At 54.3% G+C, this 135,312-nt stretch overlaps 9 protein-coding genes across 15 annotated transcripts; 3 read left to right on the forward strand and 6 right to left on the reverse strand.

Annotated features, from left to right (window-relative positions):
- Positions 1–1,343: 1,343 nt before the first annotated feature.
- On the forward strand, positions 1,344–14,922 carry MAP7D1 (MAP7 domain containing 1). Of its 2 annotated transcripts, XM_082777293.1 has the most exons (18): positions 1,344–1,501; positions 6,661–7,338; positions 7,469–7,537; positions 8,198–8,361; positions 8,587–8,701; positions 10,066–10,176; positions 11,589–11,711; positions 11,876–12,018; positions 12,147–12,280; positions 12,376–12,626; positions 12,709–12,883; positions 12,963–13,122; positions 13,592–13,696; positions 13,831–13,884; positions 13,962–14,019; positions 14,162–14,279; positions 14,352–14,551; positions 14,640–14,922. In XM_082777293.1, exons 1-18 carry the CDS (start codon positions 1,441–1,443, stop codon positions 14,648–14,650), a joined length of 2,730 nt encoding a protein of 909 aa, XP_082633419.1. In that variant the 5' UTR covers positions 1,344–1,440; the 3' UTR covers positions 14,651–14,922. The 2 variants fall into 2 exon arrangements, with proteins under 2 accessions (XP_082633419.1, XP_082633418.1); XM_082777292.1 differs by lacking the exon at positions 10,066–10,176 and having other exon boundaries at positions 1,369–1,501.
- A 544-nt stretch (positions 14,923–15,466) lies between these two features.
- Positions 15,467–48,371, forward strand: THRAP3 (thyroid hormone receptor associated protein 3). Of its 2 annotated transcripts, none has more exons than XM_082777517.1 (13): positions 15,467–15,537; positions 19,801–19,866; positions 25,145–25,230; positions 32,662–32,824; positions 36,107–37,009; positions 38,451–39,191; positions 40,087–40,259; positions 41,057–41,168; positions 41,862–41,946; positions 44,243–44,427; positions 45,081–45,273; positions 45,738–45,887; positions 46,776–48,371. In XM_082777517.1, exons 4-13 carry the CDS (start codon positions 32,688–32,690, stop codon positions 46,995–46,997), a joined length of 2,901 nt encoding a protein of 966 aa, XP_082633643.1. In that variant the 5' UTR covers positions 15,467–15,537; positions 19,801–19,866; positions 25,145–25,230; positions 32,662–32,687; the 3' UTR covers positions 46,998–48,371. The 2 variants fall into 2 exon arrangements, with proteins under 2 accessions (XP_082633643.1, XP_082633644.1); XM_082777518.1 differs by having other exon boundaries at positions 45,741–45,887.
- A 2,539-nt stretch (positions 48,372–50,910) lies between these two features.
- Positions 50,911–54,031, forward strand: LOC309886437 (uncharacterized protein). 2 transcript variants are annotated; one of them, XM_082777307.1, is made up of 7 exons: positions 50,911–51,746; positions 52,511–52,587; positions 52,833–52,929; positions 53,064–53,125; positions 53,199–53,448; positions 53,565–53,628; positions 53,711–54,031. In XM_082777307.1, exons 3-7 carry the CDS (start codon positions 52,838–52,840, stop codon positions 53,747–53,749), a joined length of 507 nt encoding a protein of 168 aa, XP_082633433.1. In that variant the 5' UTR covers positions 50,911–51,746; positions 52,511–52,587; positions 52,833–52,837; the 3' UTR covers positions 53,750–54,031. The 2 variants fall into 2 exon arrangements, with proteins under 2 accessions (XP_082633433.1, XP_082633432.1); XM_082777306.1 differs by lacking the exon at positions 50,911–51,746 and having other exon boundaries at positions 52,353–52,587; positions 52,804–52,929.
- Positions 54,032–54,259: 228 nt separating this feature from the next.
- Positions 54,260–57,641, reverse strand: EVA1B (eva-1 homolog B). Its single transcript, XM_082777365.1, has 3 exons — positions 57,517–57,641; positions 55,712–55,829; positions 54,260–55,596 (listed from the first exon to the last, which is right to left on the reverse strand). Exons 2-3 carry the CDS (start codon positions 55,776–55,778, stop codon positions 55,181–55,183), a joined length of 483 nt encoding a protein of 160 aa, XP_082633491.1. The 5' UTR covers positions 55,779–55,829; positions 57,517–57,641; the 3' UTR covers positions 54,260–55,180.
- A 1,063-nt stretch (positions 57,642–58,704) lies between these two features.
- On the reverse strand, positions 58,705–81,516 carry STK40 (serine/threonine kinase 40). Of its 2 annotated transcripts, XM_082777427.1 has the most exons (12): positions 81,444–81,516; positions 75,044–75,156; positions 72,893–73,012; positions 71,841–71,926; positions 71,200–71,343; positions 69,900–70,127; positions 68,802–68,854; positions 65,870–65,985; positions 62,656–62,800; positions 62,381–62,500; positions 61,505–61,589; positions 58,705–61,045 (listed from the first exon to the last, which is right to left on the reverse strand). In XM_082777427.1, the coding sequence occupies exons 3-12, from the start codon at positions 73,002–73,004 to the stop codon at positions 60,827–60,829; spliced, it is 1,308 nt and encodes a 435-aa protein (XP_082633553.1). In that variant the 5' UTR covers positions 73,005–73,012; positions 75,044–75,156; positions 81,444–81,516; the 3' UTR covers positions 58,705–60,826. The 2 variants fall into 2 exon arrangements, with proteins under 2 accessions (XP_082633553.1, XP_082633554.1); XM_082777428.1 differs by lacking the exons at positions 75,044–75,156; positions 81,444–81,516 and adding an exon at positions 74,855–75,016.
- Positions 81,517–82,143: 627 nt separating this feature from the next.
- Positions 82,144–83,237, reverse strand: LSM10 (LSM10, U7 small nuclear RNA associated). Its single transcript, XM_082777785.1, has 2 exons — positions 83,221–83,237; positions 82,144–82,624 (listed from the first exon to the last, which is right to left on the reverse strand). Exon 2 carries the CDS (start codon positions 82,566–82,568, stop codon positions 82,197–82,199), a length of 372 nt encoding a protein of 123 aa, XP_082633911.1. The 5' UTR covers positions 82,569–82,624; positions 83,221–83,237; the 3' UTR covers positions 82,144–82,196.
- Positions 83,238–83,413: 176 nt separating this feature from the next.
- OSCP1 (organic solute carrier partner 1) lies at positions 83,414–94,515 on the reverse strand (the record flags this gene model as incomplete). Of its 3 annotated transcripts, none has more annotated exons than XM_082777308.1 (11): positions 83,414–83,555; positions 84,091–84,154; positions 84,830–84,969; positions 85,557–85,626; positions 86,177–86,305; positions 86,669–86,772; positions 87,392–87,472; positions 88,026–88,193; positions 88,914–89,068; positions 92,584–92,613; positions 94,404–94,515. In XM_082777308.1, 11 exons carry the CDS (start codon positions 94,513–94,515, stop codon positions 83,439–83,441), a joined length of 1,170 nt encoding a protein of 389 aa, XP_082633434.1. In that variant the 3' UTR covers positions 83,414–83,438. The 3 variants fall into 3 exon arrangements, with proteins under 3 accessions (XP_082633434.1, XP_082633436.1, XP_082633435.1); XM_082777310.1 differs by lacking the exon at positions 92,584–92,613 and adding an exon at positions 89,174–89,314 and having other exon boundaries at positions 94,404–94,513; XM_082777309.1 differs by lacking the exon at positions 92,584–92,613.
- Positions 94,516–95,403: 888 nt separating this feature from the next.
- Positions 95,404–102,389, reverse strand: MRPS15 (mitochondrial ribosomal protein S15). Its single transcript, XM_082777662.1, has 8 exons — positions 102,262–102,389; positions 100,786–100,848; positions 100,459–100,534; positions 99,568–99,616; positions 98,693–98,777; positions 97,671–97,729; positions 96,329–96,520; positions 95,404–95,595 (listed from the first exon to the last, which is right to left on the reverse strand). The coding sequence occupies exons 1-8, from the start codon at positions 102,344–102,346 to the stop codon at positions 95,476–95,478; spliced, it is 729 nt and encodes a 242-aa protein (XP_082633788.1). The 5' UTR covers positions 102,347–102,389; the 3' UTR covers positions 95,404–95,475.
- Positions 102,390–102,570: 181 nt separating this feature from the next.
- Positions 102,571–110,102, reverse strand: CSF3R (colony stimulating factor 3 receptor). The gene is made up of 17 exons (XM_082777394.1): positions 109,701–110,102; positions 109,173–109,261; positions 108,886–108,984; positions 108,326–108,625; positions 108,070–108,193; positions 107,782–107,951; positions 106,741–106,895; positions 106,146–106,299; positions 105,971–106,053; positions 105,629–105,842; positions 105,205–105,393; positions 104,881–104,982; positions 104,546–104,692; positions 104,115–104,255; positions 103,876–103,966; positions 103,619–103,700; positions 102,571–103,519 (listed from the first exon to the last, which is right to left on the reverse strand). The coding sequence occupies exons 3-17, from the start codon at positions 108,956–108,958 to the stop codon at positions 103,025–103,027; spliced, it is 2,520 nt and encodes an 839-aa protein (XP_082633520.1). The 5' UTR covers positions 108,959–108,984; positions 109,173–109,261; positions 109,701–110,102; the 3' UTR covers positions 102,571–103,024.
- Positions 110,103–135,312: the final 25,210 nt, after the last annotated feature.

Genomic DNA, 135,312 nt, shown 5'->3' on the forward strand with positions numbered 1-135,312 from the left:
GAGTCTGCTGCCAGCAGTTTCGGGGAAACCACAGCTCTGACCCGGCCAGGAGCCCGCAGCACAAAGCCCTGGGGCATTTTGGGGTGGTTTTGGGGTGGTTTTGGTGCACGTGGCCAAGTCAGAGGCGGCACAGAGCGGGGTCACCCTGTCCCCGCTGGAGGCTGCCAAGGTCTCCCTGCGCCCTGATCCCAAGGGTGCTCGGAGCTGGGTGTCCCCGTGTGGCCCTCGAGCTCCCCCAAATTTATCCAGACCCCCTCCTGTCCCGCTCCCTGAGTCAGAGGAATGCATTTCCGGAGAGGAGGGCTGGGATTTGGGGAAACCTGTTTGCCGGGGAGGGGAGGAGGAGGAGGAGGGATGGCAGGGGATCTCCTGGCCCGCCGCTGACATCATCCCCAAAACAGGCGCTGCCTGCACGAACCCGAATCCTGCATCATCACAGCCCGTGCTCAGCAAGGTCCCTGCCTGCCCCGCTGCTTCTGGGGTGCACGAGCTCTGCCCCCTTTCCTGGTGATCCCCTATTGAATGTGTTTTGGGGTGCATGAGCTCTGCCCCCTCTCCTGGGGATCCCCAGTGCCCATTTTTTGGGGTGCACAAGCTCTGCCCTCTATCTTGGGGATCCCCAGTGCCCATGTTTTGGGGTACACAAGCTCTGCCATCTGTCCTAGGGATCCCCAGTGCCTGTGTTTTGGGGTGCACGAGCTCTGCCCCTTTTCCTGGCGATCCCCAGTGCCCATATTTTGGGGTGCACGAGCTCTTCCCCCTCTCCTGGAGACCCCCAGTGGCTGTGTTTTGGGGTGCACAAGTTCTGCCCCCTCTCCTGGGGAGCCCCAGTGCCCATTTTTTGGGGTGCATGAGCTCTGCCAGCTGCTGCATGGGGCAGGGGCCAAGCTGGGGGGCTCTGACCCTCTCGGGAAGGGGGGGTCCCGCCGTGACCTGCCCCATATTGGGGTAGGGGTGGGATGCGTGGGGCTGAAGCCCCCAATCCCGGGGCGCTGGAGGCAGACGAGCGGGGTGTGGGTGGGTGGGGGACAGCGGGGGGGATCCCACAAAGAGCTGGGGCTCTGCAATGGGAACCCCGTGTCCTTTTGGGGTGACCGGAGAGCTGACCCGGGTGGCACTGGCCACAACATTTTGGGGTGCAGAGCGTCCCGCGGGTGGCCGGAGCATCGCCAAACACCGTTGGGAGCGAACCCCAGAATTTGGGAGAAAAGAACCGGGGATGCAGGCGGGCTGAGATATCGGCCTGGGGGGGCACGGAGCGGGGTCGGTGGGCGAATCCCCCCTGGGCTGCCCGGTTCCCCAACCCCACCGGAGGCCTGGGACCGGGGCGGGGAGCTCGGAGCGTCCTCCCCCACCGGGTTGGGGGGAGCGAGGCGGCGCGGCACGGCTCGGCACGGCTCAGCACGGCTCGGCCAACCCTCTGCGCCTCCCCGCCACGCCATGGAGAGGAGCAGCGCCGGGCGGGAGCCGCAGCCCCAACCCCAACCCCAAACAGCCCCCGGTAAGGCTGCGGGGAACCGGCACCGGCTCGGGCCCCTTGGGGTTGGGGTTGGGGTTTTGGGGAGGGGGCACCCAGGAGCAGGGCGGTGGGGCTGGAGATGGGGGTGGGGGGGTGAGGGTGCAGGAACCGGCCCCCGCTACTTGGGGGAGAGGGCAGGGAGGGGGGCAGGATGTGGGGATGGGGGTGAGGGAGCCCCAAAGAGCCGCAGGGGTTGCCCCGCTCTCGGGTGGGGGTCCCGGATGCGGCCCTCGGCGCGGCGGATGCCGGAGCCCAGAGGGGATGCGTCGGGGCCTGGGGCGGTGGCGGGGTCCTTGGAGAGGAAAGGGGGGACCCCACGGATGGGAAAAGGGGGTTCCTGGAGATGTTTGGGGATCCACCCGTGAGGACAAAGCCCGGCGGCGCGGGCCCGTCCCTCCATTTTGGCGGTGGGAAGGAGGCGCGCAGCCCCCCGGCCCCGCGGCTGCGGCGCGGCGCTGCGGCGAGATGGAGCCTGCCCTTGACGAGACCTCCCCGGGGCCGTGCTGCCACCGAGCTCCCCCTCCTCGCCCCGGCACCCACGGGCACCCCGACACCCTCCCCGGGGAGCTGTCGATGGGTGCGGGTGCCGTGGCGTGGGTGGCCCCCGGCTCCCCACACCCCACTCGTGCCGCGCTCGCTGCCGCGTGCCGGCACCTTGGCCGGGGCGTGGGCGAGGAGAGCGGTGCCCGGCGGGGAGGTGACGATGGGGACGATGGGGACGGTGCCCTCCTGCCTCCGTGGGTGCCCCGGGGGGGGGAGCTGAACCCTCCGGACCTCTCCGAAATGGGAGAGGGCAGCGGGGCCGGGTGTCGGGGCGCCGCTTTGTTTTGGCTCCTTTCTTCCAGGGGCTCCGGCCAAACGCTCTTTGGCCCTGGCGGGGTCGGCGTGCGCCGGAGAGGGGCTGTGACTAAGCAGGGCTTTGTGGCGGGGCCGCTTCCCACTGATGGAGGAAGAGGAGAGGCGGCTCCCCTCCCCCTCGGCCCCCGGTGCCCGCCGCAGCCCCGAGTGGGAGGGCCGCGCCGCCGCCGTGATTCATCGGCCTGGGCCGCCCGGGCCTTTTCGGAGGAGGGCAGGACGAGCTGGCGGCCTCCCCACCAGCACCCAAATTGCCTCTCGCCGTTTATCCCAGGCTCTTGAGCGAGCTGGCTGCGGAGAGCGAGCGTGACAGGGCGCTGCAGACATCTTGTCTGCCTCCTCTCCCTCCTCTCCCTCCCCTTGCATCTCCTTCCCTCTCCGTGCCCTCCCCGGTCTGCGTGGGGAAGGGGGACGCTCCCTGACCCCCACTGACCCCCACTGTGCAGAGGCACTGGCCCCCGTGGAGGCTGGCGGAGGACGGACCGAGCTTGGGGTGTTTGGGGACGAGGTTTTTGGGCCCCTCGTGCGCGCAGGTCCTCCTGCGCAGCTGCTGGTTGCACAGTGCCCCCCCAGCACCACTGGCGTGGGGGACCCAAAGGGCCAGGAAGCCCACGCTGCTGTGTGTCTCCCGAAATAACGCAGCTTGGAGGCCCCAAACCTGCGGGGTTTGCCTCGTCCTGGCCTCCAGCGAGCGCAGGGGCTCCCCGAGGGGCGCAGAGGATCCAGCAGAGGGGCGCACGGGGGCTGCCGCCCCACGGCGAGCTGGTGGGGCGCGGAGCAGGGCACGGGGCACGGAGCAGGCAGGGCTCGGTGCTTCTTTGGGCCTGCCTCGGTTTCTCCAGCCCTTCCTCCCCCCTGGCAGGGAGCGCAGGGAGGGTGCAGGGCGAGCTGGTCGCCCGCCAGCTCCTGCGTTTGGGGGAAGGCAGCGCCGAGAGCGCTCGCCCGGCTCCGGAGCCGCTGCTGGGAAAGCGTCAGGGCAACGTGACGGGGCGCTGGGACGGTCCCGTGGTGCCATGTCCAAAATAACCAGCTCGCAGGGCTCCCTGCGGGGACGGGGACGGAGTGGCAGCGGCACGGAGCTGGGTCCTGCAGCCCCCCAGCCCCCGGTAGGTGCCCACAGCCACCTTACGAGGCTCAGGATTTATTTTTCGGAGGTGCCGAGCCCGAACCTGATGATGGGAGCAGGGCCCTGCCTCCGAGCCGGCTCTGTGATGCTCGCGGGTAGGATTGCAGGAGCAGGGCACGGGGTGGCAGTGGCGTGGGGCACCCCAAGGACGAGGGCAGCAGACGGACGGCAGGCAGGTGCCCAGGCCCCTCGCTCCAGCCAGGGCCACGCCGTGACCGTGGCCAAGTGGAAAGTTTTATCACCAAGGTGGTGGCGGTGCCCGGGAGCAGCTCCGGCGCGTTCTGCTTTCCTCTGTCGGGTATTTTAAACCCTGGAAACCCCCCCCCGGGTTCTGGCCCCGCTCTGGCCACGAGATCCCAGCTCCCAAGTTCCCCTTGTTGCTCTCGGCGCGTCAGCGCTGCGCCCGTCTGGGTGGCCAGGACATGCTGGGGACGTGCTGGGGACGTGCTGGGGACGTGCTGGGGACGTGCTGGGGATCTTACTCACTGTCCCTGCCCCGTCAGGTGTGAGGGATGCTGCAGCACGGGCAAATCCCCTGGAGCTGGGTGGGTCCGGGCAGGGCATGCCTCTGAGGTTCCTGTGAGTCGTGGGGAGGTGGGGAGGGACGGGGGCAGCACCGGGGCTCTGAGCAACCCAAGTAACCCAAGTAACCTCGCCCCAAGGCTCTGGGGGCAAGGAGTGGTCCTGGGGGCGCATCCTCCCCCCTCCTGGTGCTGCCATCCAGGTGGGGGAGGCAGCTGGAGACGGGCAGCACGAGGAAGGGCCGAGGGTGTTTGTGTGTCCCCATGGGGCTGCAGGCTCCAGGGAGCCATCGGTGGCTCCAGGGCTGGGGTTGGCATCGGGGTCTTGTCCCCGTGCAGGGACTTGAGCCCTGGGGTGGCGCTGGCAAAGGTGGCCAGGGGCTGTTGTCCAGGCACTGGGACCCCATCCTCATTGGGGTGGTGCTGCAGCAGCCACGGGCAGACCCCCGCTGTGCCCACCTCCCCTTATGGGGTCAGGATCAGCCCCATCCAACGTCCCCAGAGCTGCCCAAACTGGGGACAGCTTGGGGATGCCGCGGTGGGCCCGGCTGTGCCACGGAGCGGGTAGGTGAGGATAGGGCACAGCGAGGGGATCTGAGGTTAAGGCTCACCGGGCTGCCCTCCCCTGCCCCTGCCCTCCCGTCGTGGGATGCTCTCCTTCCCAGAGCCGCCCCCGGGGCCTCGATGTGCTCTCGCTTCACGGCACCGGGAAATTGCCTCTGCCTGGCTGAGCATCCCCGGCCACGTGCCGGAGGGGCTGGTGGCGCTCGATGGCACCGCGATGCCTGGTGTCCAGAGCCGGGATGGGCTCCTGGCACCGCAGCTCTACCCCCGTGGTGCTCGTGGCATCGGGGTGCAGCACCTCGTGGGGTGCCCAGCACCTTTCCCAGCCCCGCAGCCTGCTTTGATCCCTCTCCTCCGGGCACAGCACTGTCCCACGTCCCCCTCCAGTGCCGCCCGGGCTGGGGGCTTCATGGGAGCCGTGTCTGGGGGCCGGGAGCTAATCCCCTCTGGAATGCCCCAGGCTGGGGCAGAGGGGCCCCCGCCCGCCTGGGCGCCGGCAGCGTTGGGTTTCAGGGCAGCTGCCGCGCCGGAGCAGCGACAGGGACAGATGGCTCAGGGCTGGCCCCGCTTGGGCTGTGGCTCCCAAGGTTTTGGCCGTGCCCCGGCCGTGGGTGCCACCATCCCTGCGGGCAGCGGGCTGGGAAGAATCCTTCCCCTGGGCCGTGCTGGTGGCTCGGTGCCCCGCGGCGATGGGTGGCAGGGTGGCACCTCCCCGGCACGGCTGGGCGCACCTCGGGGGCTCGGGGAATTATTTGCATCTGTTGCGAGGTGTCAGCACGGCCCTGAGGCTTCGGCTCAAGTGGTGGTGGCCCCGTGGGCTGGGTCGCGTTGGGAACGGGTGCGGAGCCTGCCTCGGGGCTGTCCTGCGGGATGTGGGATGTGCAGGATCGGGCCAAGGGACGGGGCCGGCTTCCTGCGGCACAAAATACCCGGAAAGGCTGCGGGAGGGCTGGGGCTGGCCGTGTCCTGCCGTGGGGCGGCCGACGCAGCCTGAGCCCATCCGGGGAGCGCCCGGAGCTCCCCGCAAGCTGCGGAGCCCCCAGCGTGGGTGCTGGGAGCCCTGCGCCCATGGGTGGAGGGGTTCCTGGCGGTGCCTCCCCGCGCAGCCCAGGGCTGTCCCCTGGCCGCCGTGCGGAGGAGCGGCGCCGGGCGGTGTTTGCACAGCCCATACTTTGCCCGTCTCCGAAGATTGCAGAGAGCTCTGCAAACACGGCCGAGCTCCCTGCCTGACAGCACCCCGGGGTGAGAGCCGCGTCCCGGGGCAGCTCCTTGGCTCACCGGGTCCCCGTGCAGCCAGCGGGGACATGGGTGTCACTCCTGGGGAGACGCAGCGACCCCTCCTGCTGCTTGGGCATCGGGGCTGCGATCCCTAAGGGTGCATCTCCTGATGGGCTGCATGGGGTTGCTGATCACCACGGCCATACAGCACCCATGGGTGGCCCCACAGCACACCCCACAGCTGCACAGGGCCACCAGCACCCCCTGCACAAGGACCTGCAGCAGAGCTGCTGAGGACGGAACCCCTTCCCCGGGCGCTCCACGCCGAGGGCGCTGCTTTTATTTTTTGGGGGGGTGGAGGGGCACCCCGGGGTGCACGGAGCGGCCACGGCGCGGGATCGTGGCGCGGGGAGGGGGTTGTTTTCTTGCGGCGGCCTCGTGTGCATTCCTGGGGCATGAGTTCATGCTTGTGCGCGGGCCACGGCCGCAGCGCGCCGCGGCGCTGGGGGGACACGGGCAGCAGCACTGACGTCAGGACGAGGGGCCCGCGCCCATCCTGCCTCTGGCCACGCCGGTGGAAGCGGCCCCGCATCCTCCGGGGTGCCCCCGAGTCCCCAACCCACCCTTGGGTGCCCGGCGTGTGGCGGCAGCTGCCGGGGGAAGAAGGGCGGCTTTGTGGCCGCGGTGCCTGGCGCGGCCCCGGCCGCTGGCGCTGGGCTTTGTGCGCCTGGCACCCGGCGTGGGGAGGGCGTGGGGGGGCTTGGGGGGGTGTGGAGGGGCGTGGGGGGGTCCCACGGGGATGGGGGTGCTCTGACACCCCCCGTGGATTGATTGCCTCTGCTCTGTGTGTGTTGCAGGGAAGACACCGTCCCCGATGGGAGACAGCGTGCTGCCCCTCGCCGTGCAGCCCCCCTCGCCCGGGGGCACCCTGCATGGAGACAGCCCCCCCCCACAGCACGACCGACCCCTCCCTCCGGCCGTCACCCCCCCAGGACAGCCCCCATCACCCATCCCTCCGGCCGTCACCCCTTCCAAAACGAGCATCCCGCCCGTCCCTCCTGCTGTCACCCCCCCAGGACAGCCTCCATCACCCGTCCCCCCCGCTGTCCCCCCCTCCACGGAGAGCAGCACCCCGCAGCGTGACCGCCCCGTCCCCACAGCCACCTCTCCATCAGGACAGCCCGACTCCCCCATCCCTCCCACCATGGCCCCCTCGGCAGAGAGCGTCCCCCCCTGGTGCGAGCAGCCCCCCCCCGGCCCTCCCTGCCCCCCCGTTGTGGGGCACCCCAAAGCAGAGGCATCGCCCCCCGCCACCATCCAGCCGCTCCCCGACCCTGCTGCCCCCTGCCCGGCAGAGACGCTGCCCCCCGGGAGCACCCCCCAGGACCCCGCCGCCAGCAAAGGGCCCCCCCCCGATGCCAAAAGCCCCCCGGGCAGCGCGGCAGGACCCCCGAAGGACGTGCCCCCCAAGGGTGACCGCTCGGCCCCAGCTGCAGCATCGCCGGCTTCGGCCGCCAGCCCCAGAGCCAAGCAAGGTGGGTGACCCCGGGGGCGCAGCATGACCCCTGGCACCCATGGGTGCTGCTCCGTGGCTCGTGGGGGAGCGGGGTGCGGGTACGGGTGCTGTTTCTCCCCATTTTTATGAGTGTTTCTCCCCCGCTGCAGACGCCCAGAAGGCGCAGGCGAGGCACAAGCAGGCCAAGGAGCGGCGCGAGGAGCGGGCCAAGTACCTGGGTGAGCAGCAGGGGAGCGGGGAGGCTGGTGGATTTGGGGTGCCGGGACCCCCCCGGGGGGGAGCTGGGAGGGAAAGTGGATGGGAAAGGGGCAGGCGGGGCAGTTAAGGAGCTTGGCCGGCTCGCTGGCAATCCCATTAGCTGCTATTAGCAGGCTGAGCCCGCGGGGCAGAAGCAGCCGTGCCTGCGGGTCTGCCCCCCCCCCAGCACCACACGGGTGACCCCACTGCATCGCCCTGCACACCGTATGACCTCGGGGCTCCCCGGTGCCCCCCAGTTTGGTGTGGGTGCCCCCGGCTGCGTGGGAGCCCGGCCCCATCCCGCGTTCAGGCAGCAGCTCGGGGCGGCGGAGCCCCCGCGCCGCCCGTGGGGCCCCCCGCTCCCCGCGCTCTTTCCACCCTCATTCCCCCATTGTTTCCCCCGAGCGGTTCGGCGGGCTCCCGGGCTCCCTTTTGTCCTCGCCCAAACTCCTCCCTCGCTTCGCCTCGCCACGCCGCGATGCTGCCGGCCCCGTGCACCCGGGGAGCCGCTCGACCCCGTGCCACGGCCACCGCCACGCGGCCCCACCGTGGTACCGGGGCTCTCCGGGTCCCCGGGGAGCTGCGTCCCACCGGGGGGCTGTGCGAGGGTGCGACCCCCTTGCCCGGGCTCCCCCCTGCAGCTGCCAAGCGGGTGCTGTGGCTGGAGAAGGAGGAGAAGGCCAAGCTGCTGCGGGAGAAGCAGCTGGAGGATCGCCGCAAGCGGCTGGAGGAGCAGCGGCTGAAGGCGGAGAAGCGCCGCGCCGTGCTGGAGGAGCGGCAGAGGCAGAAGCTGGAGAAGAACAAGGTGGGACCGGGGGGGCTGGGGGCTGGCACAGCGGGGATGTGCAGCCCCCTCGGGGCTCCGTCAGCCCATCCTGGGCTCCTCGGGCGCACGGGTGCCTCAGCCAGGGCGGGTGCCGCTGCCCCTTCTCTCTCCGAGTGTCCCCGTGGTTGTGACAGCCCCGGGCTGGGGCTCTCCGGGTGTTCCCGTGCCTGATCCCATCCTGAGCCCGTCCCTCTCCCCGGGCAGGAACGCTACGAGGCGGCCATCCAGCGCTCGGCCAAGAAGACGTGGGCAGAGATCCGGCAGCAGCGGTGGTCGTGGGCTGGGGCCCTGCACCACGGCTCCTCGGCGCACAAGGACGGTGAGTGCGGGGCTGGGCGCGCAGCGGGGCCCCCAGGGCTCTGGCTGACAGCTCGGCGGTGCTCAGGTGAAGCAGGATGGGTGCCACCAAACCCAAAGTGCTGCTTTGCTGCTGCGTCGTCGCCCCGTGCTGTGCCGGGGCCCGCTGGGACCCCTCGGCTCTTCCCGTTTCTCGTGGCACCGTGCCCTAAAGGCTGGCTGGGACCGGAGGCTGCGTCCTCCCTCCTGCAGTCTGCGCCCTGCGGGGTGGCCGTGGGGTGGCCGTGGGGTGGCCGTGGGGTGGCCGTGGGGTGGCCGTGGGGCGTTTTGTGGCTCTGGCAGCCGGGGTGAGGTTGTGGAGCTGTGCGAGGACGTCGCCGACTCACTGGGATTCGAGTCCTTTTTTTGCCCCTGCTGCGTGGGGGCAGCGTTTGGCCCCAACGTGGGGGTGAGCAGGGCTCTGTGTGGCCGTGCCGTGCCCCACGGCGGGCTCCTCTCCTCGGGGACACCTCCCTCGTGGTGCTGGCACCACGGCTCTGCGGGCGGAGGTCCCGGTGGACCTCCAGTGGACAGGGCTACGGCCAACAGCACGGTGGGGAGCGTCGCGTCCCCGAGCCCTGGCTGCTCCCCTCGTGCCACGGGGTGGCTGCAGCAGTGCCGGCAGTGCCTGGCCGGGCTGCGTGTGCCGGCGTCGGGTGCGTGGTGCTGCCTGGTGAGGCTGAATAGAGGTGCTGGGTGTGCAAACGTGGCTTGTACAGGTGCTGTGTGGCTCGTGGCACACTCGGGAGCAGATTTCTCCCCCTCGCCGTGCGGTGCCTGGCAGGGTTTGGCAAGGGGACGCCCTCCGTGTCCCCCTGCCACCTCCCGTGGGGGCACGCGGCCAGCGCTGCCCCCAGCGCCGTGGTTTGCTGAGCTGGCTGCTGCCTCCTCCAGCAGCGGGCTCTCTGTCTGCCCGCCCGGGGCAGAGGGGTGCCGGCACCCTGCCGAGGTGTTGCTGTCCCCCGGCACCATCCCGGTGCTGCCACGGAGAACAGGAGCTGGTGTGAGAGTCGTCCCGTGCCTGTCTAGTCCTACTGCTCCTGGCTGGCAGCTTCCGAGGTCCAGCCCGGGTTGTGGGGACCCCAAAGTGGCAGGGCCAGGAGCTGCTGCGGTCCCCGAAGATCCCTGCATGACTCCAGCATGAGCGGAGCTCGCGATGCCGGTGCCCGGACAACGTCGCCCCCCGGTCCCAGCCTCTCCGTACCACCTCCTCCTCCTGCCCCCTGCCCCTCCGCAGCCCCACAGCCCCACGTCAGTGCATGCTGCATGCGGGGGGACCCCAGCCCAGCCCTCACCCCCCGCCCCCCCCCCCGACCTTAATGCCCTTGTGTCTTTTCCCTCCTCCAGGTGCGAGCCGGTGCTCGGTGTCCGCCGTAAACCTCCCCAAACACGTCGACTCTATAATCAACAAGCGGCTCTCCAAATCCTCCGCCACCCTCTGGAACTCTCCCAGTAGAAGTAAGAGCCCTTTGCGTGTGCCCGCAGCGCAGGGGGGCACAGCCCGGCCCCCGCCCCACGTCAGGGACCCCCCCCCCATAGGCAGGCAGCCCCCACCCACGTCCCCCCGACCCCGCCGTGCCGCACGGTGCCCGCGGAGAGGAGGAGCCGTTCGCTGTTTTCTCTTGCAGGAGGAGGCTGGAGCTGGCCGGTGGCTCCTTGCCCAGCCACGGGGCATGGCAGAGCCGGCCGGGAGGAGGAGGAGGAGGAGAAGCACTGGGTGGTGGCACCGGGATAGGGACTGGGATTGGGACCAGGGAGCCTTTTTGCTCCCTGCCCCGGGGCAGCTTGTGCTGTGCGAGCTGTGTCCGATGGGTGCAGAGGCGGCTGCAGCACGAGGCTGCCCACCTCCAGAGCTTGCTCGGGGCCGGTGCCCACCCTGATGCCCATCCTGGAGTCAGGGCACCGTGGGTGCAGCGCCGTGCAGGGTGCCGTGAGGTCGTGGTGGCCTGGGCGAGCTGCCCGGGGCTGCTGGCCGTGCCGCGGGGCTGCGTCCAGCGCCGGGGCTGCTGTTGTGTTTCTGGGTTGCCTGGAGATGGGCGCGCACCGCCGGGTATAAATAGCTGGAGCAGCTGATGCAGGCGGCTCCCGACGGCCCCCGCGCTAGGGCTCAGCCGGGGGAGGCACCCCCGGGGCTGTCGGCTTCACCTTGTGCCCTGTGCTGGTGCTGGGCACGGTGCTGGGTCCCCACCATTGCTCCATCCTCTCTGTTTTCTCCCCTCCTGGCAGCAAGGCGCTGCTCCCAGCCTGGAGGCAGGGTCCTGATGGAGAGGAGCACAGGGTCCCTGTCCCTGCGGGTGCTATCCACGTGGCCGTGGGGCGCTGGGTGCCAGCAGCAGGCAGCTGGCAGCGTCCCCGTGCCCAGCTGAGCCAGCAGCGTGGCTGCAGGCCACAGTTCCTCGGGTGCTGCGAGCCTGGTCTGGCTCTCGTGGCACGCCCGGCAGCTTCAGCGCGTCTCCTTTGGGGCAAGGGCACGGTGCAGTGCCCTGCAGCAGCCCTGCGCCGAGGGCTCGGTCTCGGTCTCACCGGGACAGGGTGCATGAGGAGGGTGTGCGCCAGCGTCGGGTACGAGGAGGGGACTGGTGGAAAGGGTGGTGAGGAGCAGAGCTGGCCCCAACGCTGCTCGAGATGCTCACTGCGGGTGCATCTCGGGATGGGGCACGGGGATAACGTCGCCGTCCTGCCGCAGCGCCGTCCCTTGGGTGCCTGGTCACCCACCAGCGCGTGCACCCGTGCAGTGCCGTGGTTGTCCGTGCCAGGACAACCCCTTTGCAGCTGAGGTTTGGGCTTGGCAGCTGTGGGGCTGAAGGAGAGGGGTCCGGGGTGGTGCCGGGGGGCTCTGGGGAGCGCTGAGGGCTCCTCTCCCTTCTCAGACCGCAGCTTGCAGCTCAGCCCCTGGGAGAGCAGCATCGTGGACCGGCTGATGACGCCCACCCTCTCCTTCCTCGCGCGCAGCCGGAGCGCCGTGACGCTGGCTGGGAACGGCAAGGAGCAGGGTGAGAGCACGGGGGGCACAGAACCACGCGGGGAAAGGGGGCAGGGGGCTGGAACCTCTCCGCCACGGGGCTGCGAGGAAGGAGCCCGCAGCCCCCAGGAGCTGGTGGTGCCGGAGCTGTGCCGCTCGCCTTCTGACGGCGCCGCTGCTCCGACTCCCCCCCAGTGCCCGTGTGCCCCCGTTCGGCCTCCGCCAGCCCCCTCAGCCCCTGCCACAACCACCGCCTGCAGCACCGCTGCTGGGAGCGGCGGAAGGGCCCCGCCGGCAGCCCCGACGTGACACCGCGCCGCCGCACCGAGTCCTCGCCCGTGAGTGTCACCTCCCGCGGGGACACCCCTCCCGGGGTGCTGTGCTGGCTGTGCCGGGGCAACCCCGGGGCACGGCTCGGCTCCCGGCCGTGCCAAACACTGCCGCTGTCTCTCCCTGGCCGGAGCAGAAGAAGAAGGAGAAGAAGGAGAAGGAGCGGGAGAACGCCAAGGAGCGCAGCGCCTTGTCCCGCGAGCGCAGCCTCAAGAAGCGGCAGTCGCTGCCCGCGGCACAGCCCCGGCTCCTGCCCGCAGGGGACAGCAGGTAGGGCCCCAAAACCCCCACCCTGTGCCCTGTGACACGCTGTAACCCCCACCCCGGCCCTACTAACCCCCCCTTCTTTCTCTCTCCGTTTGCAGCCCCGGCCCCAAGAACCGTCCCTCGTCCCCCGCCACCCCCAAAGGCCGCCCGGCGTCCCCCAGCCCGGCCCTCGGCTCCCCCCACAAGCCGCCCCTGCCCCGCAGCGCCCATTCGTCCCCCAAGGTGCGTGCCAAAGCCCGGAATGAGCGGGGTGAGCAGGAGGGCCAGGTGAAAGCACGAGAGAAGAAGGAGGAGGAGAGGGGCTCGACCCCCTCCGACCCCCCCAGGGTGCCCGCAGAGCCCCCAGCAGGTGGGTACGGACGGGGGGCGGCCATGGGGGCGGCGGGGCCAAGGAGAACAGGAGCAGTACTCACTCTGTGTGTACCCCACAGCCCCCCCAGCCCCTGCAGCCCCCAGCCCCGCTGTGGCCACCCCCCCCAGCAGACCCCCGGCCGGCACCACGGACCGGGAGGAGGCCGCCCGGCTGCTGGCGGAGAAGCGGCGCCAGGCCCGCGAGCAGCGAGAGCGAGAGGAACGGGAACGTCGGGAGCAGGAGGAGCAGGAGAGGTGGGCGTCCCCCCACCCCCGGCTTTGTCCCCCCGGTACCCTCCCCAAAAAACCCCGCTGAGGGTCCCCTTCCCCGCAGGCGGCTGCAGGAGGAGCGGGCGCAGCGGGCGGCGGAGGAGCAGAGCCGCAGGGAGGCCCTGGCGCGGCAGCGGGAGGAGGAGCGGCGGCTGCAGGAGGAGCGCGAGGCTCAGGAGAGGGCTCGGGCTGAGAAGGAGGAGGCCGAGAGGCTGCAGAGACAGGTCTGGGGTGGGGGGGTGCGGGGGGGAGAGGAGGAGAGGGGAGGGAGAGGTGGGGTGGAGAGTGAAGGTAGGATCAGAGGGTGAAGGCAGGGCTGGGGGATGGAGGGAGGGTTGGAGGATGAAGGCAGGATGAGGATGAAGGCAGGGCTGGAGGATGGAGGCAGGATTGGAGGATGAAGGCAGGGCTCAAGGGTGAAGGCAGGGCTGGGGGATGAAGGCAGGACCAGAGGATGAAGGCAGGATGAGGATGGAGGCAGGATGAGGATGGAGGCAGGGAGGGTTTCCATTGGTCCCCCCGCAGTGGGATGCAGGAGCGTGGAGCAGCCCAGCCCTGCCATGCCCGGGGCAGGGGGTGATGTGTGGGGAGCACATCCTGGGGGACATGGGACAGGGTGCTGCAGAGCCCCCTGCTCAGCCTGTCCCCACTGTCCCCACCCCACCCGTCCCTGCCGCCCCAAATGTGCCCCAGAGGGAAGAGGCCGAGGCGAGGGCACGCGAAGAGGCCGAGCGGCAGCGCCAGGAGCGGGAGAAACATTTCCAGCGTGAGGAGCAGGAGCGGCTGGAGAGGAAGAAGGTGAGGGGCTGGGGGCTCCCCTGAGCGCGTGGCACTTGATGGGGGGGGTCCCCAGGCAAGGGGTCCTGCCCAAAATTTGGGGCAGATCCCCCTGGTGGGGGCCGTGTGTGAGTCCCCCTCCATCTGCCCTGCAGCGCCTGGAGGAGATCATGAAGAGGACGCGCAAGTCGGACGCGGGAGATGCCAAGGTGGGTGCCCACCCTGCGGGGTCCGCAGCCCCCTCCCCTCCCTGCCGCCGCCCCTCACGGCTCTCCTCTCCCCGCAGAAGAAGGAGGACAAGAAGATCATGAACGGGAAGGCAGCCGAGCAGGAGGATGTCACAGGTACACACAGCCCCTTCTGCAGGGCTGGGGACAGCACCCGCAGCACCCTGAGGTGCCCAGGGAACCCAGAGCCATCCTGCTCTCTGCCTCGCCATGCCCCGTGCCTCGGGGGGCTGATTTGGGGCTGTCCTCGTGTCCCCAGGCCGTGAGAAGCGAGCGGGGCCAATGCCCAAGGCCGAGGAGCTCCCTGAGACGGAGACGCCGAGCACGGGGACGCCGGGGACGCTGAAGGGCCCCTCGGGCGAGGGGCTGCAGCCGAGGTGAGCACAGGGGCGGGCAGCGGGGCGAGGAGCGCGGGGAGCCCGGCTCAAACCCGACTTCCCACCCCAAAGCTCCCCGGCCAAGGAGGTGGCGGCGCCCGTGGTGAACGGCGTGCAGCCCGGCAAGCACGAGAACGGCTTCTCCGGCACCGAGGGCTCCCCGGAGCTGCTGGAGCTCTCCCACCACAGCAGCAGCCCCGGCAGCATCATCCCCTTCGGCGACAAGGAGCCCTTCCTCAAGCAAGCCGTGGTCAAACCCCCCCAGGTCACAGGTGAGAGACGCGGGGGGCTGCGTGGGGGGCGACGCCACCGCGGCCGCCCCGGCTCTAACAGCGATTCTTTCTCTCCTCGTCCCCACAGAAGTGCTCTGAGGGCCAGGCCATGGCAGATGTCCCCGCGGGGCCACCTCGCACGTGCCACCAGCGGCCCCCCGCAGCCCCGTAGCTGTTGTCAGAACAAACACCGCGCTGCTCCCCTCCGCCCGCCGCCCGCACCCGGCCCCGCCACGAGGAGCCCGGGCGGCGCCAGGCCCCCTGCCCGCACCGGGGCCTCCTGGTTTCTCTCTCGGTTCTCGTTTTTATTTCATTTTATTATTATTTTATTTTTTAAACATGCACCTTATCAGACTGACACCCTCACCCTAGCAGCCTGCCGTGAGCCGCCTCCTCCTCCTCCACCCCCCAACCCCCCTGGACGTGTGGTGTAATAATGTAGTTATTTAACTCGCTGGGTACAATGGATGTGAATAATGTAAATAGAGCTCGGCCGGGGGTGGGCGTGTGGGGGCTGCTGGGGGGGGGGGGGGGCTGCCCGCGCCCTCGTGTCAGTGTCGTGCATTTGGACAACCTCCAACAATAAAACACGGACAAGCGCCCGCGCCTCGCCTCGCTGCGTCCCCGGGGATGAGGGGTTTGGGAGGCAAATGGCGGGGCTCGGCCCCTGATGGGGCGCTGAGGGCTGGGCACCGCCCGCCAGGGCCCCGCCGCCATTTTGCGGCCCTCCCTGGCGCCAGGGAGCGGGCGAGGGAGAGGGAGGCGGAAGCCGCGGCGTGCCCCGCGCTGAGCGGGGGGTGCTGGGAGTTGTAGTCCGCGCGGCGCCGCCGGCGGAAGGGAGAAGCGGGGGGGTGGACTACGACTCCCGGCAGCCCCCGCGGGAGGGAGGGCGCGAAGCGGAAGTGCGTGAGGGGAGGTGGAGGCGCCTGCCTGCTGCCGCCGCCGCTGCTGCTGCTGCTGAGGAGGCCGCGGGCGGAGCGGGGCCGGTGAGTGCGGCCCGGCCCGGCCCGGCCCGGTTCGGCCCCGTCCCGTCCCTGCCCCTCCGCCGGGCCCTGCCCCGCGCCCCCAGCCCCGTTCCCTCACCCCAGCCCCCGGGCCGAGCCGCTCCCGGCCAGGCCTTGCCCCCCCCACACCCATCCCGGGCCTCACAGCGGGCTCCTCACGGTGCCCTCCCCCCCCTCCCTCCCCCCCCCCCAGTTCCCTCCCTTTCCCCCCGTTCGCCCCCTCCCGGTTCCCCCATCCCGGCCCCGGGCCCCGCTCCGAGCTCCCGGCCTCGGCCCCGCCGCGGCCTCGTGGCTGGGCAGGGCCCCGCTGCCCCCCCCACACCCCCCCAGGCCCGGCCCTGGAGGTTTTGGGATCCCCCCCTCGGCTCACGGCCCCCCCCCCCCCCCCCGACAGCCCCGTCCCCGGTGCTGTGGCACGGAGGGGGGCCGTGCTCTGAGCCCCCAGCCCTGCGGCACCTCCGGGGGAGGCTCGGGGGAGGCCTCGCTGCTCTCTGCACCTGCCTGGAAGGAAGGGGTGGGGAGCTGGGGTCGGCCTCTGCTCACAGGGAACTGTGCCAGGAGCAGAGGGAACGGCCTCGAGTTGTGCCAGGGGAGGTTCAGGCTGGAAATGAGGAGACATTTCTCCTCAGCAAGAGCGCTCAGGCGTTGGGACGGGTTGCCCAGGGAGGTGATGGAGTCCCCGTCCCTGGGGGTGTTCAGGGAGAGGTTGGACGTGGTGCTGGGGGACAGGGGGTGGTGGTGGGGGTAGGGGAGTGATCCGCTCAGATGATCTTGGAGGGTTTTTCCAACCCTGATGATTCCGGGATGCTGTGACACCCTGTTTCCGTAGCTCATGCTGTTTGGGCGAGGTTAAAGTGCCCGAGGCTTTTATAAACACGTTCTGAAGTCTCTACAAGCTAATTGTTCCCCTAATTGCCTCCTGCACGGCTTTCTGAGTGCACTGACACGTCAGAAGGTGACGTGATAAGTTCAGAACAGGCCACGCTCGCTGTGGTGGCCGTGCAAGCTGTGGGATAAGATCTGTTCGCTGGCCCTGCGCATGAGCCCACATGGGGTGTGTGCTGTTACGTGTCCCACGGCGCTTCCTCCTTGCAGATCAGAGAGCAGGAATGCCCCTCGTGGGCTCTGAGTGTGTCCCAGGGGAAGAAAGCCCTGAAAAAACGTGTGATGAACAAGTGTAACCATTGGGAAGGTGGTGTGGGGTTGTAACTGGGTGGGTGGGAGAAGGAGGGGGCCCTTCCTTACCTGCTGGATGTTTTTGGGATGCTCTTTCCTACAATCACACACCCAAATCATCCAGTTCCTTCCCGCAGAGGACTCTCGCAGTATTCCTTCCCTCCAGTAGCAGGCAGGTAATTAACGTAATTGCTCACGGGAAGGTCGAGGGGAAGTTTTGTGCCTTTTGTGTGGGCAGCCCCGCCAAGTGCTGCGGCCACGGGGATCTGTGGGGTTGTGTTGCATAACCTGAGCCTCCTCACTCAAACGTTCCTCAGCAGCTGCCTTTTGAAGCTTGGCCTTGCGAATTGCCTTTACGGGAGCGTGTTGTGGAGACAGGAGGGTGGTTACCTGGACGTGCCCTGCGTTCTTTTTAGGAATGCAGGAGTTGGGTCTGCCTGCCCTGAACCTCTGCAGGTGCTTAGCCCAGCAGGGAAATGGCTGAGTGCGAACTGCATCGCCGGTTACACAACCTGACAGCAGCTAAGAGGATAAAATCGGCCAGTTATTGTGGAAAGCTGTCTAAAATGCACGTTCCCGTGACGTGGGGTCCCTTGCAGAGCCGAGGGCTTTGTGCTGGTCTCAATTTCCTTTGGATTCTGCTTCCCGGTTTTGTTTCGCGTCCTCCCTGCTGTGAATTGGCTGCTCCTAAAGTAGGGACAGGGAGGGACGTGTGTGACAAGCGGATTTGGGGAGTGACCCCAGACGTCCTTAGGAAGTTTCCCGTGTTGGTTCCTTGCTGTTCCTTCTCAAAACACGCCGCCGCTCTGCTTTGCCTGGGGCTGCTGCTCGGGGGGAGAAGGGAGAAGCCTCACCCCGGGGGAACACAGGGGCGTTGGAGCTGGCACCCTTTTCCATCCAGGAATAAAAACAAGGCAATGTTTCGATGCTTACCTGCCAGCTTACGGTAAAGAAACCCCCTGGCTGTGACAAGGAGGCATCTGTGATGTTTTCCTCCTGGTATCTTGCTTGCTGTGAGCTCCCTGGAGTGGATCCATCCATGCGGGACGCGTGGAGCTGACAGGGGCAGCTGTGTGCTCTGCAGGCCGAGCCTCTGGCCCTGCCACCACTCTTTGCACAAGTTGTGCCTGTTCCTTGCACCGTAATGTCTCCTTCCTGCTCCCTTCATCCCTAATTCCCTCTTTGCAGATCTGTCTGGGCACAAAACCAACCTGCTCTTCTCCTCAGTCCTCCAGCAAGCCCTGCTCGCAAGCTGAGGGCCGAGATGTCGGCGCAGCCGTGCCCCCTGCCATTAACTCTTCCAATTCTGCTGGGAGCACAGCATCTGTACGAGAAATGTGCTCTGCTCTCAGGTCGTGATAATTTAATTTAGCCGTCTGCTGGGTTCTGCAGCTTAGTTAGGCCAGGAAGCTTCGTAAGCCCTGCTTAAGCAAATAATTAGTCATTCAGCTCCAGCCAGGCCTGCGCTGAGCTCGCTGGTGATGTTAGAGGCTGGCATGCTGCTGGCCAGCTCCTCCAGGTGTGCTTGGTGCTATCGGGAAGCCAAAGCATGACGTGCTTGAAACAGGGAATAAAATGAGTGCTCCTCCACGCAGGACAGCAGATTCATTTCTGCCAGGACAATAATCCCGGCGGTTTTGGGGGTCGTGGTTTCCTCTGAATTATCCCAGCACGGAGAGCTGCGTGGTGTGAAGTTGGTGCCTATTTATTTATCCACGCAGCTGAGGGCAGAGCACGAGGAGCGGAGCTGGTGGCTCCTGGGGGAGCTGCTGCGAGGCTTGGTCAGCAGGGGGTGGTAGGCGCCGGGGTTGCGCTGGTTGAGGTCTTTAGGTGGTGTTCAGCCCCTCCTTCCAGCTGGCCCCGTTCAGCTCTGGGCTTGGTAGGTCGGCAAAAAGGCTCAGCCAGCTCAGGAGCCAGCACGAGGGCTCGTCTCCTCCTTCCTCTTGGTGCTGGAGTCACCCCGAAACGGGGACAGGGACGGAGGGGGTGCCATTCTGTGGGTGGCAGCCTGGGTTTGGGACTCAGGAGCCCCTCCTGCCCCGAGGGAAATCCCCCTCCCTCCTCAGCGAGAGGGAGCAGCAGCAGGGGCTGGCTGACAGCGGCCGTCACCAGGTCCGAGAAAGCGAGGAGTTCTGCTTAATTTAGTGCCATGGTGTCAGAGCTATGAATAGGCCAGGCATGGGACTGCATTGTGTGCCAGCAGGGCGCTGGGTTTGTGCTCACCCCCTCCGTGGTGACCGGAAGCTAAAATAATGACACAAAAATAATAAAAAAATAACAGCATGCAGATGACATCCAGTCTGGGGCACAGTTCCCTCCCCGGGACCAGCTTTCTGCCAGTGCCCTCCTGTCCTAAACCCCAGGAGAATGCTTGGCACCTTTCTCCCCTGCTGTACTCGTGTGAGGACGAAGCCTCTCTGCAAAGCCCAGCTCGCAGCCTCTGCTCTGCCACGGAGCAAGCGTTGCTGCTCCGCATTTCATCTCCACCTCCGTCACCCGGCCGTTTTTAGCCCGTCCTGATGCGCTGTGGGGTGGCTGCGGGGCGGGGGGAGAAAGGAGAGACCCTGGCTGTGAGGTGCGGCTGCTGTCGCTGGTGTCACAGCTCCTCCCCAGCGCTGCTGGCGTTTCGTTTTGCCCTTTGGTTGAGTGCAAGGAAGAAATGAAAGGCGGGCAAGTAACCCCCGAAGTTTCTCTGCTCTGAGAGTACGAACAAGGATGGCTTGGGGGGCAGGGTGGGGGCACCGAGCTGAAATCCTGGTCTTAATAGGTTCAGTGTTACCGGTGCTGAGCTGTGCCTTAACAGAGGACGGTGTGTGTGATATCATCGGGGGTTGGCACCTGATTATTTTGGGCCCTGTGTGAGGTATTGCAGTTAATTGCTCCTTCAGGGCTATGGCTGAGATCAGTTCCCTGAGTTTAGGTCTGTGTAGCCACCGTCTGCTTGCGCTGGGCACCTTTAGGTGGCCTCTTCTACTGGGAAACAGCGTCGGGATGGGTGGGTAAAAGCAGAGCCCAGTGCTGTGCTTGTCAGGTCTCAATTGGTTTAATTTTTTTTCCTTTTTTCCCTAGGTGAGAGCTCAACTGCTTCTCCTAAAGCAACGTTCAGGAACATCCTTGATGGGAGACCTGTACGAGGTGCGTAACGCCAAGTCGTGGGCAGCCCTTTCCTTGTTTTTTTCCTTAAGGAGACAAGATTCAGGTTAAGGTAGTTAACGCCCAGTGCTGGCTTGGTAATAAATACCTGACTGGGTTTGCTTTTTGCAGCTTGTAACTGAAAATTGCCAGAGGTTGAGTGTGTGGAGAGTGTTAATCCCTCAGCACAGCCCCAGTTTGGGGGCTGTGGATTTCAGAAGATACCCCAAATTCAATTGTTTGTACCAGCACTTACTGTTTCTTTGGGAGCATAACTTCCAAACTGGTTAAAGAGCACTGTGACGAAGGAAATATCAGTGTATGTGGCGTGCTGGGTTCCAGACTGCAGGGACCAGAGCGAGCTGAGAACTTCACTGGAGGTCACAGTTTATTGCTCCGTTGCTGCACGGGGAGTAGGACAATAACTTCCATCACTCATGGCTCCAAATTCTTTTGGTTGTAAAATAAGTTGGAGCAGTTCTTGCTTCTCTTGCTCTCGGGGGCTCTAAAACTGCACTCACAAGGATTTGTAGGCCCCCAGCAGTTTCAACAAGGGTTCAGCTCCCATCCAGCTTGGAGTAGTGGGGCTGCACTGCGAGGCAGCAGGTAGTTTTGAGTGAGATCTGAATTTTCTGCTTGTCTGCTCCTCTGTTCCTGCGTTGTATAGGTCTGGAAGAAGAAAGCTGTCGAAAGGTTTTTCCCTTTTTATTATAGAAGTTTTGTTTTTTTTCCTGTGTTTAACAGGAAATCCAGCTGCCTGACTTCTGTTACAAAAACATCCATGCTGATTTCTAATCAGCTTCTTGGATATGTTTGCATTGAGCTCCATGTCACTAAACAGTCTGAATAAAAACAGAAGACTTTAAGCTCGAGGATGCCTACAACAGTTTTTAGCCAAGTAACTGGTGTCAGAATTAGTCACCAATCAGTTTACAGCTGGTCAAATTCTTTGGAAAGGGATTGTTCAGCACAGCAATCTGCAGAATCTGCCCTTTTTGGAAGAACCTGTAAATAATCTTCCAGCCATTCTATAGAACCTGCTTTTAATTATCTGAAAGCAGTGCTGACACTTGATGCCAAACTTTGTAAAATATTAGTTTAATTCTCTGCAAGCCCAAGCATACTTTAAAGAAAATCTTAATTGTGAAAGCAGATAGAGCGGAGAGAAATTGGAACAGCTATTGACAAACTGAGGCTTCTCTTGCCATGGCAGAATAATCGGAACTTTTTTCCCCCGAAGCGTGTTTGGCATGTAGTGAAGTGGAACACACTGTTTTGAGTTGTTTTGTTTTTCGTTTTAGCAGCGTTGTCCAGGAAAATTTTTGCTGGGGAGCTTGGTAGGTGTGCTCGCAGGCTTTAGTTTGGCTTCTGACACTCATCTCCTGAAAACGTTCACTGGATACTTGCTGTAGGAAGAGGAATCGCTCTTCTGCTCGTTACCTTAATGAAACTTGAACTGTGTGATGAGAAATGGCGTTTTAATTTTCTGGGGTGGCAGTGGGAGCCATGCAGGTGGCTCGTTCTCCTTCCACTATATTGAGATTTGTCAAACATGACTCATTTCAGAATATTATTTTCATCTTTTGACCTCCTGTAGGCACTTTGATAGCCAAAGCTGCTGTGGTTGTGTTTTATTTGCTCTTTGATAAAACTTCCAGATCTGGTTTCTTGCCCTGAGATTAGGGCTGCGATTTTTAGCTCGGATTTCACCATTAAGAGCAGTGTGGTTGTGGTTCAGCAATAAAACACGGCCGCCAGCGGGTATTAACACTAATTTCCACGGAGGGGGGGGGGTGACCGTGGTTAATGGTTGGTTCAGCCTGTTAGAAGGGAGCGCCAGATAAATCCTGTCCCAAGGGAGCTGCGAAGCCAGTGCTGCTGCTGCTGGAGTGGCTTTCCTCAGTCCAGGAAAACTTTCATCTCCTTGGAGATACTCAGGAATTGGAGGTGCTGCGTGTCTTTTTGTAAGCTTTTTAGGGGTTTGGGGTGTTGTGGCCGCGTGCCGCTGTGCGAGCTGCCCCTCAGCTGTGAGCAGCCTCGACAGGTGCAAGAGCCAAGTGCTGCGGGGACTGCAGCGAATTAATGCACGGGGTGAAAAATAACCCTTTGGAGCACTTGCAGAAGAAAATAAAAACTCATTCTTTGCCAGATACGTGTCTAAAAAATGACGTTGCTCTGATTTGACACGGGCGTTCGGGTGCTGTTACTGGGAGTAGGGAGTCTGAGTGCAAGGGGAAGTGCTAAGCACCAGATTTATTACGGATCTGTGTGGTTTTTACATCAGCCCAGCAGCTCGTGTTTGCTTATTGAACCAATTTGTTCTCGGTGGTGTCATTCAGAGAGCGGGTTGGTATCGGGCAGCGCAGCTCGCGTTCTGCAGCCAGGTATTAAACTGAAATGAGACCGTGCTGAAACGCGTTTGAAGAGATGCTGACGGTTGTTGAGTTGTATTCAACGCTTCTTTCAGCTTCCTAACTCGTGTCCCTGTCTGCTAACTAACATTTGGTAGTCCTTACAGCCTTCTTCTTGGCCAGCTCTCCTGACGTCCACAGCTGCAGCTTATCTCTTCAGCTTCCCTGTGGGGTAGATCAAAAATCACCACTTTGGTGTATTTTCAGGGCTGTAAATTACAAGATCATGTGTAAGACTCCACTTTTAATTGCTCTGTCAGATTTTCTGCCTCTGCTAGGCATGGATTTCAGTAATTGCTATTGTTTAAGCTTATAAATAGCCAATTTATTGTTTTCACTTCAGAAAGAACACTGGGCTGATTTTTCTGTTCGTTTCAGCATTTTCCAGTCCTGCTATCTTTGCAGAGTGCAGATTGGGAAATAGGGTCCGTGAGCAATCCATATTTTTTTTACCTTCTGGGATTTCAAACTTGCAGAGAGGGAGCTTTTTGGCTGGTACAAAGGCTACTGCAGTTTAAACAGAGGAACGCCTTTCAAATGTCTGATCCAAATGGTAAAAAGCTTGTCTTTTTGTAGAAAATGAAACTAACTTCCTAGGTGGTTCTGTGAGTGTTTTTATAAGGGTATTTCTGGAGGATTGCTGTTTTCTATCGACAAAGTAGACTGTGTGAGATGTTTTGTAGGATTTTGTTGTTTTGTGTTGAATTAACTAATCTCATTTGTGTCTTGGAGCTCAGGATTATGAATTGTAGACTTGGCTGAAAGATTTTTCTTTAATTATTCACCGATAATGGAGGCTATTATGAGCAAATCAAGTAGCAGTTCAGCTGTTTCTTCCCAAACTGAACATTTGTGCTAGGGGATGACAAGATGCCTAGGCAGGAATGTTTCCACTAATGAGGTAGTCTCGTTTGTGTTGGGTCTTACAGCAAAATAAACTTTTTTTTTTTTTTCATTAAATGTTTGCCAGAAGGGAGCAAGTAGATTTGTTTTCCTCCCGCAGTTCTGTAGGAAAAAAGCTTTTACAAAATATTCAATATTTGCAACTTAACGTTGTGTAAATACTGTGTAATGAACCGAAACTACTGTAACAAGTTCTGCAGTGATGTGCTCCTTTCTGAGGTATGTACATAAACCATTTCACTTGTTACCACATCTTCCACGTGTGTATACTTTGTCTGTAACACCCGAAGTGCTTCTTCCAGGGACGTACCTGCTGTGTTTTCCTCTTCGCTGGGGTAATGTTGGTGTTAGCAGTCCCTAATGGCATGGCGGGGATGGAGAGATTTCAGCTGTAACCCTGCTAAATGACCGCTCTGTGCAGGGCTCTGGTGCTTCTGCTGTTTTAACATCTGCGAGAGGTCTGAAATAATAACGAGTGCTGCTTGAAAGACTTCAAAGAAGGAGCAGAGGATGGAAAAAGACAGTAATTAAAGTAGCATAGGCCAGTTGGAAATAGGAAACAAATTCCTGGAAAAAGGCATTGTGAAAACAAGAAATGTTCTTCGTTTGACCCACGTCTTGGCACATAGAAATGTTCTTTACAGTGTTCTGGAATATGAAACTCCTGGCCTATGGTTTCTGCTTGAGCAGTGAGCGTTGAGCACGTTTCCTACCTTTCTTTCCATATCTGGAAGAAGGGTTAGCTCTTAGTTGTTGTGTGTTGTCTTGATTCTCTTTTTTATTGTAGTAGTGCTCTAAGATGAAAACATGTTGTTCTACAGAAGGTAATTCAGCCCAATCTTCAGTTGGATGACAAATAATACACAGCATATCTTAACAGGAGTTTGTGGTAATGTTGTCTGGGGAATAAGCAAGAAAACACAAAACACGAAGTGCTTTTATCACAGAGCAAGAAAGAATGGTTATTCCCAATTTTTCCAATGTCCACTGCGAAAGGCCCAATGTTAGAGACCTTTCCACAAAAAGCAAGCTTTTGCTCTTTACCCATAAAGACAGACACAACAGCATTAGTAAGTCAGTGACGTGTTTTCATTTTTTTTTTCCCCAAAAGTTGGTAAATGTGGTGTAGAAGACACTAAACCTGGGAATACAACCTTCCTCTTGGGTGAGAGTAGGACTTGGTTGCTGTTTCAGAGCAAGAGTAATCTTCAAGTAGCCTTTGAAACCTTTTGTTGTTCGGGGAAATAAACAGAACGGTGTGTATCTTTGATCAGGTTTATTTTGTGGCTGAACACAGAGTAAATGACATTCCTGCTGGCAGCTCAGGGGTTTAATAGCACGGAGTCATTTATGAGGGTCTGTTTACTGTTGTTTTCTCCTTAAAAAATTTACACCCCCCTAGCAGCGCGTGGAGGAATACTGAAATATAATCGTTGACCTGTCAGAGCTCTGACAGCTCACAGGGACTAGTGGCACCCTTTGAAGACAGTGTGATGCTGGTGGATGAATTTGTCAGGAGAGCAATTATTTCTCTTGGCTTGTGGGTTCTCTTTAATGACAAGGGAAAACACCGAGTCCTGACTCCGGTAAGACCGTCCAAATGAGCTGAGAGGAGCTGCTCCAGTACTGCTGTGCAGATGGAATGAAAACTGGTGGCGTGTACGTAAGAGGAGATGGGGCGAGGAGTGGGGCAGGCAGAAGAAAGGAGGAGGAGGTAGACGTAGGATTTGGAAAGTTTGAATTCAGAAACAATGTTCTTCAAAACAGTCCATGAAAGAATTCGTGGTGAAAGGGGCAATGAACTTCTGCAACTACATCTGCTGTTAAAATGTTCAAGGTAACGGTGATGGTTCTGGGTGCAGTTTTGAATGACAGCTTAAGGAAGCTAGACTGCTTTGGATCCCTGACAGCAGTAAATAAAAGAATGTGAATAACAAGTACTTCAATGCGTTTTCTTCTCTTTTCAGGTGTGTTTCCTGATTTCATAACTTACAAAGCTGAGACAGTGAAAACTGACTGTTGAAGGGTGCAAGGCGTGAATCTGCTTGAGCAGGTAGGCATGAAAAAAAAAGAAAAAAAGAAAGTAAAATCTTCCAAGGTGGTAAAACTGCCTGTTCTGGTGCCTGGCATATACCTCCCGATATCCCCTATATTCTGGGTATGCAGCATGTTAAACTTTATTGGTTTAATTCTTTCTTTTGCTGAAGTGTTGCACTGATTTCACTCAGCAGCCACTTGAAAAGCAGCATAAAATTTCTACTTAACTGTCCTGAATAATCTGAAGCCTAGGGAGGCCGTGGAAGTGGCTAGCAGCAGTAGACTTCTCAGTGCATTTTTTCCACTGCTTGCAGCAGAGTTGAGCGCTCATTTTGAATTCTGTCAGAAGACGTAAAACTGGTAAAACATTAACTTCTCTGACACTGTTTCATGACAAAAGTTCGTCTTTGGGCAAAGTCCATTGAAGTGGCTTGGTGGGAGCATTCTCTATTCTAATTTTTCTCTTTGAGCGTTGTGATGGGTTGCAGCAAGGATTTAGAAATGGAGAAGGCAAACTTGAATTCTTGAAATAGCCTCCAAACTTTAAGAAACGTTGTCAGAGGGTTCCAGGCTGCTGGTTCTCCATCTGGAAGCCCTCTGCGTGTCAGCAGGAGCAATCGTGTCCCTTTAAAGGTAGAGGTGGAGTCAGTGCCATGGGAAGGCAACTCAGGAGCTGGCAGCAGGGAGGAAATATGAGCCCTGTTGGAGCAGGTTGCTAATGAGGAGTCTCCATAGCACTGTGTAAACCCTCTGTAGTCCCCTCTCAGGACCAGGCACACTTTATCTTCTGATGCTTTGCAAAGCTGCACCCCCCTGTGAGCTGAATGAGGCTGTGTGCATGGCTTTGGGTGCGCAGCATCATGCTCAGTGGAAAAACCTAAAAGGTGTAAGGTAAGCGAGCAGCCACTGCTGCCTTCACTGGTCAGCTTTGCTTCATTTACAGGTGCCTGTGTAACATCAGGGTAATTCTTAACAAGTGTTACAAGAATAGATTCTTTCAGAACTTTTTTTTTTGTTTAGGAGCTGAATATATTTTATTTCAGTAAGTAAATCATTAATTCTTAGAAGGAGTAAACGTGTGCCACAGTATGTTTATAACTGCAGTGTTAACATAGGGGAGATGAAGCGACTCCAATGCTTGGTTTGTTTAACCTCTTGGTTCCCAATTGAGCACAGAAACTTGGTTTCTATTCTAGTAGTAATTACCTCACATTAGGAATTAATCATCCTTCTAAAAATTGGCAAAGATTAAAAATAGCTTGTAAGGCAAGGGAGCTTTTGGCACATGTACCGCATGTACCACGCTAGTGTTTGGCTAGTAAGTGCTGCGGATCAAAGTAAACTGCAAAGACTCTTAAAGAGCTTAAAGCAAGCGATACTTTAAAGATCTATTTTGGGACCTTCTGAGGACTTACACCTCTTGTTAAAGAGGCTGAACTTTAAAATTGTGTTTTAAAGTGGATCATGTCTATTCTAAAAAGGCTTGTTGTCAAGCTAGCCCAAGGTTGGAGGGAGCAGTTCTCCCTTTCTGCACCTCTGTAATTGCATGACTATAAATGTTGGTATTTACTGTTGGTATTTAGGGGAACTATTTAAAAAAAATAAAAAAGATGGTGTGTTAAGTTTTTGGACAGTATTTAGCTCTTTGTGCAATATCACATAGCTGTAATTGTGGGCTGCAAGCCACTTGTGCTGTGCTCTGTCAGGTCAACTCTAACCATGTACTTTTTCTTGGAAAATGATTTATCTCAGAAGAGGCACAACCAGGAAGAGCTGTGGTGAGAACTAAATTCTAATGGTGCTGGCCTGTTAAAATATTTCAACTCGTATAGAATTCAGGCTTGATAAAGTTAACCTATAGCCGGTGTTATGTTGAAGTGTAGCTTGTTCTTGAACCACCGGGTTGTCATAATAATGTCATCCCTGACATTATTATATCAAAGCCCCAGAGGATTTAGTTGGGAGCAGTTTTATGATTTCGGGATGCGATTTAGATCATCTTCATACGATTCAGTTGTTCCTATTACCATTGTTTCTTCTGTTTTGTTTCCATGTTCTGGTTCAGCATGCTAGGTTTTTGATTGGCTTTGGATTGATTTTTGGCTAGCTGACCTTGGAAAAGTTGCCGTTTCCACAGATGTAGTTAGTGAATTAAAAGGAAATATTTATAAATGGGCCTTTCATACATTCTTTCCCAGAAAAATGACCATGCATAGGAGTGAACTTTGCTGTAGCAGTGGTAGTGCTTGTTGATTTCCCCTGGTGCATTTTTTTCTCCCTTAATAGAACAGGAAGCATTAACTCTTTTTTTTTTTTTTTTTTTTTTCCTGCAAACTTTCTTCTGCGGAATGATGTTAAGATATTTTAGTTGAATGGGGATGGCATTGTTAGTACAGTGAAAGGGGAGAAGGGGAACATGTAACATGATCTTAGAAATAAAAACAAACTTCCCACTTCTGGAAAGTACCAGCCTGTGATGAAGTATGGCCCTGTTTCCTAGCAGCTGCCCCCGTGCTGGGCATTGTGCTGTTCCTCAAAGCGCCCTGGCAGTCGTCGGAGTGTTTGGTAACCATATATGTAATTTGGCTGCGTGGAGCAACTGAAAGTGAAAACAAGTCAGTCCGCTGGAATTTCCTTAAAATGGATACAGAGAGAAGGGCTCAATCGGTCGTGTTTACATAGCTGAATGTCTCTATTTTAAAAAAGGAGGTGAAAAAAGGGATAAAATTCTACTAATAGATTCCCCTCTTAATTTTTTTTCTGGTTGCAATTCATCAGTTGCTTTTGCTGCAAATTGTTGGTACCAATTCAGTGCTCAGCTGATGCAGATTCAGTCTTCGCAATCCTCTCCTCGTTCCCAGAGCAGTGCTGCCTTCCTCCTGTTGCAGAATGTGGGCAGCGAGCATTGCAGAGTGTTTGCTTCACAGATGCTCAGCTTCTGGCAGTTTGTTTTCCTCCTGTCTCCGTTCGCTTTAGGATTTGAGATGCTTTTTGGCCGTTTAAATAATTAAAGTAACTCAGCATAACCTCTGGACCGTCACAGCTACCATCGATCTTCAGTTTTCAATGACCTCACGGATTTGAACAGTGTTACTTTATTCTCTCCTAGGGCAGCAGAGGCTAAGGACTTCTGCTTACTTAAATGAGCAGATTCTTAAGTGGTCTCAAAGCCGCAGACAGGCACGGTTTTCACAGGGTCTGCTTTGGGGTCGTGGTTTCTCAAAAGTGTATTGAAAAGGGCAATTTAAGGAATTCCTGACAGCAGCTCTTTGGTTAACACAACACTTGCTGGAACTATCATCCCTTTGAAGGACTGAATGGTTAGCGACTCCTTCCCAGCAGACCTTTTCACCACGTTGTTGGCATTATCACCCTCTTATCCTTCCTTGATAGTTTCTAAATACCAGTTAAATAATAGCATTTAGGCTCAGTTGAAGTCCAAACCAGCTTGACCTTGAGCATCTTCAAGCCAGAAACGTTGCTGTCAGCGAGGCCAGTTGTTCTGCGGGCTGCTGTGAGTCGCAGTGCTCTGTCCCTCCTGTCTTACACTGAGAAAATACATCTGCCTGAACCCAGAAGCAGAGAAATCTGTCAGGACCAGAAGCAGAAATAGTCCTCACTTGTTTTTTTGTTCTGCCTTCGCTGCGGTACTGTAGGATGGAAAAATCACACAAACTGCATCCTGAAAGAGTGGGCGCACAAACCATGGCTGGCACTTCAGTGTCCGGGCCTGCCGGGCGTCTCTGCTCAGCGGAGGTGTGAGATTGATGGAGTGCAGTTGCTGCCTGCCATGCCTGGGAAGGGCTGGAGGGCGAAGGGGAGGACAGGGCAGCTGCAGCTGGCTTAGCAGAGAGCCAGGCAGCGTGCTGGAGAAATCCAGCAATGTTCATGGAGTGTGATTGAATTGCAGAGCTGTTCTACTTCCTTGTGATAAGGCTTGCCGGCTAAAATTCAGCCTTCCTAGCTTCTTTTGATAAAGCTAGGAATATTATTTATTTATTAAATCGGGAACCTGTAGTAGATTGAACTGGGAACTGTTGGGCTCCAAGGGTGATTTTTGCAGTGGTATACCTGAAATTGTGACAGCTCGGGTTTCTTTTCCATAACTGTGTGTAGGAGCTGCTGTTTCTTTCCAACAGATACTGGGCTCGCTTTGCCGTGACTGTAACTGCAATGTGCACGGTACCAGCAGCTTGCCTTTGTGCTTTCAGAGCCTGTATCGCAGCTGTCCAACGACTGCGCCTCCAGCAGGGATCCGGTGACAGGAGAGATGCCGCTTGGGTTCAGTAAAGCCGGCTGATTGCAGTCTGTTCTGAGAACCCTGATTGCCACGGGAGGGTGTACATTAAAACACTGGTTAGACTTTCACTGAATGATCTTCTGGGGATCTCACATGTATTTTGAGCTTCCTTAAGTTCCTTGAGAGGAGGATGTATCACGGTTAAAGCTGAAGTGCTGATAACACACTAACAGTAAGTAGGCATAATAAAAAGCCAGCTCTCAGTTAAGCATGTGGTAAGTTTATTCAGTAATAGATTTTTATTAAAACAGTCGCAGTTGCAGTTTCTGCTTGATCAAAAGAACCTAAAATTCCACCTCTGGATTTACTACACTGCACCTGGAAAAACAAAGACGTTTAAATCTTTTCTAGGCACAACCTCTACCTGGAGCTGGGATAACGTAGTGGAGGCTGATCTGGAGCAGATTCTGGAGAAATCTGTTGGAGGGAAACAAAGAAAAAAATAGAGTAGCAAGTTGCCTTTTAGTGCACCAATTAAAACAGATCAGATTTCCTCGCGGTGTTACTGGCAGCCTCCACGTAGCTCGTGTGGGGGTTGCTTCATGTGAGGGTTGGTTCTGACTGCTCGCCTGACTCAGATTGCAGTCGGACGGATCTGCAGAGAAATGAATCAAACGTGGTCAAGTACGTACGACGATGGGTCCAACTCTAACAAGCACTGCAGAATTACAAGGATCGCTTGCTAGCACCGGGGATGTTCCCTGAGAAACCAAAAATATGTTAAATTGTAATCTGGAAGCTATGGAGAGTTTTCTTCTCCTGAAGTATCATTTTTCATGCACTATATGTGAAGTTCCAAAGCATGAATGAAGCTATCTGCAGATCCCCTTTCAGTGACAAGTCAGGATAAAAGTGGCTTTTTTCAGTAACTGTAATATTGCTGTTGAAAATGTGTATGTACAAGCAGATCTGGAAATCTATCATTGCATTTTCCCCCTTTTGTCTAAATTACATATGCAATATTTTACCAACTTTGGGACTTTTTATTAATGTAATTTCTTGGAAGAGATTTAAAGCACAAAGGTTTATGAAAGGATGTTCCTGTATGCCAGGTAAATATAAATGTTTCCTGGAAAGCCAATCCATTGCTTCCCTCCGGTCTGTGCTTTGTTTTTTTTTTTTTAACGAACTAATGTCTTTTTTTATTTTAATTTGCTTTGCTGCTGGATCAGTTCCTCGATCTGATTCATCAGCACAGGAAGGGGCTGAAGGGATTCGATGGGACCTCTCTTTATGGTTTGTGGTTTGGTGACGGTACCACATGCAGTGCACATTGGACTGTAACTCAGCTCTTCTGCTTCCCGATTGCCTTAGCCTGATCCAGCTGCCTTGCTGCTGGAAGCAGTGCTCCTGTCTAGCCAGAAATTTGCCTGCTCCTCTGTGTTGGACCTGGGATTTCCGTGGTGAGGAGGTTGGTTGGGTTGGTGCGTTGATCTCCTTGAAGTGTCAGGGATTATGGTTTTTTTTTTGGTGTTAGTTTTCAGGTGGATTAGTGAGCTGATACAACTCGCCGGGTGCTTGTGCTGTTGTATGATCCAAGCCAAGGGAAACAGCAGGAGCTCTGACCACGCCACAGCACGGTGTTGGGTGTCCTGATGGGATTTCAGTCTGCTTAGAGAGCAACGTGCTGAGAGGGAAGCACCTGCTGAAAGCTGTCCAAAACCATCACTTGCTTTTTATGCAAAAATTGCATTATATGATGAAGCTATGGTCCTCAAGTAGTCTTGCTTCCCTTCATGTGAAGGAAGTAATTCATGTGGTGGGGTGAAATTGGTGGCCTGTTAACAGCAGAAGCAATTTGTTCGGTATTTGTAAATGGAACTTGGTTAATGTGAGCAGTTTTTCTTCTCAGCTTCATCCGCTGCCTGTGGAAGTGCAGAGTTCAGATCTTGACCCTGCCCACTGGTGTGGAATAGCTGAGGATCCAGACAGCAGCTCCCAGTAGCATGGCTCCCCTTCCCACCTGCTGCTGCTCCTGCTTCTAGGAAGGGAAACAGAGCCTGGAAACGTAACCTGAGGCGGAGGGAGCACAGTTCCTTCCTCTCCTCCAAGCCAGGGGCCAAAGCCTTTTCCATTTCAGCTGCAGCACTAAACTGAAACCAAGGGGGAATCTGAAGCTGGAGCATATTTCGCAGCACGATCAACTTTTGAATTGTAAGGAATTTTGTTTGTGGCTGGATACAGAAATTAAATAGGTCAGCTATTCCTACAGTTTCAAAGCACTGCAAGTGCAGAACAGAAACGGCACGAGCTCGTCTGATCTGTCACTCTGGTATGTTAGGTTTGCTCCCAGCCCTTCGTGGAAAGGAGGTCACAAAACGTGGCTGTTCGTACCGTGCAGGGGAAAGTTTGTGAAGGTCCCTGTCGGAAGCTCCCTGACAAAAAAAATCTGACCAGTTGAAAGAAACACAGCAGTTTTAATTCTACCAAGATCTGTCCCAACCTCCAAATGTAAACCATATGCTCTGACTCCTTTTAGGAGTTTAACGACTCCTGTGGGTTCTTCTGTCCTGAATACTCCTGAATATTTTTCTTTCCCTGGAGGTAAGAGGTGATGAAAATCCTTTAGAAAATCTCGCATCTCAATATAAAGTTTTGCTTAACAAGCTGACAGATGAGGTGGTGTAACTGAAAGGATTATCTGCTCAGACTGTATGCCCTGAAAACACCTTTTAAGGGACTCTTGAACCTTTACCTGGTTACACTCCTGAAAATAACACGGAAAATTCTTATGCGGTGGCTACTTTGAGTCACTTAATGCTACAGCATACTTACTGTCTTCTGTCTTTAGAATTTGAATGACTCTGAATATTTGGAAGGACAGCTAAACTATTTGGGCTGCACTAAAACTCCCCACTGGATGATGCGCTGATCATAACTGCATGAACTGCACAGACAGGACGTGTCTTGGATTTGACCTGAGTGACCTGAGTAGCTAGACAGATCTGTGCAAAAAATGTTATTAATTTATCTTGGATTATTGTTTTTGTTTGTGATTCCTTCCAAAAATCAGAGAAGAGTCTTGGGGGATGAGAGAGGTTGGCGGATAAGCTTTATTTTATTTCTTCAGCCTGCCAGGTGCTGCCTGTTCTTTCAGGCCTACAACGTGGCTTCATTTTTCAAAGATTATTTTGCTGTTTCCTTTAGGTGTAACTGACCGGGTGCTTGCAAAGATGTCTAAAACCAACAAATCAAAGTCTGGATCCCGTTCTTCTCGTTCAAGATCCGGATCGAGATCCCGCTCACGTTCCTTCTCCAAATCTCGCTCGCGTTCTCGTTCTGTCTCACGATCAAGAAAACGCAGGCTTAGGTAAGTGTGCGCAGCTCTGAAGTCTGGGTGTGACTGTGTTTTTTCCTCTGTCCTGTTCAGGTGGTTAGTCACTTAGTTCTCTTCTATATAAAGCCTTTGATTAGATTCTAAGGACAGATAATATCCTGTGCCTTAGGTTGTTTCCTGCCAACCTGTACTGTTTGGAAGTATTTTCAGTGGACTAGGACAAGAAACTGGGACTGGTTCTTAGCATTGTCAAGTGACTTGAACTCTTAATCTGGTTCCTGTAGCAAGTCTTAGTGAACAGCAATTTTACTTTTCTTTTTAGATCTCCTTTCCCTGATAAGAGTGCTAGCAGGTACAGTACAGATAGATCAGAAGGTGGATTTGTCAGGGATACAGTCTGCAGTGAAGCTGGTGCAGCTGCCTCACAGCAGGCCCTAAGAGAAGATGTCTGTACTTTCCCTCTTCCTAAAAGGTATTCGTAGAAGCCCATGCCAAAAGGTGTTTTTCCGTGTTCTTCTGCAGTTCTTAATTACTGCTATATGTAACGTGGTGGCATTAGGAAAAGCACAGTGGTCTAACCACACGCAGTCTCTGTGAAGATCCAGTTTCCTGTATTAAAAGGTGGTCGTGGTTAAAGATGATGTTTGAAGTTGCCAAAGCAGGGCAAAGTACAAAAAAACTTGGCATTTTATCATGACTGACAATCTGTGTACGCAGAATAATTTCAGCAGGTTTGAAATGCTGTTGATCAGACGTGCCTCACTGCTCTGAGTGAGAGTTTGAGCGTGGGTTCCATAGAGCAGGGAACGAGAGTCGGAAAGGTTCGTAGCAAAGCGTGCTCCTTTGTTTTGTGAAACATCTTGGGCTTTTTTAAGCTTTTAATGTAATTGATCCCAGGCTTGAGGGGCCTTTGCAGATGTTGCTTGCTTTCTCCCTTGGAAATGAATTCAGGCGAATATGATGTCAATTAACAGATGCTGCTGTGAAAGATAGGGGCAATTTTTGTGTTGCTGTTTCCCTGCCCCTCCTGTCAATGTACAGGAGTCAGTAAAAACAAAATTCTAGTTCTGGATGGACAAAGTAGAAGTTAATTTCACTGCAGTTAACTTTGAGAAATCGCTAATGTGCACAGTAATTGTTGTTCTTACCTCCCTGAATTGATTCTAATCTGGCCACTTAAAGGCTCATTTCTTCCCTGGCTATCGGGATATCTGCTTTTTTCCTTTTCTTTTAGCTGAGCATTTAGCTGTATCTGGCAAAGATGTTCTAGTTGGACCGGGTGTAATGATGTTTAGCTGCTTTTTCAGTGATCTCAAATGAATAACGCTTATTCTGAAAATCATTAGGCTGTAAACACATGCAACTGTTAACAATTAGAGATTTTTAAAATACAGAGGCCATAATAAACATCCAGTTGGAGAGAGGAGGACATGACAAAACTAAGTTAGAGGCGGAGACTTCAGTCGAACCAAGTTCTTTGCAGAAGGAAGCTGGAATGCTGGAAAATACGTTGTCATTTGGGATTATTTGCCTTGCTGTGAAGGAACTTTGACAGTTGAAAACAAAGGCACCCTGTACAAACATGATTGCTTCCTCTGTGCTGCTGCTGAAGCCACTTCTGCTTTGTAAATAACTTTTTTTTTTTTTTTTTTTTGGAAAAAGAATCGATATGGAGGGGCTTAGTACAGGCAAGTCATCTTGTATGGCATTAGGATATTCTCTGAGGTAGGTTTAAAGGGGTGTCGTGGCACAAATCTCTTACTGTGTACCTGAGCATACGTCGTGGGAATTATTTTACTCTTTCTTCTGGAGGCTTACTGTTTTTTCCAAGTTGCATTGCTCTGTTGGAGTCTGCCTACTGTTTTTTGCTTTCTTTACGACTTTTTCATTTTAAACTATTGCAAAATGGTGCGTGCTTTAGAGCTGCAGCAGCGTGTTAGCTGCTTAGCTACAGGAGGTAGCAAGGTTGGGAAAATTATTATTACTGGTGGCATTTATTTTGCACGGAACTTACTGTATTTTTCTAAAAGGATTTATTGTATATAGTCTCTGCAACTTCTGGAGTGAAATCTTCTTGCTGTAAACCTCTCCGAAATGATAGAATAGATTTTGGAAGCAGCATACAACATGTCCCTGGCTGGTAATTAGTAACAAATCCTGCAGTTTTCTGGAAAACAGGAGCATCCTCAGTGCTTTTGACTAGAGTTCCTTATAAATTGTTCTTGCTGTCTCTGTGCTTTTCCTCCTTATCGTTGTTATTTGAATGAGGAAGTCTCAGGTAAGTTGCATAGGCTTTCTTGTCGTTTGAGGTAAAGGATGAAGTCTGTTAAAAGTATCATTAATTTGTTTGATAGCAATGCCTGTAATGTATTTGAGAGGTGGAAAAAATAGAAATAAAATGCATTTCTTGCTGCCTGCACGTACTTCAATGTTTTGGGACTTCTAATGGCAGCTTTGCATTTCATTGCCTTGTGTATGGTGGTTTGGGATGTGAACAGAGAGGGGGCAGCAGAGGGTTGTGTATTGCTGCTCTGTAGAAGACAGAGGTGTCTGTAGGAGTGTGTGTTATATAGGGGCTGTATGGGTCTCTTAACATAGCAAGGGAGTGTAGAAATGGTTTCAACAAATATTATTTACTTAAATTTCACTTTAAAAGATATTTCTTATTTAAATCTACTGGTTTGGACACTTTATCTGTTTTAAAAGTACAAAGTTGCTGAAATCTCAGACGTTAAACAGAATTTTGTGTTTTTCCGACAGCTGGGAAATACTTGCTCTAAAGCTGGCACTTAAACCTGAGCTACACTGGGGCTTTTGAGCAGTTACACAGCAGCAGTTCCAACATTTTAACGGGAGAGACTGTTGAAACAATTATCCCTTAACGATTTGTCCTTTCAATCAGTCATCTCGCAGGGTTTTTGCTTGTCTTGGATCCAGTTCTGCTCTTTAGAGGAGCAGCCGGAGCTTCCATGCCATGAGCAGAGGCAGTGCTGGACGGCGCCATCTCGTGGCATCGGGCTGGAGAGTGGCTGCCTCCCTCTGCAGTCCTGCTCCTTTGCAGTTCCAGCTTCCAAATTGTGGCAACTGGTTCACCTTTTGAAACTTGACCTACAGAGCAGTGTGCCATCTGCTCCCCTCCTGCTCTCCTCGTGCTGAGGTGTTGCAATTTGTTTAACTTACCTGGCAGAGAAGTGGGATTTCACCTTGATCATCAATTTCAAACATATTTGAGAACAGAGGAACATGGGAGAGGGAATATGAGGGTCCAAATAAAGTTAAGAATAAACTTTAAAATACTTTTTTTCTCTTTATCAGTTCTAGGTCTCGTTCAAGATCATATTCTCCATCTCATAACAGAGAAAGGAACCATCCAAGAGTCTATCAGAACCGTGATTTCAGAGGTCATAACAGAGGATACAGGAGACCGTATTATTTCCGTGGCCGAAATCGAGGGTTTTATCCATGGGGCCAGTACAACCGAGGAGGATATGGCAATTACAGGTCTAACTGGCAAAATTACCGCCAAGCGTATAGCCCTCGTAGAGGGAGGTCACGCTCCCGTTCACCCAAGAGGAGGTCTCCTTCACCAAGGTCCAGAAGTCATTCTAGAAATTCCGATAAGTCGTCATCTGATCGGTCAAGGAGGTCTTCCTCTTCTCGGTCTTCCTCAAATCACAGCCGAGTTGAGTCTTCCAAGCGTAAATCTGGAAAGGAGAAGAAATCATCTTCCAAGGAGGCCCGGGCATCTCAGGCTGCGGGAGATAATCAAGGGGATGATTCGAAGGAGCAGCCGTTTTCGGGAGCGGCGGCTCAAGATGTCAAGGCATCGGAGGGATCCAAACCATGGCAAGATATGAGCACCTACGGGGCGGGTTCGGCATCACGAGCAGCCGCGCCTGAGCTTAGCCCGAGGGAGCGCAGTCCTGCGCTGAAAAGCCCTCTGCAGTCGGTTGTGGTGAGGCGGCGTTCTCCTCGGCCGAGCCCGTTGCAGAAGTCGAGCCCTCCGCTTTCCAACCCGTCGCAGCTGAGCTCTTCCCTGCAAAGCAGCACCTCCTTTCAGGCGGGCTCTCACCAGAGCCCGTTTGACCACGGCTCGGCAAGCTTGAGCCCAACGAGGAAGAGCCCTGTGTGCAAAAGCCCAACGCCAATCGGTTCGATTTACAGTACCTCTCAGAAGGAGGAAACCACAGCTCCCGGAGGAGGAGCCTTCTCAAAGAGGCAAGTGACGCGTTTCTCTCTGTGGCAGGGTGTTTTGCCAAGCCAGCTCGCGTGTGTAGGCGTCCCCACGAGCACTGCAGCAGTTCTCAGCCTGTCTGCGGGCTCCAGCTGGAACAAGGTGCCCGTGCGTGCAGGGTGCTAGCTAGCTGAGGGCCTGGTACAGCCTCGGTGGTGGAACAAAATGCAGACCTAGCCCCGTGCTGCAGGAAGTTGGGGGTTGTTTTCTGATTTAACTTGCTCCCTGCAAAACTGTTTTTAGCGCATGAACGCTCAGAATGAAGATGTGCCTAGGGAGATTTTCTAGCAGCCTAACAGCGTGCACTGGAAACTTGCAGTTTTAAGTGATTTACTTTTTGGTTAAAGATTCTTTAAGCAGCGTGTTCTTCAGTTACATTCGATGTTATAAAATCGAAGTCAGTCTGGCTGCATGGCCTGCTGCAAGCAGCCCAGGGCAGGTGCAGTTCTGAAGCTTGTCCCTGTGTATGTGGGTGGTATGATGAACACCAAAGTCATCACTGAAATTAAGGGATAAGCACCAAAGTCATCACTGAATTAAGACACGACCTTCCATAGGGAAGGAATCAGTTTACCACGTTCCTGTTTACTGGGCTAGTCCACTGCTGATTTCTTCCTTAAAGTGGTGCTTTCTCTTGAAAGATAGCACAGCATTCACAGGTGCTTTAAGTATATTCTTTTTAAAGTTATTTTGGACTATCCTATATCAAGGATGTATGAACTTTAAAAAGGAAAAAAAATATAACTCTGGTTTGGGTTCTCAGAGCATTGAATTAATGTCCTTGGGCATTACTGCTTTCTCCTCAAAGCTGGGGTTTTGCTTAATGATTGCTTTAAAACCTAGTTCTGATGCTTGAAACTAGCTTATGATAAACTGTTGTTCTTACTAAATGTTTTGTCTTCTCCCAGCAAAATATTCCTCCCTGTTAACCTTTTTGCTTTTATTTGTATTTACAGTCTGTCATGAAATATTTAGCTTACCTATGAAACTTGCATCCAAAATTTGAAGTAGCTTTTGAGGCTTTTATTTCCAGTGTGTTGTTTAAAGCAGAACAGCCCAGTTTGAAAGTTTTGATGTGTTGTTCTCCTGAAGCAGGTTTGTAAGTAAATAAACTGATTGGGTAAGATGCTACTACTTTCCTTAAAATGAATCTGTGGGTAAGTGTGTTTTTTTACTTGCTTTTTAAGCCTCATTTCATCAGTTCTGCATATCCATTTTCTTCTGCATTTATTGAATTTATTGAGAAGTATAAGTCTAAATCCAGGCTGAGAAATCTGCTTTACATTTTAGCTGGTTTAGGGCCTAGAGACAATCTTCTGTACATGCATATCTCGGTGTTCTCTAAAATTTGACTGCTTTCCACTGAAGGATTAACCTCTTTGAGTTTTACTAAGAGAACTGTTGTAATGTCTCCTCTATGAACAGGTATCTGGAAGAGCAGAAGACTGAGAATGGGAAAGACAAAGAGCAGAAAGTAACAAATGTTGAAAAGGAAAAACCTAAAGAAAAAGGGAATTTCTCTGAGTTGGGATCAACAGATGGAAAGGCAAAATCTGATTCCTATGCATCCAAAGCAGACTCTGAGAAGGGATACCGTGGCAGTCAGTCGCCCAAGCGCTACAAGTTCCGGGATGACTTTGACAAGCTAAAGGCACCAGAGTTCCACAAGGAGAGTCACTATGGCAAAGAGGAAACTGATGAGCAGGAAAAGAAAGATAAGGCAAAGGGCCGAAAAGATTCGGAGTTTGATGATGAGCCCAAATTTATGTCTAAAGTGGTAGCAACATCAAGTAAAAGTCAGGAAGAGGAGAGGCAAGGAAAATGGGAAGGCGTGGTGTTCTTGCCACCTGGAAAGGAGAAGCAAAGGAAATCTGATGAAGCAGAGGAGGAAAGCTATTCTGAAAGATCAAAAAAAGAAGAGAGGCCAGCATCCAAGAGAGCTGAATCGGGTCACAGGGGCTTTGTTCCTGAAAAGAATTTTAGAGTGACCACTTATAAAACAAGCCAGGAAAAAAGCTCTTCCCCACCACCAAGGAAGACTTCAGAGGTAAAGGAAAAGCCAGCAACCAAAGGAGATGGGCTAGCTCCTGGCAAATCCTCCTTTTCCATTACTCGTGAGGCCCAGGTCAATATTCGAATGGATTCCTTTGACGAAGATCTTGCACGGTGCGTATTTGCTAGAGTTTTGGGCAGGTTAAATAGTAATACTGGCTGCCTGTTTCTCTTCTTGAGATCTTAAGTTCCTCAACTCTGAGGAAGGCTACGTAATATTGTATCACAATCTGTATTTTTTGGTGTTAGAGATGAAATTTTTTATGGCCTTAGAACACTTGTGGGATCCCTTTGTGTGGCAGGAGGTCAGAGGGGTTGTCAGGTTAAAAAAAGCTTCTCCTCCTTTTTTTTCTATCTATATATAAGTTCATTTCAGATTGTAAATGCTTCTACGTCAGTTCTTATGCTGCAGCAGCCTCTGGAAAGAGTTGAGTACTTGGTGATTTCTTGCTGCTAGAAGTTTGTGATACAGTAAAACTGCAGTGCTGCTCAAATGACGTTTCTTCTGGAGAATGTTTACGGTTATTCTCAGCGCAGCATTACTGAAACTCCAGGAAGCTCTGACAGCCACTTAGGCATTGTTTCAAGAAATCTTAAGGCAGTAAAAAGTTGCTGCAGAAAGCATGTTTGTCCAGCAGTAGCCAGTAAATGTTAATATACCACGTGGGATGTTAGAGGTTAATCTCGAATTTAGGAACAGTAGCAGAGCATTATAGACAGCTAGTGGGGTGGGAATGAGCTTGTGTTTCTGTCAGGGTTTAACATCTCTGCAGCCCTCCGAGTACAGAGCAACAAGTGATCTGAATTATTACAGTAACCTAGATTAGTGCATTTTAAAGATATTTAAATAAGCAATTTAGTGCATTTAAAATATATTTAAATAAGGAATCAGATCGTGCTATTTAATGTTATTAGATTACTTCACAGTATTATATAAGAATACGTCTGCTTCCAATTTATGAAACAAACTGCTTCCCTTGTTCTATTTCATGTGGTCTGTTTTCTCTAGTCCAAGTGGCATACTGGCTCAGGAACGCAAGCTGTGTCGTGACCTTGTGCATAGCAACAAAAAGGAGCAAGAGTTTCGTTCTATTTTTCATCATATTCAGTCTGCTCAGTCTCAACGGAGTCCTTCTGAACTGTTTGCTCAACACATAGTGACTATAGTCCATCACGTAAGAGGTGGGTCAAAGTCCCTGTATCCTCAGATGAAGGTTCACTCCCCCTGTCCTTGCCCAAACAAGTGATTTTCACGTACACTGGGTAATGCTCAGAGCTGTTCTCCAGCAGCTACGCCGTAGATGAGGATAGCAGCTGATGGTCACATAGTCATGGAATTATTTAGTTGGGGGTGATTCCTGGAGCCTAGCTCAGCCTCCTGCTCCAAGCAGAGCTAGCATGCAGGTTGGATCAGGTTGCGTTGGGTTGTGTCCAGTTGAATTTTGAAGAAAAGAGAGACGCCACTTCCCCTCTGTTCATACATCACATAGTCCAGCACCCCAAACCATCCTGATAAATTTCTACATTAGCCAGTTCTGAGCTCTGTTGCACCAGACAGCCTAAAAGTCTAGCTTTATCCAGAGACAGTCTTGCAAGTACCAGCTGCCTGCACACCCACCTCACCATTTACATTAAAAAAAATATTCTTCTGGAAAGGCGGAAGAGGTGTTCTTGCTTTTACCTGAACAAAATTCAGGGAAACTGTGATTTAGAATTTGTATATTTTATTGATTCGTGTATATTTACCTAAATCGTGTGTGTAAAGTGAGTTCACATGCCATTAATTTCAAGAGTAAGTTACCCGAGTGAATTGTTAATTTCAAGAGTGAAATTGAAATTTCTCAGCAGTGTAGAGTTGCTCATCTGTGTGCTTCATGTGTCCTGCAACTGAATTTGACCAAGCTGTGGGACTGACATGTTCTTTCTGTTTACAAAAATGGTATTAATATTGTGGTGTTGTTTGCTCAACCACCCCACAGAGCATCACTTTGGATCTTCAGGCATGACACTGAACGAACGCTTTACCAAATACCTAAAGAAAGGAATGGAACAGGATGCAGCTAAAAACAAAAAGAGCCCTGAAATTCACAGGTTGGTGGCAATGCAGTGGGATTTCGGGTTTCCTTCTCTTAAGCTGGAATTCAGGAATAATTCAAGAACAGGAGAGAATGGGCGGATCTCTACCTAGTTAAAAAAGTCATGCAGTATGGCTTGCATGTTAGAGTTGTGTCTAGTCTCCTACCCAGCCTTTAACAAGACAGACTAAGGAAGGTCGTGATTAAATCCTTGAAGGACAGAAGTGATGTCTTGGTGGAAGAGGAGAGGGGATATCTTAGTCTTTCACTTGAATTCCTTACATTTTAGACTTGATATCTTTTAGATGGACTTGCACCAGCTTGCTAATGTTACTTGGTAAGCATATGGGAATATGAAAGCTTAAATAAATTATGATCATGTATCATTTATAGGCATTTTCATAATGCTATAAAGTTCTGGTTTTAAAAAGACTTGCATTTATGTTTTATCATGTTGCGTTCTTCCTTATATTTTTCTCAGTCCTTTTGTCTACAGCTGAAAGAGTGCTTGGACAGTTATTTATTGAAAAATAGCTTGACATCGACAGACCTGCTCATGAATCCTAAGCTGCTGTAAAGCAGCTTCAGCAAAAATGGAAAAAATGAGGAGTTTTAAATAGATTTGGAAACATCGGAGTGTCTGCTTTTAAGTGACGTTTAATGTAAAAACTTAATCCTGTTTGTAAGATGACTCTTATCTTTCTTTTAGGAGGATAGATATTTCTCCCAGTACTTTTAGAAAACATGGATTCTCTCAAGAGGAATCGAAAAGTTCCAGAGATCCTGGCTTCAAGGTGAACTGTTACTCTGATTAGTTTAATTCAACAAAATGAGTGCATTGGGCATGAACTTAACAGTGATGTTTTTGTTTAAATTACTCTCTACTTAAGTTTGTGTTTTTCTTTTAAGGATGGGCATAATTCTAAAAATGAACTACAAAGGGTTAATTTTTATTAAAAATGTATCAACAACCTTTGTGAAGTGGTTAGACTATGGTAAATGACCCCAAAGTCAATTGAGGTGAGCTTGAGAAAAAAGAGAGGATTTTTGGAACAAGTGCCCATGATGAGAGAAGAGACTTTTTGTGATATTTTTCTGCTTGTAAGTATTATTAAATCAATTGTATACATGCGATATTTCCAACCATGTTTTCAAAAAGACATGCATGTCAAAAAGAGGAAAGTAAAACTAAATACTTATCTAAACAAGATACACTATTAAGCAGATTATAAATTTTGTTCTAACAACTTACTGTGCCATTTCTGTTGATTGCTGTTACTTTAACATTCAGCACCTGTTTGAGTAGATCCAGACCATTTGGAATTTAGTGTGTTAGCTTTTCTGAGTAGATCAGTGTTAAGCCATCGCACGTACTGTAAACGATCATTAAAGTGGCTTAACTTAATGTTTGGGATTTTAAACTTTGTTTATTCACCTTCATACATATTTACGTTGAACGTTGAAGAGATTTTAAACAGTCCTGCTGAAACCTTACTTGTTTCATATTTGTTTTCGATTTTTTCCAAACACACTTGTGGCTTGACATGGACGATGGTGAGATGGATTTGATGGGCCTGAACTCTGAGCATCAGCTTGGCAGAGTGTATTATAAACGTGGTTTCCAAACAGCTCGCCAGCCTTCCGTGAAACAGACGTGCCCTCACAAACCCAAATAGGTGTTTGCTGTACCACATAAGGGAGCTGCTGCTGATTTTGTCACTTATCTGTCATCCATCGTGTTGGGAGCAGTTTTATTCTCAGAGTAGAAATTAAAGCTCTTTGCCTGGGGAAAGTAGAAGAGCAAAAAAAAACAAAAAACAAAAACAAAACAAAACGTCTGCTCCCACTCCTGCGTTATTTGACATTTTTATTTAAACAAAAAAGTTTTTAATAACTCATGTAAGTAAAAAATTTAATAGCTAGAGAATTACTAATCCTTTTGTATTTAATTCAAGACGATTAATCTGATTTATGTTGCATATCAAGTAATACAGTTCCCAAGATAAGTAAATGAAGTGTAAATGTGTAAATGAAGTAGCAATCTCTGGACGCAACTGTGGAGGCTGTATGTTGCTAGCAGCATTGTGTGCACAGGCTTCCCACTAAAGAACCGCTGTTAAATGTGTGTCAAAACCACAGCCACTGTCAGTTTGCTGCTCTTGTGTGCAGGCAGAGCAGAAGTTCATCGAAGAGTCATGGGTCTTAAAATATACACAGTAACATAACTTCATGTTTTCTAGAGAAAATCATTTAAGCAGCAATTTCAATAGAACTCAAGCATAAGTAGATTTTTTTAGTTAGCTATTTAAAAGTAAAAATCTAGTTCTGGTTTTCACGCAGCTTTTTTTTCTTTGTGAAATGCCGGGTAGCTGGCATTAGTAGACTTGCTAGGCTTAAGTGGAGAAACACATGCATCTGTGGTGACTTCTGGTCGAGGGTGCAAGCAGTGCTATAGGTGATACCTGCCACAGAGCAAATCTTCTTGACAGATGTGTTAAAGATGAGTGGGATGCTGATATTCCTCCTAAGAACCTTGATCACTGCATTTTGGTGGCCTCTGTCTCTTAAAGCTTTGATTAGCAATCACTGTCTTAGCTCTTTGCCACTTGGTGACACCTTTTGCTTCTCAAGTTTTCAGACCTGGTGATTAAAAATTCCTTCCATGCTGCTAGATGATACGTCAGCAGGGTAGTGAGCGTGCTGCTGTTCGGTGACAAGTGTCCACAGGCTGCTAGAACTGCAGCATGCCAAAAATGCCTGACACACAATCAGATGGATTAGATTTCCAAGTTGTTCTCATCTCACTGGCTGTGGTGTATGCAATAAGTGTCAGCCTCTGTGTTTCTCCCTCCCTATTGCCAGGCTGTTCTAATGCTGTTTAAAAGAAATTAAAAGTTAAAAACAGTGCTCTTGACGTAGGAAAATTGAAATCTGTGCATTATTTTACATCTTAAAATGGATTAAGTATCGATTAGCATTCAGATAAATTCCTGTCCTCCAGAAGTCTGTGCAGTCAGTAGCAAAGTAATGGTGCTGAAGTAGCGTGCTGTAAACCTTTGTGTTAAACTCTCTCCTTCCCTGCACTTGTAGGCTGAAGGGAAATATAAGGACGACCCTGTTGACCTGCGCCTTGATATCGAACGCCGTAAAAAACATAAGGAAAGAGATCTTAAACGCGATAAATCCAGAGAATCAGTGGACTCGAGAGATTCAAGTCACTCAAGGGAAAGATCAACTGAGAAAACGGAGAAATCTCACAAAGGCTCAAAGAAAAAGTATGTAGGAAACCTAATAGCCATTTCCTTCTGCATTTCATATTTCTGCTATTAAAGTTGGAGACAACATCACGTGTATATAGTTGTACACCTGTTGACATAACTGCTGCAGTGGCGTGAATTATTCCTCTGCGTGTCTTCTCGATACCATTATATCTGTCTGAAACGATAAATAACTGTTAAAGGTAAATGAGAAGGCTTCGTATGTCAGAATGGGTGAGTCACTTTTTCTTCTTGTTCCAGTTACAGAAAAAACAGCAATGTTTAAATGACTTCTTTAGGTTTAATCCTTTTCTATTAGCATATTTTTTTCCATTTGACTAAAACTGTATTTGTAAATGAATGTCTTCCTCCTAGAAAGGAGATCTAGAGGAGAAGGGAATACTACTGGTGTCAAATTCATGCTTATATCATAGTTGGAGGTAGAAACACCTTAAAAGCAGCAAGATTGTGCCAGAGAAGGCTTGGGACCTGTTAGATCTGCATGTTGTAGCTGATCTTGAGTTGTTAATATGGCTTTTCTTTTTCATAGTAGGAGAATGAAAGCATTGCATTGATAGGGGAGTGATAAATGATTCTGTAGCAAGCAGGTTACTACTAAGTTCTGAACCCTGTGGTGTCCCCCTGACCCTCATTTCCTATCACTGAAACAGGAAACACCGAAGGGTGCGTGAGAGATCCAGATCCAGCTCATCATCCTCACGATCCTCTCATTCAGTCAAAGCAGAGGAATATCCAGAGGAGACTGAGGAGAGAGAGGAAAGCTCCACAGGCTTTGACAAGTCCCGGCTGGGGACTAAAGAATTCACAGGTCCAAATGAGAGAGGAAGAGCTAGAGGGACCTTTGTAAGTATCCCACCCCGAGTACCAATTGCTAAAGCAGTCAAAAAGCAGCTACTGTGAATTGTTCTTCCACATTTAAAGCATACGGTAAGGGAGAAGCCCCAAAGGTGTGGTCTGGCTGTGGATGATGAGCCAGAATGTGATCACTGTATCTCAAGCACTAACCAGGGTGTTGACAATACAGCCTGAGCAGTTGAACTCAAGCTGCATGGAGCAGAATCAAGCCCAGAAGCTTTTGCTCATTAGTAATTGCTGAGCAGCCCTGATGGGCAGCGTAATGTGCATCAGTTGGGTTGGGTTAGGCTACCAAAATGACTCATCTGGTCATAACTCTGCTTATTATTTGCAGTTTCTGTGCCTTAGTTACATACAAGTCTTACAGCTTGGTGCCCCTGAAGTCAGCAGGCAGCTGGGGGGGCACTGTCACCACAATCTTTTTATTTTTCTCCCTTGTTTTGCTGTTACAGCAGTTCAGAGCAAGGGGGAGAGGATGGGGCAGAGGCAACTTTTCAGGAAACAACAACAGCAACAGCGGTGGCAACAATGACTTCCAGAAGAGAAACAGAGATGAGGAGTGGGATCCAGAGTACACACCGAAGAGCAAGAAGTACTACCTGGTATGTGTCTGAAGCACTAAAACGTGCATAAATCCTCCAGGTATATCTGGCTTAAACATTTCTAATCTACCAGTTTACAGCTTCATGTGCTGCTTCCTCACCAGAAGCTTATGGCTCACCACTAGAGTTTGTTACTGTTCATTTGAGAATGGTTGGCCAGTAAGTGAAATGAAATCCTGAAGGCTGGTTAAAGACCCCGTGTTCACAGTAGTGCAGAAAAGGCAGCTTAAATCTGTTAGACTGTGTTGCAGATGGCCTACACTTCTTGGGTCCATCCCTGTTTGGAGTTCAGCTTCTGGATGGGTTAGCACTGTTCCTTTTAACTGCTGCTAGGTCTGCCATACTAACAGTCGTTTATCTGGGACAATCCTGTCTGAATGACCCTTCTATGAAAAAGGGAAAGTTTAAACACACAAACTTCTTTTTCCCTTCCTGATTTGGGGTACCTGAGTTTTCATTAAATAATGCCGTGTTTCAGTCCTGCAGCTCAAACAAGAAAGCCTTGATCTTACCTTACTTCATTTTTTCTGACCTTGTTGAAGGTAGAAATGTAATTTGTTTTGGTGTCCAGTCTCTAGCCTGCACTTTATGTACAGAAATGGATCAGTTTGAGCCCAGCAGCGTGGTTCATAGCAGCCTGTACCAATTGCAGTGATGGGTTGCCATGCACAAAGAGAGCCTGTGTGGCATTTGTGCATTCCTGCCTTCATCTGCTGTTTTCATCCCCCAAACAAGCCAGTACTTGTGTTTAGAGGGCAGTACTCACTGTGGCATAAATCTGGTTGGTGCTGCAGGGCTGATACCACCAGGCAGTGTTTTCCTGCTCCTCTCACACCGGGAGCAGTCACAGTCTGTGTCAGCTGCTGTCATTGCTTTTTCCCCGTGCAGCACGATGACCGGGAGGGCGAAGGAGCAGAGAAGTGGGTGAACAGAGGCCGTGGTCGGGGTGCCTTCCCCCGAGGACGAGGTCGCTTCATGTTCAGGAAGTCGAGCACCAGCCCCAAGTGGGCTCACGACAAATTCAGCGGCGAAGAAGGAGAAATCGAGGATGACGAAAGCGGAACGGAAAACAGAGAGGAAAAGGACAACTTGCAGTCAACGACTGAGTAGCTGCGGTCTGCATGTTCCCGGGGAGCCCTGGCAGGAGTGGAGGGGTTCAGCATGCTGGTGATGGAGATTGTCAGGGCGAGCCTGAAGAGCTGAGCAGAGCCCCAGAGAGGAGCTCGGAAATAATCCCGAAGTTAACTGCATTTTCAGAGTTCAGCCTCCCTAAGTGTGGACTAGAACTGATAAATCATATATGCTTGGATCCGCTCATGGAGTATACCTTCCCAAAGACTTACCTTCTGGACTGAATAAGGTCAAGTACTGGGTGAGATCCTAGATTTTCTCTCTTGTCTGTGACCTTATTGAATGGTCGGTTAATTTGTTTTTTTTGGTAACAGGCTTTGAAGACGATGTGGATTTCGGTTTGTGCCCATCTTAACCCAGTAGTCTTGACACTTTTTTTTTGTTTCTCTTTTATAATTTGAAATAGCAAAAGTCGGGATTAACTCGCCAGTTCAAATTTTTCTCCCCTATTGTGTATTCAATTTTTTAAATTCATACTTACTTATTTTAGGCCTTTACGTATGTAGTAACATCAATTAAATGATAATTTTTGGAAACTATTTTTGGTTCTTATAAATAAGAAACAATGAAGCATGTGAATAAACATCTAAATGTTAACTTGTTGGGACCAAACTGCTATGATTTTTTTAAGAACTTTTTTTATGTAACAGTTGTTTTAGGGCCTTTTAAAACCAATTGTTTTCCTTTTATGTTGAAAGTTAAGGAAATTAGCATGGTTTTAAAAAAAAAAAAAAAAAAAAGACACCCTACTTTTCATCACTGTTTGTGTACAGTGTTAGGCCTGGTGTGTGCTGGAGCCCCAAACTGCTTGTAGGCATTTTGTGTATCCTCTTTGCAGCTGGTTGTGAACTCGAGTGCTCTTTCCAAGGTAACATAGTTTTCTAAGAAACTTCAGAATTCTACTAGGTTAAAAAAAAAAAAAAAATATAAAAGGAAAGATGAGAATTTTTCAATATTTTTTATTAATCTTTTTATAAAAAACAAAAGGCAAACCCCTCCTGTGCTGGCTAAGGATGGCCGTTACCATGCATTTCTTTTTATCTTCTACTTTAAACAAAAAAAAAAAAAAAAAAGAAAAAGAAGTACTCTGAAGAAGTTTGCAGACAGTTGTGGCTGGGTCAGTGAGCCTTGGTAGCAGCAGAGGCATGTCCACGCACCAACGCTGAGTGTGCACGTGCTGTAAAGACACCGCTCTCTCTCCCTGTCCTCACCACCTCTGCCTTCCCTCCCCCAGGATTGCTGTGCTCATCCCCCCACACACACCAACTAGCGTTTGGTTTGTTTTGACTTGAACAGTTCCTGTTTAGCAACCCCCCTCGAGTTTGTTTATGCAAATAAAATACAATAAAATGAGTAGTAGGTGTAACTCTGCTTTGTTTTGTGGTCTGAGTCTGGGGCTCCCTCTGCCACCAGCCATTTGCCTTCCGAATTAACTGGTGGAGCCGAGAGAAGCGAAGGGCTTTGGCCAGCCTCAGGGTGGAGCTGCAGAAGTTGCTGGGAAGAGCAGCTTTAAAACATGGTCCCAGAGGAGAAATTGGCCTAGACAGCACTAATGAACAGCAGTAAGGAAAAAGGAAGCTCAGGCTGGGGCCTGTGGGGCTGCCCCACTGCTGAAAAGCAGCAGTTGCAAGCAGTTACTCCCAGCCCAACACTCGAGGTTCCCGTTTTGTACAGCTCTGCAGCTAGGGAACTTTGCACGTGGAAGCCAGTGGAAAATCTCATTGCAACAGCCGAGGGCAGGAGCAGATCCCTGGAGTTGGTCCTGCAGGAGCTGTCGGGGCAGTGCCTGGTGGTGACAGCTCTTCCTGCAGCTCCTGGCCCTGGCTGTGTCCTGGTGGGTGCAGGAACCCGGCACGTGGGTGTTTTGTGCCATCAGCCTGACCCGTTTTTAAGGTAGTAGCTAAAAAGCTAATTTGTGTGTGTGCTGCTGTTAGTTGTCCCTTGGGAGCAGCAAAACAAGCAGCTCAGCCCTGGCCAAGACTCTGGAGGCTGTGACAAAGCTGCTGCCTTCCTGCTGCCTTCCAGCTGCACTCAGCTCCTTCCTGAAGGGCCCCGAGGATTTACCCTTTGCCATGAGGGCAGGGGCTGAAGCAGTGGGGGGTGCTCTGCACTTCTCGCCCTTCTTTCCTCGGTGGATTCTCATCTGCCCATCCACCATCCATCTCGGAGAGGCAGGGAGGAGCCCGAGGGCTTTGTTTCCAAGCCACCTCTCCCCAGAGCAGCCACTGCCTGTTAGCAGAAGTGGCGTGGGAGAAGGAAGCGAGTGATGAAGCTACGAAGCCACAGGCTGACTGCAGGGGCTGCACGTAACAGCCACAGCCACCCTCCCAAACTGAACTCACCGACGATCCCACCTCCTGCCACCCCTGTTCCATGCCAGCACAAAAAAAAAAAACTGAAAAAAAGCCCTGAAAGCTTGGCAGCTGCTGATTCACGAAACCACTCGTTGCTGTGCCGTTCGGTACAGGTTTTGCTATTGCTGTCACCAAGGCAGGTGACAGCTCGCTGTGTTTGGGCAAGTTGTGTGGGGTGGGGCGATGGTTAGGGGTCTGGGGTGAGTCCAGGGGTCTGCCTGCACCCCAGAGGGGCATTCCTGGTGTGTGGTGTTCAGAGGGGTGTGGGTTAATGCCTCGTGTTTCCCTCCCTGCTTGAAATGGAGCCCTTGTGCCAACTCGGACAGAAGCTGCCCTGTGTTCACTGCTCCTCCAGCCTCACCGGGCAAACCCAGGGGCGAGACCACACATCCCGCTCGGTGCTGCTCCTTGGGCCAGCTGCAAACAAGCCTCTCCTTTTACTTCCCTTCAGCATTACCCATTCAAAGGGATTTTAAAGGGAGCATTCACCTGGCAGGGCCGAGACCAGCAGGGAGCCCTCGGCCCCGCTGCCCCTTTCCGGCCGTTGCGCTCCGCAGCGGGGCTCCAGCCCACGAGCCTCGTGCGCTTGTGGTTTGTGGGTTTTGGCCCCTCTGTGGTTTAGCTTTCACTTCCCCCTCCCTGCTGAAGCTACAGGGAGAGCCGCGAGGCGTCGAGGTGCCGTAGGGGCGCGCGGAGCCTCCTGTCCTCGCCGTGGGACCGGGTCGGCTGCGGGGGGCACAGGCAGCTCAGGTAGGGGCAGGCAGGTCCCTGCTGGGCAAGGAGGCACGGCCGGGGGACAAATCCTCTGTCTGCAGTGGCAGATGGAGCTGGTTCCTTCTGCTCGTCAGCTAAACCAGCCCCGCAGCCGCAGCCCCAGCCAGGGGGGCAGTGGTGGGAGGCTTGGGGCAAAATCTCCTCTGCTCCAGGGCAGCAGCTCCCAGGGGCGGTGGCGAATTGCCCCCCGGGACAGCGGGTGTCCAGCAGGAAGGGCAGGACGGAGACCAAAGCCCTGCCTGCACATCGGCACCCAAACCCCAAAAAAGCGACCGGGTGCCCCTTGCTTCCCTCCCACCCCTGCACCGTGCGGGTGCTGACCCAGCACCGCTGCCCCGTGGGCTCCTTGCCCTCCATCCCTGCTGCCCCTGCCCTGCACAAACCTGGCTCTGTCCTGCCCGGCCTCGGTGCAGACACCACGGGGGAGGTCGGGGAGGGGGGATGAGTCCCATGGGTCGGGGCAGGGCTGTGCTCACCCCACTGCAGGGCCCGGTGGCGGGTGCGGAGGTTTTGCTGTACCAAAGCTCGCCGCTGGCCTCCAGCACTGCTGGGAAGCGTTAGGGGAGCCCACGGGGTCACTGCTGCCTCTTCGGAGCCTACACCGTAACTGCTGCCTGCCTCAGCTTCCCCAGCAGTGCCGGGGCCGGGGCAGGACAGCCCCGTGCTTTTACCTCCTGCTCCCTTCCTCTCCCCGACCCTTTCCATGTGATGGTTTCCTGACTTCTCTCCGTGGCTGCCTCACAGCATCCTGCTGCTCACTGCTCCCCGGCCCCCAGCACAAAGCCACCCGGCCACTTCAGGCCCCCAAGGCCACCCCACAGCACCACAGGAACAAACGGGGACACAGCTCCCACCAGGGGACCCCATCTCACGGCTGCGGCCCTGGGGTCCCCGTCCCTTCCCCACCCCAACACCGAGGTCACGGCGCTGGGGAGCAGCTGCCCAGGTGGCACAGGAGGGTCGGGGGGCTCCACGCTGGGGCTTTGGGGGGGTTTGGAAATGGCTTGGTGCTGCCTGGGCTGGCCCCAACCCCATTTGGGGCAGGGGGAGCTGCATCCCTTGCGCCCCAGCGGGGTTTTCTCCTGCAGGAAGAGCTGCAGCGCAGCGCCCAGCGCCCCTCCTGCCCCCTGGAGCTGGGGGTCGCTGCGGGTGCAGGGACCTGGGGAGGAGCTGGGGGCTGCAGCATCCCGGTGAGCCCCCTCCTGGAGCCACAGCTCTGCCAGGAGCTGTTCACCGACACCCTGGAGCTGCCGCTGTGGAGGGGAGATGTCCAGGTCCCCTGCAAGGTGAGGCGATGTCACCCCAGCACACGACATCCCGTGAGCTTGGCCACGGTGGATTTTGGGCCCTGGGCATCTCCGCATCGCCTGGGGGGTGGCAGCAGCGGGGCCGGTGGGAAGAAGCGGGGCAGGAGGAGCCCCCCACGGGGTGCCAGGGATGCGGCGTGGACCAGCACCGCGGTGCTCAGCGCTTCGACTTCCTTCCCCGCGCGGAGCCGATTTCCTCCAGCGTCACGTGCGCGGCGCGGGGCCGGGGCGGCCGGGGGGAGCCTGGCACAACGCCGAGCGGCACGGCCTGGGGGACAGCCCCGTGCCAGCAGGTAGGATGGCAAAACCGTGGCTCTGCGCCCGTCCCGGTGGCAGCTTTGGGCACCGCCAGCCCCAAACTGCTGGGAGCGACGGTGCCGGGGCCTGGAGAGCATCTCCTGTGCCATCAAGGCTGGGCGCCCTCGTCCCCATCCCGGTGGTACCGCACGTGGCTTCTGGCTGCCGCGGCCTCGGGGTGGACAAAGCCCAGGGGTGGTTTTCGTGCCCACGAGGCCGCAGAGCCGAGCAATGCGCTGGTGGCGGCGGGGACCCGGTGGCCACAGGGCTACCGGCCCGTGATGGGGACGGGGAGGCCCGTGGGCACGTGCTGGTGGCCTGGTGCCCCGTGTCCACCCCGGGCTGGGTGCAGGGGGGGTGCTGTCACCCTGTAGGTGGTGGCGGTGGGGCCGGCATCCTGCCCGTGCCGGCGCCCTGGGGGAGGCGCAGGGCTGCGGCGCGCAGAGGAAGCGCCACGAGCGCAGCCACAGCGGGAGTGGGGCTGGGTGAGAGGTTGGGGGGGCTGGAGGGGGGATTGGGGTGGGTTGGGGCTGCCCCTGGGTTGGCACAGGGGGCTCTGGGCACGCGGTGGGACAGGGCCCACCATGGGGCTGCTCATGGGGCCGAGCCCCCTGTTGCTTGCAGGAACGGGATTTAGGGACTTGGGGGGGGTCCAGGGATGTGGTGGCACCTGGAGACCACATCCTAGTGGGGACGGGGCCTGTCCTGCACCAGCCAAGGGACCCTGGGAGAGGGGTCGGTAACCAGGACCCTTCCCCAGCGCCTGATGAGCCCCCGTGCTCCCCCGGCAGCCTGAGCCAGCGAGGGACCGGCCTGGCCACCAGCAGCAGCACAGGGGTGAGAACTGGGCATGGGATGCTGTGGGGAGGAGAGGGGACAGGGACGGGGATGGGGACAGGGACGGGGCCGGGCAGGGCCCCTTGCGCAGGGCAGGACCCCCCACGCTGGGGGCAGGTCCCCGTGCCCGGGCAGCGCGGTGCTGGGGCTCCCTGCAGGAAACGCTTCCTGCCCCAGTCTCACCCAGTCTCACCCCGTTCCCCGTACTGGTCCCAGCCCCGCCGCTCACCCCCTGCTCTCCCCAGCGAGGATGGAGCCGCCCAAGCCGCCCCCCAGCAAGAGGATGGCTCCTGCGCCCCCCGTCCCGGCCAAAACCAAACCAGCGCTGGGGCTGCCAAGCAAGTAAGCCACACGCAGCCCCCACGGGGTGTTTGGGGCTGCCCTGATGTGCCCAGCACAGAGCTGTGCCCACGCTCAGCAGCTCCCCGTGGGCACACCACGGCCGTGCCACCTCACTGCCCCCTGCCACCCCCCAGGCCCAGCAGCCCCCAGCCCGGCGCCTCGGCTGAACTGGAGCGGGGCAGAGCCGCAGACCCAGGTAGGGCCAGGCTGTGAGCTGCCAGCGCGGGGTCCCGCGGCCGTGCCCTGCTTTCACACCTTCATTTTCACAGACGCCGACGGCTTCAGCGCCCTGCAGGTGACCACGGCCAAGCTGAGCCACCCCACGGCCACGCGCCCCCGGGTGCCGGGCCAGCGGCCACCCAGCATGGCCGGGGGGGGTTTGGGGTTGCCCTGTGCTGGGCTCTGCCCCCCTCTCCCCCCCGCAGCGCAGAGCCCGGAGCAGCGGCTCGCCCTGGAGGACCTGAAGGCTGAGGTGCGGTCCCTGCACATCCTCGTGGACCTGATGCGAGGCCAGCACCTGTGAGTGGGGACGGGGACGATGGGGAGGGGCGGCTGACCCTATAAAGGTCCCTGAGGGTCTCCAGGAGCTCCCTGCTGGGCACGGCCCCACCTGAGCCACCCCCGTGGCCTCGCAGGAGGGACCTGGAGGACGTGAGGCTGGAGCTGCAGCACGAGCGGGCCAGGCGCGAGGCGCTGCAGGTGAGCCCCCCGTGGCCGTGGGACACGAGGACCCCCCCCCAGTGCCCCACCGACCCCCCTGCTCCCCATCTCATCCCTGCAGGCGGAGATCGAGCGGGTGAGGAAGGCGCTGCCCTGCTAGCGGGGGCTGAGCGGGGACCCCCAAAACACCCCCAGCCCCAGGAGCACCCCCAGCCCCGGAGTGGGGCTGCGCCAATACGGACACGAGGGATCCCTGCACTCGGGCACTGCTCGCTGTAGCTCTGAGGCCGTGCAGCAGCCCCTTCTTTGTTAAAAATACCAGGTAAAATAAACTATTTTGGGTACGGAGCGCTGCGGGGGTCCCATTTAGGGGCTGGGCTGATCCTGCTGTGGCACACGGGGGTCCCACGGGGGTCCCATGGGGGTCCCCAGAGCCATCCCGGCTGCAGCCTGAGCTGCGCCACGGCTGCGCGCCGGTGCTGGGAGCGGACGTGCCGGGAGTCACGGGCTGGGCTGTGCCGAGACCAGTGGCCAGACTGGGGTGGGCTCAGCCCCCCTGAGCTCCCCGCAGCCCCCCACAGCCCCCTGCAGCCCCCCAGCCTCATCCCCAGCCCAGGTGCTGAGCCGGGATGCGCCACGGGGCTGGGGCAGCGCCTCCTCCTCTTCCTCCTCCATCTGCTGCCCCCGCACCGTTTCCCAGCCCCCCGGCACATTCTGGCCTCGCGCCACTGGCGTGGGGCCTGGAGAACATCTGGAAAACATCTGGATCCTGCTGCCGGCGCGGGGACGGGCCTGGGAAGGAGCTATTTTTATAAAGCTGCCGGGGAGGGGGGCAGCAGGGGCCGGCCCCGCACCCCTGCACGGGGCTGGGCCGGGGTCTGCAGCGTGGGCAGGATGCGGCCACGGCCCCGGGGGAGCGCGAGGAGCCCCCAGAGCCCAGCTGGGAAACATCCGGCACGGCGCTGGGGCAGGGGCCGGGCGGTGCCGGAAAGGCCGGCGGCTAAATTTAGTGGGAATGGAGCGGGGCCGGCGGGAGGGGAGCGCAGAGAGCCAGGGGCCGGACAGGGAACGGGAGGCAGGGGACGAAAGCACCGTGTTGGTGGGGAAGGACAGGACCCCGCGGAGAGCACGGGGGTACAGCCCGAGGGGACAGCGCAGAGACCGTGGGGCCAGCGGGCATGGTCTGCCATGTCCTTGTCCCTGTCCCTGTCCTTGTCCTTGTTCCTGTCCTTGTCCTTGTCCTCGTTTTCGTCCTTGTCCCCATCCCCGCGGGGTCCCGGGGCTGCTGACCTTTGCCAGCAGTCGTACCAATGGCTCAAAGTGCATCGTGTCCGCAGCGGCTGCGCGTGGTGGCAGACGGGGGGGGCGAGAAAATGGTGCTGGGGGTGCTGGTGCCGAGGTGCTCCACGGAGCTTCTCCACCCCATGGGCATCCAGCGGCCCCGCTGTGCTCCCCAATCCTGGCACCAAACCGCGCCCTACGCCGCTCTCAGCCCCCGGTGATGCCGCAGGCTCTCAGGGCACGGCATCGGCTGAGTTCCTGGGGAGGGGGCGAGGCTCTCCCCGTGCCCCCCGGCGGCACCACGCCGCGCTCAGTAGTAGTGCACGCGGCCCAGGGTGCCGGTGCCGGTGCCCAGGATGTCGGGCTGCCCGTTGCGCCAGATCTCGCGGATGATGCGCTCGCGCTCCTCCAGCCGCTGCGCCCGCTCCAATTCCTCGGCCGAGGCGAAGACGTTGACGGGCAGCGCGCCGTCCCCGGGGCCGTGGCTCTCCAGGGGGATCTCGGTCACCGGCAGCAGCGACTCGGAGGCGGCGCGGTCGATGGTGTCCTCCTCCTCCTCGTCTTCATCGTCCTCGTCGTCGTCGTCCTCGCTGAGGTCGGGCCGGGGCCGGGGCGGGTGGCGGGCGCGGGGCCGGCAGGAGATGCGCAGCACCAGCAGGCACAGGGTCAGCACCAGCCCGAAGCAGACGCCCAGCACGAAGTAGAGCCCGAAGCTCTCGGGGTTGGCTGCGGGGAGGGAAGGCGATGGGGCTGAGGGGACGTCCCCAGACCTCAACGGGGCCGTGGTGGCCCCGGGGTCCCCGCTGGGGACGTGCCCAAACTGGGGGCTGCGTGGCCTCACCTCGGATGTGCGCGTACGCGGCCATGCTGTTGCTCAGCAGCTCCATGTCCTGCTTGCGGCTCTCCATCGCGGAGCCCGGCCACGCTCAGGGGCTCTGCGGGCAGCACGTGCTGGGCATCTGCGGGACATGGGGCACGGGGCTGAGCCGGGGGGCTCCTGGAGCCCCCACAGTGGGCACAGCTCGGGGGGGACCACGGGGAGCAAAGAGGGGTGGAAGGGGAAGGGGCTCGTGGCTGGGGGTGCTGTATGGACAGGGCTGAGCCCTGGCGGGTGCCGAAGTGGAGCCGTCCTGTCCCGCCGCCCTCTGCTCTTCCTGCGGGGCCGGGCAGGATGTGGCCCCCCCACAACCCCCAGGACCCTGAGCCAAGCGGATCTGCTGCAGCGGGCCGGGCTTTCCGCCCCCTCCGCCCCAGGACACGGCACCGAGGGCTTCCTCGCCCCGTGGTGGTGATTTGGGGGACATGGGGCAGTGCCCCCCCAACCCCGCACCGCTCCCAGCCCTGTCTGTTTGCTGTGGGGCCCTGGGCCAGGAGCGGGGCCGGCCCCCATAGCACGGGGACAAGGACAGGGCTGGGGTGCAAAGGCCACGGCTCAGGTGAGCAGCGCAGGGGGGCACAGAGAGGGGCTGGGGCAGGCGCTGGCCCCGCACTGCGAGGGGAAAAGCCACCGATGATCCCATAGGAAATGTGGGGAGGAGGCGAGGTGGAGACCCCATGGGACACCCAGGGGACGGGGACACCCCCAGGGCCCCAAGCGGCCGAGCACCAGCCCCTGTTTCCCCCCCCAGTACTCTCCCCGTGATGCTGAGTGGGGCGGGAGGGGATGCAGCACCCGGGCCCTGGCAGAGGGAAGAGCTCATTTCCCAGAAACGTCTCCACGGAGAGAGGAATGAGGAAAGAAATGCAGAAAATGTGACACATCAGCAGAACCGTCCCTGGACAGGGCAGTGCTGCGGGGCCTCGATGCGCAGCGGGGCTGGGCCGGCCCTGCCGGTGGGGACACCCCAAAATAGGGCCAGCGGTGTCCCCAGGAGGGGCCCGGGCTGTGAGCCCTGCACGGGGCCAGCTGGGATGTGCTCAGCCCCGCCGTGGGCTCTGGGGATTTCGGGTGCCGGGGCTGCTGGCGAGGGCACCGCAGGACCAGCCCCTGGGCCATCAGGGGCTCAGCACCCTCCTGGCGATGGGCACCCATGGGCATGGAGGGGCAGGCCCGGGGCTGCGGTGGGCTCGGGGTGGCAGTGAGGCTGGGGACGGGCGCTGGGAGCAGGGGACAGGCGCTGGCCGGGTGCTGGGCTCCCTCCTGTGATGTCGCTGGGGCTGCTTTGGACCCCCCCGGGGCACCGGAGCTGCATCAGCCCTGGACACACAGACACAGCCGAGAGCACCCCAAACGCCGAGCCCTGCGTCCCCAAGTGCCGTGTCCCCAAGGGCCGAGCTCGATGTCCCCAAGCATGGATGGAGCCGAGTGGCTTCGAACCGTGCGTCCCCAAGCCCCAAGTCCCCAGGCACGGAGCCCGGCATCCCTCAGCCCTGTGACCCCCAAGCTCCGCATCCCCTGGCCCCAAACCCCATGTCCCCAAGCCTGGTGTCCCCAGGCACCAAGCCAGGTGCCCAGAGCAAGTCTTCTGCCCTCAAACCCCGCGTCCCCGGCCACAACACCAAAGCACCTCGGGCAGGGGACAGCACAGAGCGGTGTCACCCCACCGTGGCCATCAGCACGGGGCGGACAAGGGGTGCGGGGACCCCTTGGGTGCCACCCCGAGACCCCTTCGTCCCCGCTCCCCGAGCCGTGGGGCCGGTACTCACCGGGACGGCGGGCGGCGGTGGGAGCCTGCTGCACTTTGACTGGAGCGAGGGAAGAGAGGGAAAGGTCTGTTTAGCATTAACAACAGGAAATCGTTCGCAGGAGGCTGGCGGTCAGCGCTCCCCGCCGGAGCCAATGGCAGCCCCGTCCCAACGCCGAGCGGGGCGCGGGGCCGAGGCTCGCCCGCTCCCCCGGGACGGCCCGGAGCAAAGGGGGGGTGAGCTGTGGGTGGGCTGTGCTGGACCCCGTCTGCTGCAGGGCCTGTCCTGGCCGTGCTCAGCACCCATCCGGCAGGATAAAGATAAGGAGAAAGATAAGGACAGGGCCTGATCCTTGTCGGGATGGCGGTGCCGGGATCCAGGCGCACAGAGGCTGAGCCTCGGCAGGGCGAAGGCGCCGCGGCCGCACCGGGACACGCTCATGGGGCAGCCCCCAGCCTCAGGGGGGAGTGGGATGGGATCCTGCCCTGAATTTGGGCCCCCCTGGGGTTGTGGGGACGTGTAGGGACCAGGTGTGGGCACCTCGGCCCCACTGCCGCAGGGTGCTCGAACACCGCGGGGTGCTCCGGCAGCACGGGGCAAAGAAAAGGGTGTGGGGATGGGGCCCGGCCCCACCTCGGTGGGTTCCAGCTTGAGGTCCCGCACCCCACGGCCCCGTACACGTCGTGGGCAGGGCCGGGCTCTGCCAGGGCGCCTGGATCAGCCCCAGGGGCCCAGCACCGTGCGGGGAGCTGGGGGGGATGATGCTGAGCTCTGCCAGGGCAATACAGGACAATTTGGGGCAATATAGGGTGATATGGGGCAAAGCCAGGCTATTTGGGGCGATGCAGGGTGATTTTGGGCAACGTGCAGGACGATTTGGGGCAATACAGGGCGATGTGGGGTTATTCAAGGTGATTTAGGGCAGTGCAGGGCGATTTGGGGTGCAGGAGGGCGATTTGGGGCAATACAGGGCTACTTCGGGCAACGTGGGGAAACGCAGGGTGATTTGGGGGCAATAAAGGTCTGTTTTGGGCAATAAAGGGCGGTTTTGGGCAATGCAGGGCGATGTGGGGCGCTATGGGGCCGCCCAGGGCAGCTCCGCTCGGCTCCGCGCGCCCCCGCAGCGCCCCCTGCGCGTCCCCGCGAGCACCGCAGCCCCCCCCCGAGCCCCCCCCAGCCCCGTCCCCGCGGGGTCGCTGCGCGCCTGGGTCTCGGAACCAAGTTTTATTGCCGACATGCAGGAGGAGCTTGGATGCAGTACAAAAATAACGTCTTTATACAAACTTTTTTTTTTTTTGTCCTTTTTCATTTTTTTTTCCTTTTTTTTTTTTTTTTCCTTACAATAGGAACCTTTTCTACCGCGTGTCACGCGCACCGCTCCCCCCCCGGCACCGCTCATGCCCCCCATGCACGACCCCCCCCCCCCCCCGAGTTTTCCAGTTCGCTTGAACCCAAAGCGCGATTCGCCGGGCGGGAGCGCTCAGCCCCGCGCAGAGTCCCCAAATATTGCTTTAACTTCGGGAAACAGAAGAAAAAAAAAAAAAAAAAAAAGAGGTGGGGGAGAGACGGGGAGGGGAAAAAAAAAATCAGACAGAGCCTGCACAACTGGGGCCGGGGGGGGGGGGCCCTGCTGGTGGCACTGGGTTTGGGGCGAGGGATGGGTTTTGGGTCGACCATCCTGGCAATAAATAAGGCTAAGACTTGAAGCTACTGGCTCAGCTGGCTGGGGGTGGCGCAACCGTTGCGGTCTGTGTTAGTGTTCACAAGTCACCTGCCTGCTCTGCCAGCGTGCTGGGGCCGAGGGGGAGGCAGGAGGTAATGCCCGGTGCTGCCCCGAGGTTGGGTCAGGCCCCGTGGCCGTGAGCGGGGTCCCCAAGTGGAGAACCACGGCCCCGGAAGGGAAGGATGCAGGCGGGGAGCCTGCCTGGGGCAAGAGAAGGCAACAACGCGCTACACTGCTCGCTCCCTGCGGGGCAGGGGGAATAAGGACAGCCCCCAGGGCTTTAGGAGCAGTGCCAGCCCCAAAAGGGAGCCAGCACCTACAGCCACAGGCCGCAGGAGCCCCCCTGCCCCTGCTCGCCCCTTCCCTGGTGCCAAAGGGGACCAAAAGGGACAGGGGGAGGCAGGCGGAGAGCCCAGCGCCAAGCAGGAGGCCCCAAGGGGCACCAGGAGCTGTGCGAGAACGGGTCATCTGGCAAGACAGGCATCCAGTTCACAGAGTGAGGCTCAGAAACGATCGCTCCCGTTCTCAGCAAGGCCCTGGGGGAAGACCCTGGGCGTCCTTCGGCAGCCTCGGCACCGCGCGGGGCGGTGGCGGGGCCGGGTGGCAAGATAAGCGAGGGAACAAATACAGTAGAGACTTCAGCCAGCCCCTTGCTAACTCTAGGCGGATTATTTTGGGAAGCTTTTTTTTTTTTTTCACATTGTAACTCATATATTATATCTGTACCACAACTGAAGTGTGAAAAATGCTAACTCAGAATTAATGCAATTTTAACTGCACCTTAGGTAAGCTACTGGAAAAAAAAATAATAATAAGATTAAATCATATATTCTTACGGAACTAAAAGAATCAGTGAAAGGGAGGAAAGAGGTCAAAGGCCAAGCCGGGCCAAGTTCTGCACAACCTTGGAACGACTGCAGGCACGATTTGGTCTTTGCAGCCATCGCCTGCAAGGACGAGTCCCGTCCCGTGCCGCGGGTCACGCCGCGCCGCCCGCGGTGCTGCAGCCCTCACAAGGCCACCGAGCGCAAGGCTGCACCAGAGCAGGGGGCACGGGCAGCCCAAGGAAAGGGTTGATGCAGACAAAAGGAAGTGGGAGGCTTCAAGAAATCCTTGCTTTCAAGAAACCCGGATAAATCTAAGCTTATTCAAACCATACGGAGCAAACGCCGTCAGCCGGCTCTCCATGCTACACGGCCGCAACTCTTGTGCCAGCAAGCCAGCTTCACCCTTGGTGAGTCTTCTCCTTTCCCCCAGGCTTTGCTCGATCCAGAGAACAGCATGGTTAAAAAGACAAGAGAGGTAGATTACAGTCATGATTAAAAGCAGATTAGTCATCTAGGCTTCGATTTAAAAAACAGATTCCAGAAGATGCCAAGAGGCTGCTGCTTCCAAAACTAGCTTTTGAAAAAAAAAACAAAAAACAAAAAAAAACCCAAAAACCAAACAAAGTCTTCTCCCTCCAGAGCGATTCGTGCCCCCGAACAGAGCTCAGAAGAATTGCTACATTATTCTCCATCGCGGGACACCGGTATTGCTGTTGAGCTGTGGTAGGCGACGTGAAAGGCGGGCTGCAGGGCGGCGTTGTGCTCTCGGAGGCGTGGGCAGCTACTTGCGGAGGTACCTCTGCGCCAGGATCGCCGCGTCCAGCGGGTTCATGGGCTGGGCGTCGTGGCCCAGGCGGCGCACGGGGGGGATGTTCCCAAACTGCCGCTTCTGCAGGAAGCTCTTGGCCTCGTGCAAGGTGTTCTTCTCCTCCGCCAGGAGCAGCTGCTGCCTCATGTAGTTCTCGAACTCGTACTGCGAGCACTCCTCCGTCACCTTCACCTGCGGGGGAGCCGCCGCGTCAGAGCCACAGCCAGGAGCAGCCCTCGCCGCTGCCTCCGACTGGCCTGAGCCACGGGAGGATAACGAGCTGAGGGTAACGAGCTGGTGAGGTCGCCACTGCTCCCAACAAACAGCAGCAAGAGAGCAGGAGGCAGAGCACAGCAGGGAGCCTGAGCCAGCTCCCAGCTGCACACAAGCAGGCACCGCTCGAGGAGAGCTCCCAGGGCCAGCGAGCTCACTGCCATGCAGCTCAGCAGGCTGGAGGCCACGAGGGATGGGAATTCTTGGAGGAAATGTGGCACAGGGACGTGGAAAAGCAGCTTGGGGCATGCAGGTGCTGAGGGCTGCTGGGCCAGCAGGAGAGGCAGCCCAGGGAAGCGCACCAAGCACCGCCAGTCCGAAAAAAACACCACCACAGAGCTGCAGCCCCAGCACCGGGGGCAGCCCTTCTGCACCTACCTCCTGGGGGTTTTCGGGGTTAGCCACTTGGTCGTCGATGTCTGGCACCACCTGCAAGGGGCCGCTCAGCGAGGACATGGACTGCCTGCGGGGAGAGCGCTGCGTTAGGGGCTCCGCGTGAAATCACCTCGTCGTCCCCAAAGTCTTGCTTTTTGTTTTGAAACAGGATTACGGAGCTAACACGGGTGGGAGAGAAAGCAGCCCCAGCTCCAAAAAGCACGGCCTGCACAGCTGGCTCAGCAGGCAGCACAAGAACTCAGCCTGAGTGCACTGTGCAGCACAGACAGAAGGTCACGGGGCTGACGAGAGGGTTGCACAGATCACACACTGCCAGGATCCATTTCTGCTGGGGTGTGCTACTGGAATCTCACCCCAGCTGTTCGATGTGCCAGTCCTGGCATCAGATTTACCCTTAAAAGGCATCTCCACCCTGCAACTGCAGCACACCCCTGTGTTAGGGCCTCCTGCTCTTCCCCTCTAGAGATCTCATGCCTGATTTTATTTAATAGTGTAAGTCTAATTACAAGCTGGTAGGAAGTGTCTGTATTTGGCCACATGTGTATGTAAAAGTATAATATTCGCAACAATTAGACTTAAAAAAAAACAAATCAAATCAAATATGGGGCAAGGGGGTGCCTTTGCTGCTCTTTTCCCTCCGGTACCCAGCACTGTTTCGTAATTTTATTGCTTTAAGAATGCAACCTTTGTGGCAGTGATAAGCATTCACACTGACCATGCTGTCCACCAGCAGACACCAGTGGCTCAGACACTTTTAGACTCGTTGCAGTTCTCACAGATCACCCTCTGGTGCCCCGTGGCTGGAAGCTACACTAACACAGCTCAAGACTGGAGATGCCACGCTCCTGTCGAACGTACCACGATGCTATGATGGAGCTGAGAGAATCCAGCACTTCAGACGCTGTCAGACGCTGCTGTGGATCCAGGACCAGCAGTTTTCGGATCAAGCACACAGTGTTTTCTGAGACCCGCCCATCCCTGGGAGAGAGAACACACGGTGAGGCCACGCGTCCGAGGCGGGCAATCAGCAGCAGGATGCTCAAGCAGGGAGCAGGAGCACAGGAGCCACTACTGCTCTGACCCCAGGGATCACCACCGGGCTGATTTTCTGGCCAGGGCCTGGCTGTACTCACTCGGGGATGGTGTACTCGGCAGCCTTGATTTTGCGGAAGAGCTCCTGAGGTATGCTGTCGTAGAAGGGGAACTGGCCATAGAGCATGGTGAAGAGCACCACGCCCAGCGCCCACATGTCACTGGGTTTTCCACGGTACGGCCGACCTGCAGGGAGGGAGGAGGCAAAAGCTTTAAGACAGGAAGAGATAAAAGCAACAGGAATTATGATACTGCCGGCCCCTGATGAGAAAAAAAGCATTATGAGAGGAATTACAGCCCTGCCAGCCCCTGCAGCCCACTGCCAGAGGTGCAAGCTCTGAAGCAACCTCTGTGTTTGCTCCTCTTTTCTAAGCATTAGTCAAAATTTTCGAGCCTTCCTAGAGTAGGACACCAAGAACCTCTTGGAAAGGTGCCTCTGTCATGAATTAGCAAACCAGTGGTCCCCACACAGCTGTCACCCTGTCTCTACAGCGGATGCTTTCCTCGCTGAGCAGCTAGGACGTGACCCGACAGCATCAGGTGAACAGAAGCACAGGGTGCTGGAGCTCCCACGACAGCCCCACAAACTGAACAACTGAAGAGTTCCTCAAAAGGTTCCTTCTGCCGAAATTCTGCCTTCAGACACCTGCTTCGCCCCCTTCTCCATCCCCAGACCGTCACCACCAGGAACCTTGAACGTTGCAGGCTCCACAGACCCCCCCTGCTGCTAGCCCAGGCCAGGGGAGAAGAGAACATAGGGCCAGCAGGCACAAAGCAGGGCAGGCAGGGAGGAAAACCCCAAAAGAACAAGTGCTCGTCTGGCAAGGAGCAGCCTAACGCTCACACCAACACCACCACGCTGCCAGCGAGGGGGATTTAAGTGGAGGGGCAGATTTAGGGCATCGAGACAGCACTGGGCCTTCAGGATGGATCCCGAGAGGTGGCTGCAGGATCCTGCTGGGAAGACAAGAGCCTCCCCGCAGAGGTTTTCCCGACAGCTGCCCCGGGCCCAGCAGGCCCCGGGAGCCACTTGGTGGAAGTGCTGCCTGTCCCCTCCGCAGCTCCATAAATCAGCCAACAGCAGCTCGCACGAGGGTCAAAACTGAAACTCCAGGGCTGTAGCACAGCACAGGATCGAGGGAATGGCTTCCTCTGACTCACACGGTGAGTCACTGCTGCAGCATTTGTTATTTGTACTAATTATTCTTTGCTTTATATGCTCAAAAAAAGGCACCTCTCCCTCCTCCTCCAGCTTTTCCTGCTGTGACATTTCAGCAGCCACAAAACGCGAGCCACCTCTTAGCAGAAGACAGCTTCTCCCAGAGACTACAACAATGATTAATTCACCAGGCTTTTTAGGTTCCTCTCGCTCGGGAGCATTAGAGATACAGACAGAGGGATGCTCAGAGTCTGCAGATGGTGGCGAAGCCTGAGCTGTCCTCAAGTAACTTTTCTTTCTGCCTCCGGAGGGGAGCTGCAGACTGAGCCATTTTGGAAAAACCATTTTCAAGAGCACAGGAAGGGCTGTGTGTGGGGACACTGGAGCACAGAGGAATTGCACCTGAAGGTGAGGAATCCAGGCAGTGCTGCTGCAAGGCACTGTCCTCTACGTGAGGTTGGGTCTTGGACAGCCTCAGCTGTCAGAGAAGTGAGTAAAAGCAGCGTGCTCAGCACCTTGTGGCACTGTGGCACATAGAGAGGCTGTTCAATGCACCACCAGGGGCTGTTGGAAGCAGCTGGGTGCCTGCAGCCCCCTGGGCCAGCAGGAAGGAGCAGCTCCACGCCACCTTCACCTAGCTGAGCCCTGGCTGCTCCACGCTCCTGCAGAGCAGTTGGCTCCTGTCATCCAGCTGGTCACGGGGCCCTCAGGATATCCTGCAGCACAGGAAGGGCCTGCAAAAAACACGGGTCCCACCTCCCCGCCTGCCTCTGCCTCCCTTCCTGGCTTAGTCCTGCCCAGAAGGGAAGCAGCCTCAGACCTGCCTGAGATCACGATGAGCTCAGCCACTGCCTGTAAACCTGACAACAAACTGGGGTGAGTGTGCTGGCTCTAACAAAGACCACAGAAAAGAGCAGCTCCCTCTGAGGGTGTTTCTCAGATACAGAGCCTGGGAGACCAGAGACCAGAAAGGAACAACCCGAATCTTCTGCAGGGGAGTTCTTGGTGTCCTAACAGCATCCTCACACACACGAGTGGCACAGAAGGCTGGCAGGGGTTCTGGATTTCACACTGGCAGTTGGTGCTGGTGACCTACCGGCTGGTTTTGGGTAGTTTGCTATCACCCCAACACAAGTTTGACCCTGCTGATGGATAACCCTTGGCAGGTGGGATGTGTTGGTGGTGATCCTGGGCTGCGCCCTGCAGTTCAGCTCCAGCCCAAAGGAATTATCTGTGCTCAACAGGACGGCTCCACGACATGAGTTAATGCTTAGTAAGTGGAGTCTGCATGGAGAGAGGCTTCAAACGCAGCCCCAACTGTAAATGCACCCTCCAACACCCTAGCCCAGCTCAAAACCTATGAGACCAAGAGCAAAACCTCTGCCTCAGTGACTGCCCACACCAACTGCTGCCTGCTCAGCTACTGCTAGCACAGCAGCAGACCGCAGGGAAGAGAAACCCACTGAAGCTACTAAACAGACAGAAACCCCATCTGTTTCTGAAAGTCCCTGCACTGCAAACAGTTCAAAGGGCGGAGAACCTTAGGAAAAGCTGTTTTCTGCTAGACATCTGCTTCAGGCCTCTGCTGGAGACAAGGCACAGGCCAAACACACCGCTGGGCTGGCCTGGCACAATCATTCCTCTGTTTTTAAGTAACTCCTCTCAAGTCAGCCCAGAAGCTGCCAGAGGGTCAGCAGTTCCCTTCAGGAAACAAGTAGCTGCAGCTGCAACTGCTCCTTGGGCTGCACTGCCTGCACTAAAATGACCTTACAGGGGTTTGAGACAATTGGCTTAGTCCTAGGGATTTACCTGCAGCTCAGGTGAAGCCTCAGGAACACAGTTCAGATGTGGGAAATGGAACATCTTGTCTGCAGTCAGACTTATTTAGGAACAGGCAGGGAGCTTTTAATTAGCTTTGAAGTTCAGACTAACCTTAAGAAAAGGTACACTCACACTTTCCCTTGATACTTGGAAAAAACAGATCAAGTCTCATAATTGGGACCTAATTAAGGGGATCTCAAAAGGTGGGTTACACGTGGAAGCAGAATTAGGAAGGGGGCTGTGAATTCCCACCAAGGAGCAGAGGGGATGCCTACCACTGAGCACATCGGGGCTGATGTAGGCAGGGCTCCCTCGCTGGTCCTTCAGCAGGTCATCTTCGCTCACTAGGTGCTTCCCAAGGCAGAAATTCGTTATGGTTATTCGATGAGTCCTGGGGAGAATCAGAAGGCATCGGTGAACAAGAAGCATCGTGCCACAAGCCAAACAGCACAAAGAGAGGAAGCTAACACCAAAATAGAGATGTCTACAGGGAAAAGATGAGCAGGATTGCAAGACCAACTCCATCCCAACAGGGAGAGATTCTACACCTGTCAGCACAGCTTGCAAGGCTCCTACAGAGAGAACAAGAAAATCCATTTTACAGCTAGGGACACAACCTACATCCAAGCCTCAGTGGCACACGGTGCCCACCTTGCAGGGATCAGCAGCACCAGGACCTGCACTTCTGTGCTTGCTGACTGCCGTAGGGCATTAATATTAAGAAAGTAAAACCCTTTACCACGTTTTCTGGAAGCTGAGGGACAACACCCTACAGGAAGAGGAAGGGCTGCCCTACACAAGCCCTGCTGTGAACCACTTGCTTAAACATCTCCAGTGGGCAACCACAGGACACAATCGGGTTCAGTGTGGCCACTTGCACACTGCCCAAAAACCCCACTGCAAGAGTCCCACGGCAGTTTTACCTGTCTCCAGGACCCCTCTTTTGTGAAGAGCCAAGATCTAATCAACATCAAAAAGCCTCCTACACCTGAGCACTTCAGAAAAGGTGAAAACAGCAGGCACATGCAATTTCTGTATCGATGCCCCTACTTCCCTACGGCATCACCAGCTCCAATTAGTGACATTTTTAAGGCAAAGTGAGCCCGTTCCAGAATTACTACCACGTTAAATCTTCCCTGTCACCCAGGTAATTTGGCTCTTGACATACAGCTTACAGGACTGAGCAGGAAAACACTCTCTAGCAGACTTCTATACTCTTGAAAAATATTACACAATAAAAGCCTGAAAGCACGAATTAAGTCAGTCAAAATAATCAAGAGATGTTTCCAGCAAGTCTAACAGACAAGTGAAATAAAACCACGTGTGGGCTGGCAATGGAGAGTTGATTATTAAGACAGACTCGTGCTTAAGAAGTGTTAGCTTCAACTGTCAGGAGACTTCCCTGGCTGAACAGCAATTTGGGGGATTTGTTTGAGACTCAGAAGACGAAGTGTTCTAAGGGACGCTCGAATGTTCGGGGTTGCTTGGTTTTATTTAGTCACTGAGATTTGATTTAACCTGCGCTCATCCAGGTGGAAGCCTGACCTTGTTGTGAGGCTTCACCGCGTTCAGCTGGCAGGAACCTTCGTTAGCCCAGGAGCCTAATGAGGCCCCCGTAGCCCACGGCTACCTTCGCTCCCCAGCCAGCAGAAAAGACCTGGTGCTCTTTTGTGAGCACGTCTGGAACGGAACAAACACTTCTGATCAGTCCAGATGACTGGTCCTCTCCATGGTAATCTATTCTTAAGCCTCACCCACCCTTTCAAATGACTCACTGCTTCAGAGGCTGCAGTTGTTCCTCACCAGAGCTGATGGTCTTACGAGTAAAAAGCCAAAACATCACACGCAGGGCAAAGAACGGCTTTGGCAAGTACGGTCAGAGCTTCAAATACCTTCCCTTTCTTGCTAGTGGGGCCCCGTGCGTGCAGCTCTAGCTGTAGGTATCTCCACTGCACACTTTGCCCAGAAAAGGAGGGAAGCTCGGGGTGGATCCTTTAAAGAGGCAACCTTTGTCTGCCTCTTCCTAGCAAGGAGGAATCAAACAAGCCAGCAGAAGAGATTTATCTTAAAGTCACCATATAAAATAATCTCTAAACAATTCAGACATCCCTGAAAACTGCTGGCTGTTACGTGTGTGTGCTGGGGGTGGGGGGGCACCAAGGAGTTCAACCTCAACAGGCAAAATCTGTTTGCTTTCAAACAGTATTAGGGAAGAGGGAAAAAAAAGCAAGAGCAAGCTGTGACCACAGTGAACCTGCGTGCTTTGTGCAGACTCCGGAAGCCTGCAGACCTAAAGCCTTCCAATTTTTTATTCATTCCACAGAAAACCAGACAGAGTGTGAAAAGACAATGAATTCCGCTCATTCTTAAGGCTAGCGCAAAATATTTAGCCAGTAGTGTAATACTGAAGAATACAGCAAAATATCCGAGCTGGAACGAGCGTGCCAACTAAATGCATAAATCAAGACAAGGAAAAACTCCAAGGAGCCACCAGGCAACGCAAACACTGCCCCCAGCTGCCTCTGGCTTGGGCTGAGGCCATGCCCCACCGATGCTGCTCGTTCTGCTCCAGGAGGGCTGCTCCCCCCGGTGCCTGCACAGCATCCAAGACGTTGGACATTACTGGGTTATAAACCGGGGCTTGCATCAAACCAGCTAATGGCATCAAGGAAGCTATTTCAAGCACAAACACAGACAGAAGAGCTTTTGTTTAGATAAGTAAATATTTTACTGCTAGCAAAAACACAGCAGTGTAGCAGTCAGAGATTTAACACTGCTGTGATTATGGTGCAGACTGCAGTGCTGGGAATTCCTTCAGCGCAATGGAAAGTGAGTTACATGAGCAGAACTACTCAACACATCTCAGTTCCTTCTTTTTTTGTAAGAAGCATTTCTCTAACAGGTTTCTGAATGACTAGAAAAAGGAGTTTTCAGAAGTTAGAGTCCAACAGAAAGTGCTGACGTGATGTCACCGAGTGTGGTGGAAGAGTGAACTATTTAAGTTGGGCTCAGTTCAGTTTTGGAACTTAGCCCATAAACTCTGAACTGGGTTTGTATTTTTGTGCAGCTCATTTCCCTGTCCCTCAGCCTTCTCACACAAGAGCGCTCTCAATGATCGCTGCCTTCAGTTGTGTTCGTAATAAAGCATCTACTTCAGGGAAAAAGCATAAAAGAACTGCCTGAACAGCAGCTCTCCTGCAGACTTACCTTTTGTTTAGCACCATGTTTCCTAGTTTCAAGTCTCTGTGCACAATATTTTTCTGCAAAATACATAATAGTATAACATGAGCAAAGGCATAATTGTCTAAATTCGATGCTTAGACAAAAGCACTAAGCGTCTTTTGAAATCCCATTGTCTTCGTTCTCAGACTAAAAAGATCTTTCGGCTGTTTTTTTCCTTCTAGATATAAATTAAAAGAGGCAGAGCTGATTGTCACATACAGAAGGAACACCAAATGGTGATTACGTTAAATTAATTAAAGTACTTGAAGACACTGGCTTTTGGGTTGAAAAGCAGGGGGGGAAAAGAATGATAATGCCCACAGTCCTACACCTAACATGAGGGGACACCTCAAAGTAACCTAGATTGAGGGTTTTAGCCTGGTTGTGTTCTGAGTACTTTGTGCACTTCATTTTCAGTTCTGCTCAAAGGACAGACCGAGCAAATTTGCTACTTTGGACACCCAGACAGACTTGAATGAAACCAAAAGGCCAGAAAATTAAGTGTCCGGGCTCAGTATGACCTCAGTAATGATCATTTTACCAAATGATATATAATTCATTGCTCTGCTGAGGGAGGGTGGAAGCCCCTTTTTATGGGGTAAGAAGTCAGACATCAGCAGAATCTATTTTTGTTCCAGTAGCTCCAAGTTCATTGATCTCCAACTTGCAGCTTAAGGTTTTGATCTCACAAATCAATTCTTATATTCAGATTTATTTCGCTTCAGAAGGAAATAGCTTGAAGTGTTTCCTGCATCCGATTAACCTCTGCTCTCCTGCTCTTCAGCGACCACTTTGAGGTTAATAACACTGCAGTTCACCTGATCTGCACCGTGTCCAGCTGGCCCCTCTCCACAGTCAACAAATGCTGCGTTATCATCGAGAAACTCGAGGGGAGGGGAAGGGAACGCTCCTTTATGGCTCGGGGCACAAGGTCTTACGCAGAACACTTATTGGGAAATGGCTGGAACACCCATCCTTCATAACCTTTCCACTGCCCGCACAAGGAAGCTTTAAAACATCTCTTACACTACACCAGGGGAAGACCAAGCCCTCCAGCACAGAAAGGGACGACAAAGACCTTACCTTATGTAATGCTTCTACCACTCGTACCACATCATAAAATATCACAACCGTCTCCCGCTCACTGAGCCTCTTCTCTTTAATGACATAATGCTGCAGATTGATCAGATCTGCCGTTTTGTCACTGAAATCATGAGCACAGAGACAGTCTAACACAAGACAAATGCGCTTCTTCATTTTTCTGACCATTCTATTGGCTTCTAAATCTTCTATAATTTCGCAAGCTCGGTCCTACAGGGAGGAAAAAGAAAGAGCAATAGTTCAGGGGAGGTATCTGGACATACTCACTGACACAGAGAGCACTAGAAAATAAATGCACGTTGATCTCAAAGTGAGTGAATGCAATTACAGGGCTTGATCTTTGTCCCAAGTGGGGATTTCAGAAAGAAGATGCATGATCTGTACTTAAAGAAGCCAGAGGAAGTAAATGCCTTTTGTTTATGTGTGTATATCAGTACTGATGCTGAAACATGCACCTTTAGATAAAGCCTAAGAAGCTCTGCAGTGGTACAGAATGAATACTAGGGATCAAAGACATCAATAATCAGGAAAATAGCAATCCCAGGACAAAAGCAGCAGCTCTTTCATAACATTAAACAGGACACGACTGACTCGGGCTTGGTTTACTTAAGATATAGCACAGATGGCCTCAAGTGAAATGGCTGTTGACAAAATTTAACCAGCACGCAAAGCAGCCCCAACATCCAAACTGGTAATTCCTACCAGTCCCTCGTACCCATAAACAGTTCTCAGGGTGTTAACAGCAGCACGACTCGCTGGAGATGCTGATCAGCACATTTACTAGTTTGTTTTAACATGCTGAAGCAGTTTCTTGGCAACTTGTTCCTCCTTACAAGTCATCATTAAGCAGCAGAGAGACCGGAAAGCACAACTTCAGTTCTAAAGGTGCTCTACGAGCACGAATTAATTTGCTAGTAAAGCAGCTATTTTCCTCCCTGTGAAGCAGGGAGGCTGCCTATAAACGGCCATTACACAAGGCTTAAAAGGCCTCGGGTGCAATATCACAGGAGTCACTGTCAAACAACAAGTATCAAAGGGTGTGCTATGGTGTGCCTGCCCCATCTTCCACTGTTCTCACGCTCCCCAAATCCCAAACCCCGTTACATCACAAGGCCCTGCCACAAACTTGCTCGTTTGAAGCAGCCTTGATTAATCTCAGTGGTGTGCTGCTAATTCTGTATGCACAAGAACGGGGTCAGCACGAACCGTACATTAAACAAAAGCAGCTGAAGCCAACAGCACTTCCTGGCATTCCCCCAACCTGCACGGTGACCAGCTGTACCTGGAAGAGCCCGTGATGATGAACCACTCCTTCCTGATTGTGGAGCAGGGAAAGGAGAGAATACTCTGTGTGCAGCAGCATCTTGCCCTGTCGTTCCTCCTGCGTTTCTATTCCTTTATCACCCCTTTCTTCTAAAGTGAGAATCTTCAGGAAAAGGGAAAAGACCTTTACAACTCCCAGAAAAAAACAAATGCCCCCAGAGCTCTCACATTTCAGGCATTCACACGTGTATTTAACAGCTGGGGGTAATTACTCTTACTCGTACACTTGCCACAAACCTGCCCGAACCAAGAGCTGTGCAGAACGCACAGCATGAGTTTGATTAACACCGGAAAGCAGCTCAGGTGCTTTTTGCAAATACCCCAGGTGACCTTTCCTGCTGGAGCTGCCACCATCTCAGGTACCGTGGAGGAGACCTGAAGGCTCCAGGACAGCCCCATGAGAACAGCAGCCACGGCAGCCTCGTCTCAGAGCCAATCTCCACACCAGATTGATGGTGCTGGCAGAGCTGCTGGGCTGAGGGGAAGTTCCAGCAGCCATTTCCCTCAGTTCAGCCTGCACCAGAGGCTGCTGTGAGAACTTCGTCACGAGGGCAAAAGTTAGAGAGCTCTGAAGATGTGGAACCCCTGTGTTTTGCTTACCTTTAGCTGATAAAAGTCATCTGTCCCATCCTTTCTTGCCAAACACTGAACAATACTTGGCACAGGGGAGTTACCTAAACGTGGACCTAACAGCACAAAGCAAAAACAGACTTGTTTTCCTTTAAGCAGAAATGACTAATTCGGGATTACATCAGTATTCAAGTGTCACGCAGTTTACATTAGCTTAAGTCAAGTTCCTTTTTTTTTTTTTTTTCTGGAGACTGTCTTTCCACAAAGCATGATCTAAAGAAAAAAGTAGTACAGAGCTACAAACCCTTTCTGGACAAGGTTTTGGGTTCTTCACTAGAGAACCATTTAACAAAAACTCTACCCGCAGCACAGCTGTGTTTAGAAATTCAAATTGCTGCATGCCTGAACCACACGGCTTTTACCTTTACCAGCAACACCCACAGCAGCTACTGGTAGCACCTCCGAGCCTTGCTGCCACCTCTGCAGGGACTGCTCGGGTGCAGAGACGACTCCAAATTTCAGGTTAACATACAGTCTCCCCTCTTCAGTTTAAATCTAATTCTGATCAATTAACCATTGGTTTCTCCTGGGAAGTCCATCAAACTTTTAGTATTTCATGCGACTTGTTCCAACCTAACAACTTTTCTAGCAACTCTTAGAAGCTAGCAGAGTTGTCTTGCCCAGGCACACATCCATTATAATATCCACTACTGCATTACTTAGCTGTCTACATGCTGATTTGCCAGAATATTCCAGGCAAAACGGGTCAAACACATCCCTAGAACTCTAACTAAAAAGCCTCTGAATTTGCTTTTTAACAAAGTTTAAGAATGTAGTTAACAAAAAGCAAAAGCAAAAGCAAGGGTTCACATTTATCTGAAAGGCCATGCCCGCCTTGCTGCATCAGCATGACAAACATCTTCAGTTTGACCAGTTGCAGAAGCTGCTGCTCTGTTACATCACGGGAATGGCTCTGGTATAAGGTGCTAAGTTGCACATCTGCTTTGCCCTTCGTTTTCAGTTTTGCAACCAGTAGCTCTCTGTCTTGAAAACTGAAGAGGAAGAAAACCCTCCCTGCTTACCTAGAATAAAAGGGCCTGCTCTCTTGGCATTATTTCCAGAAATCCCTGTACAGAGAGCTTTTGCCTTAGTGGATGTTTCCCCAGCTCCTCTGTCTGATGCTCGCCGCTTCATCCTTGGCTCTTGAAAGAGAGAGAAGATCACATTTTGGTGAGCAACTGAGTTAGTTTCCTCACACTGTCCCTTATTTCATACAGGAAGGCTTTCACTTACTGATGCACTTGCCTCTGCCTACTCGTGCTGTGGGAAAAAAAACACACAACTATGGCTCATTTATTGATAGCCCAGTTGTGGGCTGGAGGCTTAATGCATTTTGAAGGTATAAATCAGGCTCATTATTCACAGCAACGTTTCCTAGAACAGTTGTTTGAGAGACATGGTGGGAACAAGTCAAAATAATTAGAGCTTGTTTTACAGCAAAAACAAGTTTGCACATTAACATATTTCAGAAAAACCTCTGAAAGCCTAAGTTATCCCTTTGCATGGGTGCCTGCTTCTGATTCAGCCTACGGGCTTGTGCAGATCCATTCAGAGGACTCCCCAGCAGCCAGCCCACCGAGCACCCCAAAGGTTCAAGCCTACTCCTCGAGCAGCCACGAGCACACAGCATTTTAACTGGAAGCCCATAAAAATGAGCAATATCTTTCACCTCTTCCAGCAAGGGCATGGAAAACCAGAACACATTACCGTGAAATTCATTTAATTTAACAATGATTTTTTAAAGAGGCACTTTTAGTCTTGGAAAAAGTCCTCTCTCTCCGTACCTCTTTAGGCTCTAACCTTTTTATTGCTTCCCCCATCCATCTCCACGCCTTACAACTGGACGGAGTGGAACACCTGAAATCTGAGTCTGACACAGGGAACGTTACCTCGCTGCAGCCTCCTCAGGCAGGAAGGATGCTCTGTTCAGCTTACAGCCCTGCCACCTGCCTTTAATTGATATTCTAACGAAGGGAAAGGCTGCGGTGTCAGCCTGTGGGCTCTCTGGCACTGCCTCTAGCACACAACAATTCAATCTAACAGATGAGAATCTCCAGCTTTGCATCCAAGTACTCCAGGTCCATGGATACTACCACAGCTCTCGAGCACGAACTACAAGTCACCGACTTCTGCTCATTCTGGCAGAGCAGAAAATCTGATTTCCAACGTGAATTTTTCTGCTACTCAAAAATCTAAACAGAATCTGAGGTGGCAGTGAAAAACTGATACCTACAGGGCCAAATGAATTCAAGCCTCAGTCACTGAAACTTCTCTTCCCCAAAGCAAAGTCCTGTTCCAGCCTAGCAGGAAGGGAACCTCTTACGTTTGCAGCCAAGCAGTCCTTCACACGCAGCATGCTCAAGTGTTAATCAGCTCCATCAAACTGAAGTTGTGTTTCCAATACACCTTCTCCTCACCTTCACCTCTTGGAAAATAGTTCCAAAGCCTTTCACAAGTACCTACACATTAAATGTGCGTGTTCTGACATTTCAAACATTTTTTTTTTCTTCTAAGGGGGCTGGGGGAGAGGAGGAACTAAGCACGGATCCATTTTCTTGCTCTGAGCAAGTCAAAACCAAGCCCTGCTGGTCTTCCCTAAGAGGTTACTACAGCAGACCAAGAAAATATTTTGGGTTGTACTTGTTTAAAAAAAAAAAAGTCTCAGAGTTTCAGCAAGTCAGAGACTGATAAATCACCATACTTTGAACAAGGCTGGGACACTCACCCTCTGGCAGCCCCACCCTCTCTGTAGCCACAACAGTGATCTCACTGCATCAATTATCTAGCAGTATCTGTCACCGAGGTCAGAGATAGCAAGAGAGATTAGGTGAGAAGCCTTTCAGCAGGCTGCACAGCCCTGCACTACTGAATTCCACCAAAAGTTCACATCTGGGAAAGAGAAACATCACCGGGCCCAGCTGCTTTGACATCTCCTGACCCTTGCTTTGCTCCTTCTGCATCCCTGCCCCAACGTTTGGTTGTGCCTTATACAATTCTCTTTGCGTGGCTCCTCGCGACGCAATCAGCCCTGCTGGAAACTTATGAGTAAGATTTCCACGGGAGAAACCCCACTGCACAGAAACTCTGAGATAATGACCCTTGTGCAATCGCAGCCGGATAGGGAGCTCTGGTGCAAACGGCGTTATCGTAAACAAAACGATCTGAGCACTCACGTCGTTCAGCATCAACCGTCTCTTGACTCTTCTTCCAAACTAGGTTTTCCAACGTCTCAGGAGACAGGAGTCATCACCTCGGGGAAGGCTGGCTGCTCGAGAGGTCGAGGGCTCTGGAACGTGAAAGGAGATGCACTTGACGCGGCGCTTCTGGATTATTCCTGATTACGGCAACGTGGTGTGCACCCAAACTCCTGCAGCCTGAGACATCTGTGTTTGTTTTGGCTCAGGAGGGGCCCGAAACCTCCTGCTGTCACATGAGAGAACGAGAAGGGCTCTGCCAGTTTAGTCACCGAGGAGTCACAGCCGCACGGCCCTGCGCAGCCAGGCAAACACGAGTGTCAACGGCCCCCAGTGACATTTTGTGATGTGACACATCTGCACACACACACACACACACACACACACGCTCTGCACTTTAACCTCCACCGCAGCACGCTGCCTTGCTGCTTTAACCACCTCCCAAGCACACCCGCCTTAGCGGTGCTGCCACAACAGAGCCTGCATCGCGGGACGCAGCTGTTAAATCCTGGTAAGACTGGTGCTTGAAGGCTGGGCTTTAAGGACAATTTTGGCTAAAGGCAGAGAACACCACATTGAGTCTTATCCTTACAAACCCCCACTGCAAACTGATTCCTCGTTACAACTTACACTGGGCTCTTTATAAAACAAAGCAACTTGGTGCTGCTTAATGGCCCTTGGACAGGATCCCTTTATGATTTACATCAGGCCCTCCAGAACCACATCGATCCCCAAAGCTCCACGTTTTACCCTCAGGCACCGCACACGACGCCCGTTTGATGACCCAGGCTGGCTCCCAGCCTGTAATCGATCAGAGCATCAGTGGCAGGCACGCAGGGAGCGCGTGGGAGCCGGGCTGCCAGCACCAGGAGGCTGTGGGGACGAGCAGGCTGCACGGCGCCAGCCAGCAGCGCTTTTAGGACGAGCTGTCTGAGCACACAGAGCCTCCAGAGGCGCCCCAGCCCGGCCGCTATTTAGGGACACCCTCCAATTTCAAGCAGCATCCTCGTGGGAGCAGGAGAGGAAACACCAAAGTGCTCAAGGATGAGGGATGACCCCGCTCGTGCCACCCAGGTCACTTCACATCCCACCTCCCTGCACAGCACCTGCTGGGCCTCAGGGCAGCGGGGCCAGCGAGGGCAGCAAAACCCCACAAAAAACCAAAGGGAGCCCCTGGAGGAGCCGGAGCTGCCTCCAGCTCTGGGTTTCCACGTGAGCGCACTTCGTGCTGAGCTCCTTTGTGGACGGGGCAAAGGGAAGTCGGATGCAGGAAGGTCTCGGGACAAAGGGAGGAGAAGCAGGCGCAGCGCAAGGCAGGCCCGGTCCCTGCTCCGCGCGTTGCGTAACCCTGATTAGAGCAAGGAAATTGGTCAAAAGGCCACAGACTGGGTTGTGTAAGCCTCCCGCAGCACCGAGGCCATCCAGTCCACACCGGGTCTAAAAATAGCATTTTGAGACAGGGCTTAAGGAAAATACACCGAGCAGCCACGGCTGCAAGGCAGGAGGCTCTGAGGCTCCCTCCCCGCCGAGCCAGCAGGTGCCTTTTACCCACAAACTCATTTCATCTCGGCACAAAGCTCCGATCCCGAGGGGCTCTGCTGCTGGAAGCACTGGTGGCACAAAGCTGGCGCTGCTCAGGCACAAATAACTGCGTTGTGTGCTGGAGGAGCAAGCCTGAAGGTAGTTTTAGCCTTAAAATTACTCCGCAGATGGAGATGGAGACGCCAGCCCCGCAGCAACCCTCAGCAGAACTTCTCCAGGGTGGGTTACTCACAGCACGCAGGGCAGGGACTGCGGCACTGCACAGGGGTTTCCTCCTCAAATGCAACGAGCAGAGAGAGCAAAGAGGCCGTAAGCAGAGTCCTGCACGTGAACCCGTTAGCTGCAAAGTGAGCTCGTCCAAAATTGAGACGTGCTGCAGAGCTGGGGACCAGGAGGGTTCCCGTGGAAGAGGCAGTCAGCCTTCGAAAGGTGACGAGCACACCTCTGGCAACCTACAGGCAGCCTCACGAGCCCGGCAGCTGGGGCTTTCCAGCCCTTAAGACCACAAAATCCTCCTGTCAACAAGCTCCACCTCAAGAGCGCGCACCCAACACCGCACAGCCGGACCAGGAGCGTTCATCCTTCCCAACGCCACCCCAGGGACGCGGCCGTGGGCACCCGCAGGGTGGGTTCGCCGCCCCCAACCCCAAAAACAAACTGTTCGAGCCGAGCCGAGCCACCCCCGCTCCGCCATCTGCAGCACAAGCGGCCCTCCTCGCACAGAAATCCCCCACTTGCTCCGACGTCTCACCGGAGGAGCGGCCGCAGCTCCTTCCCACACCGGCTCTGTGTGTAATGGAATTATTAATCCAATCATTCTGCAGGCCTGGATGTTAACGGCTTTTAATTACGTAGCTTAAGGACACGGGCTCGTTCCTGAATTACCGCGCCACGTTCCGGTGCCCGGCACAGCAACAAAGGGAGCCGAGAGGAGGCAGCTGCCCTTTTCATCCCAGATTAAAGGGCAGGCAGGGCCCGCAGTCCGGCAGCCACCACTAACAGCAGGAAAAAAAAAAAAATAAAAAAGTACCTTTGGGGCGTTAGCAGGATTACTCAGCGCCACAGAAACTGGTTAAGAAACCGAAGAGCTGATAGAACCTCGGCGATGCTTTCTTGTTTTATCTCACAGGGACGAAGCAGGGCACGCTGTGGTTGTGCTTTCTAGTGCAGTGACACTAGAAAGACAGCCCAGGACACGCAGAGACTGCTCTTCTCCAGCCACCAGCGTCCCCCAGGTGTCACCAGCTGTGATTTACCTCTGCTGCCACCCCTCGAGAAGCTCGCTGCAGAGAGGGGATGACCTTGCTGTGCCTCACCAACCCTCCTGCATCCCCCTGTCCTTGCCCAGACAGGGAGACCCCTCCCCAACACGGCGCTTGCTGTGGTTTATTTCGTGGGCAGCCCAACGCTGCGTTCGGCACCGAGCTGGAACAAAGGTCACAGTTGATTCATTTTTGGTTTTAGTGGCAAATTCCAGCTCTTTGGGAGTGAAGCTGGACAGGACCTACACACCTAGATGAGGACTAACGTGAAAGGAGCAAAATTCGTGCTATGGTCTGACGAAAATTAACGCGAAATGAGCAGAACCCAGGCTATGGCCCGACTTCTCAGCGCAGGAACGCGCAGCAGCAACGGGCTCAGATGGCATCACCTCGCCCTGCCACCTTCCCTCAAGACCCTGCAACCACAAAGCCTGCTGCTGGAGGAGAAGCAGGGCTGCCCCAGGAAAGCTGCCCCAAAAGGGGGAGCACGAACCAGCCCCAATGAAGAATAGCTGGGAGCTTCTCTGCCCGCACCGAGCGGCGGTCGGATCAGCTTCAGTGTTTTGGTCGCTTTGCTGTACGGGAGCATCAACTTTTACAGACCTGCGACAGCAAAAGCTTTGGAAATTTAAACAGTTCTGCAAAAGAAATATAAATAATTAAAAAAGAGGAGGAAAAAAAAAAAAAAAAAAGTCCACCGGATGACTCAGAGAGCCAACAGAGCAACCCGCGTGCGGCGCCGCGAGCCCTTCCAGGAAGGGACGCCTCCTCCAGAAAGAGGAGCCCTGACTCAGAAAGTTCTTGGAAACGCACGGAGACTCACCGAGCTGCTTCCCCTGGCCCCACCAGCTCCGAGCGGGACGCCGAGCTGCTGTCCCCGAGCACAGCCACGCTCTCAGGGCAGCAGCCCCATCCCCGAGCCCTGAGTCCCATGGGGGAGTCAAGGTGGCCACCAGCAGCCCCCGCGGCACGGAGGGGACCCCACGCACCTTGCTCTCTCCAGCTGCTGCCAGGCTGCGACTTCCCAGGGACGAAGCCACCTGCAGGAACCGCAGGTGGGGGAGGAAATCCCTTCCCGGCCCTCCGGGGGAAGCTCCGAAGCGCAGGAATCCAGCGCCCAAACCACGGCACGAGCTGGCAGCGCCGCCTCCAAACCCCTCTGATGCATCAGCACCCCAGCTCGAGGACTCATCCAACCCCGGGCTCACGCTGGGAGTTCCCTGCCGGGTTACACAAACACCACCTCCAGCTTAACCCCTTCTCCCCGCGGCACCGGAGAGCCTGGGAGCAAAACCCACAGCCCTGGGGACGCCCGCGCCGAGCCGAGCAGGCGCTGCCCTTCAGATCTGCACCGGGCAGGACCAGGCTGGGGTTTTCTGACCCGAGCTGATGTCACTGTGTGTGTTCAGCACCCCATAAATCACCGCAGCGGGGCCTTCCTCGCGCACACGGATGGATTCTCGCCTGACTCAGGCGTGCCGACACTTTTACAGCCAGGTGTGGTCGCTCGGCTCGTCCAGCCCCAGCTCGAGAGGGAAACGATACCGGGCTGCTCGGCGACGCTCTGCTCGCCAAACCCCGGCGTGGGATTAAATAACGGGGGCTTCTAAATAACACCAGTTACCCACAGGGTCAATTCCTACCCGATTCCTGTCCCTAAGCACCAGCTCCGAGCGCCACGCTAGCCTTGCTATTGCTTGCATCATTTTGACACACTGCAAGTTCAAAAAAAAGGACAAAAGCCAACAAAACCAGACTATTCCACCCAGAAAATTACAGCAGGAACAGAGCTGCCTCCAGGCCAGCAGGAGCTCAGGCAGGATCCACGGGATGCCCTTCACCAGGGTGCCCGCGAGGTGTCCGGGGACATTTCGGTGACATCCCGAGGCCGAGCAGCAGCTGGACACGAGGGGTTTGTAAGAACCGGGGCTGTGTGACCCCACCAGCCGTGCGGATGCCACGGAGGAACAATAAAAGGATGTAGCAGCAGCGCTCCGCCATCGGGGAAACTCTTCCCACATCCGGGAGGCTCAGCCCAGGGGCTGCTCGCTCGCAGCCTGCCCCCAGCGATTTCCAACCCCGATAACGCCCGGGATCCCCTACACCCAGAACTCCTCACCAGCAGGCGAGCCCAGCCCTTTCCTGGAAACGTTTCATTGCTGCTCACTGAAAGCCCCGGGCTGCACGGGGACCATTTGTCAGCTCTGCCAGCGAGATGGGGTCACGCGTGCTGTCACACAGCAGCAGACACACGTTTAGTTGACAGAGCTTCTTTCGAGAAATGTTTCTGCAGCAGGAGAAAGGCACAAGTGCACCCAGCGCAAACGCAGAGCTCAGGTACCTGGGAAAACCTACAGGCTTTGTGCAGGAACGAGTCCCCGGGAGATTTCACCCCCAGAGTCAACCACGGAGGCAGATAGGGTCAGACAATCCCCACCTAATGCTGTGCAGAGCTGTGGGATGAAAGAGGTTCTGGGGAACTGCTGTGGTGTTAAAAGCCCCGTCTTGAACTTGGCTGAGCTCTTCTCGCCTTGTATGTGTTCAAAGAGCAGAAAATCAGCGGCTGCTGCCTCCTCCAGCACCCAGTAGAACACAAAAAAAAACAAACCCCGAGCAGGCAGACCACCAGCACCATCAGCTTGGGGTTATGCTGCAGCAAGAAGCGCCCTGTGAGGGCTGCCCTGACCCCCAGCCCGGGCTGCTGGTGAGGCTTTGCCTGAGATGACAGAAAGCAGGTCACCGGGTCCTGGCCAGAGAATCCCAGCACCACTGGGGTTGGCAAAGAACTCCAATATCACCCGGTCCAGCTGCCCCCCTCATCCCCACCACCACCACCACCCCCTGCCCCTGTCCCCCAGCACCACGTCCAAGCTCTCCCTCAACACCCCCAGGGACGGGGACTCCACCACCTCCCTGGGCAACCCGTCCCAACGCCTGAGCGCTCTTGCTGAGGAGAAATGTCTCCTCATTTCCAGCCTGAACCTCCCCTGGCACAACTCGAGGCCGTTCCCTCTGCTCCTGGCACAGTTCCCTGTGAGCAGAGGCCGACCCCAGCTCCCCACCCCTTCCTTCCAGGCAGTTGCAGAGAGCAATGAGCTCTGCCCTGAGCCCCCCTTCTCCAGCCCAAACACCCCCAGTTCCCTCAGGCGCTCCTCACAGGACTTTCACCAGCTCTGCAGCCCTGCTCTGTTCACACTGCAGGGCCCCGGCGTCCTCCTTATAGGGACGGGGCCAAACAAAGCCGGGCTGGGCAGCACCACGGACCCCGCTCCCCTCCCCAGGACCTCTCCCAACACGGACCAGCCCCGTCCCGGGGCTCCCCCCCACCCCCGGGCACCCCCTGCCCCCACCTCCCCCCCCGCGGGGATCTCAAGGCCGGGCCCAGCCCCTCAGGGACTCCCCCCCGGGCTGAGGCCGAGCCCCCCGTGCCGGCCCCGGCTCCGCGGCCTCCGTGGGGCCCTGCCGGGTGCGGTGCCGGCACCGCGGGCTGCCGGCAGTGCCCTACCCGGCCCCTCCCGGTTGTTCCCGGTCCCTCCCGGTGCTTCCCGGCCCCTCCCGGCCCCGTCCCCGCTCACCCATGGCCCCGGGGCCGCCGCGGCCGCCGCCGCCTCCCGCAGCCGCAGCCCCGCGGCCTCCGCTCGGCGGCCACCTGACAGCGGAAGTGACGCACGGCCCGGCCCGGCCCGGCCCCGCCCCTCAGCCGCCAGCCCGCCTCCTGGCGGCCGCCACCGAGATGGCGTCTAGGGTGGGGGGAGAGGGGGCGGGGCTCCGCGGGAAGGGCGGTGGGGATTGGAGGAGAGGTGTGATTGGCAGGTGGGGATGGGAGGGGATAGAGGGCGGCGGGGTGGGATTGGTTGGGGAGTGGACGCTGATTGGTTGAAGCGCGGTGACTCCCGCAGCCGATTGGCTCCGCTCGCATCAAAGGCTGGCTGGCGAAGGGGTGGAGGTCACGTGGGAGCCGGGAGCGCGCTGCGATTGGCGGGGAGGCCGGGCTTCCGCGCTGCCGCCCGTTGCCATGGCAACCCCGCGGCCTTAGCGCCTGGCTCGGGCCTACCCCGGGGCCAGGCCGCAGGCGAAGCCCCCCGGGGGGGGGCGCCCCCAAGGAGCAGCCCGGAGCCGGGCCTCGGGGCCAGAAGGGCTTTGTTCGGGGGCTGGGGCCCACCGAGGCGCAGTGCATCAATCAGTAATTACACAAACACTAATTACACAGCCACACGTCCCAGTTAGCAGTTAACCACCACACAACTTCACACCCCACGGTCCCCGTGTCCCCCCAGATGTCCCCTGTATGTCCCCCGTATGTCCCCGTGTCCGTGGCAGCCCGGCGCTCACTTGTGCTTGGCGCGGGGGAACTCCCTGCGCCCCTTGTCGCGGCCGCCGAAGTAGCGGACGCGGTGGATGAGCTGCAGCTGCCGCTCGATGGTGGCCCTGATGTCCACCTGCTCGGGGATGTGCACGTAGCGCACGTTCCTGCCGGTGACGAAGAGCTCGTCCAGGTGGGACTCGGCCCCCCGCCGGTCGGTGAAGGTGACCTGGGCCAGCCGCATGTTCATGAAGGCGTCCACGTTGGTGACGCGCCCCGTGGCCGTGCTCTCGTCGCGCAGGTCCACGGTGGTGACGTGGCCGTGCAGGCCCTGCAGCAGGATGACCAGGCTGTTCTCGGCGATGGTGCGCTCCTTCACCGAGTGGCTCACCTCCATGGCGCGGCTGAGGGGCAGGGAGACGCCGCGCTGCGCCCCGCCGGCACCTGAGGGCTCTGAGACAGGGCGCCCACCTCACGCCCCCTGCACGGGTTCAAGTCACCCTCCTCGCCTCGCACACTCGTGCACACACAAGCCTTGCACGCTACCTGCACCCTCTCCCGTGACCCACGTGCACACCACCCCTTGCACACGTGGGTGCTCACCTCCTCCTCCCCTTGCACGCCCACCCGCACGCCACCCATCTCCCACCAGCCACGCACACCCCCACTTCCCACTCGAGTGCCCCTGTTCCCCCCCCAACTTGCACCCAATGCCCCTTTTCCCACTTGTCCCCCTCCCACCCCCTTCCCCTCGCACCCCCTGTGCCCCCTTCCCACTCCAGTCACCCTGTACCCCTTCCCACTTGCACCCCATGCCCCTTTTCCCACTCGCCCCCCTCCCAGCTCCTTCCCCTCGAGCCCCCCATGCCCTGTTCCCACTCCAGTTCCCCGTACCCCCTCCCACTAGCACCCCCCGTGCCCCCTTTCCCTTCCCACCCACCCCCTTCCCCCACTCCCCTTTCCCCTCTTCCCCCCCGTGTCCCCTTATACCCCCCACTCCCCGTTCCCACTCGCACACCCCCTTCTCCCCTCTCCTCCCCCCCACTCACCCCCACGCCGCCCCCGGTTGCTCCCGCTCCTCGTGCGCCCCCCCCGGCGCTCGGTGCCTCCTCCTCCTCCTCCTCTTCCTCCTTCCCTCCCCTCCGTCCCTCCCTCGTCCCCCCCCCCGTGTCCCCCCCGCAGGAAGGCGCAGCCCCAGCCCCGTCCCCGCCCCGCAGCGTGGCTCGGAGGCAGGCTGGGGAGGGAGAGAGCCTTTAATGCCGGGGGCTCACAGCCCGTCCATCAGCGCCAGCAGGTCCTCGCCTTTCCCCGAGCTCGCCGGGCTCGGCTCCGCCACCTCCAGCTCGCCCGCGATGCGGGCCAGCTCCGCACGGAGCCCCGGGTCCTGCGTGGGGACACGGGTCGGGAACTGCTCGCTCGTTAGGGTTGGAGAAGCCCTAACCCGCTCCAACCGCCCCCTACCCCCTGCCCCTGTCCCCCAGCACCACGTCCAACCTCTCCCTGAACACCCCCAGGGACGGGGACTCCCCCACCTCCCTGGGCAACCCGTCCCAACGCCTGAGCGCTCTTGCTGAGGAGAAATGTCTCCTCATTTCCAGCCTGAACCTCCCCTGGCACAACTCGAGGCCGTTCCCTCTGCTCCTGGCACAGTTCCCTGTGAGCAGAGGCCGCCCCCAGCTCCCCACCCCTTCCTTCCAGGGAGTTGCAGAGGGCAACGAAGTCTCCCCTGAGCCTCCTCCAGACTAAACAACCCCAATTAGTAAATGCACAGGGTTAGCAGAAATATACTGCCGTCACTGATTTATAAGCTTAACCAAAATAAATAATAAAAGTATTTCTATAAAGTTACTATGATGGGTAAAAGTAATTAGCAAGGAGGGAATGAGTAGAGTCAAAAATGTGAAACCCGCTGTACGTACCTGAGTGGCTTCTATGTTAACAACCTTGTAAGATAACTCCTCTGGTCTCGTCAGTGCTGCCTGTCTTGATTAAAAATATGAAGAGTGCTTAACCCCACGATGACACACAAGGGATAAACAGAGTAATGAGGCTCCTATAGATGTAAAGTTTAGACAGCGTTCCTACTTCTGCTAAGCACATGCATATACTGATCCCAGTTTTGAAACCTAGAGGGGGACTATCTCTGTAGTTGGGGATAAAAGCAGCCAAACACATTCTGCAGGAACCACGTAACAACTCTCACTACCCTTATGCTCCCTGCCAGGAAGTGGCTGCAGTGTTTGAGCCCATTAGGCTCATCACCTGCAATCAGGTCAGACACATAACTTGTCTCTGAAATGAGCATCTGGGGGAGAGGAGAGCTAAAGGGGCTGAAGGGATGTGTCTGTTCTGTGGGATGGAACCTAAGACCAGATTGTCACCTACTGGTGACTGACTTTCTCATGAGAAGGGAGCACAAGACCCTGCTTTACAGGAGATGCACTAGTAACAAATCACTCTCTCCTTCCTGACAGTCTTAAAAATGGCCGGACAAACTGTTCCTCTTTTTTTCCTGCAGGGACTATCTGGACCAGGATAAGAAAATAGTGAGAAGATTGGTATGCTGTCCCTGAAGCTGTCAAGGGCCAGCCTCAGTCTCCAGGACTGTCCACATGGCACTAAATCACAAACCCCAGACGAAAAACAGCTTGAGCATACTCTTCCTCCTCGTCTGTTGTGAATAAATTCAGTCGAAATCCTGTCTCGCTGCCACCAGGTTTCTTGATATCCAGACCTCCTAACAGCCTGGCCAAAAAGTTCAGCTCTTCTTTAGCAAGAGGGTTAGGGGCCACATTCTCCTGCAGAAAACAAAAATGGGTTCAGCGGTCAGAATATCAGGAAAACTAAAAGCATTTGTCTGTTCTGGTATTACAAAAGTGTTCTTCAGAGTGTCATATATACACAATATATGACACAATATAATATACTATATACAGAGTGTCACAATACATTTCTGTATTGTTAGTGTTACAGATCGCATAGATAAGTCATAAATATCAGTTATATATTTAAAATGTTTCCTTGAATATACAAACCTAGGACAAGATAGCTTTCCAGCTAAATTGGATAGCTGAGAAATCAAATCGGCTTCCTGTTTTTGGAAGAAATTAAAATGGGAAGCAGCATTTCAGTACACCACTGCATAAGCCTGTGCGTAAAATTCTTTAGGAAAACATTCTCACGGCCTAGTTCAAAAGGGGCCAGAGAGAACTGTTGAGGCCTAGAGAGGAACGAGTAAACAGGTTCCCTTGAAGTTATCCTGGAAGTGTAGACTGAAAAGATAGTTATTGTTTACTTGAGAAAGGAGGCGAGCAAAAGAGAAGATAGCACAGACTGCTGCTGAGGTCACGAATTTAACCAGTGACAGAATCAGAAGGGCACTAACCTTCGCATGGGATGCCAAGTTTTTGGATGATCCTGACATGTGCGTCTCTACTTGCCGACTAACACTGTACCTACAGAGAAAAACACATGAGGGAAACCTGTTACTTGTCTGTGATACAGAAATAGAAGGGAGCAGCACAGGACCTAAATTTATTTCAGAATATTTTTCTGAAAACTATAAATTACAGAAATGAGAAGTTACAGGTCAGTTTTATGGAGTATTGTGGCATTAAAACATGTAAGTGAGAAAACTGTATGAAAGAACATTACTGTCTCTTATTCTGAGAATGGAAAAATTATCTAAGTCAAATGTAAAGGAAAAAAAGGATTTCTCGAATGCTGTTAAATTTAAATTACATTTCACAGAATATGCAGTACCAGATGAAAACACTCTTTACTCAGCTCTGCTGTAGACATTAATCAAACTTTTGCTCTTTTCCACAGCTCTTTTGAATACATTTATCCACACGTTTTGTATCAGGTAATCACTTTGTAAAGCAGTCAAGCTGATAACAGCCAAAGAGGCAGAAATAAACAAACAAGACCAAAGATGTGCTTCTGAACAAATCCATAATCATCACTGTTTACTTCATGTTTCTGTGTAGGACAAAAATGACTTACATATTTGTTCCAAGTTTGAGGACTCTGTCTCCATAGAGATCAAAAGACCCTTCCCTTTGTGGAGTAATGTAATTTCCATCAGTGGTGAACTCGGTTCTTTTAACTTCATCTCCGTTCCGATTATACATCCTTAAAAACAAGCCATTATTGAAACATACTTAATACTTCTATTACTTATTTTTAGTACTGACTTCCTTTGCTTACTGTACAAGTAACACTATTCTGTATGCTGGTAAGTGCCTATTTTAGAGGATAAATGACTAACAGCTGATTTACTGGAGCAGGAAATGTCAGAAACACGTTCAGTATTTCATTGCTGGGTGACTTAAACCCAAATCTTGCTGTATAAATGACACTTACTGGAGGTTCAGCTATCCACATGAGTGACATTCTAAGCATGATGCCCATCAGACCTCTGGGACTGAGTGTTCTTTCTGAGCAGCCATACATGCAAGGCACTGCAAACAGTATAAGCAGGGGTTCAGAATTCACCTGATGAGTCCTGGAACTTCTGTACCCCACGGAACAGGGCCTGAGATTGGCAGCACAAAGCGACCGTTAGAGTTTTGCACTTTATCCTTCAGAAAGATAGAGACCTGCAAAAGAATATCCCGTCCTCTAGAAAATCAGTTAAATATCTTCTGATCTGAGTTCTCTGAAGTCTGACCTTGCAGCCTTCCTGCTTAGATTAGGATCGGTTTCCTAGAGATTTTGATGTACATAAACACTCTGATACAGAGGATGGGCACACTGATGAAACATCAAAAAAAAAAAAAAGTGCACTCTTTATGCACTTGAGTATGATCAATTTATTTACAGAACATCAAGGCCCACAGCCTCAAGCTTGAGGTTCTCAGTTTCATATCAAGCTTCTACTAAAATAAAAACCTATTTATCTACTAGCAGATATTCTGTCAGATTTGTGAAACTTGAAACTAATGAAAACCTGAATCAGGAATTACTCTATATAGTCACATCTAAAATAAACAGGTAATCAGGGGGAATTTTTTTCCAGAATATTTTAGAATTATTGGGTGTTACTGTAGTAGACGTGCTCAACTTGTTAAATTTTGAAGACAAGCACATCAAGATGACTAAAACGCATGAGTAACAAAACCCAACTCTTTATCATGAACTTCTAACATGATACATTCGTATTCTAACCACAGTCAAACTTCCTTCTGTGCTTACTGTCTAGTTACACTGGATTCTTACCCTTATATGCATGTCCTGAAAAAAAAGGAGGAGTGTTTGCCTGATCAGCTGAAATTCACCAGCAGACAGACCGCCGTACACCTGAAAAAGAAAAAACACAGTAATCTTTGTAAGAGTACCATGCCCCATCAAGTTAAAGGTGGAAACAAGCCTACCAGAACACTGCTGGCCAAAGCTAGTACATGTGTGGCAGAGGAAGAGGAAATTAAATATGGAGGGCTGCTGATCAGTATCAATACTTCTTATCAGGGACTAAGAGCCTGATTTAATTTCTGCTGAAGTCAGTGGAGACTTTGATCAGACTGAATTAGTACTGATTTAAAGGGGGCAAGCATAAAAAACTTGTGTTGTAAACATCTCCATCTCCAGAAAGTCCCTGGGAACCATTTCATGACCTCCCGGAACTTTCACCATTTTAAGGAAAGAGTTCCCTTTCACAGGGATACTCCTGTTCGTTGTACAAAGAATTACAGCAGTTACATGAGCAAAAGTTCTCTGAGGCTAAGAACCCATCAAGCTCCACACTTGATGTGCCTCTTCCTGATGCAGTATTTAGTCTCTAAGATCAGCTTGAAAGAGGAAAAAAAAAACTTCAAACAAGGCCGTGTTCAACCATTTTTCTAGGGATTCTTACCTCAATCAGCTGTCGGAAAGTTTCATCCACCTGGTTCAGAATGCCAGGGGAATCACGAATGAAATCCTTGATTGCATCCAGGTGATTGAACGTGACCAGCAGAATGTCTTTGGGCCGAGGACACAGCAGGACTTGGTATTTGAAAGCCATAGTCATAAGGTCATACAGCTGCAAAACAACAAGGGAGAAATTTGGGTTCCATCACAACACAGACAGCAATACCACTTAGATAATTTCATGTGGGTTTTAGACACTTTTTTTTTCTTTTAGTTCCTGCCTGCAGGTAAGGAGAACCATTTCAGCGTTGTTTCCTATGAAAATAAGACTTCTAAAATCACATTGTCATCCCTCCTGTTGGCCTTTCAGACTACTGACAATTTCAACATTGACACCAGGGTAGAGGTCTCACAGGTAGTCAAGTTCCTATAATTATTATTATTATTTTCCAGAAAATTGACCACTGGATATACTGTTGGCAGGTAAAAATTCTTATACCTGCAACTACAAAACAGCGAGCATCAATACAGAAATATATATATATATATATATAAATATATTTATACAACATATGTATAGGCTTTTATATATATATAAACATTAATATATATATATAAATATAAAAAAATATATATACATAAACATTCTTATAAAGAAGGCTTCCTGAACCTCTTAAACTTTAATTAAACTCAAAACCAAGTATTTCTGCTTAAGGTGATGAATTATCAGGTACTACCATGGGTTTCTCCAAACTTTTATTGGCTTAGAACCATTTTTACAAAGAAAACAAATGGAAAGAGGTCTGTTACAAAATGCTTCAGAATTAGAGTAACTTGCAAAGAGCAGCATTAAAGTGCAGCAGAGTCAGGACCAGACAGATTGTCTTTTTACCTTATCCATGCTTGCCTGGTTCAGCCTCATGATTGAAGCATGAGCTAGCCGGTCATACACCGTTCTCAGAGCCTTCTTGGAGTAGAGTTCCTGTGGTTTAAACAGCTCTTCCATAAATTTTTTATTGAACATGGTTGTGATGATGTCATTCATAACTGTAAAGACAGAGAGCCTCGGTTGTTCGCTTCCCAAACACAGCACTCATCTAATTCATTCCACGCGTGGACACTGACAGCTGTGAGGGCTCACAGAACGCTTACCTGTGAAAACCAGGTACATAGCCACAAAAGGAAAAGCAAGGAAGATCACTTCGTCATTTTGACATTTTTCTCAATGCTGTATTGGTCTCAGCAAGCAGCATGTTCCTGCTGGCTGTCCCCAGAGGCAGAACTGTGTTTGAGCTGCAGACAACAAACCTTGTTTTCCAATGGGAATAACGCTGGTCTTGTTGCCTTGTTTTTGCAGCAGTGGCTAGCGCCTTCCCCTTTTAAAATAATTCTGTTTACAGGCTGCTCTGGCATGTATTATCTATAAAAGTTACAGTTCTGCTTCCTAAGAAGACTGTTTTGCATCAGTCTGCATTTTTTTATTTTTTTATTTTATAAACAAACCATAGCTATCGGTTCTCTTTTTAGCCTTTGACACTATTTTTCCCTTCTAAACAGAAGCTCCTGACTGATTCAAAGCTCCTTGAAGTACTTGTGTGAAACGGATTAGGACTGACAAGTATTTAAGGAAGCATTTATAACAGCGGGATCTGTGGCAAGGCCATCCAGGGCTCTTAGCACAGTAACATCTGAGGATATTAGAGCAACCCAAAGGGTCAGAACTCTAAACTTCCTGACTAGTGCTTCATTTTTAAGTGTTAATTTTAGGCAAGGAATTGTTACATAACTTAACTTGAGAATATCTGGAGACCAGGAATGCTGAATATAAGGGCTACGCTCTGGTTAACAAGCTTTTAATGCAAAGAAGATAGAAAATGTCTTTGGAGTGACTCAAGCAGACACCTTCGCTTTCCTGCTGGATTTGATACTTTTATCATACACCTGATACAGAGTTATCATAAATAAACATTTTTTTCCTAGTAAAAAATGTTGAAAAAATATATCAATTTCAATTCACAGGGATAATTGTACAAGCATGAATTTCCCTAAGCAGATGACTGTTACTGAAGCTTGTAATGAGAGCTAATTCTTATAGATTAGAAAAATCTCAAGGGAAGGGGAAAAAAAAAAAAAAAGAAAAGTTGATGTTCCAGTCACTTCATCCTTTCTTAGATGATTAATGTCTGGGGAATGTTGCTAGGTGTGTAATAGATGCTGAGCACTTTGACGCTGGCAGCTGTTTTCTGGAAGGCGAGTGCCTTCTGAAGCGATTCTCTCCCCTTGTTTAAAGCTGATGCTGACAGGTTTTCTCCTGCACGTCTTGTGGTGGGGTACGCGTTTCAGCATCCCTTGCACTGTAACGTAACACAGCTCACCCTGTTTTAAGTACTCCAACCAATACAGATTGGCCTCACCTCAGCTCAGCTTCAGAGCAGCACGGATTACAAATACACCTAACTACAAATGGAAAAAAAAAATCTCTCCTCTTCCACCCTTTTCAAATAAACTGGCCATAAGGCAATCCCTACTTGCAGTCTTAGGCAAAAATCCTCACTTTTTTCAGTGGAGAAAATCAAACACAGCGTATTAGCATAAATTGCATTTTGCAAGTAATTAGTTGTGACAAAAATAAGAACTTTTGCCTGACACTGCTATCACAAAAGATATTTTTAAGTTGTCCACATGTGTTGTCTGTACAAAGGCTTCTCCTCCATCTTAGGAGAGCCTCTAATAACCAAAGCTGTCAGAGACAATACCACTGTATGCAGACAGTAGATATTCACAATGAAATCAGAAGATCTACGTTAACCACACACCAAGCCTTACATAAAATACTGTCTGAAATTAAAACCTCCTGTATTGGCTATGAAAAGAACTGAGAAAAAAGTTAAAAAAAAAAATCAAGGTAAAGGCCAAATCTCACAAGGTACATTTGATAATGACAGAGCAAAGATCTTAGAGCCCAGGTAGTCCCTAAGAACATACTTACACCATTCTCACAATGGAAAAGAACAAAGAAAGGGGTGTTAGCTCAGGGATAATGGCACGCCAAGCAACATAGCATAAAAGCAGATTAGCAGAGAGAGGTTTCATCAACTGGGATGGGGAGAGGGAAACCAAGTGAAGACAATGCGATGACAAAAGAGAAGCTGAGGATTTACGGTGGTTTTGGCCTGCATGTGTCATGTCACCAGAGACATACACATTTCAACGCCTAGTGCTGCAACGTAACACGGCTCATATGCATGACATGAGACTTTCCGTTTGGTTGTGCTCATGCTTCTCCAAGTACACTCAAGGCAGCGAAGGGAACGTTACAAGTTCATAAAGTCAAAGGCAGGCAAACCTAGTCATCTGGCTTTATCAGCAGCAGCAGACTCTGGTGGTTGCTTTTTGGTAACATTTAAGGGATCATCCTAAGAGCAGCGCTCACAAATTGTCTTCTCTCACAAGGAGAAGTTGACTGGTCAACACAAGATCTGTGTCTGTGCCTTTACCATCTGAATATGATAAAGTAGGATTTTATAAAACTTATCTCCATTTAGGGTGTGATAAAAGAGAGGGGAAATGTGGAATCTTTTATGCTTCTCAGATGTTAAATGCTGGGAAAACTAATTATTGGAAACAGCACCTAATGGTAGCAAAAAAAAAAGCAGCAAACTCCAGGGTATCACATTGGTAAACATTCAAAACCTACAAATGACTTATTTTGAAAAACAGAAATCATAACGCTGATCTCTCTTAAAAAAGGGCTGCTTAAAGAGACACTGGAAGTTCTACTCATCTTCACCTAGCAGAAAAAATAGTGACAGTTTAAGAGATTTATTTTCTCATCCAGCTACTTACCGTACCCCTGTTCTGGAGGCTACCATTTCAAGGCAGAGCCCAGGAAGAAATCACACTCACCTTCCCCTGCAAAACCTCAGCTCAAACCCACCTTCAGTGATAATTTAAGTCAAGGTGAGTTTGTCTGGAGTGTGTGAACCCGCTCCTTTGTGATCACTCTGCTGCAAGGGTGGCGAACCATTAGCAGGGGTGGATAAGCAGCTAGGATGGAAATGCCTAAAATCTCTCCTGGAGTTCACCCATCAAGGAAACGTCTGGAGTTCACTCATCAAAACCCTGAACAGTAAATTAGAAGTTATCACAGAGAAATGCAGTGTATCTAATATTCCTGCCTTTAAGCAGAAAAAAAAAAATCACAATGCTCATGTAATTATATGCTTGCATTGCTAGATGTTAGCAAAATCCAAACATCATTCTGGTTAGAAAGACCGCTATGAGAAAAAGTTATGAGCTATTTATAGATATTGCCTTGATTAAATTAACAGAGAGGCTACTTTTGAAGCCACTAGATTTTGAGATACTGCCTGTTTTTCTAAGATCTATAGTTAAAGTTTTTTTTTTTTTTTTTTTTTTTTAGCAGGTGAAAAATATTATTCAACCTTGACACCATCACTAGAGGGCTGCAGGAACAGCATACAGTGTGTTCACGTACAACGAGCCTCATGTGTGCATGTAGTGGTGTTCGTCTACTGCATGCAGCTAGAAGGTTACAGTACCTCGTTTCCTGTCCACATCTGTCCATTCATCTACACGAAGCATACAAAACAAAAACATCAGTTCAAGAAGTAAGAACAAGAGCTTGAAGAATAAAAGAAATAAAGAAAAAAAGAGTCTAACTAATGGACTTCGATTTTTCTCACCAGCAATCAGTGCTTAACAAGAAAGAACTCTTCTGTTACTTGACATCTTTCACTTTCAATTAATACACAAAAGGTGGAACCTTGCCCTCCCCTTGGAAAAATCCCTGTTGCCTCAATGGAGCTAAAATTTTACCCTTGATTGAAACTTCGCATGTTTTGCGTTTAGCTTGGATTTTTTTCCAGATTTTTTTTGCACTTATAAAGGAACAATATTTCAGTGAACAGTTTTAAGCAACAACACCTCAGTGAAGACCGCACCACATCTCAGTAAAATTAAAGCCCGATTTTTTAGAAAGACAAAAATACATGCATGGATAAACTGGTACAGATCTAATTCAACCGCTCAGATATTCCACTATACATTACTAAATGTAGTTAAAGCTGTAAACAGAGAACTGCACAAACAGCAACAGGGAAGTAAACTCATGGCAGATTACCAAAGACAAATATGAATAATTAAAAATTATATTGCTGTAAGGAAATGTTTAGTATTGCTTAGTTGTTCTTATTCTGGTTGCAAAGAAATCTGGTTGTCCTGAAACATTTCAGGACCTGGGTAGAGAAGCTCAGATCCTGAGTTATTGCGATTCCAAAAGCACGTCTGCAGCACTAACGTACAACACAACTGCAGAGCTATTGAAATCTGTTCCAGTTCCTGTAGCATCTCCGTGCATTTCACAAACCAGCTTCAGTCATACCTACAAGCAGTCATTACTACAGAAACTTCATGGAAGTTGTTTAACTCAAACAGCTTTATTTTAAGAGAAGAAAACCACACAGGACCCATTCTTGTGGCAGAGCAACGAAACTTGTAAGGAAACCACTTCCCCAGGGCTTCTTTCAGTGGCAGGCACTGCGATGTTCTATTACTTTTCAAGCATCCTTCCAGTAACATCACGGCAAGTATATCTGCATTAATTCCTGTATTATTAAGAGAATCATTACCAAAAAACTGACTGCACGTCTGCACACTATTAAGGAACCACAGATCCCTTTGCTGGAGCACTGAAAGCAATGGTACTTCGGGAGAAGCCTGCAAAGCCCTGGGCAATGCTCCACCTGCAGCAGGGTGGCTCCTTACTGATTACTTCCAGCACCCGGCCTCTTCTGGAGCGTGTACAGAGCAGGGCTGTGATGCTCGTGAAGGGCCTGGAGCACAAGTCCTGTGAGGAGCGGCTGAGGGAACTGGGGGTGTTTGGGCTGGAGAAGAGGAGGCTCAGGGAGACCTCATTGCTCTCTGCAACTGCCTGGAAGGAAGGGGTGGGGGGCTGGGGTCGGCCTCTGCTCACAGGGAACTGTGCCAGGAGCAGAGGGAACGGCCTCGAGTTGTGCCAGGGGAGGTTCAGGCTGGAAATGAGGAGACATTTCTCCTCAGCAAGAGCGCTCAGGCGTTGGGACGGGTTGCCCAGGGAGGTGGGGGAGTCCCCGTCCCTGGGGGTGTTGAGGGAGAGGTTGGACGTGGTGCTGGGGGACAGGGGCAGGGGATGACATTGGCAGTAGGGCGATGGTTGGGTCAGATGATTTGGGAGCACTTTTTCGACCCTAATGACCCTAGGATCCTTGGGGATCCCCTCACACACCGCCCCTCACAGCCCCGTCCTCACAAAGCCGGACACGGGAGGGCCCAGTCGGGGTCTCCGCGGTGCCGACACCCCCCGATCCCAGCCCCGGCTCACCTTTGCGGGCCTTCTCTCCGGGGATGCTCTGGGCACGGAGCCGCTGGTCCAGGATGTAGAGCATCTCGCCGCCCAGGTTGAGGAACAGCAGCGGCAGCGCCCGGCCCGACATGGCGCCTGCCCCCCCCCCCCCCCACCCCCAGCCGCCGCCGCCGCCGCCAGGCAACGGCCGGGCCAATGGCGTGGCGCCGTGTTGGCATGTCCCCCCCGCCACAGCGCGATACCACGGCTTAAAAACTAATTAAATTGTAATAACTGATTAATTGGATGCGTTTCCTCGCCAAATTTAAGCCTTTGTGACAGGATTAAAAATCATCTTGCCTCGGTTCAGCACGCAGGCATGCCCGGCACGCGTCCACGCGACAGCTGAGGGGAACTCTCTATTCTTCTATTGAACTCTGCCAGCGGGTGCCACTTTACTCATAATTATTTAGTTTAATAACCATCAATGGCGTTTTTGATATAACATCACTGAGTTTCTGAGTGATGCTGAGGGATGGCTATCAAAGAATGAACGCAAATACCCAAGTCAGCTGGGAAATGCCAGACTTGATTGTTAGTATGGTTTCTACAGCTGTAGTGTTCAGAGTCAACCTGCATTTGATTGTGAGGAGGAATGGGTTTTTGAGTCACTGTCAGGGCTGCTTTATTTCCAAATAAGCCGCATTTCTCCTCATTCTCTCCTCTCATTTCCATTACATGTAGTGAATCCCCTGCTGAATTCTGCCGAGCAGCTGCTCCAATGCTGTTTGACAGCGCAATTCTGCAGGCTCACCGGGTAATGAGAGGAGACAGACACTACTCAAAGGTGCTTTCACTTGAAGACATCACTGCCTTTCCCTGCCAAAGGCATGCTGATAAAGCCCCCAGCGCTCCTCTCAGCACAGCACAGGCTGCTCAGGACACGGTCCAAGGAAGCAGTCTTAAACTTCTAAAACACTTAAATCGCTTACTGCACTTTTTTGGGTACTCACACGGCGCAGATCACACATGCACTTAAGCAAAGTCGACAAGCCTTTTGGTAGCTGTTTATTTTTGGAGAGACTGGCTGTATCACAAACCCAGTGTGCAGCTACACAGCCGTCCCTTCGCTCTGCGCCTGCTTCTCTTTTGCAGCTCTGGCTTTTGCTTGCCACTCTCTCCTCTTCTTTAGCCTTTCTGGTGCTTTCAGCTTCCGCGCCTCCTGAAAAACCTGCAGGAGGAGCATAAGCAGGTGAGAGAAGGGGAAAGACAAAGCTGTCTGCTGCTGATTACAACCATTCTGCCGCTGCTGCTCATTGCGACACACAGCATGGATCTGATGAGTTCCTGCAGCGGAGGCCAGAAGGCACGCAATGTATTTCAGTGAAATCAGCTCCTTGCCCTTTCTTCCTCCAGGACTCCAAGCAGCCTATGTTCTAGGGTACCACTCTCTGATATTCAGTTATAGCTATCCAGTCTTTTACTTATAATTTAATTGGATTGAGATTTAATATTTATAGACTGAGCATTGTCTAGCTTTGATTCTGGTCAGTTACCGCAATACATTTAGAGCAAACGAGAGGAGCCAGTGGCCATACCCACATTTCTGTTCTAAAATTGCCATCAAACTTAATAGTCTTACACATTAGTTCCCCACACCAGGCTTGGAAGAAAAGCTGCTTAGAATCATGCATTTCTGAGCAAACTAGCAGCTCAACCTGAAGTTCTTAACCACAGTACACCCTCAGTCAGTACACGCTTCACTGCCCATGGCCTAAGTGCCTTTTGTGTTGTTTTTGTTTTGTCAAGCTTGTTTTGTTCTACTGCTATCATCATCTCCTCAAATTCAAAACACAGATTTAAAGGACTCTTATGTATCAGCCCTTTCTGTCCTAATTGTGACCCCTATGAAGAGATTTTTTCCTACTTCAGTTACATAGCTTTTGCTCTGGTTTGCTCCATACCTTGATACAAAATGCCTTCTTAACAACCCAGCGCTTGGTGACCCGTCGGGAGTAGGCAGGGGGTAGTGCATACTGGATATTCAGCTGCTTGCAGGTGTTTTCAAAGGCATCATAGCGGACACGGCGAAGATATGCAAGTAGTTTCTTCCGGCGATCCATGGCCATCAGCATGAGACGACGGTTACTTTTATCCTGTAAAGGACTTAATGTTCACTAGATTGCAAAAGATTGTACTTCCATTCCAATAAAGTACTTAGACCAAATTATGGCTAAAAGGAAACAATCAGGTTAAGGACAGTATCTTAGAACAATTTTTCTCAGCAGATACCACAAGAACATTAGATCACTACTACAAGATCTGTGAAGACTTAATTTACTTTGCACTGAAATTGCTTTTTTCCAAGCTGCAAAGACTTGGAGGCAAAGACTGTGGGAGAAGTCTACCGGCTAAAAACTCTGCTTCCCCTCTGAAACATACGCTTCCGTGTTATTTCTGGAACTATTTATTTTTGCCTTTCCAGAATTTAAATGTAAAGATAAAATCTGACTTGGCTCTATTTCACAGTTTGAATTGTTCTTTGGAAGAGAATATGCATAGCTTGATCCATACCGTCCAGGGCAATCTCATGGAAGAAATCGCTCTACCCTTTACAAGCAATTTGTCTAAAACCAGGCTTGAGCCAAGTAATTTCAAAAGGTCTTTTCTGCTGTACATTTGGCACAATTTCTGCGTTCTTTAAACTGAATTCTGTTCTGTTTTACTCTTTGAACTTTTATGATTAGGTAATACTTATGAACTTTTTTCAAACACGGTTGATTAATCCACTTCCCACCTTTTCCACTACATTCAGAATCTTCAGTAGATCTTTTTCAGAAACATACAGTTGTGATGTTTTCAGTTTGGACTTGAACCCAAGCAGCTTTAGGTAGGGAAATAGTCATTATGACATTAAAAATATTTAGTGGACAGAACTGTGCTGAAGGCAGAACAGATGGAGAATACAGCTGAAGTGATCACACTAGTTATGTTGAACACTAAGCATCGGAACTGTATCTGCAGCAAAACCAAATTTAGCTAAACTGCATTGAAATGTATCTACTCAGGCATTCCCAACAATCCAGTAACAAAAATAAAACACATTCCACATTTCAGTGGGTGAGAACATAGCTGTGACTGAGCCAGCAGTTTCCCAGACTGACAACAAGGAACAGTTACTGCTATTTTATAAACCATCTTAGCAAAGCCCTAATCCCCAGAATCAAAATCCCTTTGTTCTCAACTCAGAAAACAACCTGAACAGCTGTTGTCTCGCATGCACGGGCTCAGATCACTGACAGTTACCTTGGGATGTCTCTGAAGATGCTCCTCGTAAGTGCGTATCTTGGCAGTCAATATAGCAGCTATAAAGGACAGACACAAGAAGCCATGAGAGAGCAGAAGCTTTCCAGGGTGAGATGGCGTCATTTACGTTTCCTTCAAATTGCCAGTTGCAGACTGCTGTTCTTATGCGTACCCACTGCACCACAGCAAATATTATTGCACAGTAAATGGTAAACAAAACACAAAATATAACCTACATTAACCCAAGCATTACTATTACTATTATCAAGCTGCCTGATTAGAGGTTAATATTTTAACAGCTGATCACATGAATTTATTTGTAAGGCCTCTTGCTTTGCTGAATTACTGGTGAATTTACATTCATTTCATCTCCCTTGGTTTAAGCCTTGGAGGAACAGACACAGTTTAAGAGCTTTTCCTAACAGCTGCATCCAGCTTTCAAGGTTTTCAATTTTGGAAATGGTGCTGGTGGCAGCCTGAGAAACTGAAGGCCTTTATTAATGATAGCAGAGAACATTCTGGTCAATGGCAGTATGGCCTTCATCTCTGCACTATCCCTACACTGTGCTTCAGGCAGAACTTGCCTATGCACAAGGAAATTTGGCTTCCAAGGCTGAATCTAGCATTTCATTCTGGTAATGGATGCTGTGCAATGGTTCATGTCACGTAAGCATTTGAAGCAGAATAATGCACATGCGGCCTTTAGAGGGTGGATATCAAGTAGTGATTTGGAAACTATCCTTGCAGACACTTGTAATAAATATAACTGGAACAGAGCCAATTGTGCCCCTACTTTTCTGGTATTTCACATTTCTTTCACCAAAAGTGAGCTGAGCCTTCCTCAGCAAATCTCTTGTAAGCACCCCAGCCTGTACCGCAGGCTACCTGCCTCTCAGGTGCTCTCCTGAAAGAGATTTTCCTAGCTGATACAGCAAACTTGAAGTGATAGGGTGGGAATAGCTGAATAAAGGCAAAGTGAACTATCATCTGCCAACAATATCCTTCTGCTTCTTTTAACTTACTTTGCACCTCAAAGGAGCCATTGTCATCAGGAGACCTCCTGACCTTCTCCACCAGTTGCTGTGTCTTTATCTTCATTTTCTCCTTCTGTGGACAACAAAAGAACTTGTCACTTTCTGAGGAACACTGCAGGTCTGAGACACTCCACATCTCTTCCCAAATGCCCAGATAAAGGCTTTGTAGCTTTACTTGATGTCCATCGCAAAAGGTGTAAGTAGTGCTGCAAAAAAGGGACGAACTGCACATAGGATAGTGCTCAGAGTACACCAAGGAAGGAGCACAAAAGATCTCAACAACAGTGATTCTGTTTTCTGCTAAGAGTCCAGGCACATCCTTCTTCCCAAAATTACAAAAGAAGGCTGGTGAAGAGGTCCTGACACCCTCATGAGCAGCAGAAACAGAACCAAAGCTGGTCTCACATGGTAGCTGCCTTCACTTTTTGCATCTTTTTAAGCTTAGGTGGTAGGCATCAAGACACAGCAAGATCTTTGTGATGCTGTTCTGCTTTGCTTACTTGTTTTCTGGGCATACAAAAAATAAAAGTCATTTGAAGAACACCTGCTGCCCAGTGTACTACTTCTGTAATACAGCCCAACCGCCAGCAATAACGCAACACAGCTACATCTCCTCCTGTGCTCATGGAATACTTTATTACCCAATTTTAATATGCAATTATTATCATAAAGACAACTCCATAATAAATTTTAAGAGCATGCAAGACTTATCATCCTCATGTATTTAATATCCCCAGATCTGCATCCACCAAGCAACACTTATAACAAGAGTAAATGTAGGGCATTTAATAATATAGGTAAGTTACATAAACATGATGGTTTGACAAACCATCTAGTTTTTATGCATGTAAAATGACACTAACCTGGCTTGCCATTTCCAGTGACAATAATCTTTTCACTACGTCATCAACGCTGTAAGGAGATTGCAGATTGGTTTATAAGCTTAGAAACCAGGTATATTTAACAACAGGAATGAAGCTAGGTTTTCAGAACACATTAACTTCCCTCAAATTTATTCTGCAGGTTTACAGTGACTCTCCTCCCCTCCTAAACCTGTCAGCCACGAGCTATTTCTGTATTCCAAAGAAAAATAATGGCTGAAAATCACAGAAGCATCAAGTTTCCACAGGAAGCACTGTATGAATTATTTCAAATCACGCTGAAGTTCCAAAAACAACAATGCCTGCAAACTGCGTGCTAAAGGTTAACCACCAGGTAAGTAGCCAAGGACAAAATAATTACTTCTAAGACCTGCTCCTTCAAAGACTTGTGAAAGTCTCAGTTACGCCACTGGGGGCTGTCCATGCACCACACATGAAGAGTTCTGGAATCAAAACATAAAAATGCAGAACTCCAGGCCCAGATATCAGAAGTAGCCTCTCATTTTGAGTTGTTTAATTGTAGACTCTTTAACACCTGTTTTCGAGACAGGCATAGATTATTTCTAAGAAGATTATTTTTATCACGTCAAGATTATTTCTTTTTCTACGGATGTAGACAAAGTCCACAAAAGATGTGGACAAACAGCACTTCTGAGAAACATGCTCAGTGCATCTTACATTAATTAAACAGAAACTTAACACAGTCACAAACAGTGGTGGCTTGCAATTTTGTTATTTTTTTTTTTTAATTGCATAGCTGTGACCACAGAACATTCATTATTGAGCAGCTGACATGTTCCACAGATGGTGGTTATATGAATCTAAGCTACAAAGCTCTCAAGAGATTAGCCGTGCCTTTTTGCTGTATCATACCTATTTATTATCGGGACATTGGCATACTCTTTCTTCATCATTGTTGGAGGAAGATCATCCAAATGGCTGGGGATGTCTACAAGGGAAAGATAAGGCAGTAAGTCTGGCTCCCTCACCTTTGTAATCACCCCTCAAGCTGCAGAGATGCAAATTCCTGCAGCAGGGATTACGTTTCCCTCTCTTCTAACAAGCAGCGTACATCTGCATCTTTAAAGTGAAAAAGATGCAAATTTCCCCAAATACCCCCTCTTCTTGCTGCATTAGGGTACAACTCCAATAGCATCAACAGTAAAATTTTGCCACTTTCTCCCACCAATCCTGACGTACCTCTTATCTTTCTTCTCACAGGTCTGGCGTAACATCTTGCTGGCTGAATAAAGGCACTGCAAACTTGATGAAAAAAAAAAACAACAAAGATCTATTAGATTGTTTGCACTTTTCTACCTATATACTCATTAAACACTGCCCAGCCTGTACTAGAAAACTGGTCAGAGTATGTAGACTCCAAAATGATTTGTAACCAACTTAGGTCTTTTGTCCCACAGGGAGCATGGAACAGTTTCAGTGCGGTCCTCACACTGGTGCTAAAACAAACGGGTGAAGCCAACTCAAATGAAAAAAAGAACAGAGCTAGCAGGAAGAGATCACAAGCGCCTGGCCTGCTGCTAAACAGAATGCAAGGTTCTCCAGCTGAACTGTGTTCATTTAAAGGATTTAAATTGATTATTTAATGCCAATAATTTCACGTGCAAGTTAGATGGGCTGCTCTGAACTATGCCAGTGGCAGAGAGGTGCAGCAAAACCTTTGACCGGCACACCTTGGTACAGACAAGGATATTCATCAGTATCCTGAGTTCCAAGACTAGAAAGAACTCTTACAACTGCCCTTTCTAGGCTTTGATGTTGGTATCAACACCTGCTTGAGATTATCCAAGCATTCTTTCAAGTACAGGCTTTGCCAATCCTGCCTACAAATGGAGTTTGCTGAGCAGCAAGCTAGCAAAACTCCGCAGCTGGGAGGCACCAGACTTGAGCCCTGGCTCGCAGAACACGTGCTCAGCGCAGGGCAGATCTCCCCACGGCTCAGTCAGCCCTCTCGTGTGGCCTGTGCCGTAGCAGCACGCACAGAAACAGCGCTGGAGCTGTGACCTGCGCCTTGGATCAGCTCAGGGCCGGTTCTGTGCACACAGGCGTGCTGCACCTGAGGGATCCTTGGTGTTGGGGCTTGGACCCTTGGTGTCAGGGCCACCTCAGCTACTTCAGCACAGCCCCGAGGTGCTCAGAGCAGCCCCTCAGGCCATCCCCAGCCCTCAGCCCCCTGCCCACCTCCCCTTTGAACCCCAAAACCCCTCACCCACCCCCTGCCCACCCCAGCCCCAGCAGACAGGGGGCCGCCCAGCCCCACTCACCCCACTGCCAGCCCCACACCCACCCCACACTGCCCACCCCCGTCCCCCTCACGCCTTGCGGCCCCCCCGGGCCCTCCCCACCTCCCCCGCAGCACCCCCAGCCCCTGTCCCCTCCCCGGGGCCACCCAACCCCATGACCTCCGGGGGGCCACCCCTACCACCTTGGGGGCCACCTCTCCCACTTTATGGCCACCTCTGCCCCCCAGGGACCCCCTCTGTCCCTTGAGGCCCACCTCAGCCCCCCGGGGGCTCCCCCATCCCCGTCAGGACCCCCCCTCAGGCTGCTGCCCGCCCCGAGCCACCCTCACCTTTCCACCCTCCCCTCCGCTCCCTCCCCTTCTCCCCCTCTCCCGGCTCCCTCCCCGGGCCGCCCCGCACCCCCACGACCCCTCACCGTCCGCTGCCCCTCGACGGCCGCCCCCCAGGACGGCGGAGGCCGCCCCCGCCAGGCCGCGGCCCAGCGCCGCCATCGCCCCCATCTCCTCAGGGCCCCGCCGCCCTGGGCGCCGCCATCTTGCCCAGGCGCCGCCACCGAGCGATTGCCGAGCGCATCGATGGGCACCACCCCAATGTGTCCCCTCCCCAAAAAAACCCCAAAAAATCCCCAAAAATGGGCCCCTACCCCGGGCTGATCCCTCTTTATTGGGGTTGTTGTTATAAGGGGAGGTGGAGACGCAGCACTGGGAGCCCCCCGGTTAGGGCTGCTCTGCAGGGAGGCTGCACCTCACAGCCAGGCTGTGGGGTCGTGGGGGGGACAGGGGCAGAGGGGGAAAATAAAGAGGACAGGAGGGTGAAGGGGGTGGGAAAGCAAAAGGGACAGGCCCACGGTCCCCACAGAGCACCCCTTGGGGCTGCAGGGCTTTGGGGGACAGCAGGAGGGGGGCTCCGTGCCCAGCTTGGGGGGACATGGGGGACAGGAGGAGAGGGCAAAGGGGATGGGAGAGCAAAAGGGATCAGAGAAGAAAAGGGATGGGAAAGCAAAAGGGGATGGGAAAGCAAAAGGAACAAGCCCAGGGTCCCCACAGAGCACCCCTAGGGGCTGTAGGCTCTTCAAGGACAACAGAAGGGAGGCTCCATGCCCAGCTTGGGGGGCACAGAAGGGGATCACGGAGTGGGGTTTGGTCCGGGGTCTTTAGTCCCATAATGGGATGGCGCCGTTAACACCGCTGGAAGTCGTGGAGCTCCTCGGCCCCACTGATCTGCAGGCCCTGCAGCAGGGGGAAGTCAATGAGAGCCTCCTCCAAGAAGCCCCCGGCCCCCCGGCAGCCATGGCTGGGGGCGGCCCCGTGGAACCACAGGTTCTCGTAGGGCTTGGGGCTGGGGCTGCGGTCGAAAAGCAGGGGCTGCGTGGAGCTGGAGCGGAGGTAGAGGCGACATGGGACGTGCTGCTGGCCCTTGTAGCCGTCCCCTGCCACCTGCGCGTACTGCACGGTCTCACCGCTCCCGTAGGAGCCGGTGCCCGGCCCCGTGGCCCTGCTGGGGCTGTCCTGCTGCACGTAGGGCTGTGGCACCCCGGGGAAGGCAATGGCGGTCTCTGCAGGGGGATCCTTGCCCCAAACGGGTGCCTGCTTCCCTGCTGCTCTTTCCAGCACCGTGACGGTAGAAATGGTCGCCAGGCCGGGCTCCTTCGCACTGGGCACTTGGGGAGGCTCCTGGAAGAACAGCGTGTTGATGGCACTGCCATGTTTGTAGGGTCCCCTTTTGTGTGTCCCCCTCCCAGCATCGTGCAGGGGAGGCCCCAGAGGTCTCACCTGCTGCAGCTCTGCTGGCACCCACTTGCCCAGGCTGCTGTTGGCCGGGTCGGGGACGCTGGGCCAGAACTGCTGCTTTACCCTGGGGGTGACACAACGAGGGGGTCAGCGCGGTGCCCAGGACATGGCTGCTGTGGGGCTGGAGCCATCAGGATGGAGCTGCCCCCTCCCTGCCTTCAGCCCCTCCGGGGACGAGGGCAGCTCCAGCCACATACAGAGCCTGGTCCCGACCCCACAGCGGGGCTCTCGGTGCTCACCTCCCGTTCTTCTGGAAGCAGATCAGCAGGGCTGTGAGCAGGACGAAGATCAGCCCCAGGGTCAGGAAGAGGATCTGGATCTCGATGTCATCTGGAAAGCAGGGGATGGGGTCACGGCAAGAAGTGCACCTTGCAGACTGGTGGGGACAGCGGTGGGGCAATTTTGGGGCAGGAGCTGGCACCGGTGGGTCCCCTCACACCCCTCCAGCGTCCCCAAAGCCCCTCACGTCCATGCTCACCCAGCACCATGGTCACCAGGGTGAGGCTGGTGCCGTTGGTGCTGCCGCCGACCGTGGAGGCCATGATGTGCACTTTGTAGAGGGTTGATGGCTTCAGGTCCCGGATGATGAAGGAATTGAAGGAGGAATTCACAACGGCACCTGCGGAGGCACGGGGGCTGCTGGAAGGGCTGGGCCATGCCCTGCACAGCCTGACCGAGGGCTGCCCGGCAGAGTGGATGGGCACAATCATAAAATCATGGGAGGGTTTGGGTTGGAAGGGACCTTAAAGCCCACCCAGTTCCAACCCCAATGCCATGTGCAGGGACAGCTCCCACTAAAACAGGTTGATTAAATAGCCATGGGTCCAGATCCATCTGAGCAGGGCCCGGGGCTGCTGACGCCCTGCACGGCACAGCCGAGGAGGGGCAGGGCGCGGGGCCGGGACTCACTGGCCACCTCGGCGGTGCTGTTGGCCCAGAAGATGGTGTAGTTGGTGATGAAGCCGTTCTGCAGCTCAACGGCCACCGGGTCCCAGCAGAGCTCCGCGTGGGCCTTGCTGATGCTCTTCAGGTGCAGCTTCGGGGCGTGGGATGGTGCTGGAAGGGAGCGGGACGAGCGGCTGAGCACGGCACTGAGCTGCTGCCTCTGTGCCCCGGGGGGCTCTGTGCAGCCACAGCAAGCCAAATCCCAGCCCGGTGGGCTGAGATCTTCTGCACAGCCCCTAAATTTGGGGCATGCGGGGACCAAGATGGGCCCCGAGGGGAGGTGTGGGCAGCACACGCACCCTTCTGCCTGGAGTAGGCTGCTGTGTGGGCGGGCGTCCCGACGGCGTCCTTGTAGAGGGGGCACACCGAGATGTTGTAGCGCTGGAAGGGCTCGATGCCGCCTGCAACGGAGAGCAGAGGGGGGCTTCAGGCTGGGGGTCCTGGCTGCTGAGCCCCCCCGGTCATGCCAGCCCCCGGGGAGCCGATGGAGAGCAGGGAGGGAGCGTGTGGCGTGGGCTCGGGGCAGGGGTTGCTGCTGGGAGCCCCAGGAGAGACCCTAGGGCACAAAACCCTGCAGAGCTGCTTGGGACCCCCCTGAAACCTCCCCAAAACCCCCTGCTTACCCTGGATGAGGGCAGAGGTGGCGGCCCCATCGCGCTCCATCTGCCAGCAGGCGCTGCAGTGGCTGGGCTCCGAGGCCACCCGCTGCCACTCCAGCACATAGGCGGCCACCGGGGCCCTGGGTGCCTCCCAGTGCACCCAGAGGCTTCGTTCACCTGCGGGTACGGCCCGGAGCCCAGCCAGGGGCTGACCTGCGTGGGGACAGCCACGGGGCTGAGGGCAGAGGGGAGCAGCCCAGCCCTGCTCCCTGCAGCCGAGAGCCCCCCGTGCCCCCGCGCGCTGCCTGGGAGCATCGTGGGGAGCCCCTTTGGGAGCCCCGCGGGTGCTCACCCTCCCTGGGGGCTGCAGCCACGTTAAAAACGCCACCCAAACCCCTACGAGGGGGGAAGCTTTCAGCCCACGAGAGGTGCTCTTTCAGACCCTCACCTTTCCTCTCCAGGAGCACGACCTCGGTCGCTGCCGACTCGCCGGCGGCGTTGTAGGCTGAGAGGTAAACCCTCCTGGTCCCCGCCGGGGCGGTGAAGTCGCAGTGGGTGTCAGAGGTGTTGCAGACAGTCGGGGGCTCCCGGCCTCTCCTCCTGGGCCCCAGAGCCACGCGGTACCCCAGCAAACGCCCGTTTGCCTCCCGTTGCCGCGGGGCCTGGGCGCAGATGGGGGCTTACAAGGGATGGTGCTAGGTCCCGAAGGCAATGCCCTGTGCTCCCCACGGGGCTTACAGGGGGTGCTCGGCCCCGAAGGCAACACCCCACACTCCCCACACGCGCTCACCTTCCACCGCAGCTGCACCTCCAGCCTCCTGCCCACCGGGTCCGGCCGCGTGCTCCACCATGCGTCCAGCTTCCCCGTGGGGGCTGTAGTGAAACAGGGGAGAGCGTGGCGGTGTCCTTGCAGCCACGCTGCTCAGGGGGTGTGCAGGGCCCCCCCCGGACCTCTCTGTGCCCACCTTTCTCGTGGGTGGTGTGGTTCCTGGCCGCGCTCCACTCGCTCCAGTGGCCGCGTGCCGAGTGCCGCCGGCAGCGCATCTGGAAGAGGTACGGGGTCCCGAAGAGCAGCCCGCAGCACTGCGCCGTGCCGGCCTGGCCGATGATGCCGGTGACCTGGGGGCAGCCAGAGCGGGGTCAGCTCCTGCCTCCAAACCCCATCCAGCTGTGGGGTATGGCCCCGGGAGCTGTGTGCTGGTGTGGGGATGAGGGGCACCCTGCGCTCCTCTTCCCTGGTCACGGCACGCGTCCCATCACCATCTTCCCCCTCCAAAGAGGGGAAAAGAGGGAGCTGCTCTGGTTGGGATCAGGACCAGGCTCAGGTTCTGACCCCATAACACTACCCTGGGGTTTTGAAGGCAGGGAGCCACTACGATGGCACCGCAGGCAAAATGCTGCTGCTGCATCCCTCCTGGGAGGGACCTGGGGGCTGCAACCTGCCCCTGGATGTGCCCAAGGGTGCAGAAAGCAGGGCACAAAACCTGGCTGAGCTCGGAGCAGGGGGGACGCCCTGGTTCCTGCAGTCCCCGGTGCCCTGCAGCCCCCAGCAGCACTCACCAGCACCCAGTTGGGGTCCTCGGGGGGCCGGTAGCGCAGCTCACACCACAGCTCCATGTGCGCGCTGCTCGGTGCCACCGCCCAGGCCAGGGTGACGCAGTCGGTCTGGGGGGGCACGGACTGGATGCTCCGCAGGGCCGGGGGCTCCAGCTGGGCTGCAGGGAGAAATGGGGGGAGCTGGGGGCATCCGAGGGGCTGTGCCGGGGCCACATCCTGGTATGGGGCTGTTATCAACGCCTCGAACCCCAGTGGGGCTGGGTGCTGAGCTCGGGGTTGGGGGGCAGGGGAGGAGCCTCCCCAAAATGTTTTGGGCAAGACTTTGCGAGAAGGGGCAGGAGCTGGAGAGCAACGAGGTGCAAGCAACCTGCAGCACACGGGGAGAGCCTGGGGAAATGCATCTTTTTCTTTAGGAACCAAAAGATTTGCAGCTGGCCCCATGGCGGGCAGGGGCTGCCCCATTTCCACTGGCTATGCCCACCCCACACTAGGACATGGGGATGATGCTCAGGAAAACGGGGCCAGAGCTGATTTACACCACAGGCTGGGCTAACTCCTACGGGGGAGAGAAACACCCCGATGGGTGCAGGATCGGTGCACAGCCCAGGAAGGCAGCAGGTCCGTGTCCCTGTGGGGGCGAGGACCCAGTCCGAGCGGGGTGGCTGGGCTGGTTGGCTGGCAGCCCGTCCCCAGCAGGACGCCTCGCGGTGTCTGGGCAGGTTCCTGTTATAAATAGTTGATGGGAGCCGAATGCATTATTAATGGAGCTCCTGAATAAATGGGGAATCAATTGCTGGAGAGAGTTGTAGAGTGCAGCGGGTCAACCGATGGCTTGTAACCCGCCGGCGCGCGCCGCACAGCTCTGAAACGCGGCGCTGGCACCTATTCATCTCAGCAAGCCATTTATCAGGGCAACCTGCCTGTAAAATACGACCCGGGAGCCTGACACGCTCTAACGGCGCTCTAATATCCCTCCCTCACCGATAATTAGTCTCCCCGGGCCCTCGTTTGTGCGCGGGGAGGCCGGCGGCGGCCGTCACTCACCGACGTCCATGGGGTCGAGGCGGAGGCGCTCGGATTCGGCCGTGCCCAAGGCGTTGGAGGCGGCCACCCAGATCTCCATCTGCCCGTACAGCTGCAGCAGGCGCCGCGGCACCGTGCAGTGGCTGCGGCCACCTTGAGGGGTGCAGCCCGTCACCGCCAGGGCTCTGCTCCTGCGGGGGGGAGACGGGTGGGCTCAGGGGGCAGAGGACGGGCTGGGTTGGTGGGGAGAGGGTTGGGATACGCAGCTGAAGGGAAGGGATGGGGATGGTGTCCCCCGGCAGGGCTTACGTGGAGCATTTGAGCACCACGCTGGTGGGGAGGTGGCTGTCGGCTCCTGGCTGCCAGCGGCACGTCAGCCCGTAGTCACTGAGGTTGAGCAGGCAGCTGAGGTTGGAGGGCTTGGCAGGGGGGTCTAGGAGAGAGCAGCCAGGAGAGGAGCTGGGTAAAACGCCCTGTTTTGGGTCTGGAGAAGCCTCGGCCACCTTGTGGGGAGCACACAGGGACGGCGGTGCCTCGGGGGGAGACGCCTGCGTGGTGGACTTACAGCCCGCCCGGATCTCGGCCAGGCCGACCCGCTGCTTGGTCCCGTTCCACTCCACCCAGCACCACAGCTTGGCCTGCGTGCGGTTGAACTGGGGCAGGGTCAGGTTGGACACCTCGGTGTCCCCCGCGCCGCAGCCCTGGCTCCCGGCCACCGTCTCGTTGTCCAGCATCCAGGAGATCCGTGCCCGCCCGCCCTGCAGCCCGCGGCACAGCCTGCTGCGCACGCTGCACGACGCCGTGACGGCCGAGCCCAGCGGCACCACGGGCGAGCCCACCTCCACCGAGGCACAGCCGAGGGTCCCTGCAGGAAAGGAGAGCGGGCACGGCCGTGACAAAACCATCTCAGCCCCCCCGGCACCAAGGCAGGGCAGGAGCAGGGCTCCTTTCCTGAGAGGGGCCCCGCAGCCGCCGGAGGGGAAGAGCTGGGCGTTGGGCAAGCCTTTCACAGCCGTGCCGGGCCCCATCCTGCCGGTGCTCCTGTCCCCAGCACACTCCCAGCTGGTGGGATGGGCACTGGGTGCCTTGGGGACTTTGGGGGCACGGGGCCGGGTCCCCACTCACCGCCCAGGCGGAGGAGCAGGAGCAGGGAGAGCCGCAGCAGCAGCAAGGGCGTCCCCACACCGCGCCTGGCCATGGTCTGCTCCGTGGCTTTGGCATCACCTGGAATGGAGATGCAGCGAGTTGAGAAGGGGCTCGGAGGGATAGAGGAGCCCGTGATGGCCGGGGATTTTTCCTGGACGACGATGTCCCTTTGGCATCACCCGCAGCTGCCCCCCTGCAGCACTGACAGGTCCGTGCCCGGGCTGTAGGAGTCCCTTTGGATCTCCCCCCCGGCAGACCCCGCTCACCAGGTCTCGGTGCCGGCTCTCCGGGGCACAAACGCCCTGTACTTCGCTGCACCACGGGCTGGGCTTGTATCGGGTGTCTTCAGCCCCTGCTGGGGAGAGATTTGTGGTTTGAGCAGGGGTTAGAGCCGGGGTTTCAGGCAGCAGAGATAAGCTCAGACAGGGAAACGAATGAATGACGGCGACGCAGCAGGGCTGGCCGAGCCTGCAGGGCCTCGGGGTGCTGCCTGCACCCTCTCCCTGCACTTCTGGCGCTGCATCCCATGGCTGTGCTGGGAGGGGTCCCGCTGCCAGCTCTCCCCGTGCCCTGTCCCAGCCTCATCCCCCTGGCGCTGGGCACCTGCCCCATCCCAGCACCCGGCTCCGAGTGCTCTCAGCTCCTCTCCCCTCACTCCGATGTCCTGCGTGGGCGGAAGGAAAGCAGCCAGCCCGGGGCACCACAACCCCCTGGCACATGTGGCTGTGCCAAACAGGGGCCGGCAGAGCCACCCGTGGCCGAGGGGACCCCAGCTCCCTGTGCCCCATCCCTACCTCTCCGTTCGGTCGCCGTCACCGCCCGCTCCCAGCGCCGGCCTCCGGCTCCCTGCGCTCAGCCCGTTTGCCAACATGCTGCTTTCCCCGTTAGTTCCTCAAAACCAGCGCCGTTAATTGCTGCGACTCTCTGAAGAAGGTGATTGCAAAACACTTCCCTGAAGGCTGGGCTGCCTCGCTCGCTGCAGGAAGGAAAGAGCCCGGCGGCACGCACGCATCCAGCGCCGGGGAGCAGCACCCGGCCTCCCCACCCTCCCCGCTCCAGCACCACCATCTCCAAGCTGGGGCTGCGGAGAGGGACACGGCGTGGGGGAACGGACGGGGACACGGTTTTGGGGGTGCTGGAGCGGGGTTTTCCAGCCGCACCTTGCCCTGGGTGGCACCCGGCTGCCCGGTGGCTCTGCGGGCAGTGCCACCAGAGGCAGGGAGCCATCGGCTCCCCGGGGAAACCCGCGTCCCGTGGGGTAAACAGGGGATTGCCCAACCCGCCACGCACCACGGCCTTCGCAACGGTGGCTGTGGCTGTTGTGCAAACGGGTGTTTACTACGGGATTCGGAGCACGCGTTTTGCCGTCAGTGCCGCCTCGCTCGGCGCTCACGCAACCCCTGCTGCAAACAGCCCGACCGTGGGGCCGAGGCTGCTGGCTGTGGGGCCGTGGGATCGTGACCCCCTTCCCCACCCCACGCTGATATTCCCCAAAATGCAGAGGGACGGGGTGGGGGGCGCACCCACAGCACCTCACTTGGAGCTGGGATGGAGCTCTCCAGGCTGTGGCCGTCGCACTTTGCAGACCCCCGACTCCAGCATGGGGCTGTTCCCTGAATCCCCCCCTCCCAGCTCCCAATCTCCAGCCCCTCGGACAAGATTTCAACCAAAAAGCTCAACAAAGAGGGGAAAACCCAACCGAGCTTCTTGGTGGGCACCCAGACGTGGGCACCCCCCTGGGGCCGGATGCTCGGGGGCTCCGTCCCCATCCCAGTGAAGCCCCACGGGGGCCGTTTCCCACAGTGGGGCAGGAGGGGGGAACCTTGCAACATTCCCCTCGGGTGTAGCAACCCCCAGCATTTGACCACGGAAATCTTCTTTGCAGGCTGTTTACTGCCGAGAGCAGGAATATTGGTGCCGGTAGCTATGGCGACGTGGGCATCTCCGTGGGAACCGGCAAGGGATGGCGAAAGCTGTAAACACAAAACCGGGCAAAAACAAGCTGCTGGGCACGGGGCCACGGCTGGGTGTCCCCACAGGTGTCCGTGGGGCTGAGCACCCCTGGGTGCCTGCCCGCAGGGCTCTTTTGTCCCCCTGTTCTGCAGGGAGAGGGCTCGACGCGGGATGGGTGGAAGGGGGTGATGTGTCCCCATGGCAGCTCTCTCAGTTCCCCTCCGGCTCTGAGTCACTCTCACAAGCCCACGGACCCCGTCCCGGGGGTGGGACAGGAGGATGAGCGGTGCCGTGACGTCCCCATGGCCACCGAGGGCTGGTGGCACTGCCTGGAGCCACCCTGGGCACCACCTGCGGTGCTGGAGGTGGTGGAAAATGAAGGATCCAGGCACTGCTGATGGGCTCCAAGCACGGCACGGGGCGGTGGGGCCAGCAGTGTGCATGGGGCAGGGGCACAGGGGCAGCCCCGAGCCCAGCCCCATCCGTCCCTCGGGCATTTCATCAGCCCCTCTCTCTAATTAAATCCCTGCCGGGTGGATCACTGCCATTAGGCAAAGTAAAGGACGTTACCCGGCTGCGTCGGCTCAGCTGTCAGCAAGAACCGGCCTCCCTAAAGAGATTTCTTCTTTCTTCTTCGCGTTCCCTGGAAAAATAAAGCACTGCCAGCCGTGCGAGATGCGAGAGCTGAGTGCAGAGCTGGTGCAGCCTCTAATGGATCAGTGGAGCTGCTTAATTGCAGCCTGGTGTGATTAATTCAAACAAACCCCGGCTCTCAGCCCTGCAGGGGCCCCAGCTGAGCCTCGCTGCAGGGTCCTGGGGGTTCGGGGACCCTCCCCTGGGGGCTGTGGGCACAGGCAGGGCCTCAGCCGCTCCCCTGCCCCTGCCTCAGTTTCCCCACACAACCTTTTCCCCAATTCTGATCAATTTGTGTAATTAGCCGTGCTAACGACCCCTCCTGCATGGGTTAAGGGATGGCTTTACTCCGGCTTTGGGGTGCAAACACCTTCCTGCAGTGATTTGCATCAGGCTGGATCCCCGCTGGCCTTTCAGACGGGGACACTGCCTGTCCCCATGTCCCTGTCCCCAGCGCTTTGAACATCTCCGGGCGAGGAACACATCGTTTCTCAACACGCCGTGCTATTTGCAAAACGCTCAGATTACCTCCAGCCCCTTCCAACGACGGAAATTGTAGCGTGACTCAGACACGGCTCCGCTCCGGGCCGTGGTGACAGCTCCTGAGGTCACCCCGTGGCTGCTGGTGGCAGCGGTGGCCGTACGGGGGGGGTCCCGAGGCACCCGGACCCCTGTGGGGCTGAGCCCCGCGGTGCTGGGGGGCTCTGCTCCCCGTCCCCTGCGCCGTGGCCGCCTTCTGCCTCTGCTCCCCGGTTCCTCACCAGCCACACGAATGCAAATTGGGAGCGAATTGATTGCGCGGGGGTCCGGGAGGCTGACCTTGAACAAGGCTCCTGACACATTACTGTAATTAATGAGGCAGGACTATTAATTTTCCATGTTGCCGGGATCCGGGCAGTCCCTGGTGGGCACGGGGAGGGGGGAGGACGGGGCGGCGGGGCCGCCTGCCATCCTTCTTCCTTAATCTGCCAGATGCCAGAAGGATGTGGAGGAGCTGGAGCACGGGGAAAGGGTGCCAGGGGGGTGTCCGTGTGTTCATGGGGGGGCCGGGAGCAGGGGGTGATGCCCAGGGACAGGCAAGCTCCTGGAGTACCTCTGGGCTGCAGGGCGAGGGAATATAAAAAGTGTGTCCCTAAATTTCTGGGTCTGATGCCCAGGTGGCAGAGGAACGTCCCCTGCCCGGTGGCTGAGCCCCTTCCCCATCCCCCTGGAAATCCCCACTCCTTTTCCCTGCAAGAAGGGAGCCTCTCCTCCCTTCTCCATTGCAGGAAAAACCCTCCCTGGGGAGCCATCAGGGCAGGGGACGTCTGCCCCCCCCGTGTCCCCCATCTCCCCCTGGCCCCCGGGGCACATCTGGGACCCGCCGCCCGCGGCGCTTCCCGGCACTGGGGCTGCGAGCACGGCGCTGTCGTTTTTCTGCTCTAATAAACACCCCTGACAATAATAGAACGACAAAAAAAAAAAAAAAAAAAAAAAAAAAAGAAAAATCGGCTTTTATCGGGAGAAAAATACATCTGGAGATTATTTACTCACAGCCAATAGCCGCGGAGCCAGGTCGTTAGCCCAGGCAAGTGGCTGACATGGAAACGGGGCAGCGGCTGCCCAGGAGATCCCAAAACACCCAATTTTTGGCTGGGTCTGACCGTGCTGCTGATGGTGCAGCCCCCAGCAGCGTGCCCGGGGTAGGGGTGGGAAGGAGGCTGGGACCCAGCTGGTGCCCAGCATCCAGCACCGGGACCAGGATCGGAGCCCCCAGCTCCTGCTGCGGCCGCCCAGTGCCCGCGTCCGCGGGAGCAGGAAACCCACGGCCCATTGCCTCGTGCTAATCACAAAGGGCAATTAAACGACAGCTTCTGGAGGGCTATAAACATCCCCGATTTAAATCCAGTGACACACGGAAATGGGAATCCAACCAAGCAGCCTCCAGAAGTACTTTATTCCCCATTATTTTCATTAGCTGCCTTGTAATTTGATTTGTCCGTCTCCTGCTGCTGGCTTTTTCCACAGCTAAGGGAAGCGACGAATGAAACCCCCTCCAGCTCGCTAACCCGGCCAGCGTCTGCGCCAGCCACCGGTCACCTCCTGCCACCGCTGTCACCACGGCCACGTGATGGGTGCTGCTGGTGCTGGGCTGGAAGGGAGCAGCTCCCTGGGGCCAGCAGGACTCCGAGGCACGGATGGGGATGCGCTGGGCACCCACCGAGGCTCTGCACCAGCCTTGGCCGATCCCTAAAAAATCCCTAAAAATGGATGCCTAAAAATCCCTAAAAAGGGATCCCTAAAGAATCTGTAAATAGGGATCCCTGAAAAATCCCTAAAAAGGGATCCCTAAAAAATCCCTAAAAATGGATCTCTAAAAAATCCCTAAAGAAGGATCCCTAAAAAAAAACTAAAAGGGATGCTTTGCTTTCCAGCAGCCTCTCCAACCCGGAGCAGCACTGCTGGTGCTGGTGCTTTGCTCTGTGTTTCTCAGCAGGATGCTTGGGGGGTCCATACGTGGCACCCCACTGCTCTGTGCCCCCCCAGCTCGCCGCAGTCCCCCCTCCATCTCCTGCAGTTTCCTTGAAAGCTGCCAGGCTTGGCCGGGGCACCTCTGCGCATGAGGAGAGGAGAAAACACCCAGGTCTGCATTTCCTCCTCTAGAAATTAATCCCCCCCTTCATATTTAAAGGTATCAGTGAATGAGGCCAAGTTGTTAAGTGACAAAAGAAAAATGATTCTTGCCTTCCAGGGTTATTAAAATCATGTTCTACAAGTTTAGCAGCCACAAGGAAGCCCGGATAATGACAGATGATGATAATACATCTCCAGCACAGCCTGGTCTGTAATGATACTGCCCATCTCTCTTGTATTACCACCAATTACTCAGCGTATAAGTATAATGAAAATGTACATCCATTCCGGGGAACTCCATTTGCCTCCTCTCAATCCCATTTCTTCCTCTCACGGGTGCTGAAGGAGGCGGCTGCTGCGCGCTGCCAGACCCCGCTTGGATCTGGGACCCTGGCGGGGGAAAGCAGCGACCCCCCTGCATGTCCTGGCCACACGACGTCTGTCTGTCTGTCCAGACCTTTGGTTTCATCCCTGCCTGGGGACGTGTGGGATCACAGGGCGCTTAATCCTATTAAATCGGGGTGGAAGTGACCCAGATAAAGGTTGCCATCCGAGCGCGCCGGATCCATCCTGCTGCAGCACCTGGGAGCCGCCCGAAGCTCTCTCTGCGGAGGATTAACACAGATATATATTTCATCTGCTTTCTATTATCTTTCAGTATATTCAGGTCAAAAAGCAAGAGACAACATCTTTTAGGATGAAAACATAATCTTTCAGAAAATTGAAAACCCAGCTCGCTGGTCGGGTGGAAGCAGCCCCAGCACCGCGCCGCTCACTTTCGGGAAGGGCTCCAGGGCCAAATTTTGGAGGTCCCAAGTGGGTGCCACCCCCTGGGCAGCCCATGCACGTGTACGTGTGTGCCAGTGTGAGTGCACAGCCGGCAGCAGGGAGCCCTGGTGCCATCCCCACCCTGCCTCGGTGGCACCAAATCCCCAAAAAAGAGGGAAATCCACACCGCTTCGGGGCTTGCGCGCTCCCTGCCTGAACATCTCCCTCAGAGACAAGCTGCCGAAGCAGCGTTCGCTTTAAAAGCAGCCTCCAGGTAGCAGAACGTGCCTCATAATTCCTTAAATTAAAAGTCTTTATTTTCCCTAACTTTGTGTAACGCAGACGTGTGTGTTTAATGCATAATTAACGGCCCCTCCGTGCTCTGATCTGCCGGGCTGCGGAGCGCGGCTGCCTCCGCTGAGCAGACTGCGGTTCCTCGCACGGCTTTCAAGGAGTTATTAAAGAACGTGGGTGCATCTATTAATTATTTCATAAATATTAACGAGCCCTTAATGGCTGGCATCCTACTTTAACGTGCTCCCGGGGAGCCCACGTTTGAGGCGGCTGCCGCCTGCGGTGACCGCCACGCCGGGGAGCCGAGGGGACAGCACGGGGTGGGAGCGATTCGGGGCAATGCCAGTGCTTGCAGGAAAAGCCCCGAATTAAAATGTTAATCCCTGCCTCTTGCTGCTGCTGGTTTGCCAAAATTCCTGCCCAGCAGGCACTCACAGGTGATGGCAGCAGGAGGCACACGCTGGTACTTGGGGGATGCTGTGGTGCTGGGGAGGCACGGCTGGGGCTCCTGCTCCTGGCACCAAGGATGCTGTGGGCACGTTTGGAGCTCCTGGGAGCGCAGAGCGAGGTCCAGGCATCCCCATGGAAGTTGGAAATGAGAAATGGAAAGTCAAACCTACACCACTTGGCACGTTTACATCCCACCCTGCAAGCTGCCTTCCTCTGCATCGCTGCGGGACATCTCCCTGCCGTGGTCCCCTTTGGGACAGGTCTGTAGGACAGCAGGGCCAGTTTTGGGATCTCTCTGCTTTGGAAAGCCCTGGCTCAGCGTGGATGCTGATGGGCGCTGGATGCAGGGGGAGTGGCAGGCATTTAATCAGGGTGACAGCACAGGGCTCTCTGGAGGCGCCGCGCTGCCATTTCCCGACATTACTGTCGCTTTGTGTCACCAGGCATTTTTTAATGTGGCTTGCCAGTAAAATAATCAGCCTTCTCTGGGGGCAAGGAGGAATTTGTTTCTCCTCTGTGATGATACAGATGTCATTGCTCAGCTGTCACTAGAAGGAAGCCGGGGCAGCACGTCTGGGATTTTTGGATGTGCGGTGTAGATGCGAGGCGTGCCCTGGCCTCTGAAATGCAGAGAACAACCTCTCAGGTGTGACATCCCTCTGGGGGTGTGCTGGTTGTGGGATCAGCACAGCCCCATGGGTGTGGGGCTGGAGGACAGGCCCCACATTGCTGAGCCCCACATCGTGGTGCCGAGCAGGGCCAGGGGTGGCTGGAGAGCCCCGGCCTCCCCTCCTGCCTCCTGAGCATCAGGCAGCTCTAACGAGGGCGCCTCTCCTCAACAGGAGCGGTAATTAGAGCTAATGGATTGGCTGGTGTTAACGAGATCCCGATATTTAACGGGATCCCGATATCCCTGCAGCCCTGCGGGAGCTGGGGCCGTATGGGAGCCCAGGAGATGGGGCTGGGCACCTGGTGCTGAGCTCACTCAGGGGACCCCCGTGGGCAGCCCCGTGTTTAATTTGGGGTCAGTGCAAGGTGCAGGGGGGGCTCAGCAGGATTTAGCCCGGGACAAGAGCAGCAGCTTGGGTACGGCACAGCCCCGATGCCCTGGGGCAGGACAGCCCCAGTCCTGGTGCCTGGAGGGGCACGAGGGGCTCAAAGCACCCCCGGCTTTGGTGGGGTTTGAAGCTGGAGCCTGCTCCGCTCCTGACCTGAGATCTGAGGCATTTTATCAATTTATTTAGTGAGCTTTGCTGCTCCCCTTCAAAGCCTCGCTCTGCAGCGAGCAGCCCTGCTCAATTCTGCTCATGTATCTTTAATCTCATGTGAAAAGGGAGCCTTTTTTTCTTTTTCACTTTCCTTATTTTTTGTTTTTAGTTTGGGTTCAGAGACTGAGATAAAATCAAATCTCCTCCTCAAGTGGCCGTGAGGAGGGCAGCCACAGCTCTTCAACACCACGAGGATCCCCGATCATCCTGTAGGCTCCGTGCCATCGTCATCATCATCACCATCACCACCACCACTGCCCTTCCTGGCACACGGGGACACGTGCCCACGGGCTGTGCAGTGTTCAGGATCTTCCCCACCCCGTTCATTCAGGCACCAGGAGCAGCCCCGTGGGTGCTCGCGGTGCTTTGCACCCCTGGGAATGCTCAGGACCAGCTCTGACCTCTCATTAAATCAGGGCACGTGGGCACGTGCAGCCCTGCAAAGCGCCAGCGTTCGGTGGCCAGGCTGTTGCTGTTTTGTTTTGGTTTATTTTATTATCATTTTTTTTTTTTTCAAAGAGGAAAAAAAAAATTGCTATGGCAACTTATGCAACAGCTGAGCTGCCGGGAGACTGGCTGCAAGTGAAACTTGCCACTCATCATCTGACAATGTTAATCTGCTGGATTTACATAGTAATTAATGTCAAGAGGCAATCTACAATTTGAGCAATCAGAGTTCCTGTGCACAAAGTCAGGCTGGCAGACAGCAGCTCGCAGCGGTTTGCAGGGAGGGGATTTAACCCCCTGGGAGCCCCCATCTACCCAGCCCCGCCGCCTCGCGCTGACTCAAAGCCCTTAAAGCCCCTTGAACCCCTGCCCTGGTGCCGTGTCCCTGCGTGGCCACCAGCTCCTGGTCCCCGCTGGTTCCTCTCTGCCCCCAAAATTTCAGGATCTTTTCCCTTTTCCTCCACGCAGAAATCTCCGGCCCAGCTCCGGCCCCTGCCTCCTGCCCGCAGGTGCTGTGTGATTTTTTTCCCGGTGTAATCATTAACTCAGCAAATTGCAGGATACGTTTTCAACATGACTCCTATTAGCTCCCCGCTGCCGCCTCTGGATTCGGTCTGCTGCCCCTTTGAGGCACCGGAATCAAAAAATCTCAGCTTTTAAGCTGAAAAGAGCCTTCTCCAGCCCCCCGGGCTGCCCTTGCTCTCTCGCCCCGAGTCCACCCCGCTGCTGCCCAGCTCCAGCCCTCCCACCCCGTCTGCATCCCTGCACCCAAACAGAGCCCCATAGGCAGGGCAGAGTTTTTGGGATGGGGCCACAGGAGGAAGGAGAGACCCCAGCCCCAGCCCCAAGCGGAGCTGGGCAGTGTCGGGGTCCCTGCCCTACCACCAGCCCCGTGCCCGGCTCGGTGCGCCCAGGGCACGCAGCAGCCCCTGCCTCCTGGGAGCCCCTGCAAACCCCGGTATGAAGCCGTGCCTGCAATCTCCTCTGCAAAGAATAAAGCTCGGCTGAGTCCCAGCATCCTTTCTTCCTCCATCCTTTTGGCTGAAGCCAAAAACTTCAGAGGAGGGGAAAAAAAAAATCCTAATTGATTTCTTCTGTATTAACAAGTCAATCACCGGGGTGTTTTTCTTTTTTTTTTTTTTTTTTTTTTTTTAATGACTCATAAGCAAGCTTGACGTGTCTGTTAATTAAATAGCCATCCCAGCTCTAATCCGCTGAAAGTTAATCATTTGGGGAATTAAAAGGTGTCAGTGCTGAATACTTCTTCAATGCAAGAGCTTGCCTGCCCTTGCTGCGGGCGGCGAGGGGCCGGGAACAGAGCAGGGGGACGGGGGGAGCCCTGCAGAATTGGGCTGCAGGGCCCAGAAACCCAGGAGGGAGGGGAATGATGTGCACGGGACATGGCCTGGTACCGGTGTGTGCAGGACAGGGGCTGCAGGAGGTGGCAGAGCCACGCTGCTGGCCCCAAGTGCCCGCACACACCAGGCGGTGACGCCGCTCACCTGGACCCTGCAGCTCCTTTTGGCTCGGGGCTACCACAAACACCAGGGATGAAACCTGCCGGGGCTAAGTTTGGCTTTGCTGTCCTTGGATTGCACTCAGGGCAGTGGCTCCCATTGCAAAACAAATCTGTAAAGGCTACGGCTTACATCAGTGAGCACAAAGACCACGGGTGGCACTGACACGTTGGTTTGGGGGAAAACTGACACGTTTCCTTCATCCTTGTGCTCCCCTCCCGCCTGCCCTTTGCATTTTATGGAGCCTGACGTGTGCCAGCCCTTCCTGGGACCATCTCTCCTGGCCCTGCTGGCGACCCAGCAGGGGAAGAGCTCTACCTGCAAATTTTGCCCCATCCCTGCAGGGCGGCTGGCAGGGACCCCCCCACCTGCGGGACAACCTCAGGGTTAACAATCCGGCCTGATTTGTTCCAAGAGAGCTCGATGCCTCTGCTCAGGCTCTTTTGAGCATCACCTAGCTTAATATTGATGAAGCCACTACAATTTAATTTATTGGCTCAGTGCACACAGCCCATGAAAGCCCCAGTGAATGGGGCTGATGGCTGGATAATGGGACGCGGCTGTCGGCTCCTGGGGAGCCGCTCGCGCTCACCGGGGAGCCGCTGCTCCAGCGCTGCTGCCGGCAGAGCACTAATCCTGGGTTATCATCCATAGAGGCAATTAGTGCAGCATTATCAGGGTACTAATGGTGTCGGGGCGTGTGTGCCCAGCGAGTGGCTGCTGCTCTGCAGGGACCTGCTGGTGTCCACGGTGCCACCGGCGGGGATGGAGCACTTCATCCAGCCACGCAGCCGGGCTCAGCAGCCCCCCTGCACCCTCCGAGTGGCTTTTTGGGGACCTGCACGGGGATAAAACCTCCTCACCGTGCTCTGACGGCTGCAGAACGGCCTTGGATCAGGCTGGCAGTGCTGCTCCATCATCGCCCGCAGCGTGGCACAGGACCAGGTCCCTCCTGGCCCCATCCCCTGGTGCCCTCAGCTGCTGGCTCAAAGGGAGGCGCCCATTTCCTGCCTTTCTTCCCATTTTATTGAGCTAGATAATAGGAGGGCAAATAGGATAATGCTGGTGGTGAATGAAGGATGCAGTTTTGTGATGCTGTGTGCATTATATTAATCATTTACTGACACGTTGGCTACTGGCCTGATGTGAGATAACGAGAGGTAATTAGTTAAAAAAATGAGGAGGCAGGCAGATTGCCAGTTGTTTACAGGCACAGTGGTTTACGGGGGCAGCCAGGAGAATTTTCCTTTTTCTGAGGGATCGGAGCGTGTTTTAAAGCATCTGATTCGATTTCAGACCAAAGGCTGAGCTCTGAGCCTGAGTTCACCGGGGCTCCGTGCGCAGCGGGCACGTTGGGGCACGGGGGGACCCCACGGGCTCCATCCAGCCCAAATGTTGGAGGAGTCAGGAAACCTCCCCGGCCTTTAACTCACTTCTGAAAGCAGCAGCCATGGGAGCATCGATATTTTTTCCTCGTAGGTACAACTGATGTGGGTAAAAAACACCAGCTGCCACTTGGAGAGGGGTGCAGAGGCCAACTCCATTAAAGCTGCGGGAATTGGTACATTTGACACAAAAACTGCTATAACTTAGAGCCAGAGTGTGAATAATAGAGCTCCGCACTCGGCCCCACAAGTGCAATATATCTGGCTGCTGCTGCACAGACACACGGGCTGAAATTCATCCCGTGAGTCCGAGCACGGTGGAGCCCCGGCACGCCGGGGGCATGGCTCTGCTGCTGCGCAAACAGAGCGGTGCTGAGCAGCAGCACAGCTCCCACCCCGGGGGCAAATGCACACCAGGTCCCACCACAGAGCTTCCAACCTCGGCCTGATTGCTCCGTCCTAAGCAAATTGGCACATCATTAAAAATAATCGTGGTGCTGGGCCCGGCCAAGCTCTAGGCACTGCCTAAAGGGAAGGTCTCGTGCTGCTGCTGCTGGTCTAGGGGTGAAGAGGCAGGGTTAATTGGGCAGGGCTAATTGCATTAATTGCAGATGGGGACCCTGGAAGCAGCAAGGTCCCAATTCTTGGTCCTGATTGCCCTGGGCAGTGGATGGGGACGGTGCTGGAGACGTGTCCCATGGGTGCCCCGTTGGTACCAGGGGCTGGGGACTGGGGCTTGAAGCTGCTTCGGGGTTGCCTGTGGCGGATGGGAGCCACCACGTGTGGATGCTTCCAGCCCTGACCACCCTCAATCACCGGCTCAGAGGGTTTAGCAAGGTGTGAGCAGGTCATTAACAGCCACGTCCTAGCGTGGGGACCCAGGAGCATCCTTGCCCCGGGCAGCAGGCGAGCAGCATCCAGCCCACCCGCACGGAGCGGGGTGGGAGATGCGGGAGGTCACCGGCATCAGCGTGGGCAGGATTGGATTTTGCAGGATTAGCCACCACGCCTGGAGAGCAGAGGAGCCCCCGGCTAATCCTCTCATTACAGAGGTACTTAAGGAGAGATTACAGGGTTTGGCTTGGCCAGGGTTTCCTGACACGTGGCGCGGGGTCCGGCCGCTGTCACCGCTCCCATTTGCACTGCAGCGCTGGTTTTTACAGCCAGGGACAGGATTTATCCATCCTGTGAAATGTCACTGTCGGATGAATTGGAGAACATGTTAAAAGGTGAAAAGCACACGGCATTTATTCACTGCAGCCAAAGCCAGATCCCAAAACATCCCCTCCTCTTGGGGTCCTGGAGGGAGGGAGCCAGAACCAGGCAGAGGCAGACACCAGAGCCCAGGTCCCGAATGCTGAGCGCTGAGCACAGCAACGCTGCATGAAAATCCGATTTCAGACTGCCCCCAAACACTGAATTTCTCAGGCTAGCAGCTGAATGTTAAAAGAACCCCAGCTGGCACCACCCCGATTTGTTGTTCCTCTGCCTCAGGGACTGGGAACCTTGGAGGGGCACGCAGGTGGTGCTGCACCGGCAGCCAGGAGGGCTGGAAACATGTTATTTTTAAATGGGATTTACAGTTTATTTGGTCATTCAATTTGCATCGCTTAACTCGATTATTTATACAGTTCATTTTATTTATTTTAATTTGCACTGCTTATTTTACTTATCTTGTTTAACTTGTTTATTTACATTTCCTACCAATTTGAATTTACCTGTTTATTTATTCAGGTTTTTCTGCTGAAAACCAAGGTCCCTGCCTACCGACCTCCCTGCAGCAGCAGCACTAACCATGGCCAAATGCTCCTGGACCTGCTGGGGAAGCTGCTCCGTGCTGGCCACCAGCCCTGGGGCTGCCGGGTGCCCCCGTCCTGCACTGGGCTCGGGGGAGCACCGGGGGCTTCGCCCTGCCGTGGGGAGTGCTGTGATGCCCTCACCTTGCCATAAAGCTGGTGATGGGGAGCTCGGGGAGGGACCCAAAGGGATGCAGAGCAAAAAGCAGCAGCTAACGAGGCTCCAGCTGGGGATGTGCCCGTCCTGCAGCACCCAAATAGGATGGAGCAAGGGCTGGGTTTGGGGGCTGACACGAAACCGCGCAGGCACCTCACCTCCCAACCCCTGCCCGTCCCCCCGCGCCCCTCCCTGAGCTCTTTCCTTCCAGGGAAATTCTTCAGGAGTAATTGCAAAATCCTCTGGTGCATCAAGCGCAGGATGCAATGTTATTAACTTGCCAGCCAGGAGCTGGCAGAAAAGCAATCATGGCTGTTTCTCCAAGACTGAGCCAGGGGATAATTGAGTTGAATGGAAAGGAATTGCTGCTCTTTGTTGGTGGTTAGGAGATCATCTTCCAGCCCTTCCATACTGATCTAATTTGGGGTTATTCAAACAGACTTCTGAATTAAGAGATGAAGTTGTTTAAAAGGACTCCGTAGCTCCTTGAAAAACTTTGAAAATCCTGCTGTTTAAGCATCATAATTCTTCTCCCAGTCTCAGCCCTTGAGCTCTGCACTGCGGGCACTGTGCATGCCCAAAGCAGCCAGGACTGCCCCAAGAGTCACTGGGGGACAACGGGAGCTTGCTGAAGAGCAGCTCAGCCCCAAATCCCCTGGCTTTGAGGCTCCAGATCCTGCTGGAGCCCCTTCCACAAACCCTTTCCCTTCGGTGCCCTCAGCTCTGGAGCAATGCAGTGCCCAGCCTGTGGGGTGTCTCGCCTCCCCTGAACTGAAAGGTGAGGCTCAGACCGTGCTGTGCCCATCCCAAAACCACGCTCCATGCACCCAACACGACAAGGACCGTGCTGTGTCCATCCTAAAACTATGCTCCATGCCCCCAGCGAGCTGTGGACCATGCTGTGCCCATCCCAGCTCCGTGCTCCACCACGGCAGCCGGGGTGAGCCCCGAGGAGGGCGAGGCTATTGAAAGATCACCGAAGTTTATGTTACAGGATGCACAGCGTGCTGGCAGAAAATCAATGCTGAAATATAGCCAGCTTTACTCCCGCCTTTAAATAGCTCTTTTATGACTGTTTTAAGGTGAAATTATGTAAGGCCAGGGAGGTCAAGTATGCAGTGTAATATCAGTGAGATTTGCTGCCTGTTTCAGCAGCCGGCAGCACCGATCCTGCTGCGAGGAGGAGACTTTTCCTATTCCTCCATTTCAGTGGCTGTGCCCCAATAACACAGCCTCCCTTCCAGGTGTTTGCCTTCACCTGCAAACCAGCTCATCCCAAGAGCAGGGCAATTGGGGTTCTCCTGCAAGGACTCCAACCCAAGCTCCGAGACCTGAAATAAAACATAAAATACTGCAACACCTGCAGTAAAACCGCGAGAGGCGGCAGTGCTGGCGGCTGGGTTCTGGCCTGCACTTCACAGGAGCAAATACATCAGCTGGGTAGAAACAATAATCTTATCACAACACGGGCTTTGCTTCATAAACACGTCCAGGCTGGAGTGAAATATGTCGCTGCAGAAGGAGGCAGAGCAGTCAGCAGAATATTTGGATTGATTACGATGCCAATCACAGCGGGGCCGCCGTCATCCCTTCTGCATGGAGCACAAACAGCAACAGGTCCCAGCTCCTGCCAGGCCAACAAAACCCTTTGGCCATAATGCCCGTGGAAATTTCATCTCCTGAAGTGCTCTCCCCTTTCCCACCCCCAGCTGTGAGTGCCCCCGAAGTGCTCTCAGGGGGGCAGGAGCAGGGTGGTGAGGCTGGCAGTGCCCCCGGCAGCCTGGCACTGCTGAGTTTTGGGGAAGCAAGGGGCAGAAACAGTTTGTTTAACATTTTAACATGTTTAACCCTCACTGAGTGAGCCGTGAGCCCCTCCATCAGCCCCCTGTGCCAACCTTTTCCCTTTTTCTCCCCGTTCATTTCCATGAAGGGAAGCCTCAGCTGTTCCACAGGGGTGAGCTGCACGCTCAGCATCCGACCTGTCCCCATGTGTACGTGTCCTTTATCTCTGTGGACCCTATAGGTCCTGCTTATATATGCAGCAGGACCTGCACCTTCCCTGGCATCACCCCATCACGGGGATCTGCTCTTCCTCCCAGGGAGAAGCCTCCTCCTCTCCCTCCCCAGTTGCAGATTCCAGATCTCCGGTGTGCCACCTGCCTCCTCCTGGACTGAATCCCTGCCTTTCTCATCCTTTTTTTTTTTTTTTTTTTTTTTTTTCTCCACAGGTTAATTTAACCCCAGTTTGCATCTCAAATAAAACTTTCATACTGACAAAACCCCCAAATCTCTGTGGGGCCAGGACTCTGCAAGCAGCCGGGGTGAGGATGCTGGCGGCCGGCGTGCGCAGGGGCTGCGCCGTCAGTGCTCGCCGCCTTGTTAGGAATTACACCCTGCCACTGAACGTGCTCAAGGCTATAAAAAGAGACAAGCACAATTTCTCCTTCTAATCGAGCCCACTTCCATTTGGCCTGCATGCCTGCGTGGGTATCGCATACATACTTTACTGATTAATTTTCAATTAATGGCCTCAAATCTTTCTGCCTGAGCAGTGGTAGAAAATTTCTTTGTGCATGTATCAGCATGAAAAATAGGACTGAATTAGCATCTGCTTAAGTCCTGGCATGCAATTAGAATGGAAACTGCTGCCCAGGGGCCGGGGTAGGCAGGAAAATCCTTCAGGATGAAACAACCCCGCAGCACAAACTGCTCTGCCTGCCCGACGAGCGCTGTGCCCAGAGCTGCATCGCTTCGTGGCACCGCTGGGACTCTGTGCTGGTCAGGGGCTGGCATTGCCTCCTGCAAAGCCAACAACAACAGCAATGCCCCTGCCTTGGTTGAAATAATGTTGCCTCAAACCCAGTGAAAATTTGCAAGGAAAAGAATTAATTATTCACCGAGCTCTAAAGATAATAGAGATAAAAATTAAGCTCGGATTTTGAGACAGAAAATAGTTCCTCTCCTGTTCAAATATAAATTAGGAGTGCACATAAATGCTACACGACTCAAAATTCATTTTAATTTCTAAGCAGGCATACAATATTCATAGCTACATAAGTGATTTCGTGTTTCACCCTGGGATGGCTGCACTCGTGCTGTTGGTAAATAGTGGCCGGCGCGAGCCGCCCGCACCCAGGGGAGCGCGGCGCAGCCTCCTCAGACGGGAGGCTTCCTGAAAAGAAACCACTCCTCAGAGGGATTTGTGGTTTTGGGATCTCTTTCCAAAGCCAGACCATTTGAGAGAAGGTGAAGGAAGAAAAGCCACGTTGGCCAGCCCGTGGTGCTGGGGCTGCACCCTCCCAAATCCCACAGAGCCGGGGTCGGAGCTGGCTCCAGACCCTTGCAGAGCAGCACGTGCGGTGCCAACAATGTCCATAAAGTTGCTGGGATGATGTGGGGGAGGGCGTGCTGATTGCAGGGGTTAATTAAAAAGCGGGGAGGGAAACCCAGATGGGTGAGCTGATGCAGAGCCGTGCATAGGGAGGCGTCAGCCCTGAGACACCCGATGTCACCCTAACAGCTCGTGTCACCACTGCTGATGCCCAGGCATGATGGCTGTGGCAAAGCAGTGAGAATGAGTAGCATGCTTATATATATCATATATATAATACATATGATATATATTATATATATAGCAGCACAGCATTTATATATTGACAGCTGCTGCCACCCGATGCTTCCCACCGCAGCCCCGAGCAGGACCGGAGAGGAGCTTGGCCAAGCAGCACTGGGGCCGTGCAGGGCTTGGGGCACTGGGCGTGCTGGGAGCACTGGGAGCTCCCTCCTCACCTGCTGGGTGCATCCTGCTGGTGTTAAAAAACCCCAGGGCGGCTGCACCAGGCTGGTTGGGACCCATGGGTTTGCCCGTTGGCAGCACCAGGGTGAGCCCCCCCCAGGGACGCTCCTCTGCGGGGGATGCCAGCGGGCGCCGAAGCGATTTGTCTGTGGAGCAGCAGGAAAACAAGAGAACAAAACGGTCTGCATTTCTGCCACGTATTTTTATAAGTGTCGTGCCGGGAGAAAATAAATGTGTGTAGAACAAATTAGTTTGTCGTGAAGAAGCTTGCCGCTGAAACGCTAAGATGGAGATAACACCGGGAAAGCTTTTGAAACCAAATGCCCAGCTGCACTGACAAGGCGATTTTGGTAAATGCTGTTCAGAACAATTTAAACAATTAATTTTAGCATTTAATGGGCACTTGCGCTATCTGCTGCAGCAGAAGTGAGTACGTGTCTTTCATTACCTGCCACATTTTCCCTATTTCTCATCGTCTCGCTGCCATTCCCCATGGGCAAAACAAGGTGTATGTTAATTGAAATTGCAGCACAGCTGCAAAAAAAAGGGGGAAAAAAAGGTGGATTTCAGGTTTCTGTTGACCCTGTTTTCCACAGGGGGAATGTGATACCCAACTGTTTACAAGCAGAAAGCTGTCAAGGGATACCAAGGCTATTTGAGAACGCAAACAAACAAACTGCAGTCGCGTGTTATGCAAACCGAGCTGGAAAGTGAAACCAGCTCGTTTTTTCCTGTTAATCAGTGCAAATTGGCCCCTTCTCCGTGAAGAGAACAAGAAGGCAGCTCTCAGAGCTCAGCCGTGGGACAGCCCACGAGGGCAGGAAAACGCCTCGTTGTGCAATTTCCCCCTTGCTGCCCGATGGCTGCACGGGATGTGGGTCTGGTGCTGCGGCCCCATCCTGCTGCCCCCTGCATCCCAGCCCCAAATGTGCCGTAAGCTCTGGCAGCTGCCAGCAGCAAAGCCCAGAGCACATCAGCACCTTTAAACCGAGCACTCTTCTCCCTTCTCCCTACTCCCAGGGTGCACAGAGCAACACAGGAGCACCCAGATGGGTGCAGAGACGTGTGCTGGCTCTCAGGCCCCCTCCACAGCACCAAGGGGTGGTGGAAGTGGGTGCAAACTGTGGGAAGCTGTGCAGCACCCCAAAGGGGGATTTGGGACCCTCGAGCCAGCAATTTGGCAGCCATCACCGTCCTGCCTTTCTTTTCCCTGCCTCAGTCCCCTGCATGCACAGGTACCAGCAGATGTGACCCTGCACGTGGCGATGATGCTGGGGCAGGAGCAGCTTTGGTGGTGCCCGGAGGAGATTTGGGGCAGGGAGATGTTCCTCTGGCATGGGTTGCTCGGTGCTCACATGCAGCCACTGCTCACCCTGCTGCTTGTCCCTGCTGCACTGTCCCTGGTCCCTGCTGTCCCTGGTCCCTGCTGTCCCTGCCTGCTGCCGCCGGGACTCGCTCTCCGTAGATGGCAGCATCAGCCCGCGCTCTGCACGCCTGCCACACGCAATGAAACCTCAGAGCAAATGCTGCAGGACCCCTCGGGTGGGCAAGGGACAACCGAGCTCCTGGAGCTGGGCAGGGGGAGGCCTCGGGGGGCTCGGGGAGGAGGAGGGTGGTGGAGGGAGGAAGAAAGCCAGGTTTCAGTTGTGTGAGGTGCAATTGCTTTAATTCCCTTCTTCGGTAATGAGGGGCAGGCTCAGGAGTCCTTTTGCTCCAGCGTTTGCTCGCTATCAAGATAGCATGCCTCCTTGATTTGAAAATGATTATTTCTCTTCGCAAACCCTCCTGCTGCCACTTTTTCTATTAATCTCCCTCTGCCTCTTTAGAGAAAAGAGAATTACAGAGGCTGCTCAGGGGCCCGCTTCTCATCTGTCCTTGAACCTGGCTGCAACCCGGTGTTACCAGAATCCAGCAAATGTCAGTGAATGGGATTTCTACAAATATTTCAAATATAAAAGCCGGTTTTCATCTGGCAGCACTCGCAGCTCCGTTGTGCTCGTGTCCCAGGAACACTTCAGCATTTGCCCTGCGCAAGCGGAAACGCAGGAGGCATTGCTTACGCTTCTACTGTCCCCAAAATAAACTATTATTTTCACTGAAAATACTCAGACACAGGGCTAAATGGTGGCTACTTTCAGAGGCAGCAGGGTGCAGACAGCTGAGCCCTCCTCAGCTGTCCCAGCTCCATCCCCTGACATTCAGAGCAGTTCAGGATCCTTGGGGTCAGCTCAGGCTCGCAGGGCAAACCTCAGGCACCCTCATCGCTGTGCTGCTGGCTTCAGCCTCTGCAACAGCCTTAAAAGATGGAGCTCTTTGGCAATTCAGACAAGACAAGCATCCGGAATTTGGGATACGGGTTTAAAACCCCTATTACTTTCTGCTGAACACTTAGGAGAGCCTAATCCAATTGGCCATATGGTCCTGGGCTCCCTCCAATCTAATTCCCCCATCCCTTGGGCATATTAAAGGGAGAAGGGGAGGGGGGAGGGAATTGAAAAAATGTAAATCACATTTTAATAGACTCATAAAAATACACAAAGTGATGACCGAGAAAACTTACCAGATTTTATGGGCATGCGGGCTGCTTGACAGAATATGGAAATGCCACTCAAATGGCACAGCTCCCCTCACAGAAAACTTCACCACGGAGTAATCCAATTTATACCGCTTGCTAGACAGAGCCGCCGCAGCAATTCCAGCCGCCCGCATCACTGTCACCTCTGCTTCCCGTGCGTGCCACTCAGGGTGTGCCGCGAGCTGGCGTGTCGGCACGGCGTGCCACGGCCCTCGGTGCGCACCGGGACTGGGGGATCAGAAGGGGAGCACGGAGCTCATATGGTCCCTGGGGACGCAAAGCACCAGGGGTGATCCTGGTGGGGTTCAGCTCTGCTCCTCGGAGAGATGCAGCCCCTCGTGGGGATGCTCTCTGTATCATTGTGCTTTGTGGGATGGGAATAGGGGCTGGGTGTCAAGGTGGGTGACTCACCTCTCCTGGGGCAGCCCATGCACGCAACAATTGCCCCAAAGAGTATGGGATTCGGCCCAAAATCAGCCTGCAGGGGTATCTGGCAAATGTTTTGAGACATTTTCCCCAATCTCTCCTGGCTGCGCATCTGTAGAGTGTTGTTATTTACAGTCACCCAGCCAGCGACTGCTGCTGGGAACAAAGGAGATGTTTGAAGCTTTGACAGAGACGATTGCCGAGCAGCAAATAGGTGCTGTGCAGGTGAGTTCGTGAAGTTCACTCCTCTAATTGCTCTGTAATTATTTTGCCTCGCAGTGGCATTGTCTCTCAAGCCTGTTTTGCTTGAACATGCCTGCAAAGAGCTATTTTGTTGGAAGAATTTAATATTTGCCATTATGTTGTCCAGCACAGTCCAGCTCTGGGTACTTAGCACCAATTATCCGTCTGCTATAAAGCTAATGTTGACACAGAGGTCCTCGATGCATTGACTCTGGGAATCTGCCAGGAAGGCTGGTTTCAAGAATAATTAGTGGGCACGGATCTACGTGTAAGATGCCCTTGAACTGATGGACTGCCTTTATTCATCGGGATGTGATCAATTCTGAGGTTTTTCTTTTAGACAAACCCTCGAATGTAATTCCATTCTTACAGTAAGGATTTCTTGTCTGAAATTCACTTTGCATCAACAGAGCCCTGTCTGAGCCCCACCATTAGCTATTCTTTCCTGTCATCCGAGAGTCTTAAAGCACTTTACATGGATTAACTAATTAGCTCTCTTCATAACCCGGGCTTTAAGTTAATTTTCCCATGTGCATTATAAGGACAACATCAGCGAACAAATCACGCTCCTACCAGCGTTTTTCACCTATCACTGCCGCATGTAACACAGAAGTGGCTGAGATTAGAGGGAAAGGAGCTCCAAAGGTCTCACGTTTCCTCCTCCCTGCAGCACTGGGATGCCCTGGGACCAGCCAGAGCAGAAGCAGAGCTGCAGGAGCCCCAAACCTCAGCTCCCCTCTGCACACAAGAAATAGGGGAGCTGCTGAGCAATGGGCAGGGGAAGCACGATGGCCCTGTGGTGCTGGGGCCTCTGGCATCTTGCTGGCTCTAGAGACATGGCCAGGTGCTAAGATTGTGGTTCTTACAGTAAATCAGCTGTTCACGTGCATGGGAGGGTGACATTAAATCCAAGCAGACACAAATCCCTGCGGATCTGTTTCCTCCTGCCCGTGTTCACTTGCCTGGGGCTGCAGCGGCACCGCACGCCAACCGGGGAGCTGGCACGACTGCAAGTGGGGAAAGGGGAGCAGCAAATCAGGCACAGATCCGCTGTGCAAAAGAGCAGCGGGGAGAAAACAAGAGCAGGATGAGAAGTGAGGGGAGAGGAGGGCAGGGAGGAAGATCCATCAGGATGCCAGCAAAAGGGCTGCTCTGCTCTGAGGGAATGGATGTGAAAATAGGTGATGCTGGACGGCACGGAGGGATTTGCCAGGGTGAGGTTTAGTTAAGTTGCAGCTTTAGAAGCTTTTAAATGCCCCCCTGTGACCCTGTGGCTCCCACCTGCCTGGCTCAGGGTGACACAGCTCGGGCAGCCCCTGCACAGCTCCACCACAACTCCTCCAGCGCTCAGCTGGGCGCCCTGCATGGAGCTCTCCTGCGGGGCTGCAGCATCAAAACCAGCCCCCAGCCACGTTTTGGAGCTGGGAGGCTGAGCGGGATGAAACCTCCGCTGGAACTGGTGACAGAATGACAATTCTGAGAACACATTTGAATGATAAAACTTACAAGGAGGATGCCACGGCTCTCTCGAATTCGGCAGTTTTAGGAGATTGCTACAGGCTTTTACGCTCCTATTCAGACCCACCGACTTCTCCACCGTCATTACGCTCTGTAGGATATTTCCTCAAGGCTGTGAATGGAGCAGAATTACTCGGCAGAAATCAGACAGCTGCCTTTTAGCTCTGGATGTGGGGGCTCAGGAAAGCCCAGTGTTCAGGGCCCTGTCCCCACCAGTTCACCCCTTGCCTCCTCCTCCTCCTCCTGCCCTTCCTCCTCCCACAGCAGACGTCTGTTGAAGCCTCCACCCCCTGAGCCTCCCCACGATCATGAAAGGCACGGTCCTGTCAACATGGCACTGAATTGGACATCAGGAAACCTATTTCTTTCTGAATTACCCTATTTAGAAATAACAGCTTGCCTTTCACAACAGCACCAACGTCTATGGCTCGGGACGGCAGGGAAAGGAGCTTCATTTATTATTCACGTGTGCTGGGAGCCAGACAGCAAGCACAGCACCGAGCCTCCAGCACACCCTGCCTGTCTGGTCACCACTTTCCATGCCAAAATGTGGCCTGGGACGAGCTGGCTGGAAGTGTTTGAGGGCAGCTCAGAGCATTGGGTGCTCGGTCTGCAGCACCCTGTGGTGTCCTGAGGTTTCTCTGAGGCCTCCCAACCTCACATCCCTGCTTCCCAACGGGGATTTTCACTGTGTTCCTGCCCTGTTTGCCAGCAGCGTGCTGCTTGCACACTGCCCAGGCAGGACAGGAGGGTGTCCATGGGTGCTGGATGTCCCTGCCCAGTGCCACCTCTTCTCCAGGACCCCCCTGCCCACCTCGCTGGTGGCAGCAGAGATGCTCTGCAGGCTCACAGGAGCAATTCTGCTTCTTGGGCACTTGCCCACAGCTCCCCTCAGCACCACACAGCCAGCCCCTGCCACAGATGTTTGCCTACGAGCGGTTTTTCAGGATGGAATGAATTATACACAAGGTGCTTCATTTCAGCGCTTCCCACTGCTGGTGGCTTATGGAGGGTGACAGGGGGTCCCTGAGGAGTCCGGGCAGCACCGGGGCATCGCGCCACCTCCCTGCGCTGAGCAGAGAGATGCAGGCAGAGGAGCTGGAGGGGAAAATGTCCCCTTGGAGCAGGGAGGAGGTCGCCAGACTGGAATAAAACCCATCTGTCCTTCAGCAACATGGGCACGGACGAGGGCATGGCACCTCTGCTGGGCAGCAGGCGGCACGGTGTGCGTGACATTGGGGACATTTGGGTTCAGGCTTGTTAGGGGACCTTGGCTCAGCAGACCCAGCCTTTTCCCAGGAAGGTGAGCGAGGCTGTGTCCTTCCTGCCCCCCGTTTGTTTTTTTTTTCTGGGCATTTCAGCAGCAGAAGCCTGTTTCCAAAAGGAGTGCCCTAAGGACACCGGCTGTTTTCTGAACCGGCCTGATCCAAACCCGCTGACACCACAGGCACTTTCCATCAGCTCCGCTGAGCCTCACGCTGCTGGGGAAGCAAGAAGCAACATCACGAATCGTCGGTGTCCAGGAAACCATCCCCTCTGCGGGCTGGAGCTGTCACAGCTGCTGACAGTCCCTGAGTCAGGGACACGGCACTGACACGGGGGGTGCTTGGTTGCAAGGAGAGGCTTGAAAGATGAAAGGACAGGGAAGATAGTCAAAGATGCAGGGTTGTGGGGAAGTGTGTGGGGACAGGGGCTGCCGACCTCTCTGGGAAGTTCTTTGTGGCCTGCGAGGTCCCTGAAATCAGGGGGACTCCACTCGTGTGACCACGCTGTAAATTCACAGGCTGCTCGCAGAGGCACAGCTCCAGCGGGTGCACGCGGGGGTTTTCCTCTGGGCTCCAGCAAGGACCGAGCTTCTGCAGGGCTCCTCCAGCAGCACAGAGCACCAGCCCCGGCCTCTTCTTCTCCTCCCTTCCCTCAGCCTCCATGCACCTGGGAATTACAGTAATATAAAGGCTGTGCTAATAGCTGCCCACACGCAGAGATAAATATACCCATCTAATATCTGACTGTGCGCCTTCCGTGCTTTGTGAAAGTGTGGCTTAACTGCAGGTAGGAATAAGGGCAGGGCAGCGTGCTGTGACCTGTGGTTTCCTTCTGCAGGCAGAAGTGGGGTGACCGTGTCCGTGCAGCACGCGGGGACACCCCAGCAGGAACCTCCCAGCCGTGCTCCAGCCGTGGCTTTGCAGGGCTCTGCTTTTTGTGTCCGAATCGCTGCTGCCGCGGCTCACCTGGAACAGCTCCGTTTGGTGCCAGCAGGGGAAAAAACCTCAGCGCCTGTGCTCGTCGAGCCCCTCTCCTGCTGCTCCCGAGGGCTGTGATTTTATGTGTGCTTAGGGAGAATTTCTCTGGCCCCCGAGTTTACAAAGTCACTCCAGCTCCCTCGTAGTGCGAGTTCAGCGCGCTGCGTGCACGGAAGGGTTGTTTACTACTGCTCATATGCTCCAGAGGCAACAGGAATAATTGCTGCCATATATTAAATGCCACAGTGTAAAACAGAAGGAGGAAATTCATCTTTTCTTTCTTTCCTTTTATAAACTCCTACTCATGTTCAATTGCTGTTCTTGCAAGTTACCAAAAGGTTTATTTTTTTGGTAAGTGTGTTCCGTTTTAGCATCCAAAAAAAAAAAAAAAAGAGCAGTAAGTAAAGGGAGGACACAATGCATTCTGGCAGATCCTGCAAAGGAGTGGGCACGAAGCAGGGGAGGAAAGCTATCTGAAGGAGTAAGGGAGTGAAATTAGGAGACGGGATTTCCACTGAGCAGCAGGGAAATGTGCTAACGGGGAGAGCCGCTAGGCACGGAAGAGTCTGAGAAGAGCAGGTCTGTTATGGTGGGGTTGTAATATTTGGGAAAGATGATAAATGGTAGACAACGGGAAGCTGGCAGGGATTCTGACCCCAAATCTCAGGGGATTTCACCTGCCACCCAAAGGCTGGATAAGCTGGGACCATGTCACCACTGGAGAGGATGGGGACAGCCTGTGGCTGGCAGGGGGACGCGTGTGGGTCCCCAGCCCTGTGCCACCAGCCCTCCTCCTGCTCATGGCCCGGTGGCACGGCCGTGTTTTCAGGTGATCCAAACCACCAGGGCTCAAGCCTTCAGTGCTGTGAGGGAGAAGTGAGCAGTGACCCAAATCCCCTGAGCTTCTGGGGACCTCTCACGGGTCACAGGGAGCCACCTCTCCCTGCAGAAACGCTGCTGGGGACGGTCATTGCTCCGGGAACAGAGGCTAATGCAGCACTGGTGGCCAAGAGCCGTGCAGAGCACTCACAGCCCTGCTGGGATGTGGCCTCTGAGCAGGAGGCTCGGTCACAGCTTTAGCATTTATGGCTCTAAAAAGTGACCTTTCCCCACCTGCCTGCCTCAGATGGGCACTGAGTGACAGCACGGGCTGACAGCAGCCGTAAATCCTGGTCCAAGAATGAGTTAGGGATGGATATATGTGGCTGCACCTCCAGCAGGTGGTAAAACCCACCGTAAATCTCTGAAAAGCTTGTCAGGATGCTAATGGATTGAGCTCCCGATGCCGAGATTTCACAGCTCCCAGACCTCCTGAAATGTCACACGGAGGACTCTTAGCAGAAGGACACGGGCAGAGAAAGGAGCCCCGCAGCCTCCGGTGGGGTCTGAGAGCAGGGAAGGCTCCAGGGAGGGAGAAAGGAGCGAAGGGCAAAGGCACAGGCTGCCAGGCTGCTCCTGCCAGGCAGCAGGAGACAAATGGGGCAGGAGTGAGCAGCATTCACGTGCCCACAACCAGCATTAATTTTACCTCTGCCTTCGCCAGGTGAGCAGCGCTGCGGCAGCACCCCTTGGAGAAGAACTGATGATCCCTATTCATCTTGTCTCGCGCCTCAGCTCTGGAAGCATTTTTAATTCACCTTCTCCATTTTCCTCCCTTCTTGTCTTCCTCGTTGTAAGCCCCGTTAAGCTCTGTCTTGCTGTGTGTTTGGTATGAACCCAGCAATGGCAGGTGGGAGAAGTGTTTCAGGTATTTCTCTTCCAAAGCTCTGTCCTGACTGAGTAACCCGTTGCTATTTGTAAGCTCCTTCCCTTGCATTTCCATGCTTTTCTTTAGTAAACAAAAGGAAGAGAAAGATTTCTGGTCTTGCTACCATTATGGGGTCACAGAGATTTGCACAATTACAGAGATTTGTACAATTACACACTGACAGCAGCCGGAGGTCCCCACCTGGGTGCAGAGCTTGCTCCCCACAGGAATGGGCTCTCCCCGTGCAGATCCATCGCCGGGCTCAGTCAAGCTCATTTAACACAATATTTCATAACTCCCCTGTCACAAGCGATTACTCATTACATGCATTAACATCCCCAACCTGTGCGTGTCCTTAACTCCTGATGAAGCACAGCCCATAAATATAAAGGGAACAGGGAAAGGAGCGTGTGGGGGACTCACAGCTCCCCCGTGCCCTTTTTGTAGGGCCCCCCAGGGATGCTGAATCCCCTTTTTTTCTCCTTCTGTTCCTTTTGGGGGGAGGAGGGCAGCCAGAGCGGGCAGTTCTGCAAGGAACCAGGCTCACACTGCAGCTGCTGGAAATCCCCTTTCCTAT

This window comes from Aythya marila (genome assembly GCF_965140915.1).
Source record: "Aythya marila genome assembly, chromosome: 22".
NCBI lineage: Eukaryota > Metazoa > Chordata > Aves > Anseriformes > Anatidae > Aythya > Aythya marila.

Bases quoted from the DNA above. Each gene is read 5' to 3' on its own strand.
- THRAP3 (XM_082777517.1), top strand. From the start codon at position 32,688: ATGTCTAAAACCAACAAATCAAAGTCTGGATCCCGTTCTTCTCGTTCA. The intron at 37,010-38,450 runs GCAAGTGACGCG...CTCTATGAACAG, and splicing joins GGAGGAGCCTTCTCAAAGAG to GTATCTGGAAGAGCAGAAGA. The intron at 40,260-41,056 runs GTGGGTCAAAGT...ACCACCCCACAG, and splicing joins TATAGTCCATCACGTAAGAG to AGCATCACTTTGGATCTTCA.
- CSF3R (XM_082777394.1), bottom strand. From the start codon at position 108,958: ATGGCCAGGCGCGGTGTGGGGACGCCCTTGCTGCTGCTGCGGCTCTCC. The intron at 108,194-108,325 runs GTAAGTCCACCA...GCTCTCTCCTAG, and splicing joins GGCCGAGATCCGGGCGGGCT to ACCCCCCTGCCAAGCCCTCC. The intron at 104,693-104,880 runs GTGCGTGTGCTG...GCTCCCTTCCAG, and splicing joins AGCCTACTCCAGGCAGAAGG to CACCATCCCACGCCCCGAAG.
- EVA1B (XM_082777365.1), bottom strand. From the start codon at position 55,778: ATGGAGAGCCGCAAGCAGGACATGGAGCTGCTGAGCAACAGCATGGCC. The intron at 55,597-55,711 runs GTGAGGCCACGC...CCCTCCCCGCAG, and splicing joins CGCGTACGCGCACATCCGAG to CCAACCCCGAGAGCTTCGGG.
- LSM10 (XM_082777785.1), bottom strand. From the start codon at position 82,568: ATGGAGGTGAGCCACTCGGTGAAGGAGCGCACCATCGCCGAGAACAGC.
- MAP7D1 (XM_082777293.1), top strand. From the start codon at position 1,441: ATGGAGAGGAGCAGCGCCGGGCGGGAGCCGCAGCCCCAACCCCAACCC. The intron at 10,177-11,588 runs GTAAGAGCCCTT...CTCCCTTCTCAG, and splicing joins CTGGAACTCTCCCAGTAGAA to ACCGCAGCTTGCAGCTCAGC. The intron at 14,020-14,161 runs GTACACACAGCC...TCGTGTCCCCAG, and splicing joins CGAGCAGGAGGATGTCACAG to GCCGTGAGAAGCGAGCGGGG.
- MRPS15 (XM_082777662.1), bottom strand. From the start codon at position 102,346: ATGGGGGCGATGGCGGCGCTGGGCCGCGGCCTGGCGGGGGCGGCCTCC. The intron at 100,849-102,261 runs GTGAGGGGTCGT...TTTTTCATCAAG, and splicing joins CCGTCGAGGGGCAGCGGACG to TTTGCAGTGCCTTTATTCAG. The intron at 95,596-96,328 runs GTATGGAGCAAA...CTCCTCCTGCAG, and splicing joins AGAAGGCATTTTGTATCAAG to GTTTTTCAGGAGGCGCGGAA.
- STK40 (XM_082777427.1), bottom strand. From the start codon at position 73,004: ATGAAGCGGCGAGCATCAGACAGAGGAGCTGGGGAAACATCCACTAAG. The intron at 65,986-68,801 runs GTAAGTCTGCAG...GATTCTCCCCAG, and splicing joins AACATGGTGCTAAACAAAAG to GACTCATCGAATAACCATAA. The intron at 61,046-61,504 runs GTAGGTGCAGAA...GCTCCCCCGCAG, and splicing joins ACCCCGAAAACCCCCAGGAG to GTGAAGGTGACGGAGGAGTG.
- LOC309886437 (XM_082777307.1), top strand. From the start codon at position 52,838: ATGGAGCCGCCCAAGCCGCCCCCCAGCAAGAGGATGGCTCCTGCGCCC. The intron at 52,930-53,063 runs GTAAGCCACACG...GCCACCCCCCAG, and splicing joins GCGCTGGGGCTGCCAAGCAA to GCCCAGCAGCCCCCAGCCCG. The intron at 53,449-53,564 runs GTGAGTGGGGAC...GTGGCCTCGCAG, and splicing joins CTGATGCGAGGCCAGCACCT to GAGGGACCTGGAGGACGTGA.